Raw genomic sequence first — 144179 nt, forward strand, 5'->3', positions numbered from 1 at the left:
TTACTCTGGTGACTAATGGGATATGTGACTGTGTGTTCCTGTGTTGTTGTTGGTTTTTTTTAAGATTTTATTTATTTATTCATGACAGAGACAGAGAGAGAGAGAGAAAGAGAGGGAGAGGGAGACAGGCTCCATGCCTGGAGCCCGATGCGGGATTCGATCCCAGGACTCCAGGATTGCTCCCTGGGCCAAAGGCAGGCGCCAAACCACTGAGCCACCCAGGGATCCCCGTGTTCCTGTGTTTTAAAACTTTCTCAGTCTTGGGAACACCTGGGTGGCTCAGGGGTGAGCATCTGCCTTTGACTCAGGTCTTGATACTGGAGTACTGGGATAGAGTCCCCCATCGGGCTCCCTACAGGGAGCCGGCTTCTCCCTCTGCCTATGTCTCTGCCTCTCTCTATGTGTTTCTCATGAATAAATAAAATCATTTAAAAAAAAAACTTTAAAACTTCCTCAGTTTTAATTTGTAATAGAGCAATATCAAAATGTATAGCCTGTATTATAAAAAAATCTTTAGGATCCTCAATGTTTAAGAATATGAAAGAATACTGAAACTTAAGACCAAAATTTAGGTTTAAATCACTAAATAAATGTAGAAAAAATAACTAAAATGAATAATAATTTTTCAAATGCTTGATTACTCAGTAAGAAGGCAAAAATGAGGAAAAAAGATGAAAAGCCTGACAGAAAACAGTAAGCTTAAGTTCAAATACATCAGTTATTACAATTATAGATATTACAAATCACAGAAATACAATGTTAAGTGAAAGAAGCGTATATTCCTATATGATTCCATTCTAAAAACCAGCAAAGTAATCTATTATGTTGGAAGTCCAAATACGTGCTGCCTTTAGGGTGGGTAACATCTGGGGTGGGTATCAGGGGTCGCAGGAGATGGCTCTGTAGGGATGGTAATATTCATTGTCCTTACTCCGAGCCATGCTTTGGGTAGGCACATTCACTGTGCAAAATTTCCCTGAGCCACAAACTTTGTTATGTACATTTCTTTCTACCTTTATAATTCATTAATAAAAGAGTTAACCTAAAGAAAAGAGGAAAGTAACCTACACTTGGTTGGCTGCATTGAAGACTTGCTCACAGCTGCACTTCTGTGCGGATGCAGAGCTATGTCCTCCCATCTGATGTATCACTTCAGGTCTCCTTATGCATTTCTATGTATACTGAGACAGAAAAAGTAGTTTTAAAAGTAAGTCTCCTTCTATGAAATTTTCTTTAACTTCAGTTTCATTTCATCAATCAAATTCAAATAGCAGCCACGCCATGATGTAGTAGTATATAGTGTAGAGCTCCAAACAGCCTTAACTTTTAAGTTCCCCCAATACATTTGCAGAAAGACTGTTTCCTATCTAGTTCAGATTTTTACCATCCATTCAAAAGTGCCTTCTTGCCAAAACTCCTACAGATCTAACTAGTCATCTAGTTGGAAAAACATGATTTTAAATGAGGAAACTAAGGCCCAAAAGGCTTAAGCAAATTTTTGAGGCCACACATCTAGTCATTTCCCCATCAATCTTCCCTTGATCAACTAGGCCCAGTTTCTCTTAGTTTGAATGACATTAGTACACAGTTCCTGTACCCTTGGAAAGGTATGTACTGGATCTATACATCAGATGTTTTCTTGTACAGGCCATCTTACAGGCTTTGACTACTTTTTTTTTTTAAAGATTTATTTATTTATTTGAGAGAGAGAGATTGAGAGAGAGAGAGAGAGGAAGGGGGGGGCGAGACACAGGCAGAGGGACAAGCAGGCTCCATGCCAGGAGCTTGACAGACTCGATCCTGGGACTCCAGGATCATGCCCTGCACCAAAGGCAGGCGCCAAACCACTGAGCCACCCAGGGATCCCGGCTTTGACTACTTTAAGTGTCCTTTTGGGTCAGTGAATGTCTTACTTTTTGTTTGTTTTACGATCCTGGGGACCTGTCATCATTATTCTTTTGCTCTAATAATTAGTAAGCATTCACTCATGCATACATCCATTCATTCAACAAATGTTTATTGAATGTCTACCATAAATCGAGTGGCTAAAAAGTCCATCCTCCTCATACAACATAGACCCCAATGTAAATTAGTTATGCAGTAAGTAAAAAAAATATATATATACACACATATATGTTATATATGTTATATATAATAGTATGTTATATATAACATGTTATATATAGTAGTATATATAACATGCCCTGGAAGAAAAACTATCCCATGGATTAACCTTCAAATACAATGGTTTTAATGATGCTTTGAGATCTCTGGGCTTACCATGGAGATCCCTTTGGAGCATCTGCAATGAGTAGCAATTCAAATGGCCAGCCTCCCCAACCTGGCTTCCTTCACAACACATTCTTTTATCTCTTTTACATAAAATATTGCCACATACAATTCCACTTGAACAAAACATTCTGCAGTCGAAAATTTATTCAATAGATTTTTTTACATTCTAAAACATATCAGCTTCTCCAAGGGACAAATGGTGTTTCTGGTTACAGACCACTATAGAGTTACTTAGTGAAACTCATTTTGTATTTTTTATTTTTGCTCTAGAATTATAGCTTGTATATAAGCAGGTAAGTTTATGGTACTGAGAAGGACAGTATAATCCTCATCTACTCGACTCTAATGACTGCTAAGTGACCTTTCTAAAGATAATGGCGTGTCCTGTGTGCATTTATCTGTATATAAGTAATAGAATCATTAGATGATTAAGAGAATGGCTGTATTTCAATGATGATTTACTTTTGTGCAATACTGGGTTAGCCATGTGGAAATAGGTCAACATTCTCATGCTGAACCCAACACTTATAAGTGCTAGCTCATTTCAATTAGCTTCTCTGTTGCTAATTGGGAGGTACCAACATTTAGAGGCATGAAAGGCCCACAAAAATGACTTGAAAGACAGCAGATGTATTTTTAAAAGGGAAACTGTCAGGGTTGAATAGCAACCAGAGACATAAGAGAAGATCCTTTTATAATCTGTATCTAATTGAATCAGTGCTAAGACAGCTCCCATGATTGATGACGATGGTATCGGTGGTGGTGATGTAAAGGTTATTAAGCGCCCAGAGTGTTCTAGAAGTCATGTGGCACATGTTGTATTGAAAGAATACCTGTGCCATCAAAGACTTTTGCCTTCTAAAAACACATGGGCAAGACAACTACGCACGCATATATACATTCATGAAAAATCTATTTGCATATCTTTTTGTGCAAAAGTTGAATAGATAGAAGTAGGATAATGACAAAGAGAACAAGAGACAAAGGGGGAAAAAGATGTGGTGTCTACTTGGTAAACACATTTAGGAAGTATGAAGGGGCAGTAATTCAAGTAAAGGTAACAAAAACAGACTTAAAGACAAGTCTTAATCTATGTGCACAACACCTCTGTAAATTTGTATTAAATCATCATCCCAGCCCACAAATCACCGGCCTTCTTTCGAATAAAGTATACATTCATAAGGGTTTCGAATGAGAATCGGGGAAACACCACAGTAGTTGCTCTATTTCCTGTTTTTCTGGAAGAGGTATATTGGCATTATTTTTCAGACACATTATTGTAAGTTCGTCCAATTCTTAAGTTTCAAAAGAAACAATGTGTATTAACAGATACAGAGAACCACTTTTCATTTGGAACACATTCCATACAGAAGCAGGAGATACTAATTTCAGGTGTGGATGTGGTAATCATCTAAAATTTAATTTGAAAAAAGTACATTTCTGACTTCTTAAAAACTGTAACTTTTAACAGTATTCCATGTCTATTGACTCCAAAAGCACTGAACTGAATCACTGAATATTTCTGAATAATTCCAAAGACTTAACAATCCAGGACATGATAAAAGGGAATGAAATTTAGCAACCGTGCTATTTGGATTTTTACTCCAGGAGGATACAGACAGAAGCCAAACAGTTGATTTAAAATTTAAGAAACTCCCAGAAAAATATTGCTAAAAAGGTATTTAGAGGATGCAACTCTGCTGCAGTCCAAATCATCTGGTCACTTCTATTGGCTTTGCAATGGGCTGAATTTGTGGTAAGCAATTAGCTTTTCATAAGTGTGGTTCCCTGACCCGCAGTATCAGCATCCCATGGGGACTTGTTAGAAATGCAAACTCTCAGGCACCATGCTATACCCAGTTAACAACAAACTCTGAGATTAAGGCCCAGCAATCTGTTTTTACAAGGCCTCAATGACTCCGATGCAAGCTTAATTTTGAGAAAGGCTCCACAACACACTGCAGGCACATCTCAGCTAGTAAGAAAAAATGTCTTGAAGAAACAACACCCTCAGAAGTCTCTAAATTAATTAAAATCACTCCAAGAAATGCCTCAGGGAGACCCCAAACCAGCTGTGAATCCCTTTGATATATCCCGAGAAACAACTCCACATTCACCTAGCTACTCAACTTGAACAATTTTTGGAAAATTGGTTAACGCATTCTGTTTTGTCTTTTTTCATCATATAATCAAGACCTTGAAGTAGGCTCACGTTTTTCAAGCTCTTTAATGAACAGTGATTCTACTCTGTTGGGGTCCAGGTGAGGATGAGGAGGTACAAGAAATTTAATAATATATTCAGTACTAGATTTGGGGGGACAATGTGATAGGATCTTTCGCTGACTTATGCAAATGAGAATTGTATCTCAGATCTTTGCCCTTCAAATGCCATCAGTCACTGATATAAAGAAACCCAACATTGTATCAGCAAAATGTAATGTTCAAATCAATTAATAATATATTGAAACTCTTTATTTTATGAGACTTGGTATTTTTAGATTTTTGTTAGGTTAACATGCAGCCCCTTTCAAATCTCGCAGAGCAGTACTGATGGGAAATCATGGCAAGTGGAGGATTTTTCTTTCTTTGGTTTGTAATGTTATGTATGTAATGTTATGGAGGAAAATTAGAGCTTCTAGTGTATTCTGGCTTTCCTAAGCCAGCTCCTCTGGAGTCGGGGTTGAGGGGAAGGTACCAAAACTATTTCAGCACCTGGATCAATGCAGATCACTTGAAGTTCTTTTCCCTTTGGGGCCTGCATAATAAAGTCTGAGTCACAGATGTGAGGCCACAGATAGCAGCAGTACCATGACAACAGTGAAGACAGAGAATCAAGAGGGCAGATTACTCCTCTAACACAGTCAAGAGCTTTGTGAAGGTAGAAAAATAGAAGTGAATTTCTTAACATATATTTGTAACTTAAATAAAACAAATATATGTAACAGGTGTTAACTATGATTATATTTAAATGATAAGCTTTCATTAGGTTTTGAATTAAATAGGAAGTCTCTGATGAATTAAATACAAGTAATTTATTTAATGTCATAATCATAGTGAAGGCAGGGATGGTGAGGCGTGCATTCTGAAATTATTTTTTAATCAAAAAAGTAGTCCATATCCTAAGAAACAATTATCATGCTGAAATTAACCTGAAGCAAAGCTGAAAAAGTTTTGGAAGTTCAAAGTTTTAATAATGAATTTTAGACTTTAAGCTGAACAGTGAAATCTCACAGAAATAAAAAATAGAAACTGTGGTCTGAAAAGCTCCCTTGAATGCAGGAAAGCTTCTAAATTTTATTTCCTCTCAATTTAACTGTCAATAGGTTAACTAGCAGTCAGACACCCACAAAAGCTTTGTTCTTTCACTACTTCTATTATTCTGATCATGCAGCTGTATGGTCTCCCCATGGACCATGCCCATTATATGAGGCCTCCTCACTTCCTAGCTTTGAGGCTCTGCATCACTGTAAATCACTGGGACTAATTTTTAGGGTGGATCACTATTAATATTCATTAGATATTCAAGTAATGTCACAAGAATCTAAGGAAGTTAAATTGCATTAAGAAAAAACACCAATTGAGCGAATTTTAACGTATTTGAGAAAATCCTATAGGTATTCCTGCCTTTTTTTTTTTTCAAAGTAACAGACACTTCTAAAGAAGAACCATACCCTCACCCTCTTGGAAAAAAGAATTTAAATATTATGTCATTAAAAAGTGAAAGACAGGGGTCCTGTAGGTGGCTTAGTAGGTTGAGCCTGTCTGCCTTCAGCTCAGGTCATGATCTCAATGTCCTGGGATAGATCCCAGTGTAAGGGCTCCCTCCTCAATGGATAGCCTGCTTCTCTCTCTCCCTCTGCCACTCCCCCTGTTTGAACTGTCAAGTAAATAAACAAAATCTTTAAAAAAATTAAGTGAAAGACAGCATGTAGCATCCAAGTTACAGGACATTTTAGTTCATAAGTTTGAGTTCCAGTCATATCAACTGCATTTCAATGATTTATTAATATTCAATTAATAATTACCAAATGGACACAGCTTTATCTTTTTTGTTTTGTGAACACAGTATTTGCAATTTGACGGCCATACACCTTCCATTTTTGCTATTCATTTTACAACAAAATATCGATAGGGTATTCATGCAAGTGGTGGGAGTATACACACTGAATAAGAAACACTCCAGAAAGCTCTATGTACATTATTTACATATTAACTATTTACCATAAATATAAATGTCTAAAAAAAAATAAGAAAATGTGAAATCACAACGTGTGGTTTCAGGTCTACAACAGACCTAATTTCCCCAGCAAAGCACATCTATGTCAATAATACGCATTTTAACTTTTAAAAATATGCATTGCTTTATCTGAAGCATTAAATGCTTGCTTCACCTATAAATAGCTCCTATTTTGAGTCCGTTTGGTACCACATTAAACTGCTGACAGTTGTTCCATGATCCTGAAGACACTTGCTTGCCTGGGTCCGGGTCATCCAGTTAAACCTCGAGCATTCACCAAGGCCCGCCTGGCGCCCCCCCTGCACTGCCACCTGCCCTCAGCCTCGATTCAAGCGCGCCACGCGGACGTGGGGCTGGGGAGGAGGCTGAGGTCCGGGCGGCGTCCTGGACAGGCCTGCCCGCAGGTGGAGTGGGTCCGACGGCTGGTGTGCCCATCGTGTTAATACTGTCACAACATAGACGGGGAACAAGAGGATCTCCCGTAACATGGGGGGCAGGTCCCACGGATTCTAAGCATCGCAGCCTCTGCCTCGCTCCTAGGGAAAGAGCCATGACCGGGGAGGAACAGTTCCTACCGGGCTTTCCTGAAGCTTGCTTCTCCCAACCCCGCTGAGGCCAAGCCCGGGGCCAGAAAGCCCTGCTTCCCCAGGGGCCTAGCTGGGGCGGCCACAGGACAGAGGGACGCTCTCCCTCACGGGAGCTACCGATCGGGCCGCCGCCGGAGCGCTCTTGAGCAGCGCTGGGCCCGGGCTCCGGGCGCCGCATGTCCGTGGAAGACCGGAGGCCAGAGCTGCATATATGCCGGCACATATACTTGCCTTTCTCAAAAACTAGTTTCGAGTTTGAGGTATTAGTACAGTAACAAAGCCTAAAAGCTTGGGAATGAAACAATCAGTTCAATGCAGGTCAGAGAGTCCTGGGCTCAGACGCCTTTGCATTTAGTGGGACTTAAAGCTACGTCAAGGTCAGCAGCGTCGAGGCCAGGGGCCCGCAGCCGGGCAGTTCCAGCACCAAGGCAACTCACAGGAACAGTCACTTGTATTTAACATCCTCACACAGGTGCTCAGGGTCTGAGGGCTGCTTTCTGGGACTTGCATGTGGCACAGGACGGTTTGTGACCTCTCGCAGGAGTGGACGTGGGGCGGGGACCCACCGCCAGAACAGCCACGTGGGCCAGGGGGGGTCTCATCCCAAACACCCAGACGCAGCATCCCAGCACACGGCACCCCAACCTCACCCAGCAGCACCCCCGTCCTGCTCAGAGATCCACCTTCCCTCCGGCAGCTGCCCTGAGCACCTACCATGAAATCAACAGCAACCGGACAACTACCTGATGGTGGATCCTCTGAAGTTCCACCACCAGTGCGTATGTGGGGTTTTAGTCTATTTACAGGAAACCCGCAGTGCCCCGTGCCTTCATCCCACAGCGTCCTCTCTCCCTGCGAGAGAGTAAGTCTCTGAAAACATGGAGTAAGGTTCGTTCTCGTTATTTGTCGATATGTGTTAGGTTAAAAGATCTGGTCAAATTACCATTGGGTCAGTAATAAGTATTTGTTTTGCCAACAGGCTTTCAATAGCGAAGACTGACCCACAGGGAACCACTAGCTGGTGGGCCACACAGGCCAAAGCAGCCGCTCCGTGGGGCTCAGCACCCGGGCTGCGCAGGACTGCAGTCACAAGAGAAACAGCCAGAACCATCACTTCCATGTTAAAGTTCTGCCCTTTCAGAAGGTTCTCTGTGGGGGCACATCTGTGCTGAAGAGTAGCCCTGGGCCGCCAGCCCCCTGGAGCCCAGCCCAGGGCCCCTTGGGGGTAAAGGGGGGCCTGCCCCTGTGCACTGCACATGTGTGGACAGAGGTTTCCTCAAGTGCACGTACTTGTGTCCTATACTTGTGTCCAGGAGTTCTGTTTATAGCTGCCATTCTAAAAATGCTGTTAGAAAGTATCTTTCGTTATAATTTCAGAATATAAAAAGGCATATAAAAGCTATAATCCTATATATCTGAGAAAAAACTCTGAATAAAAAAGTGGTAGCTTTTCCTTTCTTGTCCTGATAGAAAACAGCAGCTTCTAGAACGGTGAACACAGCCACGGGAGCACGCGTGTGGCCCGCGGAGCACGAGGTCCTGTCCGCGGAGGCGGCGCTGGGACGTGCGGGTGGGCCCCACACAGAGGGCTCCTCGGAGCTCGGGCCCTGCCCTCGGCGACCCCAGAGCGGCAACTCTGTGAAGCCGCTGCCCCGTGCAGGCGCCACCTCCGGGGAGGCCGCGGGAGGGCGAGGTGGGGCCCAGGGTGTCTGTCCGGGGAGGCTCCCAGTCAACTTTCTGCTGCGGGATTTCAGCTTCCACTTTCACCTGTTACGGCCAGGAGGGATCTATTTCTTATTGGCAATCCTCCTCTTCCTCGTGGCCAGCATGTCCTAGAAGGGATCCCTGCTGATGCTTGCTCTGATGGATTTCATGCACTCTTCCTTCTCCTCGGGGCTCGGGGCAGAGATCAGGTACACGACTTGGTTCCCCTCCACCACTCGGCCGTCCGCCTCCGTTTTACAGGCCTTGATGACCTGGCCCTTATGGCTTGGGTTATAAAGCTCCAAACAGTTCTGTTTCGGGGGTCCTCCACCTCCCTGATGCTGAGGTTTTCCAGGGGAACGATGCCCCTGGGCTCCTTGTCGGTCATACTCCAAGTACTAGAGGCAGTTGTCGATGAGGATGAGCCACGCCGCGGCCAGGTCTTCACCGCCCTCCCAGCTTCAGGAGCCAGCCCTCATGGTCAGGGTTGAAGAACGTGCACGCCAGGTCGCTGCCATCATCCTCGGGGATCTTAAACGGCTCGTTCCTGATATTCTCGTACAAGCTCGGCGCGGCTCCTCCAGGAGATCCCCTCCCTCGTTGATGCCACGGTCCATGGTGACGAAGCGCTCAGCCGCGGGCTTGTCCCGCACATTGTGGTTGGAGGTTGGTGTTGAGCGTGATGTTGGCGAAGGACAGCACATAGCAGGTGTCTGTGGACTGGAAGACGCCCGGGTTGCACAGGCAATAGCGGGACGCGGATGCCTCCAACCTGCGGTCCATCTCCTGAGCCTCCCTGGGAAGTCGAAAGCTCCACAAGAACGGCCTTGAGGCTTGGACAAGGTTCAGATCAGCAAACTCACGGAGTTCGACAAACACCTGGAGAACTGGAGGGTATTATGCTGAGTGAAATAAGTCATCGGAGGACAAACATTATATGTTCTCATTCATTTGGGGAATATAAATAATAGTGAAAGGAAATATAAGGGAAGGGAGAAGAAATGTGTGGGAAATATCAGAAAGGGAGACAGAACATAAAGACTCTTAACTCTGAGAAACGAACTAGGGGTGGTGGAAGGCCAGGTGGGTGGGGGGTGGGGGTGACGGGCACTGAGGGGGGCACTTGACAGGATGAGCACTGGGTGTTATTCTGTATTTTGGTAAATTGAACACCAATAAAAAATAAATTTATTAAAAAATAAATAAATAAATAAATAAATAAATAAATAAATAAATAAATAAAGTCATCCCTCTCACCCAGATAGTCCCCAATCACAGTCTTATTTAGGCCTTCTCGTTTATACAGGAACTGGGCTAGTTTTCTGGGGAGTTATGCAGCAGGTCATTTTCTATTAGAAGCTGAATTCCCTTTTCGGGATCCACGTTGAATTTCTTCCTCCCCATGGCTATCTGCTTGTTCCTCTGCGCAGTTTTGCTCTCCTCCACTCAAGTCAGATTGTCAATCTCAGTCATCACTTCGGCAATTTCGTATTTCAGCCTCTCAGTGCCATCAATAAATTCCTTCTTTCTTTGACTAATGTCTAAAAGTTCTTCTCTGTCTTCTAATGAGAGGTCGTCAGGCACACCGCCACCCTCACCACCACTGCCCAGCCGCCTTCATCCATGTTGAGGCTGCTCCCGCTGCCGCCGGGCAGCTCGGCCACATAGCTTGATCTTAAACAGTATTACTATAATCTATCATTAGAAGATTGTAATCCAAGAAAAGTATGACATATTTATTGATCATTTAGCATTATAACTGAAGGAAGAAAAATTGTTTTTAAGTATTTTTACTTAAAGATACTAAATATGTTTTAATGCCCAGTGGCTGGTGATTGGTGAGTCGATATTGAACATTCAACTTTCTACCTCCATCCTGTGCTAAAATGTTAACTTTCATGAACATTAAACTTTCTCCCCATATCATGAGCTGCTGCCTATAGAGTCACTGTCCTATCACACAATTACTAACATCTTCATGACTCAACATATGCTGTTTTCCCTTCTGGAGTCACTAGTCTCTTCTTCTGTGCTACCTATTTTATTTTTTTTAAGTAATGTCTACATCCACCTTGGTGCTGAACTTATGACCCTGAGATCAAGAGTTGCATGCTCTACTGACGGAGCCAGCCAGGAGCCTCTGCTTTTGCATGAAACACCTTCTGGTCACTTGATGGGCCACTGTAGTCAATCCTTAACTCAACAAATCATCTTACACAAAGTCACAAGACATCCCAATGTTTCTCTATAGTGCCTGTTGGTGATCATTTTCATTATGAGATTTCATTATGTACACCAAATGGTAAAAACCAGAACAAAATTAGTAAGTGCCTAATATCAGCTTTAGAAAAACATTATAGACTATTTTGTAGAGAAGTTTTAGGTTTACAGAAAACTGAGCAGATGGTAGTCTCCATACACCCCCTCTTTACTTCTTATAATCCCCCATATTCATATTTTGCATCAGTACAGCACACTTACTGTAACTGATGAACCAATATTGATACGTTATTAATGCTGACATATTATTTTTAACTCACAGCTACAGTTTAAAGAATGATTTCTTTGTGCTATACAGTTCTAGAGAAAAAGTATAATGTCTTGTATCCACCATGACAATACCATATAGTATAGTTCTATTGCCCTAAAATCCACATCTCATCCACTCCACTTTCCTGAACCACTGGCCACCATAGTTTTTTTTTTTTTTCTCAACAATTTTGCCTTCACCAATAAGTTATATATTCGGAATCTTACAATATGTAGCTTGATCAAACTGACTTCTTTGACCTAGCAATATGCCTTCAAAGTTCCTCCATGTCTTTACATAGTCTGATACCTCATTTCTTTTTTTTTAAGATTTTATTTATTTATTCAGAGACAGAGAGCATGTGTGATCAGGGAGAGGGGCAGTGGAAAAGGGGGAGAGAGAATCCCAAGCTGACTTAGTGTTGAGCACAGAGTCCAACGTAGGGGTTGGATCTCACAACCCCGAGATCATGACCTGAGCCAAAATCAAGAGTTGGACTCTGAACTGACTGAGCCACCCTGGCCCCTTACCTCTTTTCTTATCTCTTTTCATCCCATTATGTGGGATGAACCAGAGTTTTTTTTTTATCCACTCATCTACAGAACGACATGGTTTCTTCCAGTTTGGGGCAGTTATAAATAAAGCTTCTATCAACATTTGCATAGATCTTTGGGTGGATATAACTTTCAACTCACTTGAGCAAGGATGTGGGAGTGTTGAGTCCTATGGCAAAATTATGATTATTTTTTAAAATAAACTTCCCAACTGTCTTCCAAAGTAGCTGTATGATTTTGCATTCCCACCAACAATGAATGAGAGTGCTTGTTGCTCTAAATCCCCATCAGCATGTGATACTGTTAATTTTTTGGATTTTAGCAATTCTAATAGAGGTTTCCTGGTAGTTCTTTGTTTCATTTTTGCAATTCCCTAATGAGTGTCTTTTCAGGTGTTTATCTATCTTTAGTAATATGTCTGTTCATATCTTTTACCCTTTATATGAATGTTTTCCTTATTATTTTATTTTAGGGTTTTAAATGCTCTCTACATAGTTTTAATCCAAGGTCCATCATCAGTTTTGTTTGTGTAAATGCTTTCTTCTAGTCCATGGTTGTCTTTTTATTCTCCTAAAAGTGTTTTTCACTGAGTAAGGTTTTTAATTTTAATGAGGTCCAACTTGTAATTTTTTTTCATAGATTATACTTACAGTGTCATATGTAGAAACGCCTCATCAAGTTCAAGGTCATGTAGACCTTGAATTTCGTGTTATCTTGTAGTAATTTAAATGTTTAAGTTGTGAACGTTTTACATTTACATTTAGGTTGATGACAGTGTTTGAGCTACATTTTGTCAAAAATGTAAGATCTGTGTTTATACTTTTTGTTTTTGCTGTTGTTGTGCATGTGGAGGTCCAGTTGATCCAGCATCCTTTGTTTAAAGGACTATTAATTCTCCATTGAACTGCTGTTGCTCCTTGCCACAGAGCAACTGACTGTTTGTGGCAGGTGTCTCTCTAGGCTCTCTATTCTTTTCTACTGATCTATTCTGTCACCATTGCCATGCTGTCTTGATTGCAGTAGCTTCAGAGCAAGTCTTAAAGTCAGATAATGCCAGTCCTTTTACTTTGGCCTTTTCATATAATCTTTATTTTTTATTTTTTTTAAAGATTTTATTTATTTATTCATGAGACATACAGAGAAAGAGAGGCAGAGACGCAGGCAGAGGGAGAAGCAGGCTCCATGCAGGGAGCCTGACGTGGGACTTGATCCTGGGTCTCCAGGATCAGGCCCTGGACTGAAGGTGGCGCTACACCGCTGAGCCACAGGGGCTGCCCCTCATATAATCCTTAGAATCAGTTGATCAACATACACAAAACAACATGCTATGATTTTAACTGGGATGTCATTTGAATCATTGCATGAAGTTGGGAAGAAGGGACATCTTAACAATATTGAGTATTTCTAACTGCAAACACAGAATAGCTTTCCAATTATTTAGACCTTCATCAGAACTTCATAGTTTTTCAGAACTATGCCTTATGCAACATTTGTTAGATTAGTATCTAAGCATGTCATTTTGAAGCGTTAAATATTTTGTGTCTTTAATTACTAATTGTTCATTGCTGGTTCATGGGAAAGCAACTGACTTTTGTATGTAAACCTTGTATTGTGCAACCATACTATAATCGATGATTAGTGCCAAGAGTATTTTTGTAAATTCTTTGTATTTTCTAAATAGGCAATCGTGTAATTTGTGGACAGTTTTATTTCCTTTGTTTTGTCTTACGGCTTTACTTAAAACATCTGGTATGATGTTAAATAGGAGCGGTAAAAGAAGACACCCTTGTCTTGTTCTCAATGTTAGGGAGAAAGCACCTAGTTTCTTACTATTAAGTAAAATGTTAGCTACAGGTTTTTGTTCTGTTCTGTTTTTGTAGGGGAAATGCTATTTATCAAGTTGAAGAAGTTCCTCTCTATTCATAGTTTGCTGGAAGTTTTTGTCAAGAATGTGTGTTGAGGGGATCCCTGTGTGGCTCAGTGGTTTAGCGCCGCCTTCGGCCCAGGGCGTTGCATTCTTGGTGAGTTCTATCTAACATTTAGAGTAAAAATGATAGAAATTCTCTAAAGTCTCTTCCTGGAATTATATGCAAAGGGAAACTCTAATTCATCCTGACGACAGTGCTCCCATCTTAGTAGTTCCAGAGTCTCACAACTAAAGCATTATTTAACTTTCCAAACATTTTCCTGTTATATTTTAATAGTTCATGTACCATACTGACAAAAATCACTCAGCTTTCTTATACTTAAAGCCAATACTAGGCCTTTTACTTCCACTCCCAAATATCACTGCTTCTATCTTCTTTCAGGGCTCATTTCACCTGTGATGTTCAGTCCTCTCAGAACTTTTTCAATAACCACGTGGAGATATTCCTGCAGTTTCTTGTCTCCTCCAACTATCCTTCTGTATTGAAGTAGAAATGCCTTAATGAACAACTGTGATCATTTTACTTCCATAGAAATAGGAATAAAAACTAACTTGATATTCATGACTTTTTACCATCTAAGTATGCATTATATGCCCAGACTGTTAATTCTTCCATCCAGACAGCCACTTCCTAATCACTCCTTCAAATCTATTTAATTAAAACCACATTTTGCAGAAGCCTTTCTGACAATAAATTTGTGCATGCATAAATGAGTAACAGTAGTGGGAAACAGTATCGGTTTCCTCAAAAAAATTTTTCTGTGGCACATGTCCCCTTCTGTCGTGAACTACAGTGTTTTAAAATTCATTAATTATTACCCCTAGTAGACTTGAAAAGTCTTTGGGTAGACTCATTCCTGTTGTTACTAGTTACTAAGTAAAATCAATCAGGATAATTGTAAAAAGCACAATGAAGATAAATATTGTGTGTACTGACAAGCCATTTCTATATTACTTCACATCCAGACCCAAGTCCAAACTTTCTTTCAGGAAATCCCCCCCCCACCCCCTAGTCAACATATTAAAGAGGCAATCCTCTTCCTGCTCCAGTCCTGCTGACTTTCTATTCCATTCCTTTGGTTTATTTCCATGATAACCTGAAGCCTACTTCAAATCACCTATTTCCTGGCTTACTTGCTCTTTCTCCCACTCTAAAATAGAAATGTTGTATGCCCCATTGTCTCACACAATGCCTAACACATAGTTGGCAGTGAGTAACAGATAAAGAGAAAACTGAATAAGTATCTACCTATGTGTTCTATTCTAACTGGGAAATAGAAAATAATGAAAATAAAAGGATAAGGCAACTTCTTTTTTTTTTAAGTTTGAAATTATTTTTTTTTAATTTTTATTTATTTATGATAGAGAGAGAGAGAGAGAGAGAGAGAGAGAGAGGCAGAGACACAGGCAGAGACACAGGCAGAGGGAGAAGCAGGCTCCATGCACCGGGAGCCCGATGTGGGATTCGATCCCGGGTCTCCAGGATCGCGCCCTGGGCCAAACAAAGGCAAGCACCAAACCGCTGCGCCACCCAGGGATCCCGATAAGGCAACTTCTTGAATGTGAAAAAGAAAAGACAATCCTGGAGGAGGTACAAGTGGACTGAACATCTGTGATTTCTGCATCAAGGGGGGTAAACAGTCCCTAGGCATGGCACACTGCTTTGCTAACCCTTTCTAAGAAGCCAGTATGTCCTAGAGGTGGCATGGCTACCCTTCATTTTCCCTGATGGTATCATCACTTCCCAGCTTAAGACATAATGTAAGCAGCTACTGTTAGCAAATGAAATCCAGCTGAGGAAAACCGATGGAAGTGACTTGGCAAAGAAAATGACAGCAATGAGGGGGAATGAGAACCCTCAGGCATATTAGAGGCTAACTCCCAGGAAAAGGCTTTATTACTAAAATAATACATTGATTCTATTGCCAGAATTGCTATTCAACAAGCAGAAACAATGCTAGGTCACATTTATTAGCCAAGTGAATCTAAACTGTTCGGTCTTATTTCCTTCAACTCCACATCCTAATAAATCAGTAGTCCTTAGACTTGGGTAGTGTGTCCAGGGAACTTGTGAAAAGCAAACACACGTGTATACAGTATGCCTGTGTTTTTATATGCTAACAGGTATATATGGAGTAGAGATACAGACATATATATTTAAAACCTCAGTGAGTTACATATAGTCAATTCTCACCATTTGTGGTTGTCATGGCCTATTAAGTCACCGTAAAGAGTTAGTGAATAATGAATTACTGCTCCCAGGGGAAACACAGGGTTAAGTTCTGACAAGCCTCCACATATATTTTCCTCGGCTGATCAATACATAACCTTATTTCATGTATGTTTCTGTTTAAAAGCATCTTATTTCATATATATTGTTGATTCCTTGCTGTTGAACTCATCATCAACAACCCTTTACCTCATGCCTGGATGAAGCTTATTGTACACATTTTCTTCACAAGGTACATGAGAGCCTTCGTGCACTAAGGAACCCTAGACAGTATTTCAGCACTAGAGGAGGCCACGTTCAACAGCGAAATTGTCAAGAAAAAGTATAGACATGTGAAAAATATTGCCACTAAATGGACTGTAAAATGGATACTTATTTACAGTATGACAGCCGAAATCATAAGGCAAAGTGAGTGCCCCCCCACCTTTCCCTCTCTGTATAGGTACAAGACAAAAGTACCATAAATAGTGACGTGGGGGCATTGGCTTATAAATAAATTTTAGCAGACAGGTGAATTCACACACACACAAAATCCACAAATAACAAGGCTCAACTATATATGTGTTTATACACAAACATACTGTAGTATGTGCATGTCAAAATTCAGAGAATGAAAGTCACATTTGAAGTTAGCAAATTGGCATATGGATAATATAGGAAGCCATAATCTTCTTTTAAAATTCTGTTACTGGGCAGCCCCGGTGGTTCAGCAGTTTAGCGCTACCTTCAGCCCGGGGCCTGATCCTGGAGACTCAGGATCGAGTCCCACGTCCGGCTCCCTGCATGGAGCCTGCCTCTCCCTCTGCCTGTGTCTTTGCCTCTCTCTCTGTGTGTGTCTCTCATGAATAAGTAAATAAAATCTTAAACAAATAAAAATAAAAAATAAAATTCTGTTACTGATTAAATAAGCCTTGTTTTTAGTTTGATATAAAAGTGACTTTTTGAAAAATTGACAAAACATTAAGTACTAAGGGCATGAAATTATAATTACCTCCAAAATTACTCTCCACTTCTAGAAATAGGTAAAATGGTAATAAGAAGTACCTATAGCCCTAACAAGAACCAATCCTATCATTATCAGACTTTGTCAATTTTCTTTTTCTTCAAATTTTCATGTCACTGAATTTCTGCTTTTCTTAATACTCTGGATAGAGTATTATGACACATATTTCTAACTTAAGATGACAATTTTAGAAACTGGACCACAGAGTTGAGAATCTACTAAAATCAGTAGGCAAGAACTAAAAGGAAAAGCAAGAAAGCCGATCATAATGTAGGAGATGAAGTTCAAAGGGATCATGCTTTATTCATGCAACGCAAACCACAGGTCAACCCTTTGATTTGAATGGGTGATGGAAATAGGTCCTTTTAGGAGAAGGAGAAGAGGGAGGGATGAAGGAAAGAAGAAGGAGAGAAGGAGGAAAGCATCACTTTCTTTGCAGTTGCAAAATAACTTCACAATTCTTTAGGAAAATAAAAAACTATTTTAAACTCATGTATTTAAAAAGGGAAGAACTCTGGAAGTTAGCTTTTCAGTTTCTTATAAAAATACGCATATTCTCACAATACAATCCAGCAAATGCACCCCTCAGTATTTACCCCAAAAGAGCTGAAAAAACATATCCATACAAAAACCTGCACGTTTGCTTTTATTGGCTTTCTTAACTGGCAAAACTCAAAAGCAACCAAGACTTCCTACAGGAGGTGAATGGATAAAAAAACTGGGGTACATCCAAAGAATGGAATGTTATCCAGCACTGAAACAAAATGAGCTATCAACCCATAAAAAGACATGGAAGAAAGTTAAATGCATATTACTAAATGAAACAGACCAATCTGAAAAGGCTACAAACTTATGATTTAAACCCTATGAAATTCTGGAAAAGGGAGAAATCAGAGAAGGTCAAAAGATCAGTGGTTGCCAGTTGGCTGAAGGAAGGGATGATTTTTAAAAAACTTTTTTTATTGGAGTTCAATTTGCCAACATATAGCATAACACCCAGTGCTCATCCTGCCAAATGCCCCCCTCAGTGTCCGTCACCCCAACCCCCCCCCCACCGACCTCCCCCTCCACTACCCTGAACGAAGGGATGATTAAGGGGAGCAAGAGGATTTATAGGACACTGAAAACACTCAGATACCATAATAATGGGTATGTGTCTATACACATTTGTCCAAAACCACAGAATATACCAACACCAAGAGTGAACCATACTGCCAACTACTGACTTTGGTGATTACGGTATGTCAGCGTAGGTCCAGAAATTGTTACAAATGTACTGCTCTGGGGGCACCTGGGTGGCTCAGTAGTTGAGTGTCTGCCTTCAGCTCAGGTTGTGATCCCGGGGTCCTGGGATCGAGTCCCACATCAGGCTCCCCGCAGAGAGCCTGCTTCTCCCTCTGCCTGTGTCTCTGCCTCTCTCTCTGTCTCTCGTGAATAAATAAAATCTTCAAAACAAAACAAATGTACCTCTCTGGTGGCAGATGTTGATAATGAGGGAAACTATGCCTCTGCAGGGGATGGGCAGGGGGCATAAGGGAAATCTCTGGAACTTTCCTCAATTTTGTTAACCTAAAACTGCTCTAGAAATAAAGCTTTCAAGATCTTTTCCAATTAAAAAAAAATGAAAGACTGATAAAAGTGTTTCCTTTTTTTTTGAAACTTGTGGCATGTTTCCTTTATTAATAATAAATTTTTTATTGGTGTTCAATTTGCCAACATACAGAATAACACCCAGTGCTCATCCCGTCAAGTGCCCCCCCTCAGTGCCCGCCACCCAGTCACCCCCACCCCCCGCCTGATAAAAGTGTTTCCAAATGAAGATATATCACTAGGGAGTTAAAATTAGTTTGCCAGGTATTAGGTATGAAGAGTGTTTTTCTGGGGAGCTTACATATATTCTTTAAAAGGAAATTAAATAATTGAAGAATTTAATGAATCTACCAAGTAGACAAATTCACTGAAAAAATGCTCTGAAACAATTCATGACAACTCCTTTATTACTGTTAGAAATGCCACTTAGAGGCTCCATCACTGCCATCCAGCAGCGATCTGAACTTTGCCAGGATCAGTAAACATCAGAAATAAAATTCTCTACCCAAGGCAGATCTGTAATTAACCACTGAACTAATCATTCCAAATTGAATGCCTGTGCAGAATTACGCAACCTAGAAGCTAGTAGAGAAAGTAAACATTGCAAAACAATGACCTGATCTTTCAGTTCTCTGGGTTCCTGCGTTATGAAATTAAACATACAAAATAATTCTGTGGAAAGAACCATGCCAAAAGCAGAGTGACACAGTGACACAAACTACTGAAATTCTGATTTTAGATAGATCTCTTTAAGAAAAGCTTAGACACACACACACATTATTTCCTTAACTTCAGAATTCTTCAGAAAGCCATGAGAAAGGAGGGCTGTTTTGAAAAACAAAATGGGCAACAAAACTGAAGCTTGGTAAAGAAATTCACTGATGTAAAATCATCACTGTTAACTATAGCTTAATGTACTGACTGCTTATAACAACCTCAGATACTGTTCTAGGCACTTTACAAATAGTCACCAAAATTGCTTCTTATAAAAAACACCACAATGTAGATAATATTGTTATCTCAGTTCTGTACATGACAGCACTGAGGTTTACAGTGTTAAGATAATTTGCCCATGCTCATGGGCATAATGCTGGAGTCACAAATTGAACTACGGATTTCACACTCAACCACTGCCAGGACCACAAAAATCAGCTCTGCTATACCATGTAGCAGAAAGTTTTCTTCTAATACTCTTAGCCAGAACATTCAACCCTTACTGTAGGATCATCTACCCTTTCTCTTTCCTTGCATTCTTTCTTACTCTGTTTTCTCTAAGACCATTCTTTTTTCCCCCCCTCTCTTTTTCATACTGATTACTTTCCAATGGTTTTCTTCCCTGTCTTTAACAGGTGATTACAGGGAACTAATGTGCATTTTTATCACATACATTAAATGACCTTGTGGTCCATACAGTATTATCCACTCCCCAAAAAACTATCAGGGAATTAATCAGATTTCTTGTTGCTTCTTAACATTGCAGCAGATGCTTAGTGACCTTTGTTAGGAAAAGATTTTAAGGCCTTATTCTATGTAAATCAGTCACGTATTAGACTGAGCTGAGACCACAGATAATTAGCACTACAATCATAAAGCCCACTCATAAATATACTGGTTTAACAGGACAAATTGAAAACTGGTTCAGGGGCTCCTGTGTGGCTCAGTCAGTTAAGCATCTGACTCTTGCTTGTGACTGAGGTCACGATCTCAGGGTTAAGATACTCACTTCCTCTCCTTCCCCTCACTCATCTCTCTCTCTAAAATAAATAAATCTTTACAAGTAAATAAAAAGAAAAACTGGTCGAACTTAGGCCAAATTTGGCTCACAGAAGTTTTTGTTTGGCTCACATTCTAAACTTTATTGAACTAGTTGAAAATACAACTCCAAAAAAATACATAAAATAATCCAATTTTCTGTTTTTTCCCGATAAGTTAATAGCAATGCTATTTTTCAGAACAATCATCAGATGATGTTGAGTAACAATTCCTATCTTTTGTATACAAGCTTAGGACGGACTCTACAGTCATGTTCCTACACACAGCCCCGTTCACTCATTGACACCTGCTGGCCCTGTTAGACAGTAGATATTATACACCCCTGATTTAAAAATATTAGTAAGCTAGAGAACTATTCCTAAGGTTGGAGCACAGAAATTAAAAATTTGCTTCTGATTTGGCTTATGATTTGCTATTCTTTTTTTTAACCAATTATTTCAAACTAGTTCTAAAAGTGACCTAGTTTGGAAATTCACTAGTCCTTTTTTAAATACCAAGAATTTAAATATATGACACCTAAGAACAGTGGAAGTGACAATTCTGTATAAAATAAGAAAAATCCAGCGGTCAGCCCAGAAGACACTGTGACTATGTCAAATTCAGAGCAGATATAAATCTTAAGAAATGTCATTTCCAAATAAATGAAAGTGAGTCGGTGAAGGGCAGGAATAACAAATTTTCAAGCTTTTTTATATGGATAAAATTCTGTTTATCTCAAATGTGTTTGTCTAAAAAGCATGACTGACTGGCAGCTTCCACATTTTTGAACAGGTAAGGCTTAGAGGTGATAACCCAGGCGACAGAGGAGAGAGGTTGGTGGGTCTGTTCAAAAGAGGCATTTTCAGAGCAAGTTTGTTTGTTTATTTATTTATTTTTTACAAATTTATTTTTTTATTGGTGTTCAATTTGCCAACATATAGAATAACACTCAGTACTCATCCCGACAAGTACCCACCTCAGTGCCTGTCACCCAGTCACCCCCACCCCCCGCCCACCTCCCCTTCCACCACCCCTAGTTCATTTCCCAGAGTTAGGAGTCTTTCATGTTCTGTTTCCCTGATATATCCCACTCACTTTTTCTCCTTTCCCCTTTATTCCCTTTCACTATTTTTTATATTCCCCAAATGAATGAGACCATATAATGTTTGTCCTTCTCCGATTGACTTATTTCACTCAGCATAATACCCTCAAGTTTATTTAGAGGGCATGTTACAGATCCGTAAAAATGGAAAAATCTGTAATATTGCCTTTGTTTGTATTTTCAGTAAGGAGGATTGGGAAAACTTTAATTTATCTGACTTTGGATAGGGAGATTCATGTTAGAAAATGTTTAAGGATCCATCCCCAAATTACCTACCTGATGCACCACTGCCCAGGGTTTAGAATTAAAGGGATTTAGATCTGAAACGGAGTCAGCTATTAATTTTATAATATCAGGGAAACTACTCAAAACTTTGAGTCACAGTTTCTTCATCTGCAATTTTGGAGTAAAACCTAAACTAATATCAAGTTTTCTGTGAGCGTTTGGTAAGATTATAAACATACATGTCATAGCACAGTACCCAGGCTACATAAGAAAACTTACTATATTTCACAAATGTGCCCTCTGTGCCTCTCACACAGAGCTTAGCCTGGCAATCCTCAAAAAGCAGAGCCGGGTGTGGAGGCTAAGTAGTTGAGGCAGAAAGGTTGATTGCAAGTTTCCCTAATGTTATCTATTAGGATATTTTAGAGACAAACATTAAAAATTAAAACCAGCGCCACTAGAGGAGGTTATTGTGGCTTTCAGCACTCCTATAAAACAAAATAAAAATAAATACTTTAAAAACTGCTGACATTTCCAATTAACCTTGCATTCTTTGGTGGTTCTTTAGAAAAATTCTGATGATGAGCTCAAATACAACCCCTGGCTGATGCCAGCACACTCTTTCCCTTGGGACTGACACAGTATGGCAATGGTTACCAAGAGTTCTACTGTTCTTTCATTTCCAGTTGTAGTTCACTACTATGGTCCTGTTTTGGGTATCTTCTCGAAGTTCTGTACCTCTGCTTGTGACTGACATTGATCCTTTGCATTCTTTTGTTCTGCACTAATCTCTTACTGAGTCAGGTCAGTTTTGCTCCTCCTAACTGCTGGTAAAGCTTGAGCCCAATTTCTTTCCCTCTGAACATCCGCAGATTTTTCTCCTGATGTTCATGAACTTTTGGAAAGAACCCAGGTCTGTAAAATGCCTCACAAAGCAAGGAGAGCTCAACACAGAGCAGAAGCCTCCTCTCTGGTCTTTGTTTCAGGTCTTTCCAATTGCCCACTGAGCCCCAACGTTTCTTTTTTTTTTAAGATTTTATTTATTTATTCATGAGAGAGAGATAGATAGATAGATAGATAGATAGATAGATAGATAGATAGATAGAAGCAGAGACACAGGCAGAGGGAGAAGTAGGCTCCAAGCAGGGAGCCCGATGTGGGATTCAATCCCGGGACTCCAGGATCACGCCCCAGGCCAAAGGCAGGTGCTAAACCACTGAGCCACCCAGGGATCCCACCATTTCTTAATCCCATTTTTCAGGGCTTTCTGCTTTACAGTCACTAAATTTCCACAAGTCAATATCTACTTTTTCGATGCCTTCAATTTTAACACTCCAAATGACTCAGCCCGTCATTACAGACAAATCCTAAATAAAGATGCTCCCAAAGTCAGCTCCTATGGTAGACCTCCTGGCCTCATAGGCAGGAAGGATATCCAGAAAAAGACCATGAGAAAATAGAAGGCAAAAAAGGATAAACATCAAGGCAGACTAGAACAGAGCAGAGATCAGGGCAGAGGGACTAGAGGGCATTAGACACAAAGATAAAGAACTTACATCTGCTGAGTCTTACGTTGTCAAAATCAGTACTGGGTGTTTGTGTGTGTATCTATACGTACATCTCATCCAAACCTCATGACAGCCTAGCAGAAAATATTTTACCTCCATTAAGATAAATAAACTGAGACTTAGATTAGAAAATCTACCCAAGATTATATACCAACCAAGTTAAAAAAAAAACTATTAAAAATCGGATCTGGCTACATTTTCTATTAAAGCGTAGGTTTGCCCTAACATCATTTTTTCCATCAATTCTAATGATGTATGTTTTGGGCTGGATCCCTGAGAAGCAGGGCCTGAGACAGTGGTTTGATACGCACTGAGGGAATGCTTTCAGTAGAAGGAGAGTGAGGGAGGCAGGGTCAGGCACATAAAGAAGCTAAGAGAAAAAATAATGTGTTCTTAGTTGGGCTCTGTCTGCATCCTGATCCCATGGAAAGGACTATGAGCTTAGTAGCACCCAAGGAACAGGCACTCTTGCTACAGGCATCTGGGCACAGACGATAGATTCCTAAAAAGACATACTTGCAAAGAGTTCATACAAATATGTTCTTCTTTTACCTTCCTTCTGGAACAGGGAGACAATACTCTCAACTGAATTCACCCCAGAGAATGCAGAAACTCACACTTCTAAATTATGGTCAGGAAACCAGAAAATAAATGTCACAAAGCTCCAACCCTGAAGTGATAGAAGAAACCCTTGTAAATGAGAAACAACTTTTTTTTTTAATGATAGAAGAAACCAAGAATTGAATGGTTGAAATACCCTACACTTCCAGAGACACTAAGTAGTGCAGCAGACACTCTAACAGTTTATCTGACTCTAAAGTTATTTTTTATCATAAGGAGGCTGTAAGTTTCCCTTACAAAAACATACTGAAAAATTATCTTTGGAACTAGCTAAAGCAAAATACTGATTTCCTAGCCGAGATCATTATTTCAGATCATGGAGCCAAATCATAGTTGACACATGTTATTTTATTTGTTTTTCAAAATGGAACTTCAGAGCATGTATTAACTGTTTTAAAGGATGCTGGAACCCACGTGTAAAAATAATAGTTTAGATTTTGTTTTCTTTTGATGTTTGCTAGGTAATGAAATTGCTAATAATGTAGATTCATTGCCCATTTAAATCTTAGGCTCACTTTTGCTAATTATAATCAAATCAATTGTTATGAGAAGCAGAATGTGATATGATATATATATTTTTTCCTTAGAGAAGAGAATCATCTTCTGGATAGTTAGATTCCAAATGACTTGGCAAGACAGAAAAGTCAATGAAGTACAATAAATAGACCCAGTGGAAACATTTTTCCTAAACAGCCCAGTCTAAAACACTCATTCTTCAGATGATGTCAAGATTGGATTAGCCTGGTTAGGGAATCACATTTCCTAAATGAAATTTTGCAGCTGAAATGCCAAAGTTTTTATCATGCTATTATACCCCTGAGAAAAATAACAAGGAGACTTCTTCCCTCTTTTCCGAGTATTTGTTATGAAGCATAGGTCATTTCCATAAAAGAGCCAGATTTCTCCCTGACTCCCCAGTACTACAAATTGGGATTAGCAGAGTATCAAAACATAACTGAAGAATAAAGAATAAAAATTATTGCATCAACTAATCTGCACAGTCTTCAATAATGAAAATATTTCCATTTCAGGCTTTACAACACTAATATAGAGAGACTTTGTGAGAGAAGAACTCAATCAACCAAACCAAATAGATAAGCACTCCTACCTCTCATCACCATACACATTCACTAAAGCCATAGTCAAGTGAGTCTGAAGCCAATGAATAACCCCTTTTATCTTTAGGTCCAGAGTTAAGAGTTTTACTGCTGCTGACAAATTCTCTTAGTATTTTGAAAAACAACAGTCAGTTGTAGTCACTTTAGAGACAGGTAAAGATGACAAAGGGTTTTCATAGGAGTCTGGTGCCTTCGAGGTCAATAGTAAATGGAGTGGGAAAATAACAACAGGTAAGGATGGTACAGAAATATCCATTTATGGACTTTCATACTCCAGCACTGTATTTCCTGAAAGAAATAAACACATGATTGTATGACCCCTATTTTACATTGACTTGTCAAGTCTTACAAAAAATTTGATTCTAGACTGTTACTTCTGAGGGTAGTCCTCTGATTTAAAGAAACTATAAAACCAGTATTGTGAAATAATCTGCCCAGGGGAAAAAAACCAGCAGCTTCTCCGTAAGACAGAATGAAAAACTGAAATCTTTGATAATAACTGGATATAAATTCTATTTATTGAACTACTCTGGGTAATACAGCAACAGAAGATGTGTGAACAACAAGGGAATTCTGTGTTCTCGGCGCCTCTTATCCTCATGGTGTATCTATGCCACATTTAGATTTTTAGAGTCCACTTCCAAGGCTGTCTTTTCCATGAATTTGCCCTGGTATCTTCAGTCTAAAGTAATCTCTCATTATAATCAAGCTTCTTACCCCATACCACCCATCTGCTATATAACCAACTTCTTAAATTCTGGGAGAATGTCTTAACCTCTTCCTTATAACCCAGCACCTGCTGAAATTTCTAATAGCTGCCCACGAATAGATTTTGCAGAAGGAAGACCAATTACAGAAAAAAGAAACTAAAGTTGCAATTTGACATATTAGTATATATTCTACCTTTCAGAGTGTGGTAAAGATCAGTGTGATAATGAACAAAACACACCAGTAAATGCATGGAGCTCTAAAGCATATAATGTGGTAGTGCCATTATTATAATCATTATCACCATAATACTCATCATTGGTCAGAAAAAGAATCCTAGGGATCCCTGGGTGGCGCAGCGGTTTGGCGCCTGCCTTTGGCCCAGGGCGCGATCCTGGAGACCTGGGATCGAATCCCACATCGGGCTCCCGGTGCATGGAGCCTGCTTCTCCCTCTGCCTATGTCTCTGCCTCTCTCTCTTTCTCTCTCTGCGACTATCATAAATAAATTAAAAAAGAAATAAAAAAAAAAGAAAAAGAATCCTAAATATATTGTAGAAAAAAATCAAAAGAAATTGAATGGATAGATGATCTCTGAAATACCATTTGATCATCAAGAGACATTGCTTTTAATCACTTCTTACATCTCTTATCATGAGGTATAGTAAAGACATTTCCTTGAAGTAACTTCAAGGAAAATTTTTACATATACACTGACAACATCACACTAATACAATTTTATAGTTCTAGGCTATTTTAGAAAGGACAGCAGCTACTTCTCAAGCTAATTAACAGAGGATACCTACTGCAGAGGCATAAAACTCAACAGTGAGACAGGAATCCAAAATGCAAGTTCCAACTCCTAATTAACACACTGTGAAGATTTTACCCCTGCAGACTTCAGCTCTTTCTTCTAGAACATGAGATCTTCTGCAGTTCACAGCTAAGGTCTTAATAAAAACAGAGTGTGTCTTCAAAAGTTCATATGAGGAGGACTTACAAGAGTAGAGATGGACTTTGAAAGTCATTTAGGTTTGATCACTAAACTTTATTCACTATGAAATGGTAGTGAGGATGTGAGTCTTTGTATTACAAGAGGATTCTCTTAAGTACTTGTGTGCCCTTGTATAATCATTACTTGTTTTCACTGATGTTTTTCTAAATTACTTAATAGTTTCCCACAGAATTCCCTCGTTGTTCACACATCTTCTGTTGCTGTATTATCCAGAGTAGTTCAATAAATACAATTTATGCATTTATGCATACAAATGCAGACATTCAGAATAGCTTCTATTTCTTTTCTAGAAAAAGATCTGGCTCTATCAAATTATTTTTCTTAAAATAGAGGCCTAATTATCATAATTATTCATTAGGTATTATTATTAAATATATAGATTTATTGTTAGTAGATATTATAAATATAAATTTATAGATATATTAGATATATAGATATATTATAATCATTCACTAGATATTTTTAAATAATGTATATAATTAGATATTAGATATATTTTAGATATATAGATATATATTACTAGATATACACCATTCATTAGATATTATTTAAGATATATTAGACATACATTAGATATATAATTACAAACATATTTCATATATATCTCTCTCTTGAAATTTTGCAATCACTGAAAGTGATGCTCTTTTAGAAAAGTTTATTGAGAAATCAACATGGCAGAGCAGGAAAAGGTAAACGTAAGAAGAATAATACCTTTATTCTCATCAGTTATTTCCTGAGTGACAAGAAAATTTTCTGGGCCAGTTCTCTCTCCTAAAAATTTCTTTCACTCTTCTCCTTCCTTCCTTCTGTCCTCCCTATCTCTTCTTTTCTTTCTTCTTTCCTTTCCCTCTCTCTTTTGCTCCTCCTCTTTCCTCCCTCCCTTCCCCTTTCTTTTTTCCACAATTAGATTTATTATGTCTGAAATACAAGACATAACAGTCATGGACTCAATTTATATGCTGGTGAGAAAGGAAGCAAGTAAAAAAATTAATAAAATACAGAAAATTCGCCTGAAGTAAATTTTAAGAATAGGGATTAACCAGTTATTCTTGAAGGTGCCAATAGAAGCAACCACTGGTTACCACTGATGGACACACAACATAGGATGTGTAAATGAAGACCAGGTGAGGTTTATGGAGGACTGGTATGGATAAAGTAGTATTTAAAAGTGGAGGAAAAGTATGGATTAAATAAGCCTGAGGTAGGAGGAGGGGTGAAAATGTGTAAAGATGTAGGGAAAAGCTTTAAAATGAAAATGAGCATGACGCTACAGAAGTTCAAGGTAAGAATGACAGACAGTATAAGAAATAAGGGTGCAGAGTTAGGGAAAGACAAGATTATAAAGAGCAGTGTGAACTATATAATTGAGATTTTATACTTAGAGTTTGGGTATGGGTGCTCCTTGAAGAACTGTAAATACTAGAATGACTTGATCAGTTTGCCTTTTTAAGAAAGATCATTCTAGCAAGCATGCGGAAAATGAGTCAGAAGAGGACCATAGTAGAGTGAAGGAGATCACTAATAAAATACAGAGTAGTTCAATCAAAAGATGGTAAGAGATCTGAGGTCATGGAGAGGAAATGAGAATTATAAGAGACATTGAAATAACAAAACAGTAAGATTTAAGTATTATTCCATGTGACTATCAACAGAAGAAGGTGGGTTGGCTGCCATGTGTCTCCTTTGAGCTCTGTATGACTTGGCTTTGGCTAAGGAACCACCACTACATCTCATTGGTGTACAAGACACAATCATTTCTTCTTCACACTACAGCAGTAAAGTACAACTGGGCTTGACTCTAAACTACACATTGGACTCCAGTCTGTTCCATGTCTCTCAGCCTCTTTGCATGAATAGCTACCTGAAGCATCATCTTCTTATTTGGAAAGGCAGAAAATCGTACGAAGTCCATGTAATGGCCTTAAACCGTAAATTTTGTCATCTACACAACCATTGCCCTTGCCACAACAAGTCATATGGTAAGAAGCAGAAGTGTACCCACCATAAATCCATGGGAAGGGCATGTACATGTTATAATAATCCAGGGCAGTGAGCAACCAAGACCAATGATTCAATTTACCACAAGCCTTGTGTGGATGGTGGGAGTATTCTTAAAATAAGGAATTAAAGAGAAAGAACATAATCTGGATATAGAAAAATAGAATTTGGATTACTAAAATGCTCCTAGCACTTAAAATCACCAGTGTTTTAGTAGGCAGTATGGTATACAGAGCTGTTGGGAGAATTATACCTGGGCTGGGAACATAGATGAAAAGCTGTCAACATTGATATTCAGAAGGCACTGTGAATCGAATCATGAAGACACTCTAGGGTAAATATCCCAACATTTAAGGGATGAACACTAGCAGAAAACCCATAAAGGACAATGAGATAAATGGTAGAGACATAAAGCCAAAGGAAAGAGTGATTTTATGTGCTAAAAGCTACACAGGATTCCAGGGAGGAAAGGACTCAGAATACTTAATTGGATTTAAAGTTTAAAAGAGCATTAATGACCTTTGCCAGAACCATTTCAAAAAAACATGGTACAGTTAGAATCCAAAGTCATCTCAGGAAAGAGGACTATTATCTTTGAGTTCCTTCCCTTACTCCTCTCATTCACGTCTCCTCCCCTTCAGTACAAAAGCAACTCTGTCTCTCAAACTATGTCCTGTGTTGGTACAATCTCTCCATCTCTACATGGGCCACTATGATAACTACCATGTCCCCCAAGAGCTTCCTAGCAGGTCTTTGGCCTCCACTCCTGCCTCCACAATTTTCACATCACAAATACACTGTTTTTTTTTTTTTAAAAAAAAAACTCATCACATAACCATGGTATATGTTTTCCTATGTAAAATATCATTCCCATCACTAAAATCCCGCCATGGGAAGTCTCACACAGCTTGACCTCTCACAGTCTCTTCTACTACTCGTTCTCCAAGACAACATATTTCACCCAGATTGTCCTTTTTTTGCATATCTCAATCACCTCAAAATCATTCCTTACTTATAGTCTTTGCCCTAGCCGTTCCCTGCTTCTGTGGTGCCTCCTCTTCCAGATAACCAACTTACTAAAGTCTGGGATAATGTTTACCTGGATTTCTCTTTCTACTTCCTCAAATGCTTGAAATGCCTAACCTTTTAGCCACTTTCTGCTGCCGAAACCTACTTGATTCCTCAACATTGTACTTATCTGTATCTGATCTTATTATTTACTGTCTCCCAACATCACTGCAGATATATTGCCTTATCGCCCTGTCTTATGAACATGGAACTGGACCTCAGAAGTAGATATTATGAACTGTTTGTTGAATAAATGAAGAGAACTCTGGCTTAACTGCAGAGAGTTGAAGAAGAAACAGGATGAAAACCCTGAAGATAAAAAATAAATTCTAAACCATAATCAATAAAAGAGAGGATATAGTACTCAGGTGCTACGGGCCTTATTAATTTGTTTATATATGCACATGCCTATATGTATATATAGGCATATATATGTACATATACACACATACATAACACACACATATGTGTAGTGCAGTGACTTCAACGTTGTTAAATACTGACGGGAGTAGAAGTTGGGAATGTAAACAAAGCAGAAATCAGAGGAAATAATGGAGAGCAGGGGCTGAGACAGGTAGTATGGAAGGTAGTCAGTTTCAGAGTAGAAGTGATAGGAAAAAGGGTACTTCTTCCACTTCAGCTGGCAAAAAGTCTGAATAACCAATGCTTGCTTTTTCTTTTTCTCCTCAAAATCACTATAACTACCATTGTGTAAGCTACTCTGCCCCTTTGGTATTTCATGCATATTTACCTGTCTTTTGAGAGAGTCTGATAAAGCATCACTTCTACTGGCCTTATAAACATTATAAGCAAGTACCTTGCTTACTTAACCACTAGTTTTATTTGGCAATACAAAATTTTTCTGAATTTTTTTCATTATTGTAAATCAAATTGCTGTATATACACAGAATAAATATATAAATCTTGGTGCAGGTCTGTGAATATTTCTATGGCAAAAATTCCTTGAGTAACTGTATTTGAAGGCTTAAATCTTACAAAAGAGATTGTAAAATTGGCCTCCAAAATTGTTTCTACCAACTACTCCATTTCCTTCTACTGTCACAAACAACAGAAATCATGTACTCAAAATTTTTAGATTGATAGGTGAAAAATGGAGGCTTCTTTTAAGGTATAATTCTTGGATTTCCACTATAGGAGAATTTTTTGTACATGTACTTTCCATCAAGATTTCTTTTGTGAGTTGTCCACCTAATTTATTACAGGGATATTTGTTTTATTCATGAATTCTGATAGCTTTTTGTGTACTTACATGATATTTAAGGTTAGCATAAAACAAATTACATTACATAGATCCTATCATGGAAACATGTGTCATTATATGATACAGAACAACCAGTAATGTATACAGTATGTTTATTATATATGGTAGGTTCCTGCCCCTTAGATTATGACATACTCTTTTTTTTAAAGATTTATTTGAGAGAAAAACAGAAACAGAGGATGCACATGTGAGTGAGGGGAGGGTCAGAGGGAGAGAATCTTCAAGCAGACTTCCTGCTCAGCGCAGAGCCAGACACAGGCTAGGTTCCATTGCCCACCCCTGAGATCATGACCTGAGCTGAAACCAAGAGTCAGACCCTTACCTAACTGAGCCACCTGGGTGGCCCAGATTATCACATAGTATTGATTTAAAAATTCATCCCATCTCAGGGATGTTAAACTGTGAAAAATAAAACAAAACAAAACAAACAAACAAAAAAAAACAACTAAAGAACACTGCACTGATGTAGTACACAGATTAATGACTTTCAAAGATGCCCATACCCTTATCCCGAGAGAATGTGAACATATTATGCTACCTGTTGGGGGCGGGGTGCGGAGGAGGGGACACATTGCTCATGTGATTAAGACTACTGCATTTAAAATATAGAGGCTATCCTGGATTATCCAGGTGGCCTAAACTAATTGCATGAGCCATTAAAAACACAGAATGTCCCCTAGCTGGGAACAAATGGTATGTGGCAAAAAGGGATGTCAGAAAGACTCCGAGGGTGGGAAAGAGTTAATGTACCATCCCTGGCACGCAGACTCATGTGCAGTGAAAGAGAGGGAGAGAGACCTCTTGGAGGTGAGGGCAGCTCCCAGTTGACAGCCACAAGGAAATGAGGATCCATGTCCTCCAAGCACGTGAGGCAACTCCAACAACTCTGGAAGCCTCCAGGCAAGAGCTTAGGCTGATTAGTGCCTTGATTTGGGCCTTGTAAGACCCAGATCAGAGACAACAGTTAAACCCTCCAGAATTCTCATCTACTGAACTATGAGACAATAAATATATATTCTTTTAAGCTACTAAGTATGTGATAATCTGTGGCTGCAGCATTGAAAACTAGTACAATTATAAAGCAAAATCAGGTATATGAATTCAGGAAGACAGATGAGTTCTAAAGTGTAACCTTCCCCAGGTTTAGAACTGCCTAATTTTATGAAACCAGACAAGAGAAAGAACAAATACTGCATTAAAGCAGATGAAAGAGAACTTCTGGAGTTTTAAAATCGAACACAATTCAGTTGTGAGGCTTTAATTTATAGGCTAGAACTACAGTGAAAACTTGGAGTTTGTATATTCTTGGTATTTCTTAATTTTTTTGAGTTTCTTTTTCACTATCTTGAAAATTCTTTTTCACTATCTTGAAAATTATCCAAGGGTGTCTGTAAAATATGCCTTGCTGTTAATTGCATATTTCTGACCACCTAAACTAATAAATTAAAAGCTGTGTATTCTTACTCTGCCAGATGAAATAGAGAAAACAAAAGGATAAAATAAACTTACTTCTGATACCAAATCCTAAGGACATAATTAAAACAACCAGCCACTACTATAAATTTTTTTCCAGGTTATAACTTTTAAGATTGAGGAAAATTATTCTGAGATTGTAAGCCAAATAAAATAAGTCCTCATAAAATATGAATATGTGAGTATCTAACTTGATTAACAGACCCAAGCAGTGATAAAATTTTCCAAATATCATTGCATCTTACTGTTAATAACAACATTACTTAATTCAAGAAGTTGCAAAACATGTTTTCCTCTATTACTCCCCATAGTCTTAACTTAATACTATGATTTTAAATATGCACTGCTTATCCCACTGTATCTCATATTTGACGGTAACCTACAATGTGTTATAGTGTTGCCATCAAAGTTTATTTAGTATGCTGAACCAATCATTAAAATGATTGTCAAAGATTCAAACTGGCAAGAGACAAAAATGTAGTCCACCAATGTGGAACTACTTAGAAAAAGAAGGTCTATACACAGAAGTACAAGGATTTTACAGTAGAATGTGGTGTAAAGACAGTATTAACAGTCTCTAGTTTGATTACTACTCTAAGAATCTACCATTACACTAAAACTGCGTATGTGTTGGATGAGCGATGTATTTTATTTTCACTCTTGTGTTGTACTTTTCTCTCAAGGCAGTTCAGGAATGTATAACAGAGCAGAGAGTGATGGTGTCTTGTTTTCTTTTTCCTATTAAAGTCAAAGATCTGATGGAGCAACTCTGACAAATGCAGTTGGTAATTACAAAATTACTTACAGAATGTTCAGTCTTAGCAAAAAATACTAACAGATTAAGGCGTTCAGTGGTTCTTTCAAGTAACTTAATTAACACAAAGTGATGTTCCCTGGAGACCATCTGAAACTATTTTGTGACTAAAATGTAAGATTATTGAAAGGCAAACACACTGAGGTAAATTTCTTCTGACCAAAAGATTTGCCAAAGTATTTGAATACAATTATTTCTTTGATGATGACACTTAGTACAAGGCAAATAGTAAAACTGTTTTAACACAAACTCATGTAATTTTAAATTAATATAATTACAATTATTTCCTTCTTAGACACTCATTTATTCATCATTTTGTCATTAGCACTTAAATAGCATACCTACCACATATTAGGTGATTGACACATGACTGTTGAAAAAAATGAATTGCTGTTGTCCTCCCTATATTTAGGCAAACAAATTCTGTAAGCAATAGCAGTAGCAGAGAATACCATGTGGGACAGGTTTTCCACCCTGTAGTCTTTCTGAATCTACAAGTGGAAAATGAACAAGAGCTGAGATCAAAAAGGACAAAAGAAAGAAGACCAACAAAAGTCGGAAATAGTAAGGTCATGGAGTATCTGTTGGAAGTCAGAGACCTTTCTAGCTTTTTCTCTGCCACTTCTTGTTGGGTGATCTTGGGTAAATAATTCAGGTCCTCGAGATTTATTTTCCTCATATGTAAATGGAGATACAATTATTCAATTTATAAGAATGTTGTGAGGATTAAATATAGTGTTATCACCATTGCCTTGCACCGTGTCTAGCATATAAGAAGATCAGAATAGTTATTATTATGAATATTTTTTTTAATTTTTATTTATTTATGATAGTCAGAGAGAGAGAGAGAGAGAGAGAGAGAGAGAGGCAGAGACACAGGCAGAGGGAGAAGCAGGCTCCATGCACCGGGAGCCCGATGTGGGATTCGATCCCGGGTCTCCAGGATCGCGCCCTGGGCCAAAGGCAGGCGCCAAACCGCTGCGCCACCCAGGGATCCCTATTATGAATATCTGAATTAAAGTAGCAAAAATAGTTTTTAGCTTAGTTACTTTACAATGAATATTTAAGGAGTCGTCTTTCATTTCTTTTCCTTGGTAAGTGGAATGCTTTCATTAACTTCTCTTGGATCCTCACTGATTTGCATTATGTCTCACTAATATAAGATGAAACCAACCATCACTGATTGCATTATGATTAACTTTGCTAGTTTGTCACTTTCAAAGAGTGAAGGATGACATGGCAATGATATTCCTTAATTAAACATTTCTCATTTATAAACTGGAAGGATATTATATCTCAATGAATTTAAATGTGTTTTGACCCAAAGAAGCTAATTCTCCTGTTCATGGATGTGAGCTGTTTCATACTGCATTTAGTCAGGGGTTATCAGGTCAGGGAGAATTATCACTTTCCTCAAAGGCAGACCAAGTAGTTATACAAAACGGCTTTATCTGTCTCTGTGGTCTGAATTACTTAGTCAATGACAAAGAAAAAAAAAAAGATGATAATTCACAGTAAAAACTGGGTAAAAACATCACCAAGGTAAAAATAACTAAATTATGCTATGAGCCTTCATTCTATAACCCTCCACATTTCCCTATTTTATTTCCCAAGAATAAATAGAATTATACCACTCTTATTGAAAAGGTCTGCCTTCTATTAGCTTAAACTTATGTTCATTGGAACATCTGCCTTACAAGTTTTGTTTCTAGAGTTACACGACCCCAGATACTGAACAAAATATCTAAAAAGAAATCTGAAACACTTTATTCACTCCTACTCATTGGATGTACTTTATCATCTATAAATACATGTATATCACATATAGAATACATTACAGGTCACCTATATACACAGATAGATATGACTTTCAGATATTTCTAATGTAGAAGAAAGTGGAAGAAATGTGGGTTTGCAGAGAGGAGTCAGTCCATGTGGATACATATTTTCCACCTAAATATGAGAACACTATTCTAGATACAGGTCAAGAGTCAATTCATTAAGACAAAACAAATTACTTTGGAAAAGAACACTTAAAAACTGAAGTACAATGTCAAAATAAAGAATAGTTCTCCTTTTATGTACACTGCATAGGAAAGTGGAATATGTTTGAATAGAAGAGTTCCTTAACTACTTAGATGCATTGATTAAACACATTGACACAGCCTCACTGTAAAGCTGAACTCTCCATAAATTTGTCAGATTCTGGTATGATGTTTGCAGATTCCTTCTATTTGTAGCTTTCATTTGTTGGAGTTAATTTCTATATATAAATAGATAAAACTAACAGGAGTAACAGAGTATGATGCCATGTGACTCTTCTATCAGAAGTCTGCATTGTTTCCAGAATCTTTTTCATCTACGAAAATGTAACACTGAGATATTAAGAGCCAATTGATTCAAATACCTAATGTGATACCATTCCAATCAAAGTACAATGAAAATGGAAAACCAGAAATCTTAAGTTTTAAAATTGTGCATTAAAATTGTCTACCAGAAACCAAATCATCTTGGGAAAAATGTACTTAATAAATGATATCTTTTAATGAGCGAAAGGATGTAACTGTTACTACATTTAAAAACTAAATCATACACCAAATTTAGATGGAGGTGGATAGGTAATCTAAACCTCAAAGTCTTGGACATAACTTGCTATGGCCTTTTTCATGCATCATGTATCTGATCTCATTGAGTGCTGCTCATCAGTCCAGCAGGGTTCTGATTGGGGCATTCAGGGTGTCCAGCATAATTAGGGCTTTGTCAAGTTAGATAACTATTTAAGAGTGCATGAGACTAATCCCATGAATTTATTCATCAACTTGGCTACACTGTCTGTGTTTAGTCTTTGGCCTCCATTTTATAGAGACTTAAATTTCTTTATTTTTCTATCATAAAATCGAAATACTTAAAAGAATATTGTGTTCCTCATTGTAACTTCACCTCCTTAGCACAGAAATCTATTTCCTGAAGCTTTTGACTAGACTGAAATCAGGAATTCCAGTACACTCACATTTAATAAGGATTTACTGCAGAATTTAATGTTGAATTAAGGTGTAATTTATCTAAAATTTACTGAGAAAACTATCAGAAGTTGGAAGACAAATGTAATGACCTCAGAGATAAGTTGTAACACACAGACTTAATTTTAAGGATTATATGTGATTACTTTGATATACACTGTAAGAAAGAAGTGACTTTTAAAAACCATGTAAGAAGAGATTTAACCTATCTCAACCTATCTAACAACAAGGGCTGCCTGCACCTCTGATTTTATTCATTGCAGCCATGAGTCTACTATTTGTCATTTCTAAATCGCTCCTGTCTGTCAGTAATAATTTAATCATATCCACAGAAATTAATTATTTAAGGATCATTATAAGAGAATTTGGGAAGAGACTGACATGTTCAAAAGGTCTTAACTATGAATCAGGCATTTGAGACTTTTCTAATGGAACCTCTGAAGGAACAGAAACAATACTCAATGTCAAGTCACACCAACGCTTCTTACAGAGAGAGTAGGGACTACAGGACAATATTAGTCATCCTCCCAAAATGATAAACAGTCGATATAAATGTAAATATTTAGGACTATGCTGTCCATTCCGCGAATGTCTTGTAAGTGGACAGCCAGTTTAAAGTACATTGTACATAAAGTACAGTTTAAAGGTATTGAAAGCCCAGTTTCTCAGCCTTCACACTGCATTCAGCATAGATAGGATGGACCTGCTCATCTCTCCTGAACAACCTCCACACCACTCTGCCACATTCCTGCTTCCAGTTACTTATCATCTGAGAATGGCCTCTGACAGGACTTTTTTTTTTCTTTTTTTCTTTTCTTTTTTTTTTTTTTTTTTTTTTTTTTTTGGTATTGGGGTGGCTCCTCACTAAGTAAGGTCTGTCTCTTGCTCAGCAATCTCTATCTTTAGTCCCACACAGTGGGAGTAGGTTTAAATTTTATTTTGGTGGAAAAGACCATTCTGCATTACTCTGCTCAAATAAGCCCTTATATTTAGCAATCCAACCCTCACCCTTTTGTTCAAGTTTATTATGCTTCAGCTTTCTTAAGGCAATTGTTTTATATCAATAATAGACATAAATACTCTCTTCCTAGCCCCCTCCAACACACCATCTCCAAAACAGTGAACATCTCACCTGTTAGCTATCCCCTTTCTTCTGCAAATTTTAGTGATCACCTGCATTACATTCTGGAAATAGTTCTGTGTCCTTAGCTACAAGATGGTGAAAATTTAGGGCTTACAGTTTCTTGGTTTAGACAGCCTGAGTTGGACAGAGAGAGAGTCTTTTTTCCAGGGTAAGTTGGCCTAAGTAGCCAGGAAGGAAAAATCAGAGTTTTTTCAAATACCTTTAATGCTTCACAAGGAGATAGGGGAAATATTGAGAAGAAAACAAGAACAACAGGAGAGAAATATTAAAGAAATACAGGAAGAGAGGAGAACCTCTCAAGTAAAAAAAAAAAATCCTAATACATTTAACATTTGAAGAATTGTGTAAAATGAGCACTGGGTGTTATAGGTAAGTAATGAATCACTAAATTCTACTCCTGAAACCAGTATCACACTATACGTTAACTAAAATTTAAACATATACTTGAAACAAAAAAATTGTGTAATATTTTTTTGACCCAGAAATACATTTTCCCCAATTTTATAAAGGGATATCATGCAATAGGACAACATTGGTTCATGTTCAATGATTATACATATCTTTCTTCTGAGTGTAAAAATATGTCCTTGGCAAATATAATTGTGGATCTCTTTTCACATTTTATGCAGAACGTTCAGCTTTGATTTTAAATACTTCCTTCTTTCTGGCACTACAAGATGTTCCAGGCTCATCTTGTTTATTTCTTACTTCAATCTTACAAGCAGCAATTTCTTCAAAGGGTCCTGGAGACTTGTATTGGAAAAGGCCTTAGGAAGCCAGATTAGGACAAACTGATCCTGGAGTGTTGTTGCTTCAAGAAATTTATATGAGTATACTAATTCACATATATGCTTGTAACTATATAAAGACTTCTATGTGTAACCATGAGTATATATATATATATATATATATATATATATATATATATATATATCTTTTAAGCTAATTGCGACTTCATACTGATGTTTTTTACCATCTTCCATTACCACATAGATCATTCTAGTTCCCTCTCCTTTTTATCTCTTACCTCCCACTCCATCAGTGAGACACCTGGCTCTATCCTTTGTCAAACATTTACTTAACTGTTCAATTTCATTCTAAGTATATAATGATACCAAACTGTTTCAGCATACCCCTACTGGGAAGCTTTATCAGCTAGGATATAGGTTTATGTATAGATTCATGTGCCTTTAATTTTATAGACTCCACTCATTTCCAGAGTTACATGGGTCAGCCTCTTTTCCACCACTCCCCTCAGGGAGACTGTTTTATCTATTTCTAACACAGTTAGATTCTCTAGTCACAGCTGGTGTCCTTTCCTGGGATCTCCTGACCTCCTAAAGGATTTTTTCAATTTGCATACATCAAGGTTCACTCTTTATGCTATAAAGTTTTACAGGTTTTGACAAATTTTTTTTTTTAATTTTTATTTATTTATGATAGTCACAGAGAGAGAGAGAGGCGCAGAGACACAGGCAGAGGGAGAAGCAGGCTCCACGCACCAGGAGCCCGATGTGGGACTCGATCCCGGGTCTCCAGGATCGCGCCCCGGGTCAAAGGCAGGCACCAAACCGCTGCGCCACCCAGGGATCCTGGTTTTGACAAATTCATAGTGTCATACATCCATCATCACGGTATCACACAATATAATTTCACCACCCTGAAAAGGGCTCTGAGCATCATCCATCCAACCTTGTTTCCGAGCCTCCAGTCATTACAGATCATTTAAATATATCAAGTTGCCTTTTCTGGAATATCATATAATTTGAATTATACAGCACGTAGCCTTTACAGACAGGGCTCTTTCACTTAGCTATGATTTTATATTAACCTGTGTACCTAAGGTGAATATAATTTTTTCCCCATCTGCACAGGTGATGTGTAGATTCTCTACTGAAGCTGACATACGTCAGATGGCCTGGAAGGAGCTACACCAGCTATAATCGGTATCTGGTAGTATTTCTAAGAGTTGTTCAAAATTAGCAGCCATCTCTAAGAAACTTTAGAGGAGAAGGAGGGAAGAAGAATAAGTGAAAGAAAGAGAAATAGAGACAGAGAGACTGAGATACGGATTCAACTTAAATATTAAAAGATGGGTTGTATAATCCAAATACCCCAAGTCTCATCAGACTGCATAAATTGTTTTACTGTTCTGTTAGTACATCAGAGTGAAAATACTCCCAGGCCTGACTGTGTTCGCATGCTTGTTCTTTAACTTAAAAGCTACCAATGAGCAGTAGCAGAAAAATTATTCCCACTGTATTGCCATCTTTAACTAAAATATATTAACACTGTGTAGTGGGGAAAATAAAGTGAATGGGTGGAAGAAGGCTGCCACTAGTGTGGTATGAACTTTTCTACAGTTCTGGGTCTTCCCAGGAAGGGTGATACCCATTATCTATCTAGCCACATATATCTAGCCACAAACATGCACAGAGCCTCATCATAAGTATTACTTCATAACAATCTTTTTATGTTTGAAGACAGTGGCATTTTTGCTCCTATTCCTGAAAATCACACAAAAGCAATAAAGAGAATGAGAAATAATAAAAATTAACTGTATTTTGACACAATCAAGGGAATTATAAAAATCACAAAGAAGGAAATATGTGTTATGGTTACACAAAGAAGGAAATAGGTGTTATGGTTACACAAAATCAATGAAGACTGATTAGGGGAAGGATAAATGGAAGCAGAGGGAGAAAGCTGTGGTTTCAGATCATCGAAAATGCCAGAAAGTACATTTCTTAAAGATGAGGCACATACCCTAAGGGTTGTAAAACTAAATTCTCCCTGCAGGAAGAGAATGCACAAGTTGGCCACAGGACATTTTCTAGAATAACTTCTGTTCTAAAAAGTAAGTATGAGAAATCATTCAGCAAATCAATACTTATAAGGAAGCATTCTGTCTCTGAACCAGTGAGGGAGGAAAGAAACTTTGCATTGTTTAAATTCTGATAGGTCTCCTGATTTCATTGGTGAGACAGTGAAAGGCATTCACACAGCGGTCCCTGGGTGGCGCAGTGGTTTGGCGCCTGCCTTTGGCCCAGGGCGCGACCCTGGAGACCCGGGATCAAATCCCACGTCAGGCTCCCGGTGCATGGAGCCTGCTTCTCCCTCTGCCTGTGTCTCTGCGCCTCTCTCTCTCTCTCTCTCTCTCTCTCTCTCTCTCTCTCTCTCTCTCTCTCATAAATAAAAATTAAAAAAAGGCATTCACACAAAACTAAGTTTTAAAGAAAATTCTTTCTAGATCAATACATAACCTTGATTCCTCCTACATATAAACCACAGGCCAAAACTGGGGGGAAAATTGTGCTCCATCACAGATGAGAGATTTTAAAATACATGTACTATTGTAAGATCAGTATAAAAATAATACAAGAAAATTAGATAGAGCAGCCAACCAACTAGAATATACTGATGAGAAAATACAGTAATGGAATAGATAATATCTTTTATCAAATATTTCACCATGAATATTAATAAAAACTAATTACTACTTTAGTCATCTATATGAAAAGATTAAAAAAAATACCTATGGAGAAAATGACAGAAAAACTTATAAAGCCTAGAATGAAGTAGGAAAAAATTTACTAGGTAAATAAAGGAAAAATTAAAAGAATACAAAGAAAATTGATATTCCTTGAAAAATGGTAAGATACATAGACAATATAATAATTGAATAAAATATATGTAAAAATTAAATATCTGATGAAAAGTATCCAAAAACAAACCAACATCAATTTAGTGTCAGGAAATTATAAGGGCAGGTAAAAAATTAAGAAACATTTATGTAGGGCGGCTCAGTCCATTAAGTGCCTGACTCTTGATTTTGGTTCAGGTCATGATCTCAGTGTTAAGAGATCAAGCACTCCCATCGGGATCCACACTGAGCATGGGGACTGCTTAGGGATTCTCTTCTTTCCTCTAAGACTCCCTCTCTACCCTGCTCATGCACTCTCTCTCTCTTAAAAAATAATTTATTCGGGGATCCCTGGGTGGCTCAGTGATTTAGCGCCTGCCTTCAGCCCAGGGCGTGATTCTGGAGTCCCGGGATCGATTCCCACATTGGGCTCCATGCATGGAGCCTGCTTCTCCCTCTGCCTGTGTCTCTGCCTCTCTCTCTCTCTCTCTCTCTCTCTCTCTCTCTCTCTCTCTCTCTGTGTGTGTGTGTCTAATGGATAAATAAATAAAATCTTAAAAAAAAGAATTTATTCAAAACACCTCCTAAATCTCTGTAACAGTAAGATTCTGTAGCACTTGAGCCACTGTGGGCTAGCCCCTGCCCCATGCCAGCATGACAAGTTTCACCAGGATGGGTGGGGCTAAGAAGATAGTTACCTTCCTTCCTCTCAGCTCCCAGGCCAGGACTGAGATCTCTCCCCAGAAAGAGAAGACTTCATCATTATTTCTTGCACTCTCTCCCAGTTCTTTTTGTAGAGGCTACATTCCAATAAAGTGCAGTAGAGAGTTAAGGGTTCGTCTTTTCCACCCAGCCTCTATTCATAGGGTGAAGGCTCTGCACTAGACAAAGCACACCAGAAATAATGAGAACCAGATCACTCTCACCCCAGCTGAGTTATGGGGCAGAGGTTCTAAGCTTGGAAAGGCAAGCCAGAAAGAGTAGACGCTATCACTGCATTCAATGTTTTGCTCATAAAGCATGATGTCCACTCAAGACAAATAAGTCATTCAATGTTCCTGTCTCTACTTGTGAAACAGTGGGCAGAAATTATGCCTGGGAGAGCAGCAGCCAGGAGAACAGAGAACTCCAACGTTTTCCACAACAACTGATTTAAGTCCAACGGAAACTTGGCTGGGATTTTAAATGGCTATTGGGTATTGTTTTTGCTTTGTTTTTGTTTTTTTGCTTTTTTTAAAAAAAATCTCTTAGAACATAGGGAAATTCAAGCCTAAGGGAACTTGCAAAAACAAGGAGATGAAGGGTTTGTTATGTTAGGTAATATAAATCCTTAAAATACAGGCATAGAGTAGCTTAGTATAAAAGAATTCACACTTATTCCACCCTTCTGTTCAATCATATTTAACAAATAACTTTCATTCTCAAGATCATCTCATGGTCCAGAAGACTCTTGGAAGCTCCTGCCATCAGGTCTACATCTCAGATGGAAGGAATAAATAAAAAGGTAAAGGGCAGAGGCCCTATGAATTAGCTCCTTTAAAGCAAACATCACTGCAGGCCCAGAATTACATCTCATTGACTATTATTTAGTAATATGGCCAAACTTTGCTTCACAGGAGCAAGGGAAGTAGTATTTATATCACTGGGAGCATGTCAACTCAAACAAGGAATAAATTCAAGTATATAGAGAGAGCATTTCAAAACAATTCAAAAGAGCCAAATGATTCAATTTTTAAAATGAACAAATGATATCAACAGTTGACAGAAAAATACAAAGATTTGGCTTTTAAACATAAGAACATGCTTAAATTAACTTCAAAGAAAATAGAAATGCAAATTTAAACTATAATGAAGTATTGTCTTATAAGATTGGTCATAATAAAAAAGATTGATGTTTTTAAAAAATGGGTTGTCAAAGAAGATATGCAAATGGGCAATAGATACGTGAAAAGATGCTCAACATCAAAAATTATCAGGGAAATGCAAATCCAAACCACAGAGAAGTATCAGTCCTCAACATAAAATGGCTATCACCCAAACGACAAGAAATAACAAGTGTTCATGAGGATGTGAAGAAAAGGAAACCCTCGTGCATTTGAGGTGGGAATGTGTACAGCCACTGAGGAAAACAGTATGGAGGTTTCTCGAAAAATTAAAAGTGGAACTACCATATGCTCCAGTAATTCCACTTCTAGGAATGTATCTGAAGGGAAAAAAAATACTATCTTGAAAAGATATCGCCCATGATCACTGCCATTATTCACTATGCCAAGATACGAAAACAACCTAGGTGTCCATCAATAAATGAATGGATAGAAGGAGGGGCAAGATGGCAGAGGAGTCAGGTCCCCAAATCGCCTGTCCCCACCAAATTACCTAGATAACCTTCAAATCATCCTGAAAATCTACGAAATCGGCCTGAGATTTAAAGAGACCAGCTGGAACGCTACAGTGAGAAGAGTCCGCGCTTCTATCAAGGTAGGAAGACGGGGAAAAAGAAATAAAGAAACAAAAGGCCTCCGAGGGGGAGGGGCCCCGCGAGGAGCCGGGCTGAGGCCGGGGCGAGTGTCCCCAGGACAGGAGAGCCCCGTCCCGGAGGAGCAGGAGCTGCACCAACCTTCCCGGGCGGGCGGAAAGGGGCTCGCAGGGAGTTGGAGCAGGACCCAGGAGGGCGGGGATGCCCTCGGGCTCCCGGGGACACTAACAGACACCTGCGCCCCGGAGAGTGCCCCGAGCTCCCTAAGGGCTGCAGCGCGCACGGCGGGACCCGGAGCAGCTCGGAGGGGCTCGGGCGGCGGCTCCGCGGAGGGGGCTGCGGGGCGGGAGCGCGAATCCACCAGCGCAGGCCCCGGAGCACAGGGCGCCGGGACACAGCCCAGGATCCGGCCTCCCCCGGGACAGGCAGAGGCCGGGAGGGCCCAGGACAGCGAGGACGCTCCCTCCCGGAGCTGAGCAGATCAGCGGCCCCGCCCCGGAGCCTCCAGGCCCTGCAGACGGAGAGCCCCGTAGTTACTGCGGGAGCTGAATCCAGGCTTCCAGAGTTGCCATAGCAACTGCGGCTGTTCCTCCTGGGGACTCACGGGGTAAACAACCCCCACTGAGCCCTGCACCATGCAGGGGCAGAGCAGCTCCCCCAAGAAAATCAGCACAACAGGCCCCGCCCCCAGAAGACCAACTAGACGGACAAGTTCCAGGGTAAGTCAAGGGACTTAAAGTCTACAGATTCAGAAGATACTCCCCCGTGTTTTTTTTTTCTTTTTTTTGCTTTTTGTTTTTCTTTTTTTCTTTTCTTTTCTTTTCTTTTTTTTTTTTGCGTTTTGATTTGTTTCCTTCCCCCACCTTTTTTTCCTTTCTTTCTTTTTCTGTCTCTTTTTCTTTTTTCTTCCTTTTTTTCTTTTTTCTTTTTCTCTTTTCTTTCCTTCTTTCTCTCCTCGCTTTTTCTCCTTTTCCCAATACAACTTGCTTTTGGCCACTCTGCACTGAGCAAAATGACTAGAAGGAAAACCTCACTTCAAAAAAAAGAATCAGAAACAGTCCAGTCTCCCACAGAGTTACAAAATCTGGATTACAATTCAATGTCAGAAAGCCAATTGAGAAGCACTATTATACAGCTTCTGGTGGCTCTAGAAAAAAGCATAAAGGACTCAAGAGACCATGACTGCAGAATTTAGATCTAATCAGGCAGAAATTAAAAATCAATTGAATGAGATGCAATCCAAACTAGACGTCCTAACGACAAGGGTTACGAGGTGGAAGAACGAGTGAGTGACACAGAAGACAAGTTAATGGCAAAGAGGGAAACTGAGGAAAAAAGAGACAAACAATTAAAAGACCATGAAGATAGATTAAGGGAAATAAACGACAGCCTGAGGAAGAAAAACCAACGTATTACTGGGGTTCCCGAGGGCGCTGAAAGGGACAGAGGGCCAGAATATGTATTTGAACAAATCATAGCTGAAAACTTTCCTAATCTGGGAAAGGAAAGAGGCATTCAGATCCAGGAGATAGAGAGATCACCCCCTAAAATCAATAAAAACTGTTCAACACCTCAACATTTAACAGTTAAGCTTGCAAATTCCAAAGATAAAGAGAAGATCCTTAAAGCAGCAAGAGACAAGAAATCCCTGACTTTTATGGGGAAGAGTATTAGGGTAACAGTAGACCTCTCCACAGAGACCTGGCAGGCCAGAAAGGGCTGGCAGGATATATTCAGGGTCCTAAACGAGAAGAACATGCAACCAAGAATACTTTATCCAGCAAGGCTCTCATTCAGAATGGAAGGAGAGATAAAGAGCTTCCAAGACAGGCAGGAACTGAAAGAATATGTGACCTCCAAACCAGCTCTGCAAGAAATTTTAAGGGGGACTCTTAAAATTCCCCTTTAAGAAGAAGTTCAGTGGAACAATCCACAAAAGCAAGGACTGAATAGATATCATGGTAACACTAAACTCATATCTCTCAATAGTAACTCTGAACGTGAATAGGCTTAATGACCCCACCAAAAGGCGCAGGGTTTCAGACTGGATAAAAAAGCAGGACCCATCTATTTGCTGTCTACAAGAGACTCATTTTAGACAGAAGGACACCTACAGCCTGAAAATAAAAGGTTGGAGAACCATTTACCATTCAAATGGTCCTCAAAAGAAAGCAGGGGTAGCCATATCAGCCTTATATCAGATGAACTAAAATTTACCCCGAAGACTATAGTGAGATGAGCATGAGAGATGAAGAGGGACACTATATCATACTTAAAGGATCTATCCAACAAGACGACTTAACAATCCTCAATATATACGCCCCGAATGTGGGAGCTGCCAAATATTTAAATCAATTAATAACCAAAGTGAAGAAATACTTAGATAATAATACACTTATACTTGGTGACTTCAATCTAGCTCTTTCTATACTCAATAGGTCTTCTAAGCACAACATCTCCAAAGAAACGAGAGCTTTAAATGATACACTGGACCAGATGGATTTCACAGATATCTACAGAACTTTACATCCAAACTCAACTGAATACACATTCTTCTCAAGTGCACATGGAACTTTCTCCAGAATAGACCACATACTGGGTCACAAATAGGGTCTGAACCGATACCAAAAGATTGGGATTGTCCCCTGCATATTCTCAGACCATAATGCCTTGAAATTAGAACTAAATCACAACAAGAAGTTTGGAAGGACCTCAAACACGTGGAGGTTAAGGACCATCCTGCTAAAAAGATGAAAGGGTCAACCAGGAAATTAAGGAAGAATTAAAAAGATTCATGGAAACTAATGAGAATGAAGATACAACCATTCAAAATCTTTGGGATCCAGCAAAAGCAGTCCTGAGGGGGAAATGCATCGCAATACAAGCATCCATTCAAAAACTGGAAAGAACTCAAATACAAAAGCTAACCTTACACATAAAGGAGCCAGAGAAAAAACAGCAAATAGATCCTACACCCAGCAAAAGAAGAGAGTTAATAAAGATTCGAGCAGAACTCAAGGAAATCGAGACCAGAAGAACTGTGGTACAGATCAACAAAACCAGGAGTTGGTTCTTTGAAAGAATTAATAAGACAGATAAACCATTAGCCAGCCTTATTAAAAAGAAGAAAGAGAAGACTCAAATTAATAAAATCATGAATGAGAAAGGAGAGATCACTACCAACACCAAGGAAATACAAACGATTTTAAAAACATATTATGAACAGCTCTACGCCAATAAATTAGGCAATCTAGAAGAAATGGACGCATTCCTGGAAAGCCACAAACTACCAAAACTGGAACAGGAAGAAATAGAAAACCTGAACAGGCCAATAACCAGGGAGGAAATTGAAGCAGTCATCAAAAACCTCCCAAGGCACAAAAGTCCAGGGCCAGATGGCTTCCCAGGGCAATTCTATCAAACGTTTAAAGAAGAAACCATACCTATTCTACTAAAGCTGTTTGGAAAGATAGAAAGAGATGGAGTACTTCCAAATTCGTTCTATGAGGCCAGCATCACCTTAATTCCAAAACCAGACAGAGACCCCACCAAAAAGGAGAATCATAGACCAATATCCCTGATGAACATGGATGCAAAAATTCTCAACAAGATACTAGCCAATAGGATCCAACTGTACATTAAGAAAATTATTCACCATGACCAAGTAGGATTTATCCCCAGGACACAAGGCTGGTTCAACACTCGTAAAACAATCAATGTGATTCATCATATCAGCAAGAGAAAAACCAAGAACCATATGATCCTCTCATTAGATGCAGAGAAAGCATTTGACAAAATACAGCCTCCATTCCTGATCAAAACTCTTCAGAGTGTAGGGATAGAGGGGACATTCCTCAACATCTTAAAAGCCATCTATGAGAAGCCCACAGCAAATATCATTCTCAATGGGGAAGCACTGGGAGCCTTTCCCCTAAGATCAGGAACAAGACAGGGATGTCCACTCTCACCACTGCTATTCAACATAGTACTACTGGAAGTCCTAGCCTCAGCAATCAGACAACAAAAAGACATTAAAGGCATTCAAATTGGCAAAGAAGTCAAACTCTCCCTCTTCGCTGATGACATGATACTCTACATAGGTGGGGGTGAATGGGTGACGGGCACTGGGTGGGGCATTTGACAGGATGAGCACTGGGTGTTATTCTGTATGTTGGTAAATTGAACACCAATAAAAAATTTATTAAAAATAAATAAATAAATAAAGAACAAATGGGGCAGCCTGGTGGCTCAGTGGTTTAACGCCACCTTCAGCCCACGGCTTGATCCCACTTGATCCCACTTCAGGCTGGAGCCTGCTTCTCCCTCTGTCTGTGTCTTTGCCTCTCTCTCTCTGTGTCTCTCATGAATAAATGAAATCCTAAAAAAAATAAATAAATGAATGGATAAAAAAATGTTGTACATATATACAAGAGAGTATTATTCAGCCATAAAAGAGAAGGAAATCTTGCCGTTTGTGAAACCATAAATAGACTTAGAAGGCATCCTGTTAAGTGAAATGAGACAGAAAAAGACAGAGACAAAGACAATTCCACACTTATATGTGGAATCATTAAAACAAACAACTCTTAATTATAGAGAATATAACAGTGGTTTGGGCAGGATGAAGGATGAGTGAAGGGGGTCAAAGGCATACATTTCTAGTTCTAAGATAATAAATCCCAGGGAAAATAATGTATAGCATTGTAGCTATCTCCAAGAAATTCTGTACTGTATATTTGAAGGTTGCCAAAAGATTAGACCTCAAAAGATTTTATCATAAAGTAACAAAATTTTTGATCATGTGCAGTGATGGATTTTTAACTAAACTTATTTTGGTGATCATTTCAGGCCTTTAGGCTCACACAGGACTACACCATGGGCTCTCCTGGGTCTCTAGCTTCCTGACTCCAGGGACTTCTCATCCTCCATAACCATGCAAGCCCATTCCTTATAATAAATCATATCCATATCTACATACATACAAATATATTGTTTCTCTGGAATATTCTAATGTAATTGTGCTTTTGAAAAATAAAATGATTTTAAACTACCAAGCCTATTTTAAAATTAGACTAGTAGACTTTATTCTATAGAATATTAACATGATACTATCAATTCCGATAGATCCTTGAAGAAATTATGCTTCAGAGGCCTGAATCCTTCCAATGATCATAAATTTTATATTATTTTTCTCTGCCTCATGAAAAAAAAGCAAAGTTAATTATGACTAGAGGCAAGTTATACTCAAATCTGCATTTACTCTCTTAAAAAACTGCAACACAAGTTGCAATCAGCACAACATGGAATGCTAAAGAAGTCTTATATATCCATCAAAGTGTTATGGCCTGTTGCTATTTTATACTTTCCCTAAAAATTAAACAAAACTGATGAAAACAACAAATGAAGAATCATTTGCCCACTGAGCCTACTGCTAAGAGAGGAATGGAGTTACTAACCAGATCTTGGCATTGCCCATAATTTATTCCTCACAAATGGTATAAAATGGATTAGAATTTTTTTTCTTCTCTTTCTTTCACAATGTATGTCTACCCCTGAAAATAGCAAAGGTAGGACTCAGATATGCAAGAGCTGAGTAAGATCAGAGCACTGTTTAAAATGGTTAGGACAGGGCAGCCCAGGTGGCTCAGTGGGCAGCCTGGGTGGCTCGGCGGTTTAGCTCTGCCTTTGGCCCAGGGCATGATCCTGGAGACCTGGGATCGAGTCCCACGTTTGGCTCCCTGTATGGAGCCTGCTTCTCCCTCTGCCTGTGTCTCTGCCTCTGTGTGTGTGTGTGTCTCTCATGAATAAATAAATAAAATCTTTTAAAAAATAAAATAAAATGGTTAGGACAGAAAAAAAAAGGGACTTTTTGAAAAATTCCTTTTTGCATATTTTTACCTCCCAGCATTCTGAAAGTCTTTTGCCTAAAGTCAGTTAATTAATTAAAACTTGAAAAAGTGAAGGGGGTTATCTCAATCCAGCAAAGTGTTGTAACAATATAGTTGTATTTTCTTTATGACATATTAGTTTATCTAATTCCTTAATCACTTCTTACCCTTTATTAAGTGACAAAATATGGAATTGGGAATTGGTGAATTTTGATAGGTAAAAGAGGTTGAGGATTAGCGGTGGGTGTAAATATATGCGAGAAATCTCATTTCTAGTCTATCTTAAATGACAGAAGATTATTTCTCAAGACTATATTGTCCACATGAGCTTTCCCTAAAAGTGGTTTTCTGTTAATGATCCAGGAATTCTAGCTCCTTCCATATGTTTCCTTTGTTTTCAAGGTGCAGCTTTCAGTGTTGCCACACACAAAGAGAATACCACAGAGGGCCACACGTAAGAGCTCGCCCTGGAAGTGAAGTAAGTTAACTTGCTCATATTCAGTTGGCTGGAACCCAATCATCCAGACACACCTAACTGCAAAGGAGGCTGGGATATGTAATCTAGAGGGAACAGGCTGGTTGTTGGGAGCACTCAGATGCAAGCACCAAGGCACCACAATCCGAACTGGTCTCCCTAAAGCAGAGAAGTGGAATGCTTTGGGTACCAGTGAGAGCTGGATAAAGAAGGAGAGCTAAAAAATGAAGTGGAGAAGCAAAACCTCAAAAGCAGACCATAGAAAAATTCTTCATTAAGACATGTTTTTAGTCAAACTGTAAAGATAAATGTATAAATTCTTTCTATTCCCCGCAAGGCACACCTATCAAGGCACAACGTAACATACTCTATACATGAAAGTGAGCTCAGAGATCCTTCCCCAGCATGCTTTTATATCTTCATTTAACTTTGAGAAACTGCTGTTACTTGGAGTTAGGTAGGTAAGTTACAAGAAAAGTTGATGAATGTACTGTTCTCAGGTGACTCTTGCACAAGATAATTTTAGAAGTTTCCACAAGAAAAATCAGATGGACTTTTGAAAAAAGGAAGTTGCCTTCAGAGAAACTAGAAATGTTCTAGGAGAAAGGGTTGAGATCATTTTTATTGAAGAAAAAGAACCCAAAAAACTTAAGTTAAAATAATGGAAGGGACAGTCTCTTCTCTCTGACTTTGTTATGGTGTATTTTTTAAAAAATAGTTCTTTGCTGGAAAGAAATCTCCAATGCTGCAGAAAAACATTTTTAACATATTTGAGGTTTTTTTCCCAGTGAACTTTTATTTTCTCAATGGTATGAATAACCTTTCTCGCTACTCAAAGAACTAAATTAGTTAGATGGTTTTTTAAAATATTATTACCATAAATATTCCAAAGAATATTCTTATTCTCATGATAATAAACTTTGATTAGAGAGGGAAAATCTAGAGAAAAAAAAGAAGAGCATCTAATAATAATAATTAACAACTTAACAATGCGAAAAAGGGCAATATTCTTTGACACAGAGGAGGATGCTTCATAATTAAAAGTCCAACCACTGAACCGATAGAGATTAAATTTTTATGCAACCACTTCTATCCTTTTATTTATTATAAATCATGAATACTAATGAGGAAACTCAATTCTTCATAAAAAAACATGAAATGTTAAGTTTAGCTTTTTTTTTTTTCCTCATTAAACTTTTGTTTTAATGGGTCTCAAAATTCTGTGACAGATTTTTGGTCAAGTTGTTTCCATTAAAAAGTACTGATTTTAAAAACTAATAACTTAAAACTGCCACACACGCACACACACAAAAAAAATGGTCCACAAAACATTCTCCTTTCCTTCTGAAGGTTTTACGATGCATTGTTATCATTAACCAGTCTTTTACTATTAAACTTAAATGGCCAATTGACACAAACAGTTCTGAGACCGGGGATCCCTGGGTGGCGCAGCGGTTTGGCGCCTGCCTTTGGCCCAGGGCGTGATCCTGGAGACCCGGGATCGAATCCCACATCAGGCTCCCAGTGCATGGAGCCTGCTTCTCCTTCTGCCTGTGTCTCTGCCTCTCTCTCTCTCTCTCTCTCTCTCTGTGACTATCATAAATTAAAAAAAAAAAACAGTTCTGAGACCATTCTTCCACCACTGATTAAGACTGGGGTGGCAGGTATTGGGGATAATATTCATTTAGCCTTCTGAGCTTTCTGGGCAGACTTGGTGACTTTGCCAGCTCCAGCTGCCTTCTTGTCTACTGCTTTGATGACACCCACAGCAACCGTCTGTCTCATGTCACGAACAGCAAAACGGCCCAGAGGAGGATAGTCAGAGAAGCTCTCAACACACATAGGTTTGCCAGGAACCATATCAACAATGGCTGCATCCCCAGATTTCGAGAACTTGGGGCCATCTTCCAGCTTCTTTCCAGAACGACGATCTATCTTTTCCTTCAGCTCAGCAAACTTGCAAGCAATGTGAGCTGTGTGACAATCCAGCAGAGGTGCATATCCAGCACTGATTTGGCCTGGATGGTTCAGGATAATCACCTGAGCTGTGAAGCCAGCTGCTTCCATTGGTGGGTCATTTTTGCTGTCACCAGCCACGTTGCCACGACGAACATCTTTGACAGATAGGTTCTTGACACTGAAGCCCACATTGTCCCCAGGAAGAGCCTCACTCAAAGCTTCATGGTGCATTTCAACAGACTTTACTTCAGTTGTAACATTGACTGGAGCAAAGGTGACCACCATACCAGGCTTAAGAACACCAGTCTCCACTCGACCCACTGGGACAGTACCAATACCACCAATTTTGTAGACGTCTTGGAGAGGCAGACGCAAGGGCTTACCAGTTGGACGAGTTGGTGGCAGAATGCAATCCAGGGCTTCAAGCAGTGTGGTTCCGCTGGCATTCCCATCTTTACGGGTGACTTTCCATCCCTTGAACCAAGGCATGTTAGCACTTGGCTCCAGCATGTTGTCACCATTCCAACCAGAAATTGGCACAGATGCTACTGTGTCGGGGTTGTAGCCAATTTTCTTAATGTAGGTGCTGACTTCCTTAACAATTTCCTCGTATCTCTTCTGGCTGTAGGGTGGTTCAGTGGAATCCATTTTGTTAACACCAACAATTAGTTGTTTTACACCCAGTGTGTAAACCAGAAGGGCATGCTCACAGGTCTGCACATTCTTGGAGATACCTGCTTCAAATTCACCAACACCAGCAGCAACAATCAGGACAGCACAGTCAGCCTGAGATGTGCCTGTAATCATGTTTTTGATAAAGTCTCTGTGTCCTGGGGCATCAATGATGGTCACATAATACTTGCTGGTCTCGAATTTCCACAGGGAGATATCAATGGTGATACCACGTTCACGTTCAGCTTTCAGTTTATCCAAGACCCAGGCATACTTGAAGGAGCCTTTTCCCATCTCAGCAGCCTCCTTCTCAAATTTTTCGATAGTTCTTTTGTCGATCCCACCACATTTGTAGATCAGATGGCCAGTAGTGGTAGACTTGCCCGAATCTACGTGTCCAATGACGATGATGTTGATGTGAGTCTTCTCCTTTCCCATTTTGGTTTAGGTTTAGCGGTGGTTTTCACGACACCTGTGTTCTGGTGGCAAATCCGTTGCGAAAAAAAAAAAAAAAGCTAAGTTTAGCTTGCTAATTAATTACATCTAAATTTTGGAGAGTTGTGGCAACTTGCAAAGATAAATTTATTATATTTTCCCTTTAAAATAAAAATGGTGAAATTTAATAAAGATATAACTTGTAAAGGTTTTGTTATAAAGTGACAGATCCTATTAGAAAGGGTGTGTGAAATGCCCAGGCATTTATAAACCCAAACCCAGATGAATTTTTTATTTCAGAACTGGGGCACAGGCAATATCAAGCCATTGGGGAAGTTAACTCAGCTCGCTGTGTGTATATATATACACCTGAACTGCAGCAGAAATGTATTTCCCTAATACTACCTACTTCACCTACTTTGCTGGTGGCCCTAAAGCCACTAGTAAGTCTGATGATATTTGGGAGACAGGAGCCCATTCCCCCTTGGCTCAAAAGGACAAAAGGATTTATATTTATATTTATATTTATTTATTATTTTTTTTTTTTGGAAATTCTGGCAGAGATGATTTACAAGGAGCTTTATTCCAGTGGCTGAATGAGTGTCCAAAGCCCAACCTTGAGAGTCCCAAGGTTAGGAACAGAAAGCCGTGGCTTCCAATGATCTGTGATAGCTTTAGAAGTCAACATCACTCATTCCCCTTCCTCACAAGATGCCAAGAAGGAAGTGAAAAAGTACTTAACTTCTTTCTGTACACCAAGAACATAAGGAGCTGGGAAAGCAGAAAAGTTTCCAGTAATTGCCACAATGAACACTTGGGAACCTGCCTACTCATATACCTGTAGCCTGTCCTGACAAAGTCATCTTCAGTTCCTGGTTAGGATGCTACCTCTTCGGGCACTCCAGCACCTGAATCTGAGCCCCAGGGAGCCACAAGAGAAAAACAGCAGTACATCCCTAGGTACTCAGGAGTCTACAGAATAAATAAAATCAATCAGCGCACTAAGTAGAGGTTTTGGATGATCCAGACAAGAACTTTTATTTTAAAGGTGGGAGATGCATTTAAGAAAATTCAAGTATACAGGAGGATGTCTGGGTGGCTCAGTTGGTTAAGCATCTGCCTTTGGCTCAGATCAGGATCTCAAGGTCCTGGATGGAGCCCCATGTCAGGCTCAGTGGGGAGCCTGCTTCTCCCTTTCCCCATGGCTCTCCCCCTGCTCATGTGCTCTCTCTCACTCTAATGAATAGAATATTCTTTTTAATTAAAAAACAAGTGAAAAATTCAAGTATACAATGATCACACAGGAAAAAAAAGCTTTTCTGGGTCTTGGGAGAACATGAATTCCCAAATGATTAAAAAAATTAAAGAAGAGCAAAATACCTTCCTGGACAACTTTGGATTGTAAAATCCAAAAATATATATATAGTGAATAGAGAAATCCAGATATAGTAACCAAGAGAGAAAAGATAAACAGTTGAGAGAATAAACCCAGGAGACCTAGCATATAGATGTAGCAGTGAGAGACACAAAAGCTGGAAGAGAGTCAATATTGCAGGAAAAAGTATGAGGAGCTTCAAAATTAACAAGAAAAAGCATGTCATCAATAAAATCAACAATGCTGAGAAAAAGTCAACAAAAAAGTGCAATGTAAAATAACAGAGCAAACTCACAGTAAGAAAAGAGAAAGCATACCAGTCATTATCCTGAAAGTGAGGCATCTCATGTCTCCAATTAAAATATAGAGATTATCAGATTATGTTTACAAGAAACATTTAAAATACAGAAACAGAAAATGCAAGTAGGAAGAAAGGAAGCATCAAACAAGGTAGAATTTAAGGGTCAAAGAGCTGAAGATGAAACCGAAAACTAATTAATTAGAAAATTCGCAATTTATGAAAAAAGGCAACATATTCATAAAACTGTGCATTCTAAAAGGAGCAGCAGATAGATAGGTAGAGCAAAGGCTATCAAAAATGCAAAAAAAAAAGAAAAAATTTTTTATTAAAATTAGAGTAGGAAACTTAAATACCCCTCTTCCTGTCTTGGATGTAGCTAGAAGGCAAAAATCAGCAAAAGTAGTTATGATCTGAGTGTCTGTGTCTCCCAAGTTTCTTACGTTGAAATCCTAACACCCATATTGATAGTATTAGGAGAGACTTTAGGGAGAGACTAGTTCATGAGGGTGGAGCCTTGTAAATGAGATTAATGCCCTTATGAAAGAGTCCAAGGGAGCTCCTTCTCCTCCCACCCTATGAGAGGACACAGAGAGGCTGGCAATGTGCAATCCAGAAAGGGGTCTGTCACCTGACCTCCTGGCACTCTGAAGTCCAGTTTCTAGTCTCCGGTATTGCCAGAAACAACTTGCTATTGTTCATAAGCCACCAGGTCAATATTTTGTTATAAGAGCTAGAACTTCTTAAGGAAAGGATAAATAAGAATTGAACTCAAAAATCCAATGACCTCAAACACACACCCATATCCATGCATGAATATGAAAACTTACGGCCCTCTAATAGAGAACAAGTGTGTTTTTTCCCTATGTTTATCCAACATGAAAATATGTAACCATCTCCTTGGACATATAGAAACTACACAACTTAAAAAGTAGAAAATTAACACACCAGATTCTCTGATCAAAATCCAATAAATGAGAATAATAAAAAAGGATAGACCTTCTCAATTCATTAGCAATTAAGAAACAAACCCCTGAATAATTCACACATCAAAGAAAAAATCAATAGAAAATTGCAAAACATCTTTAAGACATTGAAAAGATAATACTTCACACTGATAACTTACGCTACATAGTAAAAACTGTGCTCAGAAAATAGGCATTTAATTACTTCAACATTAAAGAAGATTAAAAACAGCAGAATTTACATAAATGTCAGTAAGAAAAAGCAACATAATTTAAAGAAATGATGAAATTAATAAAGATAAAAGCTGAAAATTAATAAAGCAAAAAATAACCAAAATTAATTTACAATATTCTAAAGGTGGTCCTCTGTAATGATGAAGTTGTTAACTTTCTTTCTCCAACAAGAGAGAAAAGGAGAAGGTGAGAGAACAAGAGAAAGATACAAAATTAAAAAGAAAGGAAGTACAATTAAAGGAAGGAAGTAAAATTAAAGTAATATTTGCCACTCTGTGGCAAGGTTTCTTTGAAAAGTCAGAAGAAATTATTTCCTTACAAAAATCTAAGTGGCCCAAATTGAAAATCCCAAGAAATGGAAAACATGAACATTTAAAAAACTGTTGTTTTTTTTCTATTAAATTACACAGAGCTTTTTAACAGAAAAATAACAGGGCCTACTACTCAAACAGCTCTGGCTTTGGGAATTTACAGGTGGCCTGTTAACAGAGTTGGTCCTGTAAACATGCAGTATTCAGTATAACTGAAAATGTGAAAGCCACCATCCCCAGCATTCCAGAGAGAGCCAAGGGCTCAAAGTCTTTGAGAGAAATCACAGTTAAATGTGTAGTTTAAACAAGCGCAAAGTAAGCGCCAACTGGAAATGCCCAGGTCATAATTTCTGTACATGTGCTTCACGTATGTTTTTCTGAGACTAAGGGACTATTCAATTGATAGTCCAGATGGTGATTGATTTAATTTAAAATGAACTTACGGGCAGCTCTGGTGGCTCAGTGGTTTAGCGCCGCCTTCAGCCCAGGGCATAATCCTGGAGACCTGAGATCAAGTCCCACATCAGGCTCCCTGCATGGAGCCTGCTTCTTCCTCTGCCTGTGTCTCTGCCTCTCTGTGTCTCTCATGAATAAATAAATAAAATCTTTAAAAAAAAATAAAATAAAATAAAATAAAATGAACTTACTTTAATGCTGGTGGGAGAGAATTTTCCTCATCCCACAAAGCTGACTGATTTACTTAGTTTCTAACATGTTAATATTTCTCTCTGCTATGCTTAGGCCTCAGCTCAATAGAGCTGTAGGCCATTCACTAAAGAATATGAATACTACTATTCATTACGGAAATGAAATAATCAAGCACAGCATGCAAATTTTAAACCTATAATACTAGATTGGCACCTTGTTTGAAAAAGCAACAGTATTTATAAAGTGTATTTTCTCTTACTAAGAACCTAACTGAAATAGCTATTCAGTGCCTCCAACTCACTGAGCAGCCATTACATTGGTAATAGTTCAACACTATAACTGATGAAAGTGCATGGTCTTTATTACCTCTTGAATAATACATTCAAGGCAAAGAAAACAAATTTTAAATTCTTGCAAAGAAAATGCAGCCCCCATATTCAGGAATACCAACACATAAGAGCCTATGTTTTGATTGATCTGTTATCAAATCCAATTTTGGTACATACTTGCTTATGTTTATCTCTACTATTTAAAATACATCTCATTTATCATAGGCATATATATTTTTAAGTGTTAACCAGCTTGGCATTGATATTTTTCTGTAATATCTATATTATAAAACACATAAACCAAAACAAAAATTTTAAGGTATAATGACAAAAATAAACCCTGGAACTTCAAGGCCTTGACATGCTCACATATCCCATACTGAAGACCGCATTCCTTGAAAAATGAAGGGAAAATATTCCCCCTGATAGAAAATCTTGAGTATACCCATGAGGAAGAGTTCTCTAAGCAAATATGTCCTTGATAGAAATAAGCTTACAGGTTTCCTAGGAAAATATCCCAGTCTTAATTTTAGCTGAACTAAAGGGAACACCATGAGAGTCAGCGTCTCTAAAAACAAAACAAAACAAAGGAAGAAAGAAAAAGATCTTTTTTCTTAAGAAGAAATACTATCTAGTTTCAGCTATCTTTCACTTATTTCAGAGGTGGGAAATTTCTGGATTCTAGATAAGAAGGTCAAGCTCAGCAGAAGAAATTTTATACACTTATATAAATATTCTTAGTTTGTACCTGTTATGTATCTGAAATAGACCTAAATTATTAGTTAAATAATACAGTACATTTCAGTGTGATGGAGTGAAAATATATCTTTTAATTGTCTCTTTCCAGTGTATGGCTTACCAACATATGCTGTCCAATTTAGGATATTTTAAAGTGCCACAGGCAGCAGTGCTTTTCAGCAGGCAACTGACTATAAAGAAATGGGATGCAGAAAGAAAAATTTGTCTAGACATAAAGACTGGCCAATGCTGGCCTCAATACAAAGAAGGCAGTGGAATGGAAGAGAGGGGAAGATACTAGAAAGTGTGATGGTGTATGTTACTGAAATTTTTCTTCTCTTTACTTTTCTACTCTGTCTACAATCACCACGTCTTAATTATTAAAAAAAAGAATACATTTTAAAAAAAAGTCGTTCTAAAATTAATATACTTAATTTAAAATTTAATTATAAATCTACTTTCACCTATTACCAATGTTTCTTTTCTATCAATGCCTTTGTTTACATTTCAGATCTTCTGTGTTGGACACATTAATTGTATGAATCTATGTTCATCCATGTGCTACCATTATTACAATTCAATTATTAAACGGTATTCTGTTGTTCTTCAGGCTCAGAAGTGGGAATTACCTATATACATTAGTTTTGTAAGATTCTAGACCCTGAAAATTTCACTGTGAATCCATATTGTTCCATGAAGTCTACTGAATTATTATTATTATTATTTTGGTTCAGTCTGAATCAACCATTTCTTGTGCATGAACTCCCCATGCAAAAGTTATGTGTCCAATGTGGGAAAAAATTCTATTGTAAAGATGAAAGAAAATTAGTCTTACACAAACATGCAAAAACAATATTGTTTCCAGTTGTGATGGAACAGCTTTTAATCCACATCTTAATATGCATATACACAAAACAGTTAATTATTTTAATGATTAATGGAAGTAAAACTGGTATTTTCCTCATACTAGTCCTCACTTTTATTGTTTCATTAAAAGTTATGTCCATACCCTTAATTCAGTTATTTGAAAGAGATGGACAAGTAAATAAGAATGACAAGTTATGGTGGTTTCTAAAAGTACTAGAGAAGTTCAAAGGGAAAGCAATAAATTCTATGCATAGGTAAGATGCTTGGTACAATTCAAAGAGAGAGGGTGATCTGGGTGAGTCTAGCAAGATGAAAGGAAATGGTGTTGTCTCTTATGAGCTTCATAATAACTTCATGTCGTAGGTTCCACTGAGTTCAAACAGCTTTGCCAAGGTCCCATACTTTGGCAGAGAGGGAGAGGTTGTGGAAAAACTGACACATAAATATAACAGAGGGCTATGAGGTGTTGTTACCTATGATAGTAATGTTCACTGAATGAATGAAGAGAGTAATTATTTGGGAAATAGCCTGTTGCTTTATCAGTGAATAAAGGGGTAAATACAGAAAAAAAAAATCCCAGCCTCCAATGTCTACATGAAACTATTATGACTGGAGGTTTCTCCTGCCTTTGGGTACATGGTGTCCAGCTGTGGGCTATGGATGACAGCAACTGGTGGTAAAGATGGTGGAGGTAACGACTAGTAAACATCACATGCAAAGCACTAAGCAACCCCTTTATGCTGGTGTTGGGCTGCTTGACTGTTCAGCAGCTCATTCTTGGCCCAAGGTTCTGTGCTATCATCTAAGTCACGTTCTTAGCTACTGACTCTCGGTTCTGCTGGATACAATTGTCTTTTGTGAATGGTTTCTGCCAGTTCTTTTTATATGAGAGAGGGAACATGGCTCTGCTCTGGGATATATTCCCCAATTACTAGAGGCAGCTATTCAAAGAGTTCTACAGAGCATGTCCAACTTCAGAGTTTCTACAGGGCTGATTCTCCAGGGAGATTTCAGGTAGCTCCTAAATGTCAGAGGATAATCATACTCACATCCCAACTCTTTCACCACTTGAATCATATGGTGTCTCTAGATCCACGTGGCTTCTGACCACAGTGACAATTCCCTTTGTTACCTCCGTTTCCCCATCAAGATCAACGGGCAGACACTTGATTCTTAACTACCAAACTATAAGATCTACTACTACAAAACTAAAAATCCTATCACAGCCTTTCTCATCCTGAGAGATAGACAGGGCCCCTAAAGGAAGTTAACAGTTTAATTATTTACCCTAATGGCAAATATTGCTTATAACTTTGAAAGATGAAGTTTTGGGGTTTTTTTTTAAAGATATTTATTTATGAGAAACACACACACACAGACAAAGAGAGAGAAAGAGAAGCAGAGACACAGGCAGAGGGAGAAGCAGGCTCCATATGGGGAGCCTGACGCGGGACTCGATCCCAGGTCTCCAGGATCACACCCCCAGCTGAAGGCGGCGCTAAACCACTGAGCCATCAGGGCTGCCCGAAACATGAAGTTTTACAAACAGAATAAAAAGATCAAGATTCAGTCAACTTGGATACCATACAAAACACCAGATTTTGAAGGTGATCGGTGTTTAGGTCTCTAATGAATCAAATATTAAACATTTCCTCTCTTTTGGAGTCTACAGTTTATTGGAAAATGTGATCCTCTTACATAACTGGTCTTGGGGATCCCTGGGTGGCACAGTGGTTTGGCACCTGCCTTTGGCCCAGGGCGCGATCCTGGAGACCCGGAATTGAATCCCACATCGGGCTCCCGCTGCATGAAGCCTGCTTCTCCCTCTGCCTGTGTCTCTGCCTCTCTCTCTCTCTGTATGACTATCATAAATAAATAATTTAAAAAAACTGGTCTTGTTGTTTAGACAAAATTTTTTTAAAGCTCAAGATAGAATAATTTAATGAAGTGGTGTCTAAAGTTTACTTGAATATTTATAACTAAGAAATGAATCTTAGCATTTACAGTTATTCACTTTTTTACACTCTTTTTACACCTAGAAATCAGTAGAATTTGACTAAAGAATTAATTAAAATACAACTTATCAGCATTTTTGATGGCAACAATGGATCATGATGTTCCTTCAAATGACTGATCACCTGATGATCATGAATACCTTATGGACAAGTATATTATGCAAAATATTTTTCAATTCATTTTTAACATTTTAAATTACTGTGAAAATATATGGGTATTTTAATATCATGATAAGAGCTCCAGGTGATAAGAGCTCCATGATAAGAGCTCCAGCATATCAAAAGATATGCTTTAAAATTCTTCACAGGGAAGATTTTTATTTTTGCTTATTTATTCTACTATGCCACATGGAAACAAAACTTTTTTGATTCTCTACTTTTTTGAAGTCAAATATAGGCCAGATGCCTATGTAGACCAGTCTGCATGTGTTGGTATGTTCAAAGACCACTAAATCAACAGAAATATAGTATGTTGTAAAACCTCCTTGGCCTTTCATCTCCAGTTCTCTCATTGCTTTTAATTGCTCCTGAGTTTCTTAATTGTTAAAACTGTCTTTATGAATTTTCTCCCTGAAGCTCTCCCAAATAATCCATTCATGGAGTTGCTTATCTCCTCTTTTCCTCGTGAAAGGAGTATCACTTTCCTGTCAGATGCTTCACTATAATTCTGGAATACATTCATAAACTGTCAGGACAAAAGGCTGCGTGCCTGTATGGGCACCAATATTCCAGTTCTCCTCAGGGAAATGCATTTACACTATGGGGAAGAAGTTCTCTCCTGGTAACCACTCTTCCACTATGAAATCTCAGGGGAGCGGTGCTAGAGAATAAAACTGACTAGCTCTGCATTATTTAACTCAGTAGATTGTTTCACACACCCAACTGTTGGTGCTGTTATTAGAAATGCCCAGTATGTGAAGACACGTATACTGACAAACATCCTCAATGTTCCCAGCATCCTGATGTAGTCTCTGAGCTATGGTAGTAAATAAAGTCCATTACACTGCTCTTCCCTTAGTTCAGGAGCAAAAGGAGGGTTGATCTTTCTCAAGCTAGTCCACACTCAGCCTTCTGGAATCCACCTAGTGTATTTACCAGTATACGAATAAAGCAACTTTGTGCCAGGTCAGAATTTTTATGCCTCACACTTTCTTGGGTTTTACCTGAAGAAACCTCACCAGGTTCTTAAGATAAAGAGCCAAGAAAAACCACTGTGTGCTTCTGGCAAGAAGGCGGCAAAAATAACCACTTTGAAATATGCCTAGAATGTTCTCCCTAACAAAGGTCTATTCTCTAAAGTAAAAAACTTTACCAGAACCTTACCCAACCTAGATAAAAAGTAATTAGTCCAATCAAGCTTTTAGTTTACACTCACTTAAATGGGGGGGGGGGAGTCAAAGCTCAGGAATTCAAGCCCCTCCTAAAAAAGTGAGATTTAGTTATAACATTATAGACTGCTTCCCTTCCCCCAAATTTTCCCATACGAGGGCTCCTATATGTAACAATGGGTTATATTTGAAATAGTTGTGAAATATAACCCATTGTTATATTTAGTTCTAGGGGGTCTAAATACAACAAGGATAAATAAGGAGATAAAAAAGGATATTGTAGGAGCCTGAAGCCTCTGGTAGCTATAGCTAGAGCAAACAGTAAACCGAGCCAAATTCTCAGCCAGATTAACATAAAACCTCATATAATTGGGTATGTATCAGAGTTGATCAGTTCATAGATCATGCCTGGCTTCCCACCAGAAAGTTACAAGGTATGCTATAAGGTATGAAACCTGGTCTGAAAAGACAGAGCAAATATCAGAAGCTGACTCATATATGGCATCCATTGTGGAATTATTAGAGATTTTAAAGTAACTATGATTAATATGTTATATTACAAAACTGTAGTGATCAAGACAGTATGGTACTGGCACAAAACTAGACATAAATCAATGGAACAAAATAGAAAATCCAGAAAGGACATATATGGTCAATTAATCTTTGACAAAGCAGGAAAAGGGACAATGGAAAAAGGACAGTCTCTTCAACAAATGGTGCTGGGTAAACTGGACAGCTACAGGCAAAAGAATGAAATTGGACCACTTCCTTACACCATACCCAAAAATAAATTCAAAGTGGATGAAATACCTAAATGTGAGACAAGAAACCATCAAAATCCTAGAGAACACAGGCAGCAACCTCTTTGACCTTGGCCAGAGCAACTTCTTACTGGAGACATCTCCTGAGGCCAGAGAAACGAAAGGAGAAATGAAATATTGGGATGTTATCAAGATAAAAAGCTTCTGCACAGCAAAGGAAATAATCAACAAAACTAAAAGGCAACAGATAGAATGGGAGAAGACATCTGCAAATGACATATCCAATAAAGGATTAGTATCAAAAATTTATTTAAAAAAACTTAATCATGCTCAACACCTAAAACACAAATGATCCAGTTAAGAAATGGGCAGAAGACAGGAGTGGGCATGTCTTTCCAAAGAAGATATGGAGATGGCTAACAGAAACATGAGAAGATGCTCAACATCACTCATCATCAGGGAAATACAAATCCAAACCACAATAAGATATCACTTCACACCTGTCAGAATGGCTAAAATTAATAACACAGGAAATAAGTGTTGGCAAGGATGCTGAGAAAGGAGAACCCCCACACACACTACTGGTGGGAATGCAAACTGGTTCAGTCACTGTGGAAAACAGTGTGGAGGTTCCTCAAAAACTTAAAAACAGATCTACTTTATGATCCAGCAAGTGCACGACCAGGTATTTACCCAAAGGATACACAAATATGATTCAAATGAATACCTGTACTCAATGTTTATAGCAGCACTACCAACAATAGTCAAATTATGGAAAGAGCCCAAATGTCCATCAACTGATGAATGGATAAAGAAGTTGTGGGGGATGTGTGTGTGTGTGTGCACATAATGGACTATCACTCAGACATAAAAAGAATGAAATCTTGTCATTTGAAATGATGTGGATGGAGCTACAGTGCATTATGCTAAGTGAAATCGGTCTGTCAGAGAAAGATAATACCATATGATTTTACTCATTTATGGAATTCAAGAAACAAAACAGATGAACATATGGGGGGAAAAAAGAGAGAAGCAAACCATACAGCAGACTCAAGTACAGAGAACAAACTGAAGGATGCTGGAGGGGTGCTGGGGGGGGGGATGGGTTAAATGGGTGATGAAGATTAAAGAGGGCACTTGTTGTGATGAGCACTGCTGTGAGTGAATCACTAAATTCTACTCCTGAAACTCCCTACCTACCTATCTAAATATATAAATAAAGTAACTATGATTAATATGTTAAGATTTCTAATGGAAAATGTAGATAACATTCAAGGACAGATAGCGTAAGCACATAAAGAGAACTAGAAGAAAACATCAAAATGAAATGTTAGAATCAACACTACCTGAAATCAAGAATGCATTTGATGTGCTCATCAGTAGGATGGACTGGCTAAAGAATCATTAACCTTGGGGATCCCTGAATGGCTCAGGGGTTTAGCACCTGCCTTCAGCCCAGGGCATGATCCTGGAGTCCTGGGATCGAGTCCCACATCGGGCTCCCTGCATGGAGCCTCCCTCTGCCTGTGTCTCTGTCTCTCTGTCTCTCTCTGTCTCTCATGAATAAATATATAAAATCTTGAAACAAAAAGAATCATTAACCTTGAAGATATGTCAGTGCAAGTTTTCCAAGCTGAAATGCAAAAAGAAAGAATCAAAAAGATTAATAAGGAAAAAGCAACAGAAATATCTGGATCATAATAGCTGAGAATTTTTCCAAATTATTGACAGACACCAAAACACAGATAATGAAGCTCAGGTAACGGTGAGAAGGACAGATAACAAAAAGTCTACACCAAAACATATCATATTTAAACCAGAGAAAACCAAAGACAGGGAGAAAAATCTTGAAAGCCAGATGGAACAACACTTTGAGGAGGAGTAACGATTAGAATTACATCAGACTTCTTGTCACAAAGCATGCAAGCAAGAAGGTAGTGGATTGAAATACTTAATGTGTTATAAAAAAAAAAAAAAAACACTGCACCAACCCAGAATTCTATATTCAAAGTATATTTCAAAAGTAGAAGAGAAATAAAGACCTTCTCAAACAAACAATAACTGAGGAAATTTGTCACCAGTGAACTTGTCCATAATTAATGTTAAAAGACATTCTTCTGGGAATAGGGAAATGGCGTAGGTCAGAAACTCAGAACTACACGAAGAAAGGAAATATTTCAGAGAAGGACTAAATCGAGGAAATTAAATATTTTATTTGTATTATTCTTTACTGATTTAATAGAGACCTGTTTGTCCAAAGTAGTAATAGCAGCAATGTGTATGGTGAAAGCACATAGTAAAGTGAACTGAATGAGAGTCATGTTATAAGGGACAGAAAGTAGAAAACAGAAACATTAGGTTGTAAAATGCCTGCACTATCAGTAAAACAGTATACGGTTATCTGAAAGTGACTTTGGTTAGTTTTAAGTGTATACTGTAAGCTCTAAAGCAAGCACTAAAACAACTAAAATAAGAGAGTCTAACTGACATGCTAAAAAAAAAAGAGAGAGAGAGAGAGAAAATGGAATCATTTAAAATGCTCAGTTAAAACCAGCAAGGCCCTCCCAAAAAGGACTGGTCACAGAAAAAGGAAACAACAAATACAATGAACAGAAAACACAAACAAATAGTTGAAATTAAGTCAACTATAACAATAATCATGTTAAATGTGAATGATCTAAATATACCAGTTAAAAGTTAGAGACTACCATAGTACATAAAAACATATGCGATTATGTGTCATCTATTAAAAAAAAAACCTAAATACAGAGACACTGGTATCCACTATTGCAGTTAGAGACTCCAACATCCTCTTTCAGTTATTGATATATCCGGCAGGAAGAAAATAAGTGAGGATTATAGTTAAACTGAAGAATATCAAGACAATCTAGCAGTATATTAACAAAATCAAACTTAGTTTTCCCATGGTATCTAGTAACCATTATCCTAGGTCTGTTGAGTTGAATATGTACACACAAAGACCTGCACATGAATATTTATTTCAGCTTTATTCATATTGCCAAAAAATAGAAGTAACCAAAATATCCAGCAATCGGTGAATGGATAAGGCACAGCATATCAGCAAAATGGAATATTTTTTCTGTGAAAAAAGACATGAGGTATTAAGCAACAAAAAGACAATGGAAAAAAGTTAATGCATCCTGAGTGAAAGAAACCAGTCTGAAAAGACTGCTCAATTTATGTTTCAAATCATAGTACATTAGGGAAAAGGCAAAATAATATAGACACAGTAAAAATATCAGCAGTTTCCATAAGTTCAGGGAGAGGGTGTAGAGATGAGTAGGTAAAAGCACAGGGGATCTTTTTTTTTTTTTTTAGGGCAATGAAACTATTCTATGTATTCTGTAATGAATACATGTCATTATGCATTTGTCAAAACCCATGGAAATTTGTTGAAGAATGAACCTTAGTTCATGCAAGTTTTTAAAAAAATCACTGAGGTTGTTGGAGGAATCTCAGAAAAAAGTATTCAGATTGTGACAAGAAAATCTAATGCTATTACAAATGTATGGAACAACCCCACTGAAGGGAGTGTAAAGACGGTGACCTGTGTAACTTCAAAATGACTGAAATGTGTAAGACCATAGGCTAAAGGGACTGAGTATAAGAAAAGTATTCTGGTTCAAATGGTTGTTTGCCACAGAGGTATGGGTGAACGGTTCTGATATTGCTACTTTATATATAAGCTGGAATTAAATGATTAGGTAAATAGATGGCAGATGATGGGATCCAAGTTTCTCACTGTTGGAGTGGAAATTTACAAATAAGCAAGAGAGAAGGCAAAAATATTCACATGGTAATTTATCAGAGTTGGGAATATCAGTAACACTTAAAGCTTAATATAGATATAGGTGGTTTTACATGCAGAAATGTTTATCAGTATATGCATATACAATGAGCTAATATACACATTATCTTTTTTTGCTCCATCAGCTGAGCTGAGAGGGCTTAAAATAAATGACACCCACTAGCAACAACATATCTAGTGCCCTGACTCTGATTTCTAATACCACTCTATAGTAAAAAGAACCAGACATCCTTGAAGAATTGGCTGACTCTAGGGCTAGGACTGGACATATCTAACATGAACCTGAAGCATCTTATAATGCCATCAAACAACAAAGTGCTCAAAGACACATCCAGACACAAAGAAAAGGTATGTCAAAGAGCATGGGAGCTAACTGAAAGACTCCCAAATGGCCAAAGAAAAAAAAATTGAGCAATAAAGTTGATATCATAATCCTAAGTATAAAATGAATATATATAACTCCACACTAATTTATATTATATATATATATGCAATATAACATGTCTATTTTATTTAAAAAAACAAAATCCAGACCATCTGACCCCTTCCTCCAGAGGGCCCAGCTCCAGCCAAGCAGAGGGGTGGTCAGGAGGCATGCACAGGGACCTAAGGCCACTGGGTTCTGCTCCTCTCCAAGCCCTCTTCCCTCCCCTCTCTCCCAGCAGAAGGAGAGGCCTCACTCCTGGGTCCTCCTGGGTCCTCCGAGCACTGTGGTTTGGGGAGAGGCAGGGGCTGTGGACATGTAGGGACTCTGGGCAACCAGGAAGAAACCACCCCCCAGCTGTGGGCCCTGGCAGGGCAGACATCAGTGTGCCTGGGGATAGAGTTAGTGAGGAAGGGATATGCACTGACAGCCATGCACTGACATACAGAAGAATTTTAGATAAGTTACGTAGATACTCCATCTTAAAGATGACTTTCTTCCAAACAGTACAGTGTGGAGAAGAGGAAATAAAAGTTCAACGTTATAGCGGAGAAATCTGACAAGTACTACTTTAGTGATTAAGGTAAATGTCAACAGTCATAAATTATGTTCTCAGTTTGTACCCTATATGTGATGTGATGAAAACAGGACTTTGCATCTGTGGTTTTGCTCCCCAAAACCTATTTTCTCAGTCTAACCATGAAAAAGCATTGAACAGTTTCCAGTAAAAGGTATTCTACAACATACTTGATTGATATCCCTTAAAACTGTCAAGGTCATCAAAAGCAAAGAAAATCTGAAAAACTGTCACACTCAAGACAAATCTAAAGGGAAATGATGATTAACTGTAATATAACATCATAGAGTCCAGCAATAAATAAGGGGATTAAGTATAAATTAAGGAAAACTAAAATAACTTGAGTTATTAACTAAGTTAATAACTTAGTTATTAAAAGGACTTGAGTTAACAATAATTTATCAGGATTGGTTCACTGTTGGGGCACCTGGGTGGCTCAGTGATTGAGCATCTGCCTTTGGCTCAGGTCACAATCCTGGGGTCCTGGGATTGAGTCCCACATCACACTCCCTACAAGTAGACAGCTTTTCCCTCTGCCTATGTCTCTGCCTTTCTCTGTGTGTCTTTCATGAATAAAATCTTTTTTTAAAGAAAAATAATTAAAACAATATTGGTTCACTGTTACAAATGTAAGATACTAATGTAAGATAATAATAGTAAAGACTGGGAGGGAGTTTATAGGAAACCTATTATCTGTTCTTTTTTACTGTAAATATAAAACTGTTCTAAAAAACACAGTCCAGTAACATAAAAACAACAAAACTCAAAGACAACCTACAGAATGGGAGAAAATATTTGCAAATGACATATCAGATAAAGTGGTTTCCAAGATCTATAAAGAACTTATTAAACTCAAGAGACCTGCTTTCTCTTACCAAAGAAAATGGCACATGTTTTATCAAAATTTGACAATCAAGAGTAAAGGGTACTGAGATTAAGCATCAGAGCACCAACTAAAACAAAAACAAAAAAAAATTAAAAAATGGTTATTCAACTCAGAGGGAGGAACTAGAACCAAGGCATAGAGGAGAAGTTATACAGGTGTTCCTCAATCTCAAAATCCTTTAGGAAGAGGAGTTCTGGCCACTCGTGAGCAACGCTTCACACCACCAAACGCCAATTCCAGAATCTAAATTTACAACGACAGAAAAAACAAAGATAACTCCAAATGCATTTCGGGGCATATTCCAAAGAGAAGCTTGAAAGTATTCATAATACACAGGCTTGTCTGTTTCAGGTAAAATGACAGATTGCTGTAATTCTTCCTCCTATTATATTCAAACAAAAACTGATTCACTTTCGCAAAAATTTAGAAAACACCTCACTTTCATTCCTAGTTTAAGTATGGAATTGACTTGTTTTTAACTAAGGGCTAGATCTATAACAAGCACAGAACTTCAGCTCACACATCTGTGACATTCCATTCACCTCCCACCCAAGTCAATGAATATTATGGTTAACTTAGCAACATTTCTTCACAGAAAGATTATTATTAAATGGCTGAAGGAATTGTTTCAGCAAAGAAACAAACAACCCAATCATGAAATGGGCAAAAGACATGAACAGAAATCTCACAGAGGAAGACATAGACATGGCCAACACGCACATGAAGAAATGCTCCGCATCACTGGTCATCAGGGAAATACAAATCAAAACCACAATGAAATACCACCTCACACCAGTGAGAATGGGGAAAATTAACAAAGCAGGAAACCACAAATGTTGGAGAGGATGTGGAGAAAGGGGAACCCTCTTGCACTGTTGGTGGGAATGTGAACTGGTACAGCCACTCTGGAAAACTGTGTGGAGGTTCCTCAAAGAGTTAAAAATAGATCTGCCCTACGACACAGCAATTGCACTGCTGGGGATTTACCCCAAAGATACAGATGCAATGAAATGCCGGGACACCTGCACCCCGATGTTTGTAGCAGCAATGTCCACAATAGCCAAACTGTGGAAGGAGCCTCGGTGTCCATCGAAAGATGAATGAATAAAGAAGATGTGGTCTATGTATACAATGGAATATTACTCAGCCATTAGAAATGACAAATACCCACCATTTGCTTTGACGTGGATGGAACTGGAGGGTATTATGCTGAGTGAAATAAGTCAATTGAAGGACAAACATATGGTCTCATTCATTTGGGGAATATAAAAAATAGTGAAAGGGAATAAAGGGGAAAGGAGAAAAATGAGTGGGAAATATCAGAAAGGGAGACAGAACATGAAAGACTCCTAACTCTGGGAAACGAACTAGGGGTGGTGGAAGGGGAGGTGGGCGGGGGGTGGGGGTGACTGGGTGATGGGCACTGAGGTGGGCACTTGATGAGCACTGGCTGTTATTCTGTATGTTGGAAAATTGAACACCAAAAAATAAATTTATAAAAAAAAAACACAAATGAGGATTAAGTTCAAGGCCATGATGTAAAGATGACTATTTTTCTCATCATCTAAATGAAAAGAATGCACTTAATGGTGCCCCTTAATTTAACAAGAGATCTACATGTTTAATATATGATTAAATTCATGATGTTAGGGCCACATAAACATGAACATAGTTAAGATTCTAAATGTGCATAACCAAAGGAAAAATGAAATAACTGACACTACTTTTTGCTCAAGAATATACCTTAGTTGTGTTTCATTAAAAAAAAAAAAATCAGCTGGAAAATGACCTGGCACAATTTAAAAACAATTCAGACAAACTATGTGTTCAAATATAACTGAACTTCAAAAAGGCAATTTTAAGATTCATTGAGGGCATTTAATATGTGTATATAAATTTTGTGAGAAAATACAGTACCCCCGAAAATCTCTTTCATATATTACACTAAGATAAGATATTGTGACTATTTCAATATTAACTACTTAAGGGATTTATAACATGGGCAATTAGGAAATTAGAATTAAAATCAGGCTGAGACTTTAGCAACTCCAAACAGTAAATCTGATGAACTGATCTTTAAGTACTCCAAGTTCTATTCTGATTCAAATGTTATAAAAATCAGGGCTACTGAATGAAAGAATGGAATTTTTCCCATTAAAATAACATATTTTACAATACTTTACATTTAATAATGACTTCCTTACCCAGTAAGGTCTTTAACTCTCAAAACAACTTTTCAGACAGCTTTATGGCAGCAAAATATATCACTTGTTTTGTACCCATTTCAAAAACAAAAATTCAGCAACCACTCCTAGATAAAAGTGCCTTTGAGGAAGCCATGGGACCTAGCACCACATGTCCAGAAAGCTGTGAAGTCTCGCTCACCCATGCCTCAGGAAATAGGCAGACAGGACTCTGTTCCTGCTAGGCACCCTGTTAGAGCCCATGAACCAACTCAACCAACTCTAAATTATGATGGGTAAGCTCCTGAAGAATACAGATTTCAATAATCACCCATAGACAACCCATAGCCTTTGTGGAAATTCAGCTTAGAGCCAGGAGAGATTTCCTTGGCCATTTCTTCTGTGGGGGAAAATAAGAGCTAGAGAGCGAGCACCTATTTTTCCTCTTGTGCTAGGTGCTGCTAAAGGAGATATTTCTCTCTTTCCCTATCCAAAGTACTGAATCACAAGCTAAATGGCCCATGTGGAGTAAGTAGTGGGAAGGGCAAAAGAGAGGATATTCATGGAGACATTAAAATGATATGGACACCACTAACCATGTCACTGATTCAGAGGTTTGCCCACGAGTCACACAGAATGCTTCACCTATGGATCCCCACAACTGGTCTAGGGCACTCCCATTGCTCCAAATCCCTCACTCACATGCAGCCCACCTTGTGGCTGGCTTCTTGTGCATTCTTCCCATGACAGTGGCAAAAGCAGGTTTTGGCAGGCACCTAGTGAGTGCACGTAAAAGCTGGACAAATTTTCAGGTCGGTCAGAGAAAGATCACAAACTTAAGCTTTAGTGTCATCTTTGGGAAAGCAAAGACAGGCCTGGTACATTACAGGTTAAAAAGAATATATGCAACATGAATAAAGATTACAGAATTCTTAAAGATTAAGAATTACACCACAAAAAGGAGCAAGAAGTGTAAGGCAATTGTATTGATAGAAAGTCTGAGAAAGCCTCAGAATCTCTAGCAGGCCTGACAGAAGGCATTTCTCCCCCAAAGTCATTTAGTAAAGACTGTAGGAGGTGACTACTACTTCATGTGAAGGCAATGTGAAAACTTCAAGGAACATAAAAAATCAAGGTAACATGATACTATCAGATGATCACAATGAACTTCTGGTAACTACACCAAAACACATGGAGATCTGTGATTTATTGACCAAAACAAAACAAAATAGCTGTTTTAAAAAAAGTTCTATAAAAAAAATGCTCAATGAACTGCAAGAAAATATGGAAGGACAATTCCATTAAATCAAGAAAACAATACAAGAACAAAATGAGTTTAACAAAAAAACAGAAATTGTAAAAAAGATGCAAAGAAAGGGCATCAACAACAGAAGTGATCAAGCAGATCAAGCTTGATCTCTCAGTGAGGAGCCTGCTTCTCCCTCTGCCTCTTTCTCTCTCTCATGAATAAATGAATAAAATCTTTTTTTAAAAAAAAACTATTAGGGATCCCTGGGTGACGCAGCGGTTTGGCGCCTGCCTTTGGCCCAGGGCGCGATCCTGGAGACCCAGGATCGAATCCCACATCGGGCTCCCGGTGCATGGAGCCTGCTTCTCCCTCTGCCTGTGTCTCTGCCTCTCTCGCTCTCTCTCTCTCTCTCTCTCTCTCTCTCTCTCTCTCTCTCTGTGACTATCATAAATAAAAAAAAAATTTAAAAAAAAAATTAAAAAAAAAGAACTATTACAAGGCAGGAGAGTTTAGGATGGCATTCAAAGTTCTACAAGAAAAAAACCTGTCAACCAGGAATATTTTACTCAGCAAAGCTTTATTTCAGAAATGAAGAAGAGTTAAAGACTTTCTCAGAAAAATATAACCTGAGGAAATTATCATTCAACCTATATCACAGAAAATGTTATTAGGAGTCCTTCAAGTTAAAAGAAGACTAATTAGTAACTTGAAATCATATGAAAATATACAGCACAATTAAGAACTCTAATACTGCAATATGGTATGTTAAACACTTAACCAGCATAAAGATTAAAGGACAAGAATATTACAATAATGTTAGTGAATACACAGTATGACAAGAGCTAAACTACAATATCAAAAACATAAAAGAAATAGAAGGGTAGAGCCTTGTTATGCAACTTAAGTTGTTATAAACATAAAATAGACTGTTAAATTTGTAAGATGCACAGAAAATATTCCATGTAAGTGGCAACCAAAAGAGAGCAGAGGTATTTATACTTACATATATATTATGTAAAATAGACTTTAAGCCAAAAACAATAACAAGAGACAAAAAAAGATCATGATGTAACGATAAAAGGGACAATTCATCAAGATTATAGCCAACTGTAAATATATATGTAGCCAACATCAGAACAACCAAACTGGTTAAGTAAATATTAACAGATCTGAAGGGAAAATAGACAACCACATAATATATCCTACTTTCAACAATGGATCATCTAGCAAAAAAAAAAAAAATAACAAAGAAACACTGGTTTTGAACCATACTTTAGACCAAATGGAACTGACATATATGCACATAATTTCTCATCCAATAGCAGCAGAACATATTCTTCTCAAGCACATACTAAATATTCTCCAGGATATGTCACATCAGAAGTCACATAAAGAGTCTTAGCAAGTGTAAAAAGACTGCAATCATACCAGGTTTCTTCTCTAAATCTCAATGATGTAGAACTAAAAATCAGTAACAGAAGGAGAGATGGAAAATACACTGATAAGTGGAAAATAAATAACATGTTCCAGAACAACTAACAGGCCCAAGAAGAAAGAACATCAAAAAATCTTGAAACTAACAAACATGGAAACTCAACATATCAAATTTGGGAATGTAACCAAAGCAGTGCTAAGAGGGAAGTTTATAGTGATACATGTTCACATTAAGAAGAATAAAAGAACTCAACCATAACCTTTTAATTTTATACCCCAAGGAACTAAAAATGAACTAAGTAAGCCCAATGTTAGCAAAAGGAAGGAAAGAACAAAACTTAGAGCATAAATAAATGAAATAGAAACCGCAAAAAATCACAATAGGAAAGATCAGCAAAATTAAGAGCTAGTTTCTTGAAAATATTTCAATAATCAACAAAACTTAAAAAAATCAACAAAACTAACTTTAGCTATACTAACCAAGAAATAAAGAGAGGACTTCAATAAATAAATCAGTAATGAAAGAAGAGCTATTACAATTGCTACTGCAGAAAGACAAAAGATCATGAGAGACTAATATGAATAATCATATACCAACAAATTGAGGAATGTCAAAGAAATGGATAAATTACTAGGAACATACAATCTATCAAGATGGAATAGGAAGATACAGAAAATCTGAACAGATCAATAATGAACAAGAAAATTTAATCAGTTACCAAAACTTCACAATGAAAGAAAGCCTGGGACCAGAGGGTTCCAGTGGTGAATTTCACTAAACATTTAAAGAAGAAATAATGCCAATTTTTTAAAGATTTTATTTATTTATTCACAAGAGACACAGAGAGAGAAAGGCAGAGACACAGGCAAAGGGAGAAGAAGGCTCCATGCAGGGAGCCCAATATGAGACTTGATCCCTGGAAGAGGATCATGCCCTGAGCCAAAGGTAGACACTCAACTGCTGAGCCACCCAGGCATCCCAGAAATAATGCCAATCCTTAAAAAATAAGTGCCAATCTTTTGTAACCTATTTCAGAACAAAAAGAGGGAACATTCTTAAATACTTTTTATGAAGCCAGTAATACCCTGACACCAAAGCCAGATAAGGACATTATAAGAAAATTACCAGGCAATATCCTTGATGAATATAGGTAGAAAAATTCTCAACGAGATACTAGCAAACTGAATTCAACAATACATGAGGGACACCTGGGTTGCTCAGTGGTTGAGTGTCTGCCTTCAGCTCAGGGTGTGAGCCCAGAGTCCTAGGATCTGACTCCTTGCAGATATCTCTGCCTCTCGTGAATAAATAAATAAAATCTTTAAACACACACACACACACACACACACACACACACACACACACACAAGGATCATACAACATCATCAAGTGAAATTTTTTCCAGGAATGCAAGGATGATTCAACATTTATAAATCAATAAATGTGAGGAGCCATATTAATAGAATGAAAGATAAAAGTCATGTGATATCAATAAATGCAGAAAAAAGCATGTGACAAAATACAACATCCTTTTAGAATAAAAATACTCAATATATTGAGTGCAGTAGGAACATTTTTCAACATAATCAAGGCCACATATGACAATCTCACACCTAACATTATACACACTGGTGAAAAGGTTAAAGCTTTTCCTCTAAGATCAGGAATAATACAAGTGTACTCACTCTTACCACTACTATTCAACACAATACTAGAAGTGCTGTCCGTACAATCTAGCAAGAAAAAGAAAAAGGCATCCAAATCAGAAAGGGAAAAGTAAAACTGTCATTATTTGCAAATATATAATATTTTGTATAAAAATCCTAGATTCCACAAAAAAAACCTGTCATAACTAATAAATGAATTCAATGAACTTGAAGGATATAAAATCCACGTAGTGAAATTAGCTGACAATTCTATACAGGAAATATCCCCCACAAAAAGGTTTTTCAATCCCATTCACAACACCATCAAAAAACAATATTTAGAAATAAATGTAACCAATGGAGTAAGAGACCTGTACACTGAAAAGTAAGACTCTGAGGAATGACATTAAAGAAAATACATACAAGTGGGAAGATGCCCCCTGTTCATGGATAGGAAGAATTAATATTATTAAATTATCTATACTATCAAATGACTCAATGTTATCCCTGTTCTAAATCTAATGGCATCTTTTCAAGAAAAAGAAAAATCAATCCTAAAATTTGTATTGAAGCACAAAAGACCCCAAGTAGCCAAAGCACTTCTGAGAAAAAAGAAAAAAGCAGGAGGCATTTCACTTCCTGACATCAAAGTATGCTATAAAGCTGTAGTAATCATACCAGTATGGTACTAGCTTAAATACAGATATGTAAACCAAAGGGACAGTATTAAGGGCCCAGAAATAAATCCCCAGATGTGTAGTCAACTAGTATTTGACAAGAAAGCCAAGAATACTCAATGCTTGTCCAATTAATGATGCTTGGAAAACTGGATGACCATACTCAGAGGAATGAAACCGGACCTGTAACTTATATCGCTCACAACAATTTACTTGAAATGGATTGACTTAAACATAAGACTTGAAAATGTAAAACTCAAAAAGAAAACATAAGGAAAAACTCCTTGATGCTAGTCTTAGCAATGTTTCTTTAGCTATGACACCAAAAGTGCAAGCAACAAAAGATTAGTAAGTGGGACTATAGCAGACTAAAAAGTTTCTGCACAGTGACAGAAACAAAAAGAATAATGAACAGACGACTGAATGGGAGAAAATATTGGCAAACCCTGTATCTGATAAGGGGTTAATATATGAGATATATAAAGAGCTCATATAACTCAATAGCCCCCCCCAAAAAAAAGATGAAAAAAAATGGGCAGAGAACTATGCAGACATTTCTCCAAAGAAAGAATACAAATTTTAAAAAAGAAAGAAAGAAAATATACATATGTCCAACAGGTACATAAGAAGGTACTCAACATCACTAAGCATCGGGGAAATGCAAATTAAAACCACAATGAGTTATTACCTCACACTTTTTAGAACTATCATCAAAAAAGACAAAGATAATTGTTTGTAAGGACACAGAGAAAAGGGAACCCATGGAAAACAGTATTGTGGTTCCTAGAAAAATTCAACAGAGAACTACCATATAATCCAGCATTTGCACTTCTTGGTATGTATTCAAAGGAAAGGAAAATATGATCTTGAAGATCTATCTTCGGTGTCATGTTCATTGCAGCATTATTCACAATAGCCAAGTTAGAGAAACAACCTAAGTGTTCATCAACAGTGCTCATGAATATATATATATATATGTATATATATATATGTGTGTGTGTGTGTATACACATATATACACATATATACACACACACACACAATTTCAAAAGAATATTATTCAATGATAAGAATGAAGAAAATCCTGCCATTTGCAACAACACAGATGGACACTAAGGGCAATATACCAAATGAAATGTCAGATAGCAAAAGACAAACACTACATAATATCACTTATATGTGCAGTTCAGAAAAAGAACTGAGATGTTAATAAACATGTTAAAATAATGGTTACCAGGGCCTGGGGATTGGTGAAATGTGGAGAGAGTCTGTACCCTGCCAAAGAGTACAAACTTCTAGTTATAAGACAAATATGATATACTATATGTTGGCTAATTGAATTTAAATGAAAAAGACAAGTTATGATAATCTAATGTTCAGCATAGTGATCACAGTTATTAATACCATTTTATATATTTCACAGTTGATAACAGACTAGATCTTAAATGTTCTCATCACACAAAAGAAATCCTAATTATATACGAGGTGATGGAGTTACTAGCTAATGTGGTGATTATTTTTCAATATATAAATGGCTCAAATTAACACACTGTATGCCTTTAATTTTTAACATGTTGAATTCCAATTATATCTCAGTAAAACTATGAAGGAGGGAAGAAAATAATCTTTTCTAGTGGGAGGAGAATGATTTGTTTTGTACAGTTACCTAAGATTTCAGAAACTATTTCTTGTTTAATACTGAACCAAAAGTTGAAACCAAATCCCTCGTAACCCAGCACATAGTGTGTGCTTATTACATAATACTGTGGAGACCAGTATTCCAAACCATTTGCTTCAGGATAAAGCACACTGCTGCATGCTTACTACAATGTCAGGCACTATGCTCTTTGCTAGGAATACAGAGATTAATAAAATGCAGGATTTGTTTATCTCTCTATGGCCTTACCATCTGGCATAAATGTTTGTTAAATGATGAAAGGAAAGTAATGAGTTTCAGATAATATGGATTTCTGAATGTGATGCTTCTCACGTTACATCAGTTTTATTATAGTTTATACTGCAGAGACGCTATTCTGTATACTGCTTGTCCAAGTTATGCTTGCTAATAAATAATCAACACAATATTCCTGCAACATCATCCAATTAAAAATCTACAAATCGATACCTGATGTTAGGAAAACATAATTGATTCTGACACTTAAGAGAATATCTGTATTCCTTGGATGAGAAGACAACAAAAAACTAATGAATTTTCTGGTAATCCATTTAGAATTTTTAGCAACTATTTTAATTTTAAAATAGAATATGTGATTTTGGTTTACAGCATTTTTGTGATGAAATTCATACTTTCAGTCACACTTCCCAAAAATAAATGTGTGTTTTCATATGTGATATAGTGAAAGAAATGGTTAATCAGGTCAAATTCCATTCAATATATGAAACTCTTAGTGCTTTTGTATGATTTCAGAAGGTTTTTATACAGGAACACACACATACATATGCACTCAATAAAACAACACTGTATTCTTAGAGTAACTATCAGAAGTGTATATTGATCCAAAACACTCAGTTTTTTCTATTGCCTAGGAAACTAACAACCCAGGGCCATCCCTTTATCACAGACATACTGAAAATAGTTAGGAAGGTGGAGAATAGGGTTTGGATTATTTACTATAGAACAGTTTATTGATTCGCAGTGTTACACCCCCCCACACACTCTAAGAAGAGCTAATGAGGAATATATTACTTAATGGAATAGATGTTCCCTTCTCTGTTCTTTATTAATTGCCTCATATATTGAAGCAGAAATTTTATGAGACCTAATATTACCACACACATCTCTACTTGGGCTCCCACAGAATTAGCTGGCATTTTTTTCATTCCACATGCTAATAACTGAATGGCATTAGCAGAAACCTAGCAGATTTGGAAGGTTTTCCTCATCTATTTTGGCTGATGTGTCCTCAAAGACTTAGCCTATTGTGGTAAATTCTCTTCTGCTGGCCAGAAGATGTCTAGATTTGTATGGGCGTGAATTTTTACTTTCTATTCCCATCTGTTCTCTTATTGTCTTCCCATGTACGGCTGGCAGATGTTCTGGGACTGCCTTGTCACTCTTTTGTGCATTTTCTTCCTGAAACTAAGTTGCCTTTTTTTTGGCTTGGCTTGGCTGCATCTACTTCCTGGAACACTCTCAGAGACTTTACCTTAGTAATAATTCAGATATCTCTCCAAAATTCTTTAAAATTAGCTAATTGGTTGCAATTAATTTCCCTATTTTCAGATATATTGTTTTGCTTTGTTTTGTGTGAACATGGCACATGTGATAAAATTCATTCCAAATTTTCAACCATAAACTCTTTTAGTGCTTTCACTTTGGCTGAAATCAGATGCAATTTAAGTATATTGGTATGTTGGGATAATCTGTCAAATATGTCATTATATACATATAGGACCAGTGACATAATTTGCAAGGCCTCTAATGCAAAATGAAAATGCAAGACCCCTTTTCAAAACAAAGTAAGAATTATGCTCTGCTGATATTAAAGCATTCAACAAAGTGTCTGACTTCACGGGCTGCCTCCCATGAAACCAAGCCTGTCCAAACATTTTTCTGATACAAATGCTCACATCTGAAATAATAAGCACATTTTCACTATTTATTTATGATTTTTACATTTATATTAATGATCTGCCTGATAGGACCTCAGAAATATGCAAAATCTTTTCTAGAACCTATTTCCTAGTTCTATAATATTCCTGACTTGTAAATTTTTCTGCTAAAACAATGTTGTTTGATTTATTGAATTATGTTTTCCTTATTTTGCATTCCTGGTTGTTGAGACGAAGAGCTCCGGAGACAGACAGTGGGTGTGTTTCTCCTGGCCCCACTCACTGCTTCATGACCCTAACAAGGTATTTACCTCTGAAGGTGTCTATTTCCTGGTCTATAAAATGCAGGTGGGAATTATATGCATCTCTTAGTTTTTGTATTTGTTTTCTAATAGGGATTTAACAAGTTATATTAGCAATAACCCTAGTAGACAGGAGCTTGCCAATGTTAAATACTAGCTGTGTATTTAAGCTCTTTCTTTTTTAGTAACCACTGACCTGTAAGTCCTAGTCCTGACTTCCACATCCCCTTTTAACTCTTACCATAGTATATCCCACTCCATTGTTCCCTCTCTTTTCCCTCACCATGTATTCTATCATACTATCTGGAACAGATGTTTTATTCTCTGTTTATTACAGAAGATCATTAGTCAGGAGTTCCCAACTCTGAAAATCCTTTCTAATTGTCCTACCAAAAAACTTTTTGGGATCACTAGGAGATCTTCAAGATGGTGATAAAGGATTCGGTTTTCACAACTGTTTGAATCTTACAAGCTGCCCTTCATGGTCTCTCAGATGTGGCATCCCACTTCTTTCTCCATCTTATGACCTCATGTATGTAATTTAGGTTATGCCCATTAGGCTATGAGTAAACACAAAAGACATTGTTTGTATTCTGAAACTAGTAATTTGAAATCTGAAAAGGCAAAATTACCTTTTCCTTTATGTAATGAAGTTTGTTCTCTCGTGGCTCTATACCAGAATAACTAAATATGGAAAATTCTAGCTTACATGGGCTGTCAAAACTCTCTCAAAGAAACTCTCCAATCAATCCATCTTCAGAGAGAACTGAAGTAAATATTACTATTTCTTTCATTGTTCCAAACACCCATGACATCTGGAGTCATTGGATTTGCTCACCGTTACTTAATTAGGATATCCCTGAGACACCTGGGTGGCTCAATGGTTGAGCGTCTGCCTTCGGCTCAGGTCCTGGAATGAGGTACCGTATCTGGCTCCTTGCGGAGAGCCTGCTCCTCCCTCTGCCTATGTTTCTGCCTCTCTGTGTCTCTCATGAAAAAATAAATGAAATCTTTAAGAAAAAATTAGGGCATCTCTAATTCTATCCAAACCCCATTCCACTCCATCCTCCCAAATGTTTTCAATATGTCCTCTAGAACACCCAATTGGTGATTTAAAAATTTCTCTACATTTTTAGTTTCTTCTTAACTATGATCTTGATGGAACTTGAGGATTCAGCTTCTAAAAGAGCCCCTAGAATAAGATTCTTTATCTCTCAGATACCTCAGTTGTGTGAGACAAACGGCCTGGAGGCTGAGTAATTATTCTCATTAGGTTCTGATCCAATAACATCTGATAAACAGTAAGCTTTCTTACTGTAAACATTAAGCCTTCTTAGTAAATAGACAACCTAACCTTGAGTTCCTTACCAAATACTTGGATTGGGAGAATTCACATTTAGACTTAACTAGATTAGGACTCCCACACAGTTCAGTGAGTTAATTAAGAGGACATTGGTTTAACTCCAAGCAAGTGGAAGGACAATGCTGGCATCACCTAAGACAGGAAGCGATACATGTACAGGAGCTATGGAGAATTGGAGATGACTAATTTGGGTTCCAGAAATTCAGTTTTGAACCACTTGCCTCTTTCTTTCTTCAAAAACACAATCCCATTCAACTCATCTTTAATTTTTCTTTTTTTTTTCCTCATCTCCACTGCCTTCCAGGAAACTGCCCCTAATTCACTAAAGATCTTAGTTCCCACAGTAAAATTGTTAACAATCTTTGGACTTAACATGAACATATATGATTTATGTAATTCCTGCCTCTTCATTTCTTTGATGTACTTAATAAATATTTTTTCAATATCCCCTTTCCAGTCACATTCTCCCCAAATCAGACGCTAGGCACCCTAGTTTCTGCCAATCTTAGTTTTTTCTCCCAACTTGCTTATTTGAGCACTTTAAAGATAATTTGATTTAATCAAAGTCTTTAAGCCATTAATACTGGTACTTATACATTATTTATCACCCAACACCTATTGTCCCCTCCCTACCTTTGTAGCTTAGATTGAATGAGCTTTCAATTTATGTATTTCCTGGCAAGCACCTTCAACTCCTTTACCCCCTTTGTAATACTGACTTGCAAATCCCAAACCTGATTGAAGGGTCTTCACATCCTTTGTTCTAATGTCTGAGTACATAACATTCCAGTAAAAAAAAAAAGAAAGAAAATAAAAAGAAAAAAAATGACACAATTAGGCCAACAGGCTTATTTTCCTATTTATGTTTTCATGCCTCAAATGGACACACTGTTCTGCTTGAAAATCCCATTACATGTCCCTAGAAAGTATTCCTTTCTATCCTCACAGTTTAATATTCTGCAGCTTTTTATCAATTTGCAAATGAACTTTATAACCAACCCCAGTTTTTAGTTGCTAAGTATTTTTTAATTTCATAGGATAAAACAAAAATTTCTACATTGTCCCATGACTAAATCTATACACCTGCCGGCCTTTATAGCCATATTCTCTGCCTTTGTGCTGTTACAGTGGACAATGACACCCTTCATCTAAAAATGTTAATTCCCAAACAAGTGCTCTGAGCCCATCCTTTCCCACCCTTTCAAAAGGGCTTTCCTTCTTAGTTACTACCTCTCTCTAGAAGGTTCTCACTCACTTCATCTATACTGGGTTGTCCTAAATCACATAGAAACCCATCATACTTTTTCCTGTCTCAATAAAAAAAAGTGTCTTAATAGACTACCCCTTCCAGATACTACACTTCTCTCCTCCTTTTCACAAAATCCTTACCCACACCTGCTGAATGACTCTTTGATCCTTTCCAATCTGGCTTCTTACCCCCATCACATACTGAAACCGATCTTCACTAAACTCTTGGTGACTTAAGTGTGGCCAAATCCACTGGACATTTTTCTGTTTTATCAACAATATTTAGGCTGATAGAATATGCTTTATTCGTAATAAAACCTGTTGTTTCATGGCTTTTGTAACACTCTACTATCCTGTGTTCTTTTTTCTTCTTTATATTCTTTAGCCATCTTGACAGCCTTTTTTCTTTTCCAAACATTCCCTACATTTGAGGGGTCCAGAGTTCAGCCCTTAGCTTGCTATATCCTCTCCTTAAGTCATCTTATTTAACCTCTTGGCTTTAAGGGCCATATTTATTTTTATGATCTTCCAAATTTCTATCTCCAGCATTAATTCATCAATTAAGCTTCAAACATATTTATCCAGCAATCTTACCTGACATGTTCAAAGATGTAATCACCATTCCATATTTAGAACAACCAAAATTTAACTTTTGATATCTGTCTCTAGTTGACAGCAGCCAAAAACCTGAATATTCCTTGATAATTCCCTTTCCCTTTTCCCCATCTTCAACCTGTCAGCAAGACCTGTGAGTTGTCATCCAAAATATGTTTTAAATTCATCCATTCCCCTCCATCACCAATGCCACCACACTATTTTAAGCAAGTACTGGAAATTATATTCTATCCATCATTCTGTCCCTTCCTCCTACACTCTAAGTTCTGTCAATGTAAAAACTTGTATGTCTTCACTTCTTTACCTTCTGCATCTAGAAGAGGACTAGGAATATTCTAAGCACTCTGTAAATCAAGAAGTAATGGACACTCATTCTACCACCACCGTTGATTATTCAATAAGGTCTCTTTTTTCTTCTCTAATATCATCTCTATTTCTTGTTTTCTACCTAAATCTCTGTTTTTGTTTCCATTCTCTTACTCTTATTAGGTGACTAGGAATTCTTATTTTTCTAAATGAAATATTGTTCCAGGGGCACCTCATGACTGAGTCGGTTAAGTATCTGCCTTTGGCTTAAGTCATGATCCTGGATCGATGGAGACCCAGTGCGGCTCCCTGATTAGAGAGAAATCTGTTTCTCCTTCTGCCCCTCACCACGCTCATCTTCTCTCTCATGTGCTCAAATAAATAAAATATTTTTTAAAAATCATAAAATAATAAAATATTATTCCAGAAGATACCTATGCTCTTTAGGTTTCTTTTTCAAGTCAGAAAATGTATGTACACAGGGGAAAAATTCACGACACAGAGATCAACATTATTGACTTGATATGTACACTCTGGACTTTCTTCTGTACATATATACAGAATGTATGGTCTTATTTGGGGAATATAAATAATAGTGAAAGGGAATAAAGGGGAAAGGAGGAAAAATAAGTGGGAAATATCAGAAAGGGAGACAGAACATGGAAGTCTCCTAACTCTGGGAAACGAACTAGGGGTGGTGGAGGGGAGGAGGGTGGGGGGGCGGGGGGGGTGTGACTGGGTGGCAGGCACTGAGGTGGGCACTTGACGGAATGAGCACTGGGTGTTATTCTGTATGTTGGTAAATTGAACACCAATAAAAAATAAATTTATTATTAAAATAAATAAAATAAAAATACAATAAAGTAAAAACAAAGGTTTATTCCTTTATGTATAATTTTATAACCTATTAACATAAAACATGAACATATTTCCAAATTAATAAGTATAGCCAACAGTACTTTAGTTAACTGAGTTTAACTTTATTTTAATGAATGGGAATTATTTTATTATGAATTTATTCAGTAACCCTAATATTGCTAAATATTTAGGTTGTTTTTAAGTTATTCTTAAAAAAAATGCCCGTATACAGCAGTTGGTATATACTCAAGGATTTCTTCAGACTAAAATGACAGGAATATACATAGACTTCTATTTTCAAATTGGTCTAGAGATAAGTTTCAGATATCTACTTTTCTTTCATAGTCCATTATAATTCTTATTCTCTCCAATTCTGATGTTTTCTTCTTTTAGATCACCGTTAATTTATCACATACAAGATATACTTTTTGTTTTAATATATTAGTTTTGGAATCTTACTGGAGTATTTTATTCTTTTTACATTTAATATTCATATTTTTAAAACTTCTTTCTACATGTTTAGTCTTACTTTTCTATTGGAATTTTGATCATTTGTCTTACTGAATGCTGCCATATTGTCCTAAGACACATTGAATTTGTTTTGTTTTTTTCACTTTCACTTTTGGGTTTACCTGTAGCTTTATTCTATTAATCATAAAAATTTGGAATATTTAAATAATCAAATCAGTACTTTCTTTTGTGGTTCTTAACTTTCAAGCCACGTACATAAGGCTCTCGTTTCACACCGAGGTACAGATTTTTCCTCTTCCCTAAATGATTTCACATATTCCTTTTTCCTCAGTTAAAATCATTGCTGTATCTGGAATTTACTTTGGTATGTGGTTGGACATAATATTTTTGTTGTGCTAATAACTAACCTGGTCGATGCAGTACAACTATAACATTTTTTCAGTGTTACTAAAAAACTAACATATATCACTGTATAAAGTGCTAAGCACCACAATTTGACTTCATATGCATTACAATGGGTTCAGCTAACATCCATCTTCTCATAGAGATACAGTAAAAAGAAAAGTTTTTAAATAAGAGGAAAAAAGGAGTTCTCCTTATCTAGATAACTAGGATTTACTGTGAGAACTTTCCTATGTATTGAATACCAGTGTCAGCTATAGTCAGTCACCAAGTTGTACATTACAGCTCTAGGGCTTATTCATTCCATAACTGCAAGTTTGTACCATTTGACCATCATCCTCCATTTCTCCCTCTCCCCACCCCTCCACCTCTGGTAACCACAAGTTGAATGTCTTGTCTTTGAGTTTTATTTGTGTGGTTTAGATTCCATATATGTATATTTATTTCACATATATGTGAGATCATGTATTTCTTTCTCTGACTTACCTCATTTAGCATAATTCCTTCAAGTTCCACCCATGTTTTTGCAAATGGTAGGGTTTCTTCATTTTTTTCATGGCTGAGCACCATCCTGTTTCCAATTTCGCAGAAGATGATAATGAGGATAATGATTTCAGTATCTGAGGAGCCAAGACCTTTCATTGGTCTCGTTTCCTAAATATTCTGAGCTATTGTTATTTTATGACTGTCACATCTGTGAATCAATGCCCGGATGATACACATTTTGGTCATAAGTACAGTAATTGTATTGATTGTTAAACAATTAGCAGCATTACAGTATTCACTGTTTCTACTAAAGAAAACAGACCATTTATTTAGGTGCTCTGTTATGGCTTTTGTGAGGTTTTATAATTTTCCTTATTATATACTGATAATTACTATTTATGTTTTATGATTTCTTGTTACTGTATATGTGATTCTTCATCCACTGCATTTTTAAAAAACATTTTTATTTATTTATCTATCTATCTATCTGAGAGAGAGAGAGAAAGGGGGGGGCAGCAAGAGTGGGGAGGAGAGAGAGAAGCAGGCTCTCCAGGAGCAGGGAACCTGACATAGGGCTTGATCCCAGGACCTTGGGAACACAATCTGAGCTGAAGGCAGTCGCTTAACTGACTGAGCCACCCACACACCCCTACCCACTGCATTTTCTATCTGGTAATTAGTATTTAGGAAATCTGTAGATTTTTTTTAAATGTGTTGTTTGTTCCTGCAAGCATCATTATCTCCTCGCTAATTCAGATAGATCCCAATTGATAACTTTAATTATCTCAATCAGAACATATGTTAAGATGGTAAATTTATACCTTCTAAGACCACTGACTAGCTATTAAGCTGTTCTCCTGACTCCTACTTTCTCTGGGAAATCTTTTCCATTCACATGCTAGGTTGGTCAGCCTGGGCTACCATAACAAAATACCACAGACTATATGAAATAAACAACAGGCACTTATTTCTCAATGTTCTGGAGGCTGGAAGTCTAAGATAATGATTCTGGATATTCAGTTTCTGGTGAGGGCTCTCCACCTGGCTGGCCAATGGTTGCATTTTTTAAAGATTTTATTTACTTATCTAAGAGAGAGAAAGCATGAACAGGGTGACAGAGGGAGAAGCAGACTCTCTGCTGAGAAGGAGCCCAATATGGAACTCCATCCCTAGACCCTGAGATTATAACCTGAGCCAAAGGTAAATGCCTAACTGACTGAATCCGCCCACATGGCTGCATTCTTACTATGTCTTCACATAGCCTTTGGACCGGGAGTATGTGCAGAATGAGAGGAAGAACAGGAGAGGGAGTTCTCTGGTAACTTTTCTTATAAGGACACTAATGCTAGTGGATCAGGAACCCACCCTCATTGCTTCACTTAACCTTTATTACTTCTTTAAAGACCCTATCTCCAAATACAGGCCCATTGGGGGCCCTCCACATACGAGTTCTGAGGGGATGTAATTAAATCTACAGCACATACCTTATAATTTAAGTCTCAAGTTTAACATATCATCTGTATGTCAGTAACTTCCCACACTTATTGTGGGAGGTCATGAAGAAGACATGACCTAAAACCTGGACCTGGCCAACGCAAGCTCCTTACTCCCTCCCCTGTTTTTGGAATAGGCATTCTGCTTGCTTTCCCTACTCCTTGATGCTGCCCCAAAGACACAGCCTCCAGGTAGTAAAGTGATGATGAGACCATCTGAATGGTGTACTTGACTGAACTCAGTTAAGGACTCTATATAAGCTTGTAAAAATCTGGTGACACAGGTGCAAATGTACTCATCTTGAGTTGAGGTAGGTTTGTAAATATGTTCCCTTGCTGCTTAAACCTGCCGGCTGCCAATCTGGAGTGATCTGCCTCTTTGTCCTGTCTCTCTCTGGCCTCAAGATAAAGCAACCAGTTTCAGATTACACCAAGGAAGCTCCTGGGCTTTCAAAGCAACAAATCCTCAGAGACCTCTCCATCCCTTCCTCTGATATCCAGATTGGTATTTCCAACTCTCAATTAAATAAGGGATTTAAATTTATCTTTGCACACCACTCCCTCAAACCCAAATAGACTAGAGTCACACTTTTGTTTCATTTTGTTTTCGTCCTTATCCCACCACCCCCACCGCTGGATCTTCAAAAATCCACTCTTCCCACTGCACCTGACTTTATATTTGGGCTCTCATTTGTTTTTCTAGATGGGTGAAGGTGTCTTCTCCTATTTCAACTTGTTCGAAGCTCCCTTCCCTTAAGAGACTAGATTAGTTCTCATTAACTTTTCAAATGTCACTCTCTAAAGGACTCAGTCTATGGGATACAATGCTATATAGTGCATATCTAAGAAAAGTTAACTCCAGGATTAGCCAGAACCATAGTTATCTGAATTTTCTTCCAAATCTTTTTTTTTTAATTTTTTATTTATTTATGATAGTCGCACACACACACACACACACACACACACACAGAGAGAGAGAGAGAGAGAGAGAGAGAGAGAGAGAGAGAGAGAGAGGCAGAGACATAGGCAGAGGGAGAAGCAGGCTCCACGCACCGGGAGCCTGATGTGGGATTCGATCCCGGGTCTCCAGGATCGCGCCCTGGGCCAAAGGCAGGCGCTAAACCACTGTGCCACCCAGGGATCCCCTGAATTTTCTTTATCTTCTTTGGAAGTTTTAAAATGTGTCATAGTACATATTCTGGGTTTCCAAAACATGTAATTCAAATTAAAAATAAAAATCAGCAAAAGCAAAAACAAAACACTGATTAAATAACTGGATTATGAGTTTTGCTTAATTATTACAGATTTTGAGACTTTCTTTCAGACACCTTACTTCCTTAGGGATATATTAGTTTTCATTACATTAAGTATAGGACTAGGTAATGTATTTCTAGTACACTGGAGATAAGGTTCTAAGTCTCTACTCTGTATTAACAATATATTATAAGCTAAAAATATGACATTTGGATATGTCTATAAAGTCTAATTTACTTGATTTTTTTAAGATTTCATTTATTTATTCATGAGAGACACAGAGACAGAGACAGAGAGATAGAGAGAGGCACAGAGACACAGGCAGAGGGAGAAGCAGACTCCATGCAGGAAACCCAACGTGGGACTTGATCCCGGGTCTCCATGATCACACCCTGGGCTGAAAGTGGCGCTAAACCACTGAGCCACCCGGGGTGCCCTACTTAATTTTTAAAAAATAAAACGATGGCTGTGAGCACATGAAAATCCAGCAAAGCTCAGGTTTCTGGGACTTCCTGGCTATTGTCTTAGTTCTGAAGCTATAATACTAACCAAAAGCAAATGATAATACTAGTTTTTTTTTTCTCGTTTTTACAGTACAGCACTACAGCACTTAGAGATCAGAGGAGAAAAAAATCTAAGATTCTAACTTTGCCTCAATATAATTTACCATCTGACTGCCAGGCAAAATATTAAAAAATACTTATTGTTTTGCAAGGTCTAATAAAGTCAGGCTGTAAGTCAGAAACCTAACAAGCAGGATGAAAGTTGAAAAACAACAGAAAAACAAAACTTAGTTACCAGATAATGTGTTAACACAGTCAACTAAAAAGACAGAATTTTTCCAACCTCTATGATTTTTTGGTAGGCTTGTTTTTTTTTTTTCCCAATGAGAGCCTCCCATCCTCCCAAACTCATTTCCATTTTTTAAAACATTACCTCTGGATACACTATTCTTAATCCGTTCCTCTTATCTCTTCTTTCTTCTACTAAAATACCTTGGACCAAAGCACAACAAATATAGGAAGTGTCTGAAATGTGGAAAAAAGAATGTGGACTGCCTAGGGACTTAAGGATTTCCAGAACAAGACTTGATGAGTTCTCTGGACTTCCTGAATGCTTCCGGTATGTTTCAGACAAGGCTCTACAGAAGTTTCCAGTCAGGAACCGCCAAAGGAGACAGAAAAATACTCCAAAAGACTCAGGAAAAGAGGATGTAAGAAGAGATGGCCTTTTTGGTAATCCTTGTCCAGCCAAACACCAACAGAAGAAAAATCACTTTCTCTGTCTCTTTCTCTAATGAGATGTTGGGGAGTGGTGAGAGTAAGCACTCCACCTTCCTCTTTGAGGGCCCTGGGGCTTAACAGGGAGTTGACTTCCCACCTTAAATCAGAGGCAACAAGTCTGTGCAAGTCCTCTGGCTGCTTTCACCCAGAGAGTGTGAGTAAGGCTAAGTGGGGATATGGACTTCCATCCCACCCATCTGAAACAAGGCAGGGCCCCACTTCTGCTTGAGTGGTGTTGGCAGGACTAGTGATGTTGAATATAAACACTGGTCCAGCCCACAGGCAACACTTCAACAAATAAACTGCCTAAAAAAAAAAAAAAAAAAAAAATATATATATATATATATATATATATATATATATGTATATGTTTAAATATATTAAAAATGAATTATATTTAAATGTTACATATTTACAGTTATATACATTTAGAAGTTTATTATTATACATTTTTAAACAGGAACCATTCTGGAAATGACATAATTACAGAAATGGAGAGAACAGATTAATAGTTGCCAAGGGGTGGGGCCGTGAGTATAAAAGGTCAACATAAGAGCCTTCTTGCTAATAAAAGCACCAAACAGCACTTGGACGATATGCTTGGGAGCCATTAAACAGCCAAGTTACCAACAAAAAGCACAAACATGGGGCACTGGGTGGCTCACTGGTTGAGTAACTGCCTCTGGCTCTGGTGGTAATCCTGGGGTCCTGGGATGGAGCCCCAGGTGGGGCTCCTTGCTCAGCAGGGAGGCTGCTTCTCCCTCTTCCCATGTCTCTCTCTGTGTTTCTTTTGAATAAATAATTAAAAAAAAAAAAAAGCACAAATAGGGCAGCCCCGGTGGCTCAGCGGTTTAGTGCCACCTTCAGCCCAGGGCCTGATCCTGGAGGCCCGGGATCGAGTCCCACATCGGGCTCCCTGCATGAAGCCTGCTTCTCCCTCTGCCTGTGTCTCTGCACCTCTCTCTCTCTCTCTCTCTCTCTCTCTCTCTCTCTCTCTCTCTCTCTCTTTCTCTCTCTCTCTCTCATAAATAAATAAAATCTTAAAAAAAATAAAATTAAAAAATTAAAAAAACACAAACATGTAAAAAGTATGGCACTAAATACACCTTGAAAAGGGCTCTTGATTAAGGTATGAAAGATAAATAATCAGTATTAATTATTTGGCCCCAACTAGGATGTATATTAAGAAACTCCAATTTTGGGATCCCTGGGTGGCACAGCGGTTTGGCGCCTGCCTTTGGCCCAGGGCGCGATCCTGGAGACCCGGGATCGAATCCCACATCGGGCTTCTGGTGCATGGAGCCTGCTTCTCCCTCTGCCTGTGTCTCTGCCTCTCTCTCTCTCTGTGACTATCATAAATAAATAAAAATTAAAAAAAAGATTTAAAAAAAAAAAGAATCTCCAATTTTTTGCTCCCCTGTGCTTGTTCATGAACGACAGTGAAAGCACCATGTATATGGATTGGGGGCTACGGTAAGTTCTAGCAGGCAGGGTGAATTCCCAACATGGAATCCATGAATAATGAGAATGGACTGTAATTCTCAGGAAACCCCTGGGTACCAGCAAACTAAGATCATAATCACAGTCCAAATTAAGAGATAAAATCGTATTCACAGCCAATATATATATGAGAAGCAGCTTCTGAAACCAGCCTATTTACAGTGTTCTCTTTTAAAGGATTACCACTTCCATAAAAGCAACTCGAGATTTTTATCTTTACCCCAATGATGCATTGTGAAAATGTCTTACAGCTTTGAAATGTTGCCATGCCATTTTTTTCCTTTCACAATGTGCCTTTGTGCATAGTTTATACATTTTCCCATATTCTGATATCAGAATTTCTATTTATTGACTGTCATTCTATACAAACAAAACAATAAAAAGTTACTTATCTTCCACTGTTTTTGCTATTCTTATGCACCACCTGGTAAACCTGGAAATGGTATTTATGTCCCTAAATTTACAGAGTAATTCTCTAGAATTCCTAGAGGCTGTCTCAGAGTTCGTGGTAAACTGAGGATGTTTTGTTCTTTATGCCATAACAGTTGCCAAGAATGCATTTTACAGAAAAATTGAACAAAGACTTATATAGCATGAGATCAATCAAAGCAAGAGACATTGTACACCCTTCAGGTTGTAGTGTTGGCATGAAGCAAAATTGCTTCTAGCTTTATCAATAGAAAGGGCGATAATAAAATATTGGCATTATAGGAGAAGACCAAAACTGTTTTCCTTTGTCCTCCTAGAGTTTTCTGATTGCTTATAACAGAATAATGGCAACATAATGGCCCTCTTAGTTTTCTATATATAATTATTTTCAACTGTCTGCTCCTTACTGATCTGTAACATTTTTAAGAGACTAGCATGCAGTGCATGTTGGAGTTGACTCTGGAACATCTAGCTCAACTCTCCATTTGTGTAGCAGCAATGTGGTTTGAGGACTGACCTTCCAAAGGTAACTCTGAATAGTCTAAGCCAGTCAGTTGCACACTGGAGTCACCTGTGGAGCTTTTAAAAAATATAATGTCTGGGTTTGATCCAGACATTCTCATTTAATTGGTTTGAGGTAGAGCCCAGGCTTTTAAAACTCCCCAGATGACTCTAAACTGCAATCCATGTTGAGAACTACTGGTTTAAACTAGCCATGCTAATTCCAGCTCCCTTGACATTGATTGATTCAAAATAAGGGTCGAAACCACCAAAACATGGCATTTTTATCAGTTGTGATTAGTGTCAATTGTCAACTTAAAAAAAAAAAAATCCTAGAGAAAAACCAACCAGGCATAGCATGGCCATCTCATTCAGAGATCCAGTCTGTGTCCTTATTTCCATTCATTAAAATTTTATTTGAACCAGAAAGAAGGAGACTGAGAAAATAAGGGTTCAAGTTCCTTTCTGTTAAATATCATTCCTGGGAGTCCCAAGTATTACACTATATTGACAGGACTTAGAAACAGTGAATGATCACTCTCCATAGATATTTCGCTTTGAAGCTTCACATATCTCTTGTGCTTGGCAAAAACTTAATCACATAACTATAATTATCTACAAGGGGGAATGTAATTTTTAATACAAGTGCACTGTAGCCCTAAGCAAAAGCATATTTTTGTTATTTAGAGACTAGGGGGGAATAGACTACAAACAAAGAGCAGTATTACTTTACCATTTTTAATAGCTGAGACTGGTTCAGAACATGACCCAAGCTAGGCAAAAGCAGAGAATTAAAGTAAATATAGAAAGAAAGAAACTTAGTACTTAGCTACATCATTAAGTCACTGAATCCACCAACCTGAAGACCTCTTAAGTTAAATTCATGAAGTCAATAAATTTTCTTATTCATTCTGATATGAACAAGTTTTCTGTTATATGCATTTCGAAGCAGCCTCCTGATTAGAAGAGCTAAAGAGAGTTTACAGTCACTCACTTTAATTTACCAAAGGGTGAATATATTTGCTTCATATGAAAATAAAAGTAGCAATTTACCATTATTAGATTGTGTCAAATCTGTTTGCAGTTCACTCTTTTGGTCTAGAAAAAGTAAATCCTTTTACTTTCCTGTAGTAATCAAGTTGCTACAAGTTGAAAAATATGCATAAACCCACTGTATAATTAGTTTAGACTAGGAATTAAAAATATTTGGGTTCAGTATTCTCTTCTTGAAATGAATTCAGTGTGAGAAATCAATATTTGTTTCTATTGGACTCAGACAAGAAAGAGACTGAATGTTTCCAAACCCTCTATGAATTTCCTTTTAGTAAAATGGAAAATATCATGTGGAAATTATCCCAAAACATTCTCTTTTTTTCTCTTTCCCTAATTTTTATGCTACTCTGTGTAACCAAGAAGACTAAAGATACATGTGATTGGATCTGGGAGCATGTAAAGAAAATCTAAATGAATTTATACCAGGTCCATCGATTACAAAGACATCACTCAGAGCTCATATCATGTCTTCAATTCACAGGAAGGTGTAATGACCTAAAAGGGGCCAAAGCCCAGAACAAATAATCAGAAAAAAAGATATTTATTAGGTCTCTCCTGGAATATCACAAGTAAACCATTTACCCCTGTGTTAAGTCAAAACTTACCCAGGAGTCAGGAATATTAATATCAAGATGGGCTTTATACCTCCTTGTGTGGCATTAAGCAAATAATTTAGCTTCTCTGCTCTTGATATAATCAGATAGAAAATTATTAGCTCTGTTTAATGGTCTGACAGGTCTGCTCCTATGACAAAGTTGTCTAATTGAGTCTCGGTTTTAGTTCCTTACTTAGAAAACAGTGTTGGGCCAATTCATGTCCAGTCTCTCTCAAAGTGATTCATTCTCTCTCTCTCTCCCTCCCTCCCTCCCTCAAAGATTCAAACTCCTTTTACTAATGAGGATGGTTTTCCTATAGAAAGGGCTGGGAGATAGCATTTGTTAAAAATGATATATGGAATACATAATTGGCCTATTAAATAGGCCAAATTTAGTAAGATATAAGCAGAAAATGGCCTATTTTTCCTGGTCACTCACTTTGCCTTGTTCTTTGGTGTCATTTCAGTAGATGCCACAGCCTTCTGGTTACTTTTAGGTAAATAGAACTCACTTCCAGGTGGTAAGAATCCAGGGCAATCTAATGCAGTATTTCCATCTCATACCCAATACAATGTTCTCCTCTCATCCTCAGACTGGACACAAGTCTGGGGATCTGTATTAGAAAAGAGGTATGTGTCCTGTTCTCTCTCTTCTCTTAGTCCAAATGTACCACTAAGACTTGCTGCTTCCGGCTTCTCCAGGATAAGGGATAAACAGAGTTAGAGGAAAGAGGAAAACTCTGACCTGCTGACCTGTGCTTTTACAATATGATTGTCAGCCCTCTGCAAGGCAATTGCCCAAATGTGCTTCCTCGTGGGACACACAAGGGAGAATATCTGAGATTCCCTACTGAGAAGCCCCCACTGTATCCTTGCCTGATGCAGGCTATATATTCACCATCTGATTGCTTACCATGCCCATAACTCCTTACTTCCAAAAGGAAACCTTATACTCTCTTTCTCCTGGGATCCCATCACACCAAGAGACATTCCTCTTGGTTAAAGTCCTTTTAAGCTGGTTATAGTCTGGCTATGTTTTATGCATTCATTCAGCCCCTTAGAAGGCATATACCCCTTCTCCTCTAATGAATGAAGCTTGTTCCAAAGGTGAATGTTCTTCTGGCTTCAAATCAGAGGTGGTTCCAGTCAACCATTTCCTTCAGGTTTCTCCAGATGAAATACAGCTTTTTCTTTAACCTACAAAATGTAAGTGATACATGTCTAATTTTCCAATAATTGCTTCCTATCCTCCTACAGTAGCAGGTAAAAACAGGCCTATATGCGCATACATTTTGGTAGCACCCAGCTAGAAAATAAGAGATGTCATCTAGAAAGTTAAGAAATGCCATCTCACCAATGGGTTCTTCGGCCAGTCTTATTTTTTGCTTAAGAAGATTCAGCTCCTTTCCCCATACCCACCCAAACAACAGAACAGAAAATACTGTAGCACTTATGGCACAAATCCCCACTGAAGGATCTTCCTATTTAACCACTGTCTGGCCTTTACTTCTGTAGGCTGGAGATAGATAATGTGGCCATGATCTTAGAGATGGTGATGGTACTCTAATAAGACTTTCATATGTTATTGTGTTTCCTTTTAAAACATGGAAAGAATTATTACCCATTATCCTTAGCTATAAAGAAAGATTTGGTCAAAATCCTGAAACAACTAGAATATATTTAGATAGAAAGAGGAAGGAAGAAGGAAGAAGGAAGAAGGAAGAAGGAAGGAAGGAAGGAAGGAAGGAAGGAAGGAAGGAAGGAAGGAAGAGAAAGAAAGAAGGAAGGAAGGAAGGAAGGAAGGAAGGAAGGAAGAAGGGAGAGAAAAAACAGTTCATAGTGAAAAGAGACACAAAGGCTTACATTTTATGAGCAAGGCTTAGAAATAGGAAATCTCTTTGAAAGAATATTTTGAGAAAATATTTTCTAAATTACTCATAAGTTTAGCTTATGTTACAATAAATTTCATGTGTGACATATTTAAAATCTTTCTGCTTTTCTCTGGATGATGTTTTATGCACATCTGTTTAATAGAACATGGAAACTATTTTATGTTTTAATCACTTCCTTTTTCAGCAACAGAAACTTTGCTAAAACTCTCCTATTAAGTTCTCAAGGGTGCATGTGAATTATACTGCAGCCAAACAAATAAAACTGCAGTTGAATCATCAATGTGACATTTATGTTATTTGGGATACGGGCTTTCTGGGAATTCCCCCTTTATCCTACTTCCTGTTATGGCGACATTCTTCTGCATGGTAGTCACTGGTTATTAGAATTAATCCTATCATCTTCATCATAATTAATATTAAATTTATTTTTATTAACTTCCTAGACACAGGAGAGCTATGTTATTCTCTAAGCAAAGAAAACTGGTATGTGTTCTCCTCCAGAGTTTTCCATTTGGAGCCAATCAGTTCAAATAACAGACTCATTGGGATGGAGATCATTTTATAACCATAGTTATCATCCCCATAATCACCATCATTATCATCAAGAGTACCTACAATATGCCGAGTTTATAGCAGGTGCCTTAATTATATCATCTGTAACCATCAAGTCACCTGGGGGGACTGCTGTGGAGGCCTCTATTTTCTCCTCTTACAAGAGTGTGGGGGTTTCATTAACAGGGTAGTTTGGAAGCTGAGCTTCATTGGGTCTTGAGCTGAAGTCCTCTTGGGTACTTTCTGAGAAAGGGTTCAATGATGCTATTAGGCCCCCCGCCATTGTCTGATAGAGCTTAGAACAGATGACATGGAACATTCTCCCTGGGACTTATGAATCACTGGACCAATATAATTAACAGCCTGAGGATCAACTATACTATTTGTCAGTTATATTGGGACATTTTTTTAAAGTAAGGCACGGTCACCTCAGATGGGAAGAAAAAATGCAAGCTAACCAAGAGAAAAAGAAAATCCAGTTCACTTAGCTATTCTTCTCTGTGGGGCAAACAGTGTGGACACATTTTTATCTCCATGAGAGAGTCTCCTCAGATGGAGTTTTATTCATGACCTCTCAGGTTGGCCTCCTTCCTCACCCCTACCAGTTTCTCACCTGAGAATTACAGTAGCTTCCTGGGAAAACTCCAATCCTTCCAGTAAAAATGTGAGCAGTTCTCTTACTTCAAAGAGTTGCACACTGTTTATTTTCTGACCCTATTCACAAGTTCAGAAGGGGGTGAGAAACTTTCCCATTGAGGAGAGGTGAATAAAAGACCTACTGCCCCAGTTCAGACTCTATCACAGTCGGGGAAGAGTTTAACGTATTTACAAAAAACTTTTCAGAGACCACAGAGTCTTAGCTCATTGGGGAAAATAATACATTACCAGGGTTTGACCTTGCACTTGAGCAACAAATTGAGCAACAAGGTTTCCACTCTGTGCCCACCTTCCCTCACTTGTATACTAAAAAGCATTTGACTCTCACTTGCCTACCTCAAACTCAAGCAGTCACACAAAGAACCACAACACCCTACACATTAATTTCTCTCTTTATTCTTTGTTGCCCAGAGGAACTGTACTAAAGTAAGGCAATTAAACTGCTTACCTAAAGTCATACAGCATTAATCGGCACAGAGAGGATTCATATGCTCAGGATCTTTCAACTACACTATTAATACAACTAAAATAACTAGAAGCACCAATAATACCCAAAACATTCCAGAAGAGGTTCCACAGCTCCCATCAGTAATTTTCAAATGCTTTTAAATAATATCTGACCTTCTCACAGAGATACTAGATGAGAAACAGGGAAACTCAATACCACTATCCTCAGGCATGATCCTCAAAGCCAATAATGGAAATTGGAGTAGCCATTTTAGAAGGTTTCCGAGGATAGCCTTTATGCTACAAGGAATTTCTTTATAGGCATGACACCAGCAAATCGTTCGGGGGGGGGGGGGTAAATCATATTCAATTTCATGACTTTCATTGTTACATCAGATTAAAGGCTACTACCAAGGGTGCTTGGGTGGCTCAGTGGTTGAGCATCTGCCTTCAGTTCAGGTCATGATCCTGGGGTCCTGGGACCAAGTCTGCATCAGACTCCCCACAGGGAGCCTTCTTCTCCCTCTGCCTATGTTGCTGCCTCTCTGTGTCTCTCATGGATAAATAAAATTTAAAAAAATAAAGGCTACTACCAGAAATCCTTTAAGTAAATTATTAAAAGAAATGTTAATATTCAGAAGCATATTAATATATTTGATTGCTCTTTCCAGCTCAATATTCTAAGAAGACCTACTAAGTTTTAGCACTTAGATAAGATGCTGAAATCCTACCGGGTAAATCCACACATGCATTTAGTTGGAATTCATACAATTTGGGGGGAAGACTTTTCTTCCAGTCATCGATATTATCTCGAATTAATTATGTCCCACCACTGATACCATTTCGACTTTTTCAAATTATGAATTACTTACAGTAGCCTCATTATTATAAAATTATTTTGTTTTTCTATTATTCTCCTATAGATGTATCTGGAAAAATTTTCTATGATTTGTTAACAACTGGACTTTATGATACATATCAACTTAGGGTTCCAGAAGTATTTATTCTTAGCCCTGTCACTAAGGGAAAACTATGCATAATCCACCCTCCCCTCCAAATTTTATTATCTGGTTATATTTCATTATGAATGTGCTACCTAGGAACACTGGATTTTTAAAATAAATTATAATTTACCTTAAAATTAAATATAATTATATTAACTTCTTTAGGGTCTAAAATACAAAATCACAAGTGTAAGATCATGTTACTCTGTACCTAAGTAAATAATAGGAGATTCATATTGACCGAAAGCAACATTTTTGCTGAAATATACTAGAATGTTTTTTATAATATTGTGTTATTACAGAGTTCTTTTATCTTCTGGAAGTGGGAAGATGTATATGTTAGCATCCTACAGCTGCCATAACAAATTACCAAAAATTGGGTGTCTTAGAGCAATAGAAATGTATTGTCTCATAGCTCTGCATGCCAAAAATCCAAAAATCAGTGGAGTTATTTCCTTCTGGGGGTTCTAAGGGAAAAACTGTTCCGTGCCCTTGCCCTAACTTCCAGTGATGGTTGGCAGTGCTTGGTGTTGCTTGACTTTTAAATGAATCATTCCTATCTCTGCCTCCAACATCATGGTATTTCCCCCTAATCAGAATTACCTTTAACACCTTTATTCCTACCCACTGTCACTTCAATGTATAATGTAAATCTTTCAAACTTCCTATTTACTTGATGCCTCAACTTCCCTCTAAGCAGGTGATGAGATGCATCAGTGTGATCAGGCTGGTCTCTGCTCCAAGTTTCTCTTCCTGAGCTCCCCCAACCATGACTGAGTGACATTCAAATACACCCATGAAATTCCCTCATGCCTTTTTCTTGTACGCTCCTCTCAGATCTCCAGTAAAGGCACTTGCCCATGGTCCTCACTCTCTTGGCACTCTTCCTATTTGGCCCCCTTTGTAGTGTGACAAGCCTCACCTCCTCCAGGATCTATGAGTCTTCAAGCATAGTTTCTGCAGTCATGTTGTATCACCCTTAAAAATTCCACATGAGGATTTTCTCCTCCAGTTACAACTCACAGGGCAATCTAGGCCTTGCCCATCATGTGCCTCAGCATTCTTCCAGCCTCTACTCAGTATCCAACTTGAAAGCCACCTCCACATTTTAGGTATTTGTGGCAGCACCCCACTTCCTGGTACTAAAGTCTGTATCAATCAGGGTTCTTCAGAGAAATAGATTAAAGCAAAAAGTTGAAGAGAGATTAGGATAAGGGGAAGGGAGAGAGAAAAGGACGTTAATTTATCTTAAAGGAATTGGCTTAAGGGATGATGAGGGCTGGCAAATTCAAAATCCAGAAGGGAGACCAATGAGCAGGAGACTTAGGAAAAAGTTGAACTTACAGTCTTGAGTTCAAAATATTCAGAGCAGGCCAGCGGGATGGAAACTACACAGGATTTCTGTGTTACAATATTAAGGCAGAATTCTTTTTTTTTTTTTCTGGAAAACCTCAGTTTTTGCTCTTAAGGCCCTCAATTGATTGGATGGAGGCTATTCAAGTTATCCAGAGTAATCTCTTTTACTTCATGTCAACCAACTAATTGAAATGTTATGAGATCTACAAAATACTTATAAGGCAACATCTAGACTCGTATCTCAGCAAACAAGCAGGCACCACAGTCCACCCACATTGTTTTTGCAGAATTATCCATCACAGGGTAAAATGCAGGCTATGAGGATTTTGTGGAAAGGACTAAAAACCTTAGAGGTCTAGAATTTGAATGCAAATTTATATAATGACTAGTTTATGCACCCTTGGTGTGTATGTGGTTAATTAGGTTTCTCTCCAAGAGCAGAGCAGAAAAGAGAGAGAAGAGAAATAAAGATTGCACAAAATACAAAAGAGAGATTAATCAATTGCCTGAGGTAATCCTGAAAGAAATGATAATTACCTGGACACATGTCAATTGCCATAGCATCTAGCCACATTAAGTAATGATATTAATCACCTAAATCTGTCCAAAGAGTAATATACAAGAGAAAACAGTTCCAATTTAGTGAAAGATGAAACAATACTTAGTTTTAAGGAGTGGTTCAGGGCTGAGGCACTGTACAATTCGGAAATGCACTGTTACTTCATGATGGAGCCAAGGAGGAAGATTAAAAATAAAGTATGGAGAGGAAAAAAACCAGAGTCAAGAAGACCAACTGAATAGTCAATAATATGGGATGAATAAATAGGAAAATGAGGCTCCCTACCTTCTACCTTCTACCTTCCATTTCAGACCTCTCCCTACTAGCTTTGTGACCTTGGAAAAGTCCCTTAAATGTTCCAGAAGGGAAATAGGCAGGTGTGACCCAAGGAAACCAGATCTTAGGGATGCAGTCTGAAGTGGAAGGTAGAAGGCAGGGAGCCCAGTGAAGGCTAAAGCCTCCAGCATAGATTTGGCATGGTTTCCAGAGGCTTCTAGAAGGTCTAGGAAGGAGCATTTTAAAGATATAGACATATATACAGGCAATATACAGACAGAATAATAATTATGGCAACCAATAATGATTAACCGTTATTGACTACTTCTCAGTTTTCTTCACACCAAACTCAAGGATTATCATCATGATCAGCTCTATTATCCATTTGTAAGAAGAAACCAAGGCAGAGAAAGGCTAAGAGACTTCTTCAAGGTCACAAAGCTAGTAGGTGGCAGAGTAGGATTTAAATCAAGACAGTCTGGCTCCAGAGTTTAAACTCATAACAACTACATCATTTGCTATACAGCCATAAGTTGATGCCTTCCTCTCACTTTCTTTTGGCTTCCCAAGAAACTGCTACCTGACTTCCTACTTCCTTCACCTGGCTGGCCAATGATCAGTGAGAGAGGGGAGCTAATTAATTCCAAATTCACAACTCAAACTATTTACGGATACTGGAAAATAAGAACTAACTCAAAAGACATGAATTCCTTTTATAAGATTAGGCACCTATGAGGGCCTTGGGGGGGGGAGTTACCATAAAAAGACCATAAGGAAAACCATGCTTTGGACGCATGAACATGTGTAACTCAACAGGTCTGCAGTAACTGCAGTCAAGGTTAATAAATTACATACTCATGTTATGAACCAATGAAGTACTTCAGTAATGTGTGTGAAGGGGAACTCAAAGAATAATGATGAATTTGAAAACAGAAACAAAAATAAAGGTTGGGTTCTAAACACTAAGAAAAGCTAGCACTAAAATTGATAAAGTTTTCTAGGCATAGAAAGAGCAATACAAGAAATGGCTGAAAAGCACCTAGACATAATAGAAAAGAGCTGGTATGTGTAGAAATCAAAGTAAATCATGTCAAATAAGTTTGGTAGCTTTTAGAGGGAAAGGATGAACTTAAAGGAATAGATGCTCTCTCAGAGATTACTTGCATTTTTGAGGAATAAAAAATATCAGACCAATTAAAAAAAAATCTTGAGTGAATATCCAGATTTATCTGCATTAATCTTGTATCTAGCCTAATACAAATCATTAGCTCACGTTTTTACTTTTAAGAAATATTTACTGAACCTCTCTACTTCTGTCAGACACTGTTGTGCATACTGTAAAAATTCAGAGAAAACTCACCATCCTCATAAATCTCACATTATAGAGACAAGAATCAAAAAAAAAAAAAAAACTGGAGCGTATTATGCTGAGTGAAGTAAGTCAATCAGAGAAGAACAAACATTATATGGTTTCATTCATTCGGGGAATATAAAAAATAGTGAAAGGGAATAAAGGGGAAAGGAGAGAAAATGAGTGGGAAATATCAGTGAGGGTGACAGAACATGAGACTCCTAACTCTGGGAAATGAACAAGGGATAGTGGAAAGGGAGGTGGGCGGGGGGTTGGGGTGACTGGGTGACAGGCACTGAGGGGGGGGGCACTTGACGGGATGAGCACTGGGTGATTTGCTATATGTTGACAAATTGAACTCCAATAAAAAAATAAAGTAAAATAAATAATAATAATAATAAATAAAATATGTAGCAGTGGTAAAGCTGTAATAAATAAGAAAAACAAGCTAAAAAAGAAAATATGGGAAGTAGAATGGAAAGGACCCATGAGTATCCGACTGGACCTCCAGAGAGGCAGCAAGAAACTGAGAAAAGGAAAACAGAACAGATAATGGCTGTGACACTTATAAAACTGATAGAAGACACCCATCTTCATGGATGGAAGACCCAAATCTTGCCATCAAATAGCATCTAGGTCAGGAGGAGAGTTGGTAACCAGAAAAATATTTTAAGGTCCGAGTATTATTCATTACTGATGAGTGTTATTCATTACTGATGATTACTATAGCGTTTGATAGGGTTTTTTAACATAATTACTAATAAGTTCACAGGTAAGACAGTAGCTATACAGAGTAGACTTTACTTCTCAAAACAATGATCAGTAGTGTATTATTATAGCTGCTTCTGGCCTGCTCAAGGGAGCCAATTATTATATTCTCAGGAATTTTGGCAGCCAGTTATTAAATCATCAGCAGCTTTAAATTAACCATGGTAGACTATTGACACCAACAATAATCAGCAAAACTACCACCAAGTGCTAGCTGTTCAACATTTACCATGCTGTAATCTTATCTTTCTGACATGCTGTTTCATTGTGCCATTGCAACAGAAGCTCACTGAAAGTAATGATAAAAGTCATTAAACGTTTTTGAGGACCCTACAGAAGCTGGCACGTGTTCCTCAAATACTGGATTGTCTACTACTCTAAGTAAGATCAGGAGTAGTCCTCAATTTCTGGGAAGAAACAGAAGTCTATATTAGCTTAGTTACCATCAGAAAACTATACATCTCTAGAATTCTGAGAAATAAATGAACCACTAAAGCCTCAAAGTATAGTTAATATACATATCACTTATTTATGAGAAGAATTTGGTCAGATAATTTTTTACATGTTCCAATGTGAAAATATTGGAGATACTAATAATTTCAAAGTAAATGCATAAAAGAATGAGAATCTACTAACTTTCTGAATGGTCAGTAAATGTCTTCCTAGACAATGGGAAAATGTCATGAAAGAGGCAGGGCCTACATTCCCACCATGAATTCCCTCTCAAGCCAGAGAGATGGCATAATTGACCTGTTTAGGGAAAAAAAAAGCAGACAGTACAAAGGGTGAGGGGAAGATAGAGTCAAGATTCAATTAATCTGCTAAAAGAAATCCCTGGAAATAAAGTTTTTTGTCATTTGCATGATAAAGGTATCACAAAGGATAACAAAATACAAAGTGTACTCAAGCATAATAAATCAATCTACCTATCTCTGTGGTGTAATGCCAATTTTATTTTTGAATCATAGCCAAGGTGACAATACTTGAGACAAGAGTATAATGAGATCATTTTTTAACTCTCATCCAGTTTTTTTAAAAAGTACATGTTGAAGGAAACCTGATATATATTGAGGCAAAAACCATTTTTTGAGAAGATTACAGAGAAACATTTACAGTTCAGTTTGATGAGAACTAGTTTATGAGTGGAAAAGATGGTTAGGATTCTGGAGGAATTTTAATTCAATTCAAAAAAAACTTTAAAACCGAAGAATAGGAAAAAATTCCTTAGTCTATATCTGTAAGACTGATGGGAAAATCTATTTCATGATGTAAAAGTTACCTCCAAGAAGCTGAAAAAAATCATGGCAAACAACCCTACCTGGCTAAGGTTTCATTAGAAAAGGTTTGGCATGACTCCTATCTCCCCGCCCCTTCTCTTTCTATAATTCATCAGTACATAAAAATTTCAATTAAGACTATAATCATTGTAGGCTGATACCAAGCTCTCTTTTCTTCCCATTTTCCATCTCTACACACTGATGCTTGGGACTTCAGAAAATAGTATATGGAACTTAGGCCAAGTTGAACAACTGATAATAAAATTTAAGGGTTTAAATAAAGCACGTCTATCCTTTACAGAAAAGGATCTTTTCATTTTTTTATGAAATAACAGCAGTAATGCTAAAATTAAAGGTGAAAGAGCCATTCTATCTAAATAGTGCTTTTTATAGGCTTTGAAGTTGCCTGTGTAATGTTTATAGGAGCTAAAACTTCTTTTTCATCTTAACATAAAAGACATTTTTCTTTTAATCCTAAAAAAAAAAATCTATCTGCTGCTTTTGAATTAAGGAAGCATGAAAAAGAGATTCATTTTGTGCTTATAAAAAATTGTTTCAACCTTTACTCAGACATCTCCAAACCAATATTTTTAGAATTCAAAGAACATACAATGAAAAATGATATTATTTCCAAACCAGAAATAATTTATTTTTGAAATAAAATTTTCTTTACGAAGGTCAAATACTTACTGTGGAATTCAGTGTTCTTTTCCTCAGTGATTCAGGCCCACCCCAAAGTGTGACTCCTTGAAAAATTATATTAAAACAACATGCTTGTATGTATTTCTATATGTAGGTAAATAGATTCCACAGAGACCTCAAGTTACGGATGTAGATGGCATATTAATTTAACTCATGATAGCCCCAGGACAGGACTTTTGCATACCATCATCACCCCCATCTCACCCAAAACACAAGTCTTCTGGAAGAACTGGCTCACTGTACAAGTAAAGTCTCTAGAAAGTTCCCTAGTTGCCCCATTATACTTCTCCACCTAAAATTTAGTCAGGTTCCTCCTCTGAAAACCTTCCTATAAAGTCCTACAGCCTGACTTTAAGAGCATTTCAAATTGCCAGCTGGTTAGGAAAACTATAAGGAAAGCCAGAACATTTTGTGAAATTAGAGATTTTCAAATCCATCTAGCAGCTGGTCTAGGATCACATAGTTGTGGACACAGGTACAATTATTTGCAATGAATTAAGATAAGTGAGGTTGTGTGTTAAGTTTGTGTGTGTTGATAGTAGTCACATGTACTTTTTAACTACATAATGGCAAGAGATAACATTTTTGAATGTTTCTCCTTGAAAAATAAAATTTGGGAAAGAAAAGAAAAAAAGAGAAGGGAAGGGAAGGGAAGGGAAGGGAAGGGAAGGGAAGGGAAGGGAAGGGAAGGGAAGGGAAGGGAAGGGAAGGGAAGGGAAGGGAAGGGAAGGGAAGGGAAGGGAAGGGAAGGGAAGGGAAGGGAAGGGAGGGAGGGAGGGAGGGAGGGAGGGAGGGAGGGAGGGAGGAAGGAAGGAAGGAAGGAAGGAAGGAAGGAAGGAAGGAAGGAAGAAAGAAGGAAAAGAAAGAAAGAAAAGAAAGAAAGAAAGAAAGAAAGAAAGAAAGAAAGAAAGAAAGGAGAGAGAGAGAGAGAGAGAGAGAAAGAAGAGAAGAGAAGAGAAGAGAAGAGAAGAGAAGAGAAGAGAAGAGAAGAGAAGAGAAGAGAAGAGAAGAGAAGAGAAAAGAGAAAGAAAATTTGGGATGCCTGGGTGGCTCAGCAGTTTGGTGTCTGCCTTTGGCTCAGGGTATGATCCCGGAGTCCTGAGATCAAGTCCCACATCAGGCTCCCTGCATGGAGCCTGCTTCTCCCTCTGCCTGTGTCTCTGCCTCTCTCTCTCATTCTGTGTCTCTCATGAATAAATAAATAAAATCTTAAAAAAAATAATATTTGGCCACTTAGGTTGAAATGAGATTAGGAAAAACTTTTTCACTTTGGACACTTGATTCTCTCCAAAAAGAATCAGTTAAAAAAAAAAAAACTGTTTTACCTCATGTCAGTGAATGTTTTCTATTAATATGCTTTTGGCTATTTGCTATGAATAAATACCAAATTGCTACTACTACATGGGGAAATCACTATTAAAAAATTGACCCTATGGAGATCTGGGTTTACTTGAGTTGTTAGTTATTATTGGGCAGAGAAGTATGTCATTGAGTACCTTCTCCCCAACTTTGCCTTTCTTCTCCTCCTGCCTAAGCAGACTCAAAGTCCAAGTTTCAAAGATCCGGTCCTTCTTTCTATCTATGCATTGCTGATCTCATGATATCCTGAGTGTCATCAGCTCTGTTGCTACAAAAGTAGGGCACTAAACCAGTAACAAAGAACTGTGGAATAGATTCTCTTTTATGAACACAAAAAGAAGTTGTAAGATGTAGAAACCAATATTTTATCAAAAAAGTTAGGCTTAACCTGAAGGGAAGAATCCAAGTATTCAGCAAATAACCCACATGTTAACTCTAAGCAGAACTACTATAGTGCCCAAGTGTTACACAAAAAATTTTTGTGACTTTGCCATTGCAAAGCTGGGGTTATTAATACCATAATTTATTTCTAATTCTCTTCTCTCCTGCTCAGAGAGGGACAAGAAAAAGTTCCAAATCATGAAGTTTGCTGAGAAAGAATTCCATCTGGGGGGAAAATGGCAATTCTCCTTATTTTGGGTACCCCCATCCTCTGGAAGTGATTCTCTTGATGCCCACTCCCTTGGATTCAGGTAGAGGAAGGAATAAATAGCTTTCTCCAATAATTTTATACTCTTTAAAGGACCAACACCACCTAGTTTCCCCCCACCCCAAGGACTCTTCTGACTATGAGAGGCAGTTCTATACTAGTGCCTTCCAGGAAGCCCTTCATAGATATAAATGTCTGGTATGTAAGGAATTTGTCTTCGGCTTTGGCTGTTGGCCATTATTTCAAGAGAAGTGACAAAAATGCCTGTTATCTTGTTACACTCAATGGAAACTCAGCAGGTAATATATCAGAAATTATAAATTAAAATTCAATAGAGGGATCTAACAGCCCTGGGTACTAGCTAAAAAATTATAAAAGTGGTTGAAAGCAGCCATAGTTACCTCACTACATGAACCATATACTCTTTGGTATATTTTAGAAGGATTAGGAAGTTATGTTGATAGAGGGTTAGCAAGTCCTCTTTGCTCTATTTTTTTCTTTTATAACCCCAAGACAGTAAGAGAAAAGTCCTTCATGTTCAGGCTAGAATACAACTGAATCCAAAATAATTTAAAGACTTGAGTTAATGTCTTTTGCTGCCCACACACCTATCTTTTAATCTCCAACTACGGAAGTGATGTAAAATATTTCTACCCCTACTCTGCCTAGGAGATAGCCTTATCCTTGAATAAGCTGATGAGTCCCAGACTTATATATTTATTTATAACCTTACATTTATCAGACTTAGGAATCTTGATCACTATACTAATTCCTAAGGATGTCCCACAAATGTTAAGCTCACGCATGAATTTGCCAAAGACCAAAAACTTGGAATTCATCTCTGATTCCTTTCATTCCTTCACATCCACATTCAATCCATCAGCAAATACCAGCTCTATTCATAAATACATCACAAACCTGCCTACTTCCAACTACTTCATTATAATTTCTTGCTAAGAGTATTTCAAAAACATTCAGTTTACGTTCATGCCTATAAAATTCCTTTTTTGCCATCAGTAACTACAAAGCATTTCTAACTCATCCACCTTGTACTAAAACCACACAAAGATATCACAGGATGTCTCAGTGAACTCAGATGTTTCACTAAAAAGACTTTTAAAAATATGTCCCATAAGCAACTTAGAAGTTTAAATCTATTTTTTTATTTATTTCTTCATTTAACATTATTTATTTAGGAATTGCTGTAAGCTCTCATTCTTATTTGAAGACTGAAAAGAAAACAAAACCAAGGAAATACTAGGAGTATTCTCTGCTATACAGAAAATATGTTGAGGTTATGTAATAATGACTAAAGACCTACTTCAAACTGGATAATCATCATTGAGGGATATTTAAACTAAGATCTGAAACACCCAGGGAGCCCTGCCATTCTAAATCTTGTGCAGAAGCGTCCTAAGCAGAAACAACTATTAGTACCCATCTCTAAGGCAGGAAAGAGCTTAGTGTGTCCCTGGAACCCAAAAAGGGACTGAATGCCTGAAGCTCAGTGACAATGGAATAGAATAAGGGAAAACAGAGTCATAAAATTAAATGAGATAAGCTGAGTCCTTGTTGGTCTTGGTTAGTTAAGTCCATTTTATGTAGTATGAGGTGAAATACCATTAAATGGATTGAAACAGAATAGTAACACTACCTGATTTTCATTCTTAGAAGATCACAAGTTTTCTGGTAGCAAGTCTTCTAGTGCTAAGACATCAAATATTAGCTTTTGCTCTCCCCATGACTATGCTTATTTCCCAAAAGCAATGCTAATCCATGATTTTATGGCTTCAGTATGTGCTTGTGACCCATAATTTAGGGAATGATCTAGGACTCTGTCATGCTGTCCTGGAAGGAGGAAAAATGGAAGTCAGCTTCCACTACCAAATTGTGACCAATGAGCTGCGAATGCCCTTAACTGTGAAAAGAGAGCAAGTCTTATTACACCATAAACCCACTGATGTGTCTCCCTCCTAAAGCAGGGATTATTTTATAAGTTCTGCTGTCAGGCCATGGATACTGGTTCTCAGTATCAAGGGAGTTCATTCCAAGTATTAATTTATCTAAAACTAGAGGTTCTTGGGAATTCAGGTACTCCAACGTGGAAAACATAGGTAAATTGGACACAAATTAGAAAATACCCCCAAAATTCAAGGCTATGTTTTATCATAATCTAGTTTTAAACATCCTTCATCTCTTATACTGCCCATACAATCTAGAAATCAAGTGGTAAAAGAAAATGTCCACACCATCGATAACCCTTCACACTGGTAATTGTTAGAAGAGCTAAACTGAATAGTCCTGTGATGATTGTCTGCATGTTGAGTGTCACTGGGATATGATCATAGAATACAAAGCAAATTCTCCAAAGTTCCCCCTATAAATCATACATATCATGAATCTCAGAAACTCTTCAGGAACCAACCACTTGCCATGGCAAAAATCAAGTCCTCACACAGAGGATGCACTCTTTTCTAAGCAGACTCTCCATTTGGTCTTAACTCAAAGGCCAAGGTAATAAAATAAAGCAAAGCCAAGCAAGCCCAGTAGACTCAGTATGTAGAAGAATTTATTTTTGTTCCTTAAAAGTTGCATAGGTAGTTACTATGCAAGTCACTATGTTCAATACGATTTTTAGGAGTCAGATTTTATTTTATTTTTTTAAAGATTTTATTTATTCATAGGGACACGGGGGGGGGGGGGCAGAGACACAGGCAGAGGGAGAAGTGGGCTCCATGCAGGGAGCCTGACGTGGGACTCCATCCCGGGTCTCCAGAATCACACCCGGGGCTGAAGGCGGCGTTAAACCGCTCGCTGCGCCACTGGGGCTGCCCAGGAGTTAGATTTTAAAAGGGAGTGAAATATATATATATATTTTTTGAGTCAGACAGATCTTATAAATCATCTGGCCCAGCTATGGTTTCAGAGAAAGGAAACAAAAGTCTAGGAGTTTCAGTATTTTTTAAAAGCTAGAGCAAGGAAAGGCCAAGGTGGATATCCTCCAAGCAAGGAGGATACCCAGGTATGTGAACCTGGTCTAGTGGTGGTTCTGCTACATGGCTAAGAAGAATTAGAAAAATGAAGGGAGGCTAGCTTTTTTAACACAATGGAAGAGGGAGAAATGATACATTTTTGTAAGCTTTCTTAGAGCCAAGTTTTGCATAGTCAAACTAGAAACTAAGAAATGTGGTCATTCTCCAGCCTTCCACAGTAGAGCAGATTGTGTATTATCTGAGGATATCAATGGTTGCCAAAAACACCACCACAGACTGAGATGAAATAAAATGACCAAAATGAAATCAACTAGAGGAGGTATGCACAATTCTGGCATTTCTTGTCCAATGCCCTCTGACATGGGAAACTTTGGTTCTGATTACAACTACTATGAATCAGGGTACCTTTGCTAGTCATTTGTTGTCCTTCAATGAAAATGTTAAAAAGAACTCGATATCAAAAATATCAGGCACAGTGCCATGTCAAAGACCATTTCATAATGTAAGTTTCACAATGTTAAAATTGAACATCAATATCTTCATTAAAATGTACTTCAAAGAGCAATGAGAGCTTCATCTTTATTTCCATAATTTGCTTAATTCTACCTTTTGTAGGATGTGTCTATTAATTCCAGATAAAAATAGAAACATCTCTGTCATCCTTATCAACTTCGTTACTCTCACATCATTGGAAATGTGTAAGTAGTTCATCAGTATTCTTTAAATATAAGAGCTAAGTTGTAAGATACAATTCTTGGGGAATTTTATTTTTTATCTTTGTATTCTATTAACTCTTATTTTGAGGCCCAATTTGAGTACACTTCATATGCTTGTCAGGCTTACTGACAACAGTAAATTTGTAAGTAGGTACTATACTATACCCATTTTACAGATGAAAAATGTGAAATAAACTGCCCAAAGTTTACACATTTTAATTTCAGGCAATCTAACTCCACTTCCATTTCCTTGAACAGTTTTGCTGCAGTGATGATGCCTCTCAGTGTGGAGAGGGTAAGAGATTTCATGGCATTCAGCAGACTTTCAAATGCAGCTGATGATGTAAAAACTCTAGAGGTTGGTGATTTACTTAAATACTCTGTATCTACAGTAGGTAGATCCAGGGAGCAAAACAGAAAATAAAGCCTTGAGAAGTTTAACCCTAAGATCTCCTTTTGTTGTCTTCTAAGAAAGGTGCTGTTTCACTCTATTCTTCTTAGACAGGAATGTTAAGGTGAAAAGAGATTCTTGTAACCAACATCAACCAGAACAATTTCCCGGAATACTAATGCTCCCTATGCCTTCTGTCATCAACACTATTAAAATATCAATTAGATTGGAAGTGTTTGCTAATACATCTGTGTTTGTCTGCTCTCCTATAAGTGAACTGCATGCTCACCTAGAATCACCTCAAGTATCTTTATGGCAGTAGTATGCACCTATTACTGCAACTATGTAATTTAATTACAGTATGAGTATAAAAACAAAGTAAATAAAGAGAAAAGTGTTTAAAAATAAAAGTCAATTAGGCAAGGATAAGAAAAAAATAATGTTTAAAGAAAAATTGTAGCACTCTAAAAGTATTCTGCATTCAGTTGTCTTCACAGATACTTCTCATTCTACTTTGGAGAAATCCAAGGAAAATCACAAGTAGTATGGTTTCTACAATGAAGATGTAAACTCTAATCTGAGGATTCATACATGAATACTTTTTAAAAGACTTTAGATTAACATCAAAAGATTGGTGATAGGATGTATAGCTATGTTTCAAGTCAATATAAAATAAGTATGTACCATTTTGAAACAAAAGCTTCTCTTTTAAAATCAAACAAATAGGGTAGTACTGAGAAATAGGCACATGTGTACTCTAAATTTTGCTAATTTCTAAGTCCCTTTAATTCTACTGAAAGACTTATCTGAAAACAGATCAACCACTCACTGCAAATAAAAAATACGTGCAAAGGGGAACCTGGGTGGCTCAGTAGGTTAAGCATCTACCTTTGGCTTAGGTCATGATCTCAGGGTACTAGGATTGAGCCCAACATCGGGCTCCCTGGTCAGCAAGGAGTTTGTTTCTCCCCTCTTCCTCTCTCCAGACTCATGCACGCAAGCATGCTTTCTCTCTCTGAAAAGGAAGGAAGGAAGGGAGGGAGGGAAGGAGGGAAGAAGCACATACAAAGTTTGTGAAAGAACATAAAATGAAATGTGTGACATAAAATTTGGAGGTTTCAGTGAGGTCTGTGACGGAAATAGGAGAATTCAAAAGGAGCCCCTCTTTGGCACGGTTAGAAGAGAATCCCCACAGCACAAGAAGACCTCAGCAGTTAGGGCATGTTCTCTCTGTGAGTAAATGGATCATCCCAAACAACTTACAAAAAATTTTCGTACCTCAGCTACCTCAACTCTAAAACAAGAAAATGCCAAGTTAACCTTTCACCTGGTCTAATTTAAAATTTTTCATAGGGTAGAAATTTTAATTGCATAAAAAGGAGGTCAACCTTTCAAGGATATTTCGATTTGTTTTTCTTTTTTTACTTTTATATTATATATAGAACTGTGACTTTCTTGTGTACAGAAATAGTCTGCTAAAATTGTGCAGAAAGTGGCCAGTAGTCAAAATATTAATTCACTTAATTTTTAAAATTTCAAATATGAAATCAAAAGTATTAGAGAGGGATCCCTGGGTGGCGCAGCGGTTTAGCGCCTGCCTTTGGCCCAGGGCGTGATCCTGGAGACCGTGGATCGAATCCCACGTCGGGCTCCCGGTGCATGGAGCCTGCTTCTCCCTCTGCCTGTGTCTCTGCCTCTCTCTCTCTCTCTCTCTCTCTCTCTCTCTCTCTCTTCCCCCCCCTCTCTCTTTTTCTCTGTGTGACTATCATAAATAAATAAAAAAATAAAAAAAAATAAATAAATCAAAAGTATTACAGAATTGGCAGAGAATCCTATTTCAAAATACCTTTGACATTAAAATTATTCCAATAAAGACTTGAGAATAAAAGATATGACAAACTGCAAAGAAAATACACAAAAAACATCTGATTTCCTCTTAAATGTCATGGGCCACAGTAAGCTTGCCAAATGTAAGCAATAATTTTATTAACAAAAAAACTGTTTCAACCTAAGAAATGTACATATATAGGATCTGTATATGTAAATCACATCAAATATTTCAGTGAAGAGACATATTATATATTCAAATTTTACATCACAGGACATTGATCAAAGGAAATGGTTGATATTTACCATCTATTCTCATTTTTAATAGTGTGTGTGTGTATATATATATATATATATACACACACACACAGGCTATATATATATATATATATATATATATATATATATATATATAGTATAATTTGGTGATTCACCCATCGTGTCTCCTCCTTCCATGGCAGATATAGCAGAAATCTCAAAACTATCAAGGCAAGTTTCAGAAAAACTGGGACTCCTGGCTCATGATGTCTCCTTTCCACTCTAACTTACCAAGCTTTATCTTATAGACTTCTGTTCTAGCCAGTTTGATGATAGTAGAGTACATCTATAAATGATCCCAAAATAAGAGCTTATGCTAGGAACATTTCTACCTATGGAGTTATTGAAACGGTTCACAATTTATAGCACATTGTTGACATCCCCATTCTATCCATAAGGGCTGAAGGAGGATACTGGTTTCACTATATACACACATATTTCCAATGAAATCTGATAAATTATGACTTTCAAATTGCAGCCTTAGAGAAGACATGCTTTTGCAGAACCTTAATTCCAAAAATGTGGTAGCTTAGTTACTACAGAATTGAGAGATGTTATTTTTTTCAAAAGATGTTAATTACTTAATTATTAAATAGCATACAAGCTGAAGGAGGGGCAGATGGAGAGGGAGAGAGAGAATCTCAAGCAGATTCTGCACTGAGTGTGGAGCCAACAAGGGAATTCAATCCCATGAACTTGAGATCACAACCTGACCCAAAATCAAGTTAGACACCCAACTGACTGAGCCATCCAGCTGCCCCAATAGCAGTATCTTATAAGAATACTGATAGCTGAATAATAACTTTTTTAGGGTTGAACATTCTCTAAAGTTTTAAATTTTCAGTTTGTGTGCACAGAGCAATTAAGTTATCTCAGTGTGTTGCCTATTTAGCATCCAGTTCTGTAAATTTGATAACTTGGGTATCTTACAGGTTAAGACAGGTGTAAAGAAGAATATCAAATGTAGATCTTTCATGGAAACAACCATCAAAGGATTAATAAATATAGAAGTTGTGATATATATGCAAATATATATAAAGAATATATATATATGAATAAAGAAGTTGCATATATTTATATATGTTGTATGGGGTATGTGTATATATATATATATATACACACACACATATATATATATGCAAGGAATATTGATATTATTCAGCCATCAAAAATGAGGAATTCCTACCATGAGTAAGTAACAACATGGATGGATCGTGAAGGCATTGTGATGAAGTGAAACAGAAAAAAAATACTGTTTGATCTCACATGTAGAATCTAAAAAAACAAAAACAAAAAACCAAACTCACAAAAACAGGAGCGTAATTATTCAAGGCAAAGGGAGACGAGGGGGAATTGGAAGAACGTGGTCAAAAGGTACAAACCTCTAGTTACAAGACAAATAAGTACTAGGAATGTAATGTACACCACGATGATAGAGCTAACACTCCTATGTGATATAAAAGTTGTTATGGAAGAAAGTTGTTAAGAGAGTAAATACTAAGAGTTCTCATCACAAGGAGAACATTTTTCCCCTTTTTCTTTTTTATTGTAACTATATGAGAAGATGGATGTTAGCTGAGCTATGGTAATCCTTTCATCATGTCTGTAAATCAAGGGATAATGCTGTATTCCTTAAACTTATCCAGTGATATATGTCAATTATTCATCACTAATACTGAAAAAAAAAACAGATCTTCATGGGATTGTGTTTATTTGGAAAAAAAAAGAATGATGACTCCTCTATCTCTCCCATCATATTTCAAATCACAGCAGTTCAACAGAAATCAGAAAAGAAAGTAGGAAAATTGGAAAGAATCACTTTGAAAGTACCTATGAATATTGTTATATAAAATATCTTTAGTCCAAATGCTGTCAATATTAAGTTGTCATTAGTATGCTAACTTTAATTATTATACTTTGTTTTCTAATGAGATTTTAAGCTTAAGTAGCTACTGTATCTATTTTTTTATTTCTCAAAATGCCTATCCCAGTACCTTACAGAGAGAATGCCCAGTAAGAACTGTTGATACATTGATTATTGATTGACTGTCAGGGCTGAAAGTAGTCTCCTCACCCTCTAGGTAGTGCCTGTGGCAAAAGATGTGGTAAAATGGAAAAGTTTGTGGAAGTTTTAAAAATCTAGCCCCTGCCCTGTGATACATAATGGTGGCTATTTAAAGCTTTTAGTTGTATAAAATTGTGTTGTAGCTTACATGAAATTAGTGGAATTTCTTCTGTTTCCAAATGGACACTATTTTACAGCACTGCTTTACTCTAAATTTCAGAATTCCCTATCTCAGCAAGAACCAGAATGTGTTAAAATATTAAAGGCATCCTTTATTTCTTCCAAAATAAAGTGAAAATGATCAAAAATTATTTAACTAGATTATGAGCTGTTTGGTTCTCCCTTCTCTGATTAACCTCCGTCCAAGGACACAAAAATACACTAAGGGTCAGTGATGAAAAAACAAGTCTCACAGCCACAGAAGAAAAAGAAAAGGGGGGCAAATGCACTAACTCTGCTTTCTCTCTGCACTATTCTCTCAGAGCTCATTATTTGTTTTTTAGATGAAACTTGCAGCCTTCTGTGAAATGCAGGATCCTTCTAATTCAAACCTACTCAATTGTCTGAAATATTCTATGAATGAGAGAGAGCCTCTTATTCAAGTTAACAGTAATAAGAAGAGAATCATAAGCAGAAACACAAATCTCAAACTAATGGACATTAGCCAGCATTCAAACATTGTACACAAAATCAGGCTTTAGACCATAAAAAAAATGCAGATGTTCTATATGCTTGGACATACAGCTCATGATATAAATATATATACTATTTATAAAATGTATAATTATAAATATATATATTATATAGTGTGAAATTAATGGTAGTTATTCATCTAGCATTATATATGCACACACGCACACACATATACATAAAATTCTCCAAGGAGTTTTACTTCCTGAGTGATTCTGGAGCTGAGTCCCAAGCAAGCAATTTTATTCCGGGGAGAGCAAGTATCTAATGTTTGTTTAATGACCCAATAGAACTTGGATAATGAGACAATTGAGAGTTGAGAAAGGTACACCATCCATCACAGTGAGTCTAATGTTAGTGACATACTGTTTATTTACAGTGCAATATAGGAAGACCTATGGCTCACACTGCCAACACAAACAGAATAAAAAGTACTTAAAGCCATTTATATTCATTTTAAAATGAAACCCATGGAGTGATGTCAAGATTTCTACTCTTTCTGACAGAGATATAGTATTTATCAACAGCAGTATGTCTCGTTCTTCAAACAGTGCACCGTGGGGGCTTGGATTTCTATAACTTGTCTTCCACTCTAATGGAAAAACAATGGATTTGGAGAAAGAGATCATCTACTTTATGTCCATAGTTATGTCTATGAGACATGCTGTCTCATTTTTTCCCTGGGCCTGACATTGACAGTTTCCAATGAAAATTCTACTTCTTTCTACATCATGGTACAATACAACTTGGCTGTCCCTGATTCCTTTACCCCTTTTTAAGGTTATCCCATTATCCTTAGTCAATTCTGTAGTAAAGTATTTGTGATCCTCTTCTTTGGCAATGAAATCTGCTATTCATAAAAAACAAGGCATGTATTAAATCTTGACTTACTGAGTCATTCATATGTGGCCTCATAATATACTACCCTCCATGGTCTTGCTTGGTTCCTTCAGGTTTTAATTGCTACTGTACCAGTGACTCACACCTTCACGAAAATCATTTAAGGTCACGAAGGTAATTCTACTCCTCCTTACACAATTCTGGAGTGGGGAACGCGTATCCAGCTACATTAGGAACATGTGTCCAGATGCACAGTTGTATCTAAAGTCAAAGTGAGGAGGGTTCAGAGTTTCTGACTGCTGTCCTTCCACACGGAGATCAGTTCAATTACATAAACTAGAGAAAAATTCCATTACAATTTTAGCACCAAGAATTAACTCCTGGTCAGTCCTGCAGACTGATTTAGCCCTACCACTAAGCCCAGTGCCTGGCATGTGGCTGATGATGCTTGCTAGAAATATTTTCTTGTTAGAAATATTTTGCTAATATAAAACTGCCAAGTGTCAGTGATAAAAGAAATATTTCTGATAATTTTACTCCATAAATATTAAGATTCAGCCTACTGCAACCCCTTTATGTTCATCTTTTTAATAATGTTTTTGATAGCACTTACATTCAAAATAATGGAAACACAGAAACAAATCATCTTTAATTCATTTGTAAACCACTAACTTTACTATTCTCTCCCAACAAACTCATCTAATTTTGACATTTTCAAATTTGATTTTCTGTAATAATTTTCAATAGCCACAATTTGAAAAAAATGAATGAGAATCCATGATGTCAACTATCAAGTTATTTTCAAAAGCACTGATATACATTCACTTTCTTTGCATTCATTGATCAAAAGAACCATCAAACTTTTCCTTAGAGATATTTAACCTAATAAACTTCTGCTAGTGAAAAATATAATTTGATTTGCTTTAATTCATATTTATAATATTTTACCTACATAGGGACTTCTACCCATAATAATCTTCAACACAGACTGTGTCAATATCATTTCATTTTTGGTCCTATTTCCCATTTTGCTTTAAAAATCATTACCACACACACAAAAAGAAATCATTACCATGGTTATATTACCCACATCTTCAAACACTTTTGAAATCCTTCCTATAGTGGCTCAGTAATCAGAAAAATTCATATATAAAAATCAAATAACAATGTGACTAAATCTTATTTATATGTATCCTCTGAGTCCTTTAGATTAGTTCATGCTTAGCCATTATTACATAATTGTAGCAATAACCTTATTATTTGGGAAAATGTCCATGTATTGGTCATAAATTGTTAAAGATGTGCATAATTAGTGATTTTTCTGTAAAAATTTGAGATCCCACAGCCCTTTTTAAGCAAATAGTATTCTGATTCACGTATCATGTTTTTACTCACCAGTTCATCAGTTTTATGCTGAGCACCTATACTTGTCCAGTCCTATGCTAGTCCTGCAGATCCAAAAGTTAAGAAAGTCAAGTTCCCTGAATTCTTTTTTTTTAATTTTTTTAAAAGATTTTATTTATTTATTCATGAGAGACAGAGAGAGAGAGAGACAGAGAGAGAGAGAGAGAGAGAGACAGACAGAGAGAGAAGCAGGCTCCATGCAGGGAGCCCGAAGTGGGACTCGATTCTAGGTCTCCAGGATCATACCCGGACTGAAGGCGGCACTCAACTGCTGAGCCACCGGGGCTGCCCCCAAGTTCCCTGTATTCTTGGAGTTGAAATCTACCATGACCTTAAAGCCCTCATTCTTTTTTCTGGATACCTTGACTGTGGTGTCATGTTTTTAGAAGTTACTTCTATTTAGGAAGTTTCAAGTCAATTCAGATAAGTTGACAATTTCTTAGAACACTTTGATTCTAAAAGTACATGTAAAATTCATAATGATATAAATGTCCATGTTTAAGTACCATACTATGATCCACATATACTTCAAAAAGACTAATATGACAATTACTAGAAAGTGGTAAACTTTAATTTTTCCTATTGTATAGTGTAATATAATTCCATATATTCTCTGTAGACTTTTATCTCATGATGCATTTAAAACAAAAATATCCATTCAGTTTTCCATATAAACTTTATATACATAAATGGTATGAAGAGCTTACTTATACAACTCAAAAGAGGCAACTACTTACAAAATTTCCAGAGAGAGCCCTCAGTAAAAAATTCCAGATCTGGTATAATAATATGACATACTAATAATTATGTCAACATAATATGACATAATAATTAAGTGTACATACTAAATCCATGAGAATCTGTCACAGTGTCCACTAGGCACTCACCAACATCTACTTCCTCTTATTTCTGGGCCCAAAGCTAGGTTACATTTCCCAGCCTCCATGTGATAAATTCTGGGCATGTGCATGAGTATTTCACAAAGAAATGTGAACCAGACTGAATATGCTGCTTCCAATCTTGGTCTGAAAATCTCTTGAGGGTACTTCCATGCTCTTACTTATGACAGATTGGAATGAGGGGAATGTTGTGTTACTCAAGTTCCCTACTTTGAAAATGGCAGCAGTAAGTGGGTGAGAAACACTTACGGGATGCCAGAATGGTGAACAACTCTTATTTTTTGGCTAAATAGATGTTAAAACTGTTGCTTATAAAAATCCTGAAGACAGACCCAGGCATCTACCAAATCTTGAGCTCAGGAAATGGTAAGGAAATTGGCCAGGGTATTTGGTTTGACTGCTGCTTGATGCATTTGTCAAAGTATCATGAGAAAGAAATGAGCTCAGGAAAGGACTAGCTGGTTTGCAGGCAGGTATCAGGGTCTTGCAGAGAAGTCAATTTCTTCAAACACCCTAATAAAAGAGTTAAAACTGAAAAAGGCTGTGGGCACAAAGTCACATTCTCCATTAGACAAGGAAGTCAACCCTATAGCCAAAAATAAGATTAAGGATGTTGCTTTCCTACCAAAACCTCTTATTCCAATGGCAGCTACCACTAGGTTCAAAGAAATAGGCATGGAAGCAAAGAAGCAAAGAAATACAGCAAGGTTTAGAAGTAAACCTAAAAAACAAAAGAAATTGTCTATGGTTACTAACAATTGGAATACACTTGTAAACCACTAAATTAGAACGCTAGAAACTTTGGAGACAATTCTATAGCTAAAGAAGTATGGGTTTAGACCAAAAAATAAATTTTAAGAAAAAGAATGTAAAACAATCCTTGGACTCCCATTTGTGTAAGATCAAGAATTGGACTTTGAAAGCTGCATAGTTCCCTGAGAGAACAGTATTTATTCTCCATGACCCATTTTAAATGCGTCTGCAGATGTAAATATAGAAGGAAGATCTTTCAAGAGGGTGGCAATTAGGTCCATGAAGATCAGTGGACAAGAAATTTCTTCCAGAACACAGAACCAAGATCTAATGTAATCTCCTCTCCTGCCAGTGTAGACAGTTTAGACAAGTCTAAAAATTGCCTTCCTAGAAGGATTTCAGCATTTTTCTATGCTAGAGCTAGCCATGAGATTCCCATTCACACATTGTCAAAATACAGGTTTCTTACAATTACTATGTAACTTGCTCTACTAGAGTATGCTATCTGCTAGCTCATAGGAATTAAAATATAGAAACACAGAACTGGTCCTGACTGAGAGGACTGAATGAACATCTTCCAGATATTCTGGACTTTACTGTATATGGCATACCATACAGTAATAGAAAGGGGCTGTAGGTTGTTTCACTTGGAAAAGCATAGGTCTGCCTTAAATATGAAGCAAAGGCTATGATTAGTATTTCAGGATCAGTAGGGTAAACTGTGGCAAAAAAAAAATGCCTGCTAGTCACAAACACACATACTCTCCTACTGAGGGCACAAAATTGGGCACAATATTTTTCAGACATCCTTGCATTATTGTGTGCCCATGGGATGATGTAGGAAGCGCAATTTCCAGGCTGCGCCAATGAAAATGTCTCAAAATCTCTACTTCTCCCAATTTACTGGTTTTAGACAACCATGATATCTTGGATACCTCACCAGGATTTCCACCAATAGGAGCTCCTATGTAACATACAATAGAAAAGACAGCTGTTCCTGACAAGTGACACCTGCCTTGGATTTCCTGGTGAGAAAAATAATTATTTTATCTTGGCTAAGGGTTTGTGGTAACAGTTAGCTAGCATTATGCTAAGCCAAAAGCTAAATTTTCAAGTACAATTTTCAAAGTCACTCACCTATAGACTTATTAATGCTCACCACATTACAATTCCTCCCTGAAGTGTACTATTGGACAAGTCAACAGAACCTTGTTTTTTCTCAAGTTCTTCAAACTTTTCAATCAAATGTCTTATTTTCAGATCCCCTACTATAGGTCTGCATGAGACTTGTATAATAGAACACCTGTTAAATGGTCCACTAACTGTTAGGTGCCATCATTTTTCACATTAGAGATTTGGAAACTGAGGCACAAATAGAACTGAAAACCTTTATCAAGATTCCATTTCAGAACTGTTGGACAAAGGATTCAGAGAAAGGCAATCTGACTCCAGGGACATTATATACAGCCACTAATTGGGGCCAGAGTTACAGGTTGTGCAAACCCAGTGGAACACTTAGTCCTCCATATGATTGCGTTGAGTACTGTGGGTACTAATAGTGTTAGACAGAATTGCTATAGTTTGGGAAATACAGGTAAGATTTGGGAAATGGATAATACAGAAGAATTTCATTTTTTAGAAAAGAATTCAACAAAGAATTCCTATAAACAAAGAGCTTGCAGTGCTCTTCAAGCAGGGTGTACTTCAGAGAAATGTGAAGAATCATAAAGTCACAGGCACACATTTATTAAATGACAGTGAAAGGCAGTGCTTAATCCTCTGTACCCCAAATATATGGTTTGTAGAGGCAAGGTTTGCAATGTTTCAAATATTTTCACAGAATGAAAACACTACTTCCTTCTAGTAAAATGAAACAGCTTCCAGAGCTCATAAAATAAAGCACTATTTTGTCCCTCTGTTTTCTCATAAAATATCTTACATTCATACCACAAATGGGTGTAAGTTCCGTCTAAGAGAATCTGGTAGGAACACAGGATATGGAATTTCTACTTGTTCTAGACATATTTTATCTAGACTTGTTCTAGACATTTTTATTCCCTTATTACAGCATGTTGCTTCTATGTGTATGCCCTTTCTCCCTTACTAATTAATTCAATCGCTCATTCATTTAGGATGTGTTTATTGGCTGTCTATGAATCGATTCCAGTGCTTGATATAAACTACTAAAATCTATCTCCAGCATTCAGAGAAATGCCTGGAACACAGTGGACATTACACCAATATTTAGATAATGAATTAATTAATGAGTTAATAATGAATGAATGAACAGTCTTAGTTTAACACCTGAAACAAAGTTAAACCTAGATATAAAGGATACACAGTAAGCCCTTGAATCCATCTATAGTCAACACTCAAGTGTGGGGCTAGAGTGTCTGGAAGGCAATTAGATGGGAGGTGGAACTGAAGGTTAGACTTAAGTGTGCGCACGATAAGTTCAGAAAGATCTAGAATAGGACAAACAATGAACTACAAAATATTTAAATAAATAGTGTGCTCGGGATTAATAAGAGAATTAGCTTTTATTAGCCAGATTCTTTTGTTCTCATAGCCACATGGCCTCAGTGCCCTAAAATGATTTTTTTTAAAGATTTTGTTTATTTATTCATAGAGACACAGGAAGAAAGAGAGAGAGAGAGGCAGAGACACAGACATAGGGAGAAGCAGGCTCCATGCAGGAAGCCTGACGTGGGACTCCAGGATCACACCCCAGGCTGTAGGTGGCGCTAAACCACTGTGCCACTGGGACTGCCCCCTAAAATGATTCTAGCAAACAGGTCTCCTAATTCCTACACACAATTGAGGGAGGAAACCACAGATGTTAAATACACATGGTTTGAGAAAATTGTTTGTCCTCAGGGTCCCATGCATTCTTTTATTTGACAGAATTATTCACTTCAGAAAGTAATCAACTCCAGACTTCGGTCATAAGTGGAAGGTGTATGTTAGCTCCTCTGATAAGCAGAAACACTGAGGAAAGATACCCATTTACTTAAATCACTTACAGGTTAAGGGGGGCAAAACATTTTAAAAGTAAACTGCATACAGTTTTCACTGGCATAACTGAGTTCTAAAATTATTATTTTTTAAAATTTCATCCACAAAAATTCTCAGGTCTAAGTATTACTGGTGGCACTCTCTTAAGACTTCACTCTTGCTTTCTTTCTGAGATCTCTGTAATTCCTTAACTCCTTGTTTGATCAGATTTCGGGATTCTGGTTTCACAGCCTAACGTCATGAGAAAGTCATACATAAAATAAAACTCTGGTGATTTTTTTTTCAATTTAACTTTTTTCTTCCTTTGGATTTATAAATTATGAATTTATTTAAAGGAAACCAATGTTTTAAGTTACTGAATACTATTACTAAAGAGACTTTGGATATTCAGAAATGGTGATGTCTGAATATAATACACATAATAAAAATTCTAAGCACCTAACTCAGGAATGCTACAATAATACATGTGTAATTGCATGTGTGTGGTATAAGGGAAGGAGGGAACCTCCCATCCACCCACCCGATTAATGGAATGTGACTGCTACACTATGGGTGGCAGGTAGAATCTGACAGGCTGTAATGAACACTGGCACTTGCTGTCCACAGAAGTTAAATGTTTAATCACAGACTTAGTGTAGGCCAATTATTTTCACATTTAAATTCTCATGTTTGGTGTCTCACCAATACTAAGACCCCAGAGGGGAAACTTGGTCTTTTTCTTTTTAAAAATAAATTTAAAATATCACCAAAGAAAAAATGGAAGTAATTTTAGATGCATTCTTCATCTTGGTAATAGACTGGTACTACCTTCTCTTTGAAGCTAAACTTGTATCAGAAACTGATGTGATAGGTTAAGTTATACACCTAGGAGTCTATATCCATATCTGTATAGTACTACTCACAGAAAGTGAACTCAGCTAGATGTAAGTTTTTAGGTTGACATGTATTGTAATCCTACAAAATATGTATTCAGGATATCCTCAAGTGGGGACAGTCTTGAGGAAGAATTCATAAAATTATAAATACAATTATGGTATAGAGCCATGAAAGGGGCCTTGCCAGTGAGAGGCCCTGACACTTAAGTTTCATTAACATAAGGCTAAAGATTCTTCTGCGTGCACTCCGTGGCTGTCTTCCACATCAGCCATGAACACTCATGCAATTCTGTGAATACCTTGGCTTTCCAAGATTGACAACTGGACAGACTTTTCAGATGAGTTTTAAAGAAAGAGGCCAATAAGAACATGCACAGCCTATTTGGATCTCCTAAAAGTGATGTTCAGAAATCTAATTTTATATGTATTTTTAAAAGTCTTAACAATTCTGAGTATTAAACCTTTCCATCTTACCATGACCTTTTAAACAAGCAGAATACGATGAGGTGGGGAGAGGAGAAATACTACAAAAATAATAGTATGGTTAGTCATGTAAACTTTATATAGTACTTTGGAAAGTACTATAATCAAACATTAGTAAGAGGTTTATGCAATATAAGTAGTCTTAAAGTCATGAAAATTATGTAGTTCCAGTTCTAGAAGGCACTCATCAGTTCATTTTTTTCTTCCAAATAAAAAATTAATACATGATACTTCATCTCAACACCATTCAACTGATTTAATTCTGTTTATCTCTTCCAATTCACAGGATGACAAGGCATGGTAAGACTTTCATTTTTTTACTTTGCATTACAAGTATCTCTCGCTAAATGAATAAATCATGGTGATGTAATGTGCAGCATGGTAACTACAGTAAATACTGTATAGCATATTTCAAGATAACTAGGAAAGTAGCTCTTAAAAGTTCTCACCATAACAAAACAATTGTCACTATGTATGGTTACAGATCTTAACTGAATTTTCTGTGGCAGTCATTTCGCATTAGGTACAAATATCAAATCATTATGCTGCACCTGACGCTAATATAATGTTACGTTAATTTTATCTCAATAAATGTAAGTACTTCTTTTTCAATGTTTAGAAATGCAGTGAGTAAATGTGCATAAATATGCTTTCATCTTTAAAATAGTAAAACTGATCAAAGCAGCTATGGGAGGGTACAGCATATGGTTTTTGGAGTCCAAGAGAGTCAAGTATGAATTCCATGTCTGCTAATGACTTGCTGTGTGATCTCTCTGAGCCTCACTTTCTTCATTTATAAAGTGAAGATAAATCAATTGCATTGGAATGAATGCCTACAGGGAGCAGGAAAAAGAGAGAGAGGATTAGAGTTAAAATGGAATAAGAAAGTACATAAAACAAGAAAATGGCCTTGGACAAACCAACGATGATAATGTGCACTGAATATGATTAACTCAACCCTCTGCATGTTGGGAACTATGTAAGTGGAAAATACACAAATATAAAATAAAACAAAGATCTCACAGAATACCAGATGTGTGTGTGTGTGTGTGTGTGTGTGTGTGTGTGTGTGTGTGTGTGTGTGTGTGAAGAAGCTGGTATGATTATGGTGTCACTTAGTTTTATGACCTCATGTTCTGGAAACCATCTGGTCCTATTTTCCTAATATATACCACAATTCGGTAATATCTGACTTTATCAATCTGCCATTGGAGCACAATGAGGAGAAGCATACTCCAGAAGGCAGACTATTAGCACGAAGGAACAGGGGGAAGAAACCTTAACAGGAAAAGAGACAATACTTGTGGCAAATGCAAAGAACATTGTCTATGATACAAGTCTATGACACAAGACCAAGGAGCAACATGTCTTACAGCTCACATTCTGTGGCTCTGAAAGCATGGGTGAAGACACATTCCCCCACCCAACCAGAACAAAATGAATCACTGCCTATTCTTATTATAAAACTAATGCCACAAACATTAGTTACATTTGCCCATTCAAGAGTTCCATTCTATTTCACTTGTTATTACTCACAGTTATCTCCTGGCCCATTCTTTTTTTCTGAGAAAGATAATTTGGCTGGTATCAGTCAGGGCCCAGGAGGAAATGAATGGCATACCCAAATTAGTATAATTTGAGTAAGAGGAGCACAATTATGAAGGTATAGAAATTCCAAAAGATACTCTAGTGCCCTGGGGCTACTGATAGGGCACTATTATAACTCCAGGCCTAAAGGAATGGGGAGAGGAAGAAGTTTCTTTCTCCTAAGGGAGAAAGAAAGAGATTTTGAGTTGAGCAAGCCTCCCTGGGGAAGAAAGGTGGCATTTAGCAATTCAACAGCTTTTCCGATGCACCTCACGGAGGAACCAGCAGAACAAATAGTCACATCTCACTCTCCTCCCTGCCTTCAACATCTCCACTGGCTTGAAGGTCTATTGACACAGGCCAAGCACATTAACCTAGTAAGGCGGGAGTCAGTTGTGAGGAACCATAGATTTGGACAGACAGAAGATACCTAGCACAGCTGATTACACATGGCCAATGAGGTAGATTTTTCTTTTTAAATAAAACATATTGCTTGCCAAAGTAATATAAGTATACAGTTAAACAAGTGAGGAACACATAGGGATTTATGAATGAAAAGCAACAACCTTTGCTCAATCTTCCACCTCAAAGTCTGGGCCATGCAGTTACCACTCTAAACCACTTTAGGCTTTGGCTCTTCTAACGATTACCTCTGAATATTTGAATAAGATGCTCAGAATTCTATTTCCTGATTTACTGACTGTAGAAACTGCCTGCTTGCTTTCTTGCCTGGTTTCTTTCTTTCTTTTAAGATTTTATTTATTTGAGAGAGACAGAGAGAACACTAGCAGCCAAGGAGGGGCAGATGGAGAAGCAGACTGCCCACTGAGCCCCAACGTGGGGCTTAATACCAGGACCCTGAGATCATCACCTGAGCCAAAGGCAGGCGCTTAACCCACTGAGCAACCCAGGGGCCCCAGCCTACTTACTTTCTGCTATGGAAAATGTAGATTTAGCTTACTTCAGCCAACATGCTTTCATAGGCACCTCCCAGGTGTTATTTTAGTTCTCTGAAAGTTAACCCTGCATATTTTTTTAAAATCTGACTTTGTTCAAGATGCTAAGCTTTTCTTCTAATTATAGAGAAAGTTTATTTTATTTGATGAGACAGTTAAGAGAGTATACTTTCTGGAAACATCCACAAAAGTTTACTAAATTCACTCATGAGCAAACTTTTCTGTTTTATGACAGCTTCACTGAGATATAACTTACATGCAGTAAATAGTGTACAGTTGTAAGAGTTTTGACAAAGGCATATATGTCAAAAAATAAAGCATTTCTATCATGTCAAAAATATCCCTGTGCCCTTCTCTAAACAAATTCTTTCTCCTGACCCCAACCCATGACAACCACTGACTTTATTTCTATCTCTGTAACTCTGTCTTCTCTTGGAATGACATATAAATGGAATCATAAAGTATCTCTTTTTTTTTTTTAATCTAGTTTCTTCACTTAGCATAATGCTTTTAAGAAACATCTATGATGGGCAGCCTGGGTGGCTCAGTAGTTTAGCGCCGCCTGCAGCCCAGGCTGTCACCCTGGAGACCGGGGATTGAGTCCCGTGTCAGGCTCCCTGCATGGAGCCTTCTTCTCCCTCTGCCTGTGCCTCTGCCTCTCTCTCTCTCTCATGAATAAATAAATAAAATCTTTAAAAAAAATTACGATGCTAAATATGTCAGCAGCATATTTTTTGTTCCCATTGTGTTAATAAATCACTATCCATTCAACCGTTGAATATGCTGATTTTTTAAAAAAGTAAATGCATACAATATAATACTGATATAAATGTGTCACATAGTATATAGCCCTGATTTCCAATTACTATTTCCCTAATAATTTCCCTTCATTAAAAAAAAATTTCCCTTCATTTATACCTAGTATATTTTTTTTTAAAAATTAGGTCACTGCTTAAGTTTTTTCTTTTCCTTCTTGTCTTTTTTTTTTTTTAAGGAAGAGGAAATAATCATCAAATATCATTAAGAAAAAAAAATTGTAAGGTTCTATTAATTCACAGAGTAAAACACTAATTCTGGAAGCTCTAAACACAAACTATCTTCTTCAAAAATGTAATGAGGAAAAATTTTGTAAGCCTCTAATTCATATGATAAAAATTTAGCAAATCACAATTTCATTAAAAATTTTAAGAATTGAGAGCTAATTTTTATGTATAGTTTTACAAATTACTAAGTATATTTTCCTAAGCCAAGAACTTTTTAATTTATCAATCATGATAATAATAAAACAGAGCTCTACGATTCACAACTGGTGTCTAGAAAGCTAAAATGTAACCTTTTGTGGCACAGCAAAACTATGACATCTGAAAGCAATTTAACAAAAATAACAGGAGGAGTAACAAATGGGATGGATTTGCTAACAACTTATAAATAGGAGAAACGGAGAATCATTTTATCATAATCACTAAAATACATAACAGATAAAATAGCTTTTATTTAGACTTCATAAAAACTCCTCATACATTAAGGATACAAAATTTCCTTTGGAATAAACTTTTATTTGTATGTCAAGATCAAAAGAAAATGATAAACAGCAATTATTCAACTGGGAGTATAAGCAAGACTAATAATGTTTCCTCTAGAGCTCTTGAAATTCTCGGAAGAAATTTGAGAGAGACAGATGAAACGTAATTTGTTCTAATATAAAGGTGAAGTAAACAGCTTGCCAACTACTGATGAAGTCAAAACATAACTATAGGAAAACTAAGAGCAAAGAAGATTTTTTAATAGAAAATGCAGTAATTTTTACAATCTTCAGCATCTTTGTTGTTTCAAATTTTGTCCTGAGGTTATATTACCTTTAATAGTTTCTTACCTACTAATGAGTCCATTTTCTACTTCACCAGGAAATTCACCCAGCTAGTTTTCAGGTGCAATTCAACTCAACGCACATGATGTCTTTGTCAGATCCCCAAAGACTTAGCTTTGATTTCATTGAACCAATGCAGATAATAAAACAGCATTTGGGAAGTTGAGCCAGACATAATAAAAAGATAGTTCCACCAGAATGAGAGAGGTTGATATATTTACAGACTTCACAATAAAGGAGAGCCATATGTGAAGCAAGAATGCCAAAGAAATTTATAATAAGAGAAAGATGAAACTTACGTGGAATGAAATTTAAAAAAAAATAGAGAAGTTTTGCTTTGTTTACTGACTGTCCCATCCAAAAATGAAGGAGAAAACACCACTACAAGCACATGGAGACATGATATCAAGATTGGATCAATTTGCAATCCTGAGTTCAAAGTTCTGTGAGTGAAAATGGATTCTAGGCATTTATAAATCATGATTTAAAGAAAAGAGAATGAGGGAAAATATAAAGGGGAACTCCATGTCTTTCCAACTATCTTAAGTGCAAGTCATGCCAAGTGATCAAAAAGGGGGAGGGGGCATCATAGTTTTTTATTTCAGTTGTTTTCAGTATCACTGTAATGAAATAAAAATGTCAGTTCTTCCTGCATTAGATCAGTTTAGGTCTCCAAGAGAAACTCTCCTCTTGTGGCCACAGGTTGTACCTTTAAGCCATAACCATCCATAAAAGTATTCCTTTGACATTGTGCACAGGTCACTGGCAATAATGCCAACAGAAAAATTATATACAGGATCAAGGTCATGAGAGAGTGGACATTGATCTTAAACAGTAATGTGAATAGGCAAGAAAAGACTTTGCTAAGAATCCATTAGCAGAGCAAACAGTACACCCATCTGAGATTCATTAATGGGTTGGAGCCACTGTCCAAAGTAGGCTAGGTGATGTCAGAATTTGGGTCTCCAGGGCTTATGCAGGGGAAAAAAAAAATCTTCAGAGCCACTAGTGGACATCTGTTGAAATAGTTGCTCTGATACTCTCGTAGGTGGCTACTGGTGGCCTTGCAAACTAGGGCCACCTGACCGGACTCATTCATCCAAAAATAGTCTTATGATGCGCAGTGCTAGAAGTTGGGAATACAACAGTCAAGAGGATGAGTGAGTTTTATTCTGCCTTACAACTTCAAAAAGTCAGAAATGATCAATTCTATGAAGGAAATACTGTTCCCATGAGTGTCTTGAACTGAGAAAGGAAGTGGATTTACTTAAATGGTGGCTCAGTGGTTGAGCATCTACCTTTGGCTCAGGTTGTGGTCCTGGGGTCCTGGGATTGAGTCTTGCACTGGGCTTCCCTCGGGGAGCCTGCTTCTCCCTCTGCCTGTGTCTCTGCCTCTCTCATGAATAAATAAATAAAATCTTAAAAAAAAGAAAGAAAAGAAATTGTGACCCTGAATGGGAACCTGAACAGTGAATAAACAAGAATCAGTCATGAGAAGTGAGGGCATTCCAAGTTGTGGACTGCGGCCTTACTATGTTATTTAACCTCTCAGGACCTCATTTCCAAGTCCATGAAAGGGATAATAAAGCCTGTCCTGTGGGGTACTTAGAGAAAATGAGTCTGGCATCCACTGCAGTGAGGGCTCTCGACCTGCCATCAATACAACTCTCTGAGTTGCTATCTCTTTCCCTTGGACTGAAAACCACCCTCTCTTTGACACATTCTCAAGGTCAGAACTGTGTATCTTACAGTGAGTGGGCACTATTTTTATTGTTTGAGTATAAGTACAATTTTAAGAGGAAAAAAATCAAGAAAATATGTATTCCAGATAATTGATTTTAAAAAAGTCTTTTTATCTTTGGAAATTAAACAATGTAGGGTCAATGAAACTACAAAGTTGAGGTCAATGTCCTGAGCAAGAATCCTCTCAAGGAGCACATGAGCAAAAACAGCCTCAAAGATAATATTGGCTTTCTTCCACAATACCACCTGCCTGAAGCCAAATCTCAATTCTCTTTCTAGCTCAGTTCTTCCTATAGTGATTACCACACACATATATCAGGTAAAAAAAAAAAAAAAAAGCAGATTACTTTTCCTACTGTGTTTTTTTCTTCCCAGAAAGATTAGTATCTTTTTTTTTCCTGAGAGCTCTTTGTGACCTTTTATAATGACATACTACAAATATGACAAGATAGAATGAAAGGAACAAGAAGAACATATGCCTATAGGATCATGCTGTGAAGGAGAAGAGGGTCTTTTTCTTCCAAGTTTCCTTACTCCCCATCTCTCCCCTTACTGTGCCCAAGACAATCTGGGGTAGATTGAAATGAATGAAATTCAAAAAAGTAATTTAACAGAGTTACTACCAAATAGAGGAGCTGACTTGCTCACCCAACAGAAATGCAAGATAAAAGATTCCACATAGGGAAAAGAAAGAGGTAAGGAAGCCAGGTATTAGGATTCAGAGTGCCTTTGATAAAGAATCTGAACAATCTAGTAGGATCCAATTTAAAAATATAGTCTGATTATCAAGGAAATTACAAAAAAAAAAAAAGATTCCCATAGAAGTAAGTATGCCATAAGCGTGATTATTTGAGCTTTGAAGTATGAATTAGAACTAAGTACCTGAACAGGAGAGTGAATGAAATATGGTTTGGAAATTACTAAATGAAAAACTCATCATTTCCCTTCAACTAAAACTTTATATTAAAATAATACGTTGGGACACCCGGGTGGCTTAGCGGTTGACCATCTACCTTCGGCTCAGGGCGTGATCCCCTGGTCCTGGGATCGAGTCCCACATCAGGCTCCCTCTGCCTCTGTCTGTGTCTCTCTCTGTGTCTCATGAATAAATAAACAAAATCTCAAAAAAAAATAAGAAATAAAAATAAAATGATAAAAATAAAAAAATAATAAAAAATTTTATTTTTTTAAATAAAAATGTTAAAGTGGATATAACAAAATGATCTGAATTTTCTGCAGTGAGATTTTTACAGGAACATTTTAAAAGAGAAAAAAGAATATAAGATACTCTTAAAAAATTTCAATCACAGGGCATCTGGGTGTTTCAATTGCTTACATGGCCGACTTTGGATTTCTGCTCAAATCGTGATGCCAGGGTCTTGGGATTGAGCCCCATGTCAGGCTCCATGCTCTGCGTGGAGTCGGCTTGAGGATTCTCTACCTCTGCCCCTTCTACCATTCCCTCTTGCTCTTTTACTCTAAAATAAATAAATCTTTAAAAACAAAATTTTAATTACAGATGGTCTAAAAGAGATACTTATTAAATTTCATTTAGACTTATTCTGGTTTGCTCACTTGTTGATTTCCAGGAAAAGACAACTTGTGACATTAACAAGAAGCAGGCCTCCCTTTCTCCAGAACCGCTGGGAAACACCAATGACTCATTTATGAGAGTAAACAAAAGGATTAAGGAGAGAAGAGCTATTTCACAACTACAAATACTTAATAAAGTTACAGAGCTCTTTCCCAGACCAATCTATAAAGAAAATTGGGGAAGAAATAAAAATGGCTTTTGCAGAAAGCAAACCAAGAGGGAAGCAGTAAAAGAGAGTTAAGTAACTTTTAATCTATGCTAAGTGAAATAAGTCAGAAAGAGGACAAATACTGTACAATTTCACTCATACATAGAATCTCGAATACAAAACAAAACAGAAATACACTCACAGACACAGAGAATAAACTAGTAGTGGTCTCCAGAAGGAAGGGAAGTTGGAGGATGGGTACAATAGGTGAAGGGGATTAAAAGATGCCAACTCCCACTTATAAAACAAATAAGTCCTGGGAATGTAACATACAGCACAGGGAATGTAGTCAATAATGTTGTAATAACTTTGTAGGGTGACAGATGGCAACTAGACCTATCAAGAGGCATAATTTCATAATGCATAAAAATATTGAATCACTATGCTGTATACCTGAAACTAATATAATATTACTGTAGGTCAATTATAAGTCCATAAGATAAAAGCTTTAATCTAGATTGAAAACATGTGGCTTCCAAAGAAAGCCAGGAGTATATTAGAATTTGGGGTTTGTTTTTGCTTTTGTGCCAGCTTCCGTCAGCCTTTGGGCTTGTCTGTATTCAGTGTTAGAAAATGGCCATTAGTTTCACCTACCATATTGATTTAACCAAAGTACCATTACCTGAGATAGTTAATTCCTAACACCAACAGATTTTTTTTTCATTAGGTTTAATGCCTCACCAGAAATTATACACATACTACAGTCTTTAAGTACAATGCACAATATTTGAAAGAAGCTACTAAGAGGTAAGGATTCTCCTGATACAATAATAAATCTTAGGCAAAAAAAGTCTTATTTCAAAAATTTATGTTTTAAATTTTGCTATAATGGCAAATGGATCTAATAAATCCACTTGCATTATCACCTCTAAATACTGCAGTGTTTTATCCAAGAACAAGGAGACCTCTATATATTATCACCATACACCCTTTCCATTCAGTTAAATAACAGAACAAAACTGACTCAGCTCATAGATTCCAAAGTTTAACATAATAATCTCTCTGTCCAGCAACCCACCCAAGAATATGTACTGCATTTATCCAACATGCCTCAGCAGATTCCCCATCAGTTTTCCCCATTTCTCCAGCCCTTGATAGTCTTCAAGATTGCAGGCTTTCATGCTACAGGATAACCCTTGGTATCCGACCTACCCCCATGACAAGACTGAGGCCATGCATGCTCCATGTCATATTAGGAGGCACACTTTGGTAACATCCCACCACTGATCATATTCAAATTGTCACCTGCTTTCTGTCAGGTTTCTTCAATGAAACCCACTTTTGGACAGGTGGCTGCAAGGATAAAGAGATGCAGGGAAGTTAGTAGACTCAAATGGGTTTCCGAGTTGGATGGTAGTACTGTTCTCAGCATCAGGCACTGTACTAAAACTTCTTCCCTTTGTTTTGGTGGTTTCCCCTATCTGATGGGGAGCTATTCTGATTACATAGATACCCTGTTCCTTATCAAAAGCCTACCAGCTAGCATTTATGTAATTGATGATTCTCACCCGTGCCGAATGGCCCAGTGATGGCTGCCAAATCATGATTCCCTATTTTATCAAGTGATTCAGAAAAAAATGATGAACTACTCTGAGGAAGTTCTTTTCCTTCTTCCTTATTTATCTACTTATGTAAGTGTGGAGTGGTGGATTTCTACTTTATTTATTGGTTTGCAATCTAATATTCTCTAATCTATTGTGATGTTCAAATTGTAACAAATTTGGTGAATAGTTCCTTCAAACTTGCATCTGTGTGTTTCTGCCATGTCCCCAAAAGCCTTTAAGCATTTACTTATTTTCTAGCACAACAATATGATACAAGCTAATCTTAATACTCCTGTTAGATGCTCACTGGCCCCAGCTCTATAATCTAAGGAGCCTTGGTTCCTTTTAGTGGAAGACTGTTTCCAAAACTCAAATTCAAGTGTTCAATGTTTACATTACTCCTGGATTTCATAGTTCAGAGTCTCAGCAAAAAGTGCTACAAAATATAGAAAGATACATATATATATATAATTTTTATCTATTTTTATTTTTATATATAATCTATTTATAAAGCCATACATAATATCCATATCCATATACAAATGTTTATATACACAATAATGCACATATACCTATTAACTCTCAGTATCTATGTATTCACAGTCCTGAGCTTTATAGGTTTACAAGTCCTAGTTCTTTAAGATTTATTTATTTGAGAAAGAGAGAGAGAGCGAGCGAGTGAGAGAGTGCACAAGCACAGGGAAGGACAGAGGAAGAGGGAAAAGCAGATTCCCCAACTGAGCAGGCAGCTTGGATGGAGTGCTCCGTCCCAGGATCCCAAGATCATGACCTGAGCCAAAACCAAGAGTGAGATACTTAATCAACTGCACCACCCAGGTGCCCTGAGTTCTGAAGTTCTGGTTCTTAAGGGAGCACTAAGATATAGCAAGAGTCCCACTGAACTTTAAATTACAGCTGCCTCTCTCCTGCTTTGAATTATTTGTGCCAAGGGATTAGGGGGCAAGAGCAAGAGTCATCATGCTGTCAGGGATCACTGGCTCTGGTCAGGAGAAGATAGCTTCTGTTAGCTAAGTAGGGCGAAGACTCATTATTTGGCACCAATGTGAATCATCTGAGTATCTCTTGGTATTCCTTTGCTCATTTTTAAAGTTAAATAGAAAAATGCAAAAGCCTGAGAAGGATGGGTCAAGGACTCAGAGTCTTCAGTGTAGAGAGTCTGGTTCACACCACCGAGTAAGCTACTTGAGACAGCAAAATGCTGAGACTGAAGGCAATCCAGAACAGACAGTAGAGGGAGATGTTAAATACCAGTTGCAGCCCTGAGATCTTGACTCGTGTAGATTAAAGTGTATACCACTGCCCTCCCTTTTCAGCCATCTCCCCCAGGAAAAGAGGCCCACCAGAGTGCTGAAGTCACTGTACCAAGAACGTTCATGAAGAAGTGGACACCTTGTTCTGCCACTGAGATCCCCCGTACAGGACCTGAGGGCTAATTCCTTGCTTCTGTGAGTACGGCCTACCAATAGGCATCACCTCTTAATCTTCCCCAGAAATTGCCCTTGGCTCAAAAGAGCTATCTATCACCATCAAAAACTGATCAAATGTATTATTTTTTATTCTAAAATTTGAATTATACAAATTAATATATGAATACATTCTCTTCATTAAATGCAATGACAGATAAGGCAATTAAGTTCTCATGTTTGACAGCATCTATCCTTGTCTTTTCAGAGACATATATTTGGGACATATATTATATTTGGGACACAATATAATATATATTATATTGATGTTCTAGCTTGGATATTTTTCTTCAACTTGAAGTAATAATTATTATGATAATTTCCTAAGGACTTTAACAAGCCCTTAGCAGTATACAATAAATAATACAGCAAGCATTCCAGAAGTCCATAAGGATGTAATTTTACAATTTACAAAAAAACACTTGAAATCATTAACGGTAATTGCTTCTGATTACAAAAGAGAGGATTAAACATTAGCAAGTAAAAAAAGAAGTCACTTATAATCCAATGACTCTTTCATGTTTTAGATGTATATAACAGTAAGAAAAAATATCTTTCTCCAGTATGACAGAGGTACCAATACCTTATTTTATCTATATATCTGCTTATATATCAACATGTTTTGTTTAATCTCATAGCTAGAAAGACAGACATATGTACAAAGCTAATTTTGTTTAGCTTCCTACCAAAACAATGGTATTTTACAGCCCACTTTGTTACAGATGAAGCATATATCATGAGCTATCTTTACAAGTCAGCACATAAATGTGAATGCCGTTTTCACATAAATGATGGAAAACTGTCATTTTAATTAGCCTTTTATAATACTTATCTATTTTTATCAGATGTTTTTTAGTCATTACAATTCAAATCTGAATTGCTATTCTTTATTTACTGTCTACTTCTCTTCTAGGCTGTGGGATTTTTTTTCTTGTATATTTTGTTGCTCTTCTTCTATATAGTGAGGTATTAAACCTTTTTCTATTCAAATTCATCATAAATGTTTCTCCCCATTTTCCCTTCTAACTTTGTTAATAGAATCATTCAATGTTTTTCATGTTAATGTAACCAAACTTGTCCATCTCATCCTTTATGACTTTCAAGGTTTATGTCATCGCTAGGAAAGCCTTCCTACCATAGTATTTACAGCTTCTTTATCTATATAAAACCCACAGCAGTTTCGGTCTGCTTTCAGTAACTTTTTTTGATAATGTGAAATATGAACAAAGTTTATCTTTTTCCAAGGAAATGGACAATTGTTAACTGAAAAATAATTATTTTTACCAATGATATAAAATGCTTTATCCTAGCCTACAGTAATGTTCTGTATCTTTTTTTTTTCTTTTACATAAAAAAACAGTGTCTCTGTGATTAATACTGGTGTGGTGGTAAAAGCAAAAATTTTACAGTTGAAACACCTGCATCATGTGTTATCACTGTGAATATATAATTTGATCTAAATCTGTTTCCACATCCTTAAAATGGGGATAATTGGCTTCCTCCTAGGGTTGTCTTAAAGATTCAATTACATTAAAGTCAATTGCCTGAAGTACGAGTGTGTGCTAAGAAATTAATTGCTGTAGGTCCCTTTTCCTCTATCCATTCTTACCAACAGCTTTAATTAGGTTTTCCCAGGTAATAGACTTCACTTTGGCTCATTCTAGTGGAACACTTGAGGTGCAAGTAATACATACCAAAGTTTAGAAATTCTATGAGCCCCCACCCTCAAATTCAATTTTCCTTTGTAACTGCCCCAGCACTGAGATATTTATAGCACCTCGTCTCTGGGAAATGATAGGAGCTTACTGTAAGTGAATTAAAAGTGGATGACTTTCAGTTCAGCACACCTGTCCCTTCATTTTGAAGTATAGTAGGCTTCTTAACAGACTTTCACTGTAATAATGTTCCATATCTGCTAGGAAGTAAGTTTTCTCCAAACTATTCTATTGAAAGTTCAAAGAATCTCAATGTTCAAGAAGCTGAAATAGAGTGGGAGTTGTCAGAGGAGTAAATGATGGCAAATATACAGCATTTCATTGATACCGATGGGGTTAATAATGGTATGAAGTCCTTAATAAGAGGAAAAAATGTTATTACTCAGACTTTCAATAATACTTTTAGTTTTAAAAAAACACAGATGACATGAGGTTACCTATTAAAGAGGGAAATTAAAACTGAAGGAAAACCAAGGGCAGATATCTTTGTTCCATGTTTTAAAGAAGTTTAAGTCAATGTTTATTTTATAAATTACCTGCTATTCCCAGGCACTGGGCCAGCTCTACAAGTTACAGTCTTAGAAAAAATATGCTTTTACCAAGTTTTTCCAGAAATACTATAAATAATAATTTCATATTAGTTTTCAAAACTTGGGAAAGCTTCCAACCCAAGTCAAAATATATGTGATGTAACTGAATATATGACATTAACAACTTTTTAAATTTGATAACGGTATCATAGTTCTCTATTTTTTGAGATAAGATACAATATTTTGGATTTCTTTAAAGTAATTTAGTTTTCTTAAAGCGTATGGTTGGGAGTACAAAACAAACAAGTTTGGGTTATTACTGAAGCAGCATAATGGATATAAAAAAATTCCCCCTACTTTTCCATGTATTTGAAAAATTCTATAATAAAAAGATTTTTTGAGGGGGCAATGTGGGGGAAGGACAGAGAGGGGCAGAGAGAATCTTTTTTTAAAGATTTATTCATTTGAGAGAGAGAGAGAGAGAGAACATGAGCAGCAGAGAGGGGCAGAGTCAGAACCAGACTGCCCACTAAGCAAAGAGCCTGATGTGGGGCTCAATCACAGGACCCTGAAATCATAACTAAGCCACCCAGGTGCCCCAGAAAGACAATCTTCAGAATTCCCACCAAGCCCGGAGTCAGATGCAGGGCTTGATCTAAGGACTCTGAGATCATGACTTGACCCAGAATCAATAGTCAGACTCAATCGACTAAGCCACCCTGGCACCCCTATAATAAAAAGTGTTTTAATGACAAAATAAATCCACAAATCTCAGTGGCTGGAGTGCCTACCATAGTCCATACAAAAGAGCAATTCCCTGATCTCATCAGATGAGTCTATTCTCATTCAGATTTTTTAGGTTCATATCCCAAACCCTATCACTTACTGTTTTATAAATCAGGTCAATTAACCATTTTGTGCCTTGATTGTCTTATCTGTAAAACTCATTATGAGTATTGTGACAATTAAATCAGTTCATCCCATTTAATTGGTTAGAGGTACTCAGAACATTGTAAATAAAAAATAGTTGTTTGATATTTTTATTATGTAGTAGGAATAGTTCTATTTGGTCTCCAGGTTCATTACTCATATTAGAAATGCCTAGAGATTATTCCCTGGATTATTGGGCTTCCAACAAAAACAATTTACCTGTCTTGTTAAGTCTCAACTAGTTAATCAAAGTCTTGTTGTATGTAACAGTAAGAAGCAATATATCCCTAACTTTATAATTACTGTGTTATCAAGCTCAATATTGGCAAAAGATTAAAAGCATTTTAAACAGTTTTAGAAAAGAAAAACACACTAATTCAAGTTCATACATTGGCTAAATAAATATAAAAAGGAAAACAAAATACATGATATAAACATAAATATATAACTACTGTATTTAGCCCGAAGGCCAGTAACCAAACAATATACAGAAATAATCTCAAAAAAAATAAATTTTAAAATAATTAAAATAAAAAAAGAAATAATCTCACAGCTCCCAAATGGTAATATTTCATGTCAAAATAACTTATTCAGGAAAATATTTTATTATTTATTGATAAATATATCCCAATGGGATATATTAGATTATGCAGAAATTCCTTTCATACTTATTATAATAAAAGTCTAGCCTTAAAATGTGGTCAAATTTGTCAAATAATTTCACACATGCCATTCATTGTCAATGGTAAGCCTAATCATAAAAATTACCTTTAAAATAAGCAGAATAGGGGTGCCTGGGTGGCTTAGTCGGTTGACATCAGACTCTTGATTTCCACTCAGGTCATGATCTCAAGGTCTTAAGATCAGCTCAGTGATGGACTCCTTGCACAATGGAGAGCTTGCTTCAAGATTCTCTCCCTCTGCCTCTCCCCTGTCTGTGTACACACCCTTTCTCTCACAAATAAATAAAATCTATTAAAAAAATAAAATCAGCAGAACATAAGGAAAGATGAACTAAATCAAGGGGATGCATCCAGAAAGTATAACATGACATCTAAAATTAATAGTTAGGACTACCTTTAAGTGAGCGCTGACAAACTCACATGGGCCTCAGGAATATAGTCCAAGAGGTGGAGACTGTGGCAAATTGGGTTTCAAATTACCTGGTGAATCTAAACACATTCAAACTCACTTATTTTAAATAGAAGGAACCAGGACACCATTGGACCAAAGAATGTTCATAAGTCACTTGGCAATCTATGTCTTAGACCAATATATTGAAATAAAATAAACCATTATCCATAAAATTCAGATGTTTCTTTCAAAGGATTAATTATCTGTATTTTTCCCATCGTGGATAATGAAACCACTCACATGAATCACCTCCCTGGAATTTTTTTAATATTTTAAAATATTAAATATAAATATTTAATATCTTAAAAATTCCTAATTGGTTTCTCTGAAAATTGCATGGGCTTTGACTCTCTCTCCAGTGCAGCTGTAGCATGCTATTTCTTAGAACCCACATCTGCTTTAAATGCTAAGAATGGCCTATAGAACCCTGCAAAAATGTTCTTCAACATGCTAGCTCTTTCTCCAGCATTCCCCATACCCATTCCCAAGCTTTCGGTCATGGTGAAGCACTTAATATTGCAATTTTCCTAATGTCTCTCACCTTGGTGTTTTCTACACTGTTCCATTTCCTACTTGGTTAAATCCTACATTATTCAAGCTCCATTTCAAGAGTCACATCGCCTGACTTCTGTCTTAGCTGAGATAGAAGCTGCTCCTTAACGTTCCCACCGTTCTCTGTTCTTACTTCTTGCATGACCTTTATTAGGTTATTTTGTACTCACTTAAGATTGCCAAGGGAAGGGAAGCCCAGGTGGCTCAGTGGTTTTGCACCACCTTCAGCCCAGGGTGTGATCCTGGAGACCCGGCATGAAGTCCCATGTTAGGCTCCCTGAATGCAGCCTGCTTCCCTCTGCCTGTGTCTCTGCCTCTATGTGTCTCTCATGAATAAATAAATAAAATCTTATTTAAAAAAAAAAGAGATTGCCAAGGGAAGATTAAGTCTATGTCTCTTTTTATTTCCTACCTTTTCTTTCTGTATTCTCAGCTTTATGCACATTACCAGGCACATGGCATATACTCAATTTCCTTTTTCCCGAATAAATGAATTCATTAATTAAGTAGAACACAAACTAGGTCTGCTCTATTCCATACAATGTTCTATTTTGTTGAATTGTGCTAAACACATAGTATGGTTTTCATTTTTACTTAAGCACATAGATACCACGTCATGAAACTAACCAAGGAGAGACACTCAGGTGGCTCAGTCGGTTGACTATCCGATTCTCAATTTCAGCTCAGGGCTTGATCTCAGGGTTATGAGTTCAAGCCCCACCTTGGGCTCCATGCTAGTTGGGGAGCCTACTTAAAAAAATAATCAAAGTAAATAAACTAACCAAGTACATACCTACAAAACAAAGGAATAAATAATTCTACCTCATTGTAAAAAAACTACCACCAACAAACTGAATACTGATTTTCTGTAACTAGAGAATGCCAGATGTAAAGGAAAAAGGGTTTGTGTAAGGATTCTTAACATGAGAGCAATACACATGTACTAATTTAGGTGTCTTCTAATTTTTAAAAACTCTCTGATAAAGTTCACTAATTAAGAGATTTTTCTCCTCACTCCAAAAGCAGTGACATATTGTCATTTCACGGGTGTCTTATTGCATCTTTTTCCCCCCAGAGTGAGCCTCAAACTTCATTATTCTATTTCCAAAGAAATTTTCCCCCAGATTATTTTACATGCACCTTTCTATTACCACATGACAAACCCCAATAGTTTTTTAAACTTAAGAAGATACAAAAATATGTCTAATGAAGTCACTCATTGGCAGGTTGGGTTGAATTCTGGAGCACCTCATATCTGTGATCAGAAAGGTGAAGGAATTGCCAGGGCTTATGGATGTCAGTCCCCTCAGGGCCATCTCTGTTCAGTTCACCTTTGTATCTCCATGGAAACGATGGGTTTTTTTTCTCCATTTCTAGAAAATAAATCATGGGGAACACTTACTGTGTTCCCATGGAGATGTGGAAGCCGTATTAATCTTCTCCTTTAAATAATAGCGAAATATAAGATTCTCCCTCTCTTTTCAAAGGTAAATAACTCGGGGCACCCGGGTGGCTCAGTGGTTGAGGGTCTCCCTTCAGCCCAGGGTGTGATCCTGGAGACCTGGGATCGAGTCCCACATTGGGCTCCCTGCATGGAGCCTGCTTCTCCCTCTGCCTGTGTCTCTGTGTCTCTCATGAATAAATAAAATCTTTAAAAAATAAATAAATAAAAATAAAAGGTAAATAAATCTCCATGAACTTTATAGAAATAAAAAATGGTTGGTAACTTATGAATGAAAATATGAAAAGATAATTAAGAATATCATCTTATACTAGAAAAAGTTAAAGTTAAAAAAAAAAGTCGAAAAAAATCAGAGTGTACCTAAAAAAATCATCTGGTTAAAAAAAAAAAAAGAAACACACATACACTATCAAGTTGATATTTATAGGCCACAGGGTATAAGTTATTATGTAGACAGAAATGGAGAATTTCTTCGAACTATTGGAAAGTAATAATTTACTCCTTCTGAGAATAGTTCCAGAAAAGAAATATTCCTTTAGGGAATGAGGGATCAAACAGTTAACTTTCTAGGACACACAAACTCACATCCTTAATTTTTCTTTTCTTCTCACAACATATTTAACCTTCTAATCCTCATCTTCTAAACCTTGAGCAAAAGTTTGTAAGTCACTTGTTTTAAAAAGGCTCTTAAATTTATTCTACCTCTGAGGCACAATTTCGGGTAACAGGAATAGTCTTTGGGTGTTAAAATGGATTTAGCAACTCATTTTATTATACATTGTAATTGACATCTATCAAGGATAAGCCATACATCTCCAATTTTTATGAATGGTACTACAATCTCTACTTAAGGCTCACCTGATTCCTACCTTTAGTTCATACAGTCAAGGAGAGCAACTCCACCCAGCTAGGCAACATGAGTAGGCTTATGATGCAGCCACAGCAATTCAGAGAACTGCATACATACCCTAGTCTGGTCTAACATGAATATGCAACTTAGGTAGCAAAAATGAGAATTAGGCTCAGATGCTTGAAAGCTTAAAAGGAATAAAAGATTCCGAAGTTGGGATCCCTGGGTGGCGCAGCGGTTTAGCGCCTGCCTTTGGCCCAGGGCGCGATCCTGGAGACCCGGGATCGAATCCCACATCGGGCTCCCGGTGCATGGAGCCTGCTTCTCCCTCTGCCTGTGTCTCTGCCTCTCTCTCTCTCTCTCTCTCTCTCTGTGACTATCATAAATAAATAAAAAAATTAATAAAAAAATATATTCCGAAGTTAACTGTGGAGGTGTTGCATAGGGTATGCCTGTATTACTGGTCTATTAATGTTCAGAGGAGAAAGTAGAATGAAGGTATTAGGATTCCTATCCTGCATTCATTATAGGTGTGTTCCAAAATTTTCAATATAAGTCCTAAGATTTTTGATTGAACAAGCTAAAGCTTTATATTTGAAGGCACAGTGGAATCAACTTCTCTGGAATCAAAAGGATATGTGGTATAATCAACAATGCTAGAAAGTGGTAAAGTAGTGGTGGATAATGGGAAAATAACGAAAAGATAATCTCTCTGCTTCCCAAAGTTAGGCATTCTTTCCTTAGGTTCCTAAAGCACCTTATGCTAATGTCTACAGCTGCAGAAAACACACTGTATTACAATGATTCGCTTACTGCTTCCTTCAGTGACCTATGAACTCCTTGATGGGATTGATTTTATATGCTTATCTGTAACGGTGAGCACAGTGGTAGACACAGAGTAGAGGGGGGACGTAAATGTTTATTGTTACCGAATCATACATTTTTAGAAGTTGAAAATTCCTTAGAATTTATCTAGCTCCTTCCATTTTTCTAAGTGTGGATGTAAAGAGATTGATCAGAGGTGAAATTTTGAACCTGAAGTCAGTTAGTTCAGAGGGGAATTTAGAAGCAAATTGTATCATCTCTAATTTTGTATTTATTAAACATTACCCATTACATGTTTACTAATATTCATTTTTTCAAGTGAATGAACCATACAAAGGTTCACCACTAGGATTCACAAACATTCTAGCATGATGGCAGACTGGTGGTTAAGGCAATTAAAAAACACCTTTACATGCAGAGCCTTCTAAATAAGGACTCATCCTAGAGAAACAGCATAGCAAACTGCACTTAGTAATCAAATCGAAGTAATGAGCTGTCAATCATCTAGATTTGTTCCTGTTCTAGCCCTTCATGTATTTATGTCTTAGTTCTAGATGAAACATTAAGAAAAGTTTAAATGTTTGTTTTATTTTTTGAAGATTTAACAAATTGCACATATAAGTTTTAACAGCTAGACAACAATCCCTCCCCCAAAAGTTTCTTCGTTGTCAATTACCATCCCTCATGTCTTCTCCTCTCCCTGCTTTGCCCCAGGGAAATATTGACGTGCATATTGCCACTATAAATTAGTTTACATTTTCTGGAATTTTTATTGTTCGCAGTTTTAGAATTCTATACAAACAGAAGCAGGAAGTATTTACTTTTGGGTTTTTTTCCAATCAACTAAATTATTTTTAAATCCCTCCATGTTACTTCTTCTATCAAGAGTTCATTCCCCATATAAGAAAAAACATATGATAATGTGGAATATGAGAAATGGCATGAGGAACTACAGGGGAAGGAGGGTAAACTGAAAGGGAAAAATCAGAGAGAAAGAAACAGGAATGCTGGAGGGGAGGTGGTAGGGGATGGAGGAACTGGGTGATGGGCACTAAAGAGGACACATGATGTGATGAGCACCAGATATTACATGCAAATGATGAATTATTGAAAACTAATCTGAAACTAATGATGTACTATATGTTAGCAAATTGAATGTAAGTTTTTTTAAATAACCTAAAGAAAAAAAAAAAGAGTTCATCCCCTTTACTGTTCTGTTGTATCCCACACAATGTTTTTCACCAGTCAGTTGTTGATGGACATTTAAGTTTTTTCCAAGTTTTGGCAATCCAAATTGCTATGAGCAATTGTGTATGAACCTTGGTCCAGACATATGCTATTTTCTTACTTTCATATCTAAAGATAAAATGGCTGAAACAAATTAGAAATGTATGTTTAACTTTTTAAGTAACATCCAAACTTTTTTCCTCAGCGATTGTACTATTTTATATTCCCACCATCAAT

General features: G+C 37.3%; 1 pseudogene; it reads right to left on the minus strand.

The window, feature by feature from the left end:
• Positions 1–8836: 8836 nt before the first annotated feature.
• Positions 8837–96343, minus strand: LOC129494629 (cytohesin-3-like; annotated as a pseudogene).
• Between the last annotated feature and the right edge of the window lie 47836 nt (positions 96344–144179).

The sequence above is a fragment of the Nyctereutes procyonoides genome, unplaced genomic scaffold (assembly GCF_905146905.1).
Source record: "Nyctereutes procyonoides isolate TBG_1078 unplaced genomic scaffold, NYPRO_anot_genome, whole genome shotgun sequence".
Lineage (NCBI taxonomy): Eukaryota > Metazoa > Chordata > Mammalia > Carnivora > Canidae > Nyctereutes > Nyctereutes procyonoides.